Source organism: Rhinolophus sinicus, chromosome 3, assembly GCF_057876585.1.
Source record: "Rhinolophus sinicus isolate RSI-liver-muscle chromosome 3, RSI-T2T, whole genome shotgun sequence".
In the NCBI taxonomy this organism is placed as follows: Eukaryota; Metazoa; Chordata; class Mammalia; order Chiroptera; family Rhinolophidae; genus Rhinolophus; species Rhinolophus sinicus.
Window position 1 is genome coordinate 84,638,261 of NC_142503.1, and position 121,896 is coordinate 84,760,156.

Genomic DNA, 121,896 nt, shown 5'->3' on the forward strand with positions numbered 1-121,896 from the left:
TGCTTGAGAGCTCATACCATAAGTTCGTCTCCATATCCCATCTCTTAGCACAGATGAAGTACTTAGTCAGTTTTTATTCCATGAATGAATTAAGGAATTAATGCCTTTTAGTTCCACACAAAAATGGACAGTAGGACATTCAGGAACGGATCTCAGAAGCCTGGCCAGTGCTAGAGACAAACTCAGAAGTCATAAAAATGATACCATATTTCTCCAGAACCTTATGATTCAAAAACTATTTTTATTTTCATATGTATTATCTTTCCTGAGCCTGTGAAAAAGGTAGGCACTATCATAAATAAGCATTTTCTTAGGTTTAGAGAGGTAACGTGGTTTGTCCAATGACATTCAGCTCGGAAGTAAAAAGAATGAGACACTGATGGAGCCTTTTCTATATGTTAGACACTGCTCTAAACAGAACTCAGTGAGGCTGTTTCCCTATTAACTGCAGAGGAAAGGGAGGGGAAGTATCATTAAGTAGCTTGACCAAGGCCAGAGAACTGGTAGGTGGAAATGGGCCTCCAGGGCAAACAGGCTTCTTGAAGCTTCCTCTAGTTTACCTCAAAATCATACTATCTATGGCTCTGGAATGTTAATCAGACTCTAAATCCAGTGCTATTTCCAGCAAAATACATCATTTTTCTCATCTATCACTTCTGTGCCATCATACACATAGCTCATAGGTTTGGATAAATAAGTTAGATAAATGCATACAAAACATTAAGCAGAATACGTTTCACACAAGTGAACACTCAGAAATGTTGGCTGCTGTTTTTGGAGTGTTTGTCATAGGAGTAGATAACTCTCCAGTAACTGTCAATTTGAGAAGAAAGTCGAGAATCTCTCGGGTGCCCTGATTTTTAAATTTGTGGTAATAATAAGCCCACCTTCTTACCATGATGTGTTGCTGGGTCAATAACACAAGATAATAATTTGGAAACAAGTTGAATCTTGTGTGCAAATATATCATCCAATTATGTCTTATATACAATCGAAATATTCATACTGTGACTTCAGCCCATTTTCTCTTGCTCATTCTTCAGTAAAAACTGAAAGATTGCTGCTCTGCCCACTGTTGGGGACCCTGCCCACCATGCTTACCTGGCCTCTGGTGAGCAGAAGGGAAGGTGCCAGCTGGGCCTTTGCTTTGGGATCTGCCCAAATCAGGATTGATTCTCTTCTCTAGCTCATCTGTGCTTTGGCTATTTTCATTGCACAGGAAAATATTTTTTGGAGCTAAGGCAACACAGAGAGACTAGGCAAGGGATTTCACCTACTTTGTTCCTTCTTAAATGCAATGTCCAAGTAATGCTTAGTTATGACCCACATTGCTCTGGCGGCAAGTGGTAAACTTCCTGGGGTCTAATTTCACGATTGGGTCAAGATAGGAAGTGGGAGTTGCCAGATGCCTGCAGGTGAATTCATGCTGCTCAGTTTTCACCACAGCTGCAGGGACAGCTCCAGGGACGGATGGAGGGGAGAGGGCCTTGACTACTTTCTGCAGTCATTCTAGGGCATCGAAGGACTGAAGTTGTGGCTTTATGATGAAATCGATTTAGTACCTCCCAGGATTCAATCTCCTTAGTCCTTTGCACAAATACTCCCCCAGGAAATATTATTGGACCTTAAACTAAAGGACATGTCTCTCTGTATATAGACAGTGAAACAAACATTCTCTTGTGCAAGCCAGTGGGAATTCTAAAAACAGCCTGTGATTTCATGTGATTAGTCTTCAATCAGTGTGAACCTGCAGATCTCTTTCGTGGAGAGGAGATGTGCTCTTGCCAAATCTCACTTCGGAACAATTGCTGCAATATAACATTCCCTATCCCAATAAGGAAAATTGCATTGCACGTCTGGCATCGAGAATTTCAGGTCCCTGAGGGAGATTTTTCCAAAAATCCCGTATATCAGCTTTTCTTTTTAAATAACATTTCTCTGTGGGGATTGTAGGTTCAGTCCCATGTCAGTAAATAGTCTCCTAATAGCCCTCCCTGGGCAAAGTTATAACTTATCCCCAAAGAAAAATGCTGCCTTGTGAGTATGTTATATGGAGGCTAAGAGTCAAGTCATAAAACATGAGCCCTCACGTCTGAGTGCCTGTCCGCTAAAACACTATTTGTTCATAAACATTTGTCTTTTCTTTGCTGGGGTGTATTTGCTTGCGTATTCAAGTAGGCCATATGCATAAATTACAAATGTCCAAAGTGTTACAATGGGAATGTAAATTAGGAGCTGATTATTTTGGCTGCTAGTTTTTCAAATACCAGGGGTGCCAAAAAAATGTATACACATGACTTGTATTCATTTTTTGTGACCGGTATATATTGAGTATTACAATTTTAATATAGTTTTTTCCTTTCTTAAAATATGTGTACATATATTTTTTGGCACCCCCCAGTATATTAAACAGATCCTTGTTTTATTTAAAGAACACATACTAATACATTTCTCATATTGAAGTTCTTATACTGAAAAATCATGTAAAACTGTAAGTACTAAATTAAAAGATGACAGATCATACAGCTCCTTAATGTTTTTTGGCATTTCATGCTGTGAAATTAATTTTTATGCATGTATATTAGGTTTGTTCATTATGAAAGAAAACAATTAGTTTCTGTTCACAAAAGTATTATGGAAAGTTAAAACTACCATATACCTGTGTATATTAAGCACTTTCACATAATACATACAAAAATTATGAAAAGTCCATAAGAAGTCATATGTGTTCTCCTGTCCATTTATATTATCTATTTGCTACCTCATATGGTCTCTGAATCTCTGGATATTTTTCCTAATGCATGTGATGAAATTGTCTTCTCTAAATTTCTAAAGAAAATAATCATGCTTGCTTCCTGACTTCCATTGATAGAAAATGTGCATTTCCCAAGTCAAGATGTGTCTTTTAATTGCTTTGGATGAAAATTTAAAGTTACTTTTCAAAATTTTCACAAAAGTGAAATGGGTGTTTCCACTTCTCTTGTTATTTTTTCTCCACAGTGTCTGTAGAGTGAGGCTGTTTTTCTCAGAACTCCTGGTATTGCTAAGGCACCAAGGTAGATTATGAAAATGAAATGTATGAAAAGTAGATGGAAATAATCTATACTGTGCTTTCACAAAGAAAGATATAAGCAGTCTTGTCAAGAGGATTTTGAATATGTTCATTCATTATGTTCTTTTCTGTCAAGTGTTGATAAGAGGCTCATTACGCTTAAGTTTGAGCTTGAACTTGGCATGTAGTATTTGAAAAGAAGGTGCTGAAAGCAATTTTAAAACTTCTTTATGTCTCTGCTAAAAATAATTAAACGGAACAGACGAAGAAAAGAAACGCCGTCACCTTCTTGTCAAATCAGCTTACTGTGGCCTCTGCCACAAAATGGAAACCGGAAAGGAAGTGCTGTTTAGCCCTTGAGAGTGAAATAAGTTTGGTGTTGGTTCATTCTACACCTTTCCCAAGGATGTTGACAGAAATTGCATGTGAGATTCTAATGACTAAATGTGAGCTGCAATTAGCTCTCTATGGGAAAGTCATGTGAAATCCACTTACACAAAAAGATCAGTAAAGTAAAAGTAAATTTCAGAAGATTTAAATTTGATCTTTTTTGGCCTGAAAAACGAAGTGAGAGCTCTATGATAAGAAACTATATTACCGTTACTGTTTACTTCCAATTGGTTTGGAAAAGAAAAATCATATTGTGGTTACTGAACAGTAAGAACCTCTCACAATTAGAACCTGTGAAAGAGAAGTCATCTGAAATGAACATTATATCTAAGGGAAAGACTATACTTGAAAGATAATACTGTTATGGGAAAGACAGACACAGATGGGTGGTTGCCAAGGGTAGAGATGGGGGAAGGGTTTGACAACAAAAGGTGATGGAACCATTATGTATCTTGACTGTGGTGCTGGTTGCAGACTCTGCATTTGTCAAAACACATTGACCTGTACATTCAAAAGAGTTTTAATGCATATGAATTAGCAAAAAAATTTAGTATTAAAAAAACCCCACCAAAACCAAAAGTAATTTTAAGTTAATTTTAAGGTTAAAGTTTCATCGCTCCTTTTTTTTTTTTTTTAAATCTCTTGACATGGTTTCTGAATCAAGATAAGAGGAGGCAAGAAACAAAAGTTAGTGGGAAACTACTTCATGTCTCGAGGTTTGTTTATTCTTAGTTCTCAGCAGAATTTCCATTATTTTGAAAAAAGTCAAAAATGAGAGGAAACAAACATAACAAACACCAGAACTATCACCACCCGGAATTAATAAACGTTAACATTTTGTCGTTTTTACATCAGATTTTTATGTATAAATAAAATAGGAGCTTGATAGAGATGAAGTTCCTTTTATTCTTCCCTATTGGCAAGCTTTCCTACCTCCAAAATCAATTTTGAAAAAGAGTAGAGTAGGCCAAAAATTGTGGGGACAGCCATGAATGCTCTGTTCAGTAACTGGAATGAGTTAGTCACATTTATCATATAATCTCTGGGTACATAGCTCCACAGTTGGTGCCTTTGGAAAGGCCAATTAACACACACATGTCAACATATAAAAACCACATACACATATGGTGACTAGCTGGATACACAGAGCTAAAGGCAACCCTGGGAATGTACACATTTGGTTTGGTGACTAGGCTGGATGGGATTAGTAAACCTGGGTACCCATTACCAACACCTGGTTTTTCCAACTTTCTCATTCACTTTTCCCAAAACTCTCACAGTAGAGTCAGTCCAGTTCAGAGGGAAATAATAAGACACAACAGGTCTGTACTTTACAGGATTAATCAAGTTTTTCACTCTAAAGGGTATCCAACCAAAGAGACCACAAGAGAAAACAAATTAGGTGCTAATGCTGAAACTGCCATGTTAATTTAAAAGAAAATAACCATAGAATGCCCAAACTGCCTGAGCTGTCCAAATGTCCTCACTCCCTTTCTACTGCATGCCTATCTCTGACAAGAAAATTGCTAGTCTTAATCCGAAATAAAGCAATTACCAAACAGAGATGTGTCATATTTATAGTTTGCCCTTAGTTACAGGAATAACTTGCTTGCAGCATTGAGAAAGCCACTCAGAATTGCCTTCTTCAATGGTTGGTGGAATTATCAGAGCCCCAGAGTAGCATATTAGCCTAACTTTTTAATATGACTCTATTTGTATAAGCTTCAGATGATGTGACTAGGTGAGGCTGATGTCATCTTGCCATCAGCTACATGAACGGCTGGATTCTCCCAAGACCATCAAGAACAAGAACTGTTTCTTCAAGTTCAAATTCTTTTAAGTGGCATTTGAGACACTTTACAACCAGACTCCAACTCTGAGCTCCTAACGATTTTTCACTGCCCTTGAAAGGAGCCTTTTGATCCAGGCAAAATTGTGCGCATGAAATGCATCATCTGTACCCCACTCCTTGGTCTTGTCTATCCACACTCATTCTCTTGTGGATTTCAGCCAGTCTCATGGCAAAATGCCACCCATATGTCTGTTACCCCCAAATTATCTCTACATCTCTCTCCTATACTCCATGGCCTACTTGACACCTCTTTTCTGGTGTCTAATGTCTGGTTACTCAAAGTGTGATTCTCAGTTTAACACCATTGCATTACCTGGAAGCTTGTTAGAAATGCAGGACCTTGGGCTCCGTCTTAGACTGTTGAATCAGAATCTGCATTATAACAAGATCCCCCGATTCATATGCTCATTAAAGTGTGAGAAGCCCTGGTCTATGGATTATGATTGGGGATTTACCATAGTCTACCCTTATGATGTTATTTATTTTAGGCAATTATTCTATCAGATTATAAATCTTGCATGGTGTGAGACCAAGACTCATTTTTCTTTATATCTCTAGCACTTAGAAGAAGAGACCCTAACAGAATAAATACACAACGTGTTCAACAACACTAAAATGCAAATGGACACAGTTGGATGAAAGCCTATTACGTTAGAGCCTGGGATGGAAAAAGGTGACTGACACATGTTATTAGCCATTCACTGGCAGAGGCATCATTGCTTATCACTGTGGCTTCATAAGCTTGCAAGTGGCACTTTGTGACTGGTTGTAGAAGGGACTGTATTATGTTTTAGGATGCCAATGAAGCAATGCTTTTGCCAGAAGTTGCCACTAAATGATGCTAAAACAATATCACCCTTTCTCTGGCTTATTCAAAATTTGAATTTGTCCAAGGAGCCAATTAGAATTCGTGCCCCATTTGTTCTGCTCTAACCTGGACGTCTACACAATAATTGGGGCATATCTGAGGCTTTTCTGTAAAATATGTGTTTACCAACCTGGGCCTGGGCTTATGCTGGATCACACAGGGCCTGTGTTTTCCAGCCAAACAGATGAACATTCACATTCCACTCTGAGCTCTGGCATTTCCTATTCACTTTCCCAGTTTTGTTCCTGTATCTATTACTCATTTAAGAAGATCTCACAGGACCCACAGGCTTTTTGTGGGTATATTTACCTCTCAGACAATCTCAGAATGGCCCTCATTTACATTAGGAATTGAAACAGTGAACTAGAAGTAGTAACACTGCGACTGCTACCGTCCAACCCTTTGAGGAGGTGGGGTTGTGGGCCTCTGTGTACTGGAGCAGTCAGGTCGCTAGTGCTGTGCTACTAAGAAGAGGAGGGCTGGCTTTGAAATAGAACTTCAGTGTAAACGAATACTAGCTTTAGCTTATGTGGTGTAAGTGTGTGTGAGGTACCAATGCTCGTTGTCCATATAAATGAGGTCTCCAGCTAAAACATTATCCTTTACTTTTCAATTTATCTTCTACCTGTATTGCTGTGTTTTACTTTGGAGCAGAGTTTCCCAAATGTGCCTCATGACAAGAACCACCTGGGGAGCTTATTAAACAGTTGCTTTCCTGAGACACCGCCCATCCCTCACCCCCGCCCAGATTTAATTAAGGTTTACCCGGAAACTACCCAGGAATGAACATTTCAAATAAACGATCCAGAAAATTCTTAATTGAATTGCTTTCTATTAAGTGTTTATTTCTGCTTTGTTTTGTTGTGTGTTTTTCTGAGAAAAATTAGAAAAGCTCTTCTGTTCCTGTTCATTCATCTATTCAAGATTTTTTTAGTTATTTCTGGATCCCAGGCCCCTTGCTAAGTCTCGGGGAGACAAAGATGAATAAGACCCAGTCCCTGCCTTCAAGGAAATCAAATCACAAGGGAGATAAGACACATAATAAGACACCCAGAACATAATGTGGCGAGGACCATGTACGAACTAGACACAAATCAAACCCTACAGTTTTATCTGTTTGAAAGAAATAATAATCCTACAAATTTAAAAATAGAGCCAAAACAACATTTTCATGGAATTGACATGTTCCATCACTGTCCAATACCTTGGTTGCTCATGTCCTTCCCACAAGCCACTTTATTCTGTACCCATCAGCATGGCAGAGAGAAGTTGCCCTTGTTTCTTGGGACTCCTACTTGTTTCTTGCTATCCCATTTTTCTTCCAATTGCAAACTATTTAATATGAATGTCATGTTTTCCAAACAGGGCACAATATCTAATATTGGGCTTTCTACCAGGAGAACACCAAATAGAACTTAGTGCCATATGTTTTTTTGAAGCCTAGATTTAATTTTCCTGGAAAGAGTTGCTAATCTGCTCTGGGGGCACTTCAGGTTGAAAGCGTTCTTGACAAAAATAAATATATAAATAGTAAAATAAACCTAATGCCAGTTTGTCTACTTTCTATATTCCCATGTAAAGAACCTCAATTAAGCCAGAAATGAATGCAAGAATAATATTTGTATCCTGTCATATGCTCCCTATTTTCCTAAATAACTGTATTCTAAGTGTCATAATTCTTGCTTGTGGAGCAATTAAAGAGAATGCAGCTAACTTCATGGCCAACTTTCTAAAAGTTGAGGTGTAGGTAAAACTAGTCTCACGTTAAAGGTTTCTCCCTATGTCTGAGGAAATCTGGCTCCATTATTCATGCACTCTGGGAACCAGTATTTCTTAAGCAGGGATATTCATATAACAACCATGCCCTGGCTCTCTAGGAAATCATGATAATTTCCTGTAGTCAGAGTCATGGAGCTCTGGCCATTGGTGTCTATGTGGCAGCCATAGTGCCGACAGGCGGATCAGCCATCTCGTGTCTGATGTCTCAGGGTTTCCCTGATGTAGTTGGACCTTCCAACAGGAAGACTGTCATGTCAGCCTTCAAAATAAGTCTTTCCCCAGTCTGTGTGGGCACCATATTTATTCCCACTATTTTCGAATAGCAAAGAAAAACAAAATAATAATACAAAATCTTCAGAGGAGAAATGATGATGATCGTGATGATGATAGCAGCTAGCATTAGAAAAATGTGGCCAGCACTGTGCTAAACGCGTTACATTCATTATTTCACAAAATCTCATAGACATGGCATTGTGCCAAAGAAGCAAAACACAAGAGTTTGATTTCATACTTTATACAAAGTTCTAGAACAGGCAAAACTAACCTTTGGTGGTTAGGATGAGATCAGTGGTTGTCTGCAATGGGGCTTGAGGGATCCTTTTGCGGGGAGGAAAATGTTTTATGTCTTGGGTGGTTACACAGATATTTCATTGGGAGACCTAAGCACCCATGGCTTTCTGATGGGCTTTCTGTCCTAAGGTCAGGCCCATGCTTCACACCTCTTACAAGAGTGGTTCTCAGCCTTAATTTTTGAATGAGACCCACCTGGAATGCATGCTCAAAATGCAGATTTCTGGGCTCTTCTCGGCATGACTAAACAGGACTCTTCGGGAATGGGACCCTGAAATCTGGATGTTAAACTATTACCCCCAACTGTTTCTGAAGCAAAAGTTCAAGGCCTGCATCATTCTGCTAAAGTCAGTCAGGCTTCCTGCGTGTGGCTGGTATTTTGACAACTAGGTGTGTCTCTCGATGGTTCTACAGAAATCCATCCCTGCTCCCAGGGGAAAAAAAAAAAAAAAAATCAGAGCATGTGAGAATGGTAAGTGGCCACATTTTTGTGTGTGAAGGAAAGAGTTTTATCTAAAACAAAACAAAAAACTGCCATGCATAGAAGTGACCGGTAATCTCTAGGCCTTTTCCTGAGCAGTGCCTCCTGCCACTTCACTTCATTATTTGTCCTCTTCTTATACCCTGCCGATGCTTTTTGTTTACTTGGGCCAACTGGTTTTTAATTGATTTTCTAATAAAGGTGTTTCTTGTTCTCTTTCACTCTGATTAAGAACCATAGCATGATCTCATCAGGCCTGGACAAGTATTGATGGGCTGGGGTATCATGGGGCTAATAAAGAGTGTTATCCAGTATTTTTTAGTGACACATAAAAACTCCCTCATGAAAGATACAGGAGGCAGAGCATAATATAAATGTCATTCTAGAAACGGTGGTATTAGGGTGTATATGGCCTGACGTTAGTGATTTCATTAATGCACTAAAACAGATCTCTCCCAGGGATAAGTGGTTGTGAGTGGGCGCTGGAGGGCCAGAAGGAATGCAAAAGGGAAGCCATCACAAAACAAAGAGCGAGCCCTGTAGGTCTCTAGGATTTTCTAGATAAGCTGCAGCAATCTAATAAAATGCTTCAGATGCATAAATAGGAAAAGGAGAACTTAATTCAGCTCTTCATTTACCCATCTTCACCTTTTCTTTTTCCCAAAACACTATTTAAACTATTTCAGAAGGAAGGACGTGTTGAAAGCGAGAAGTGCTTTGGGATTTATCTTCTTTTACTCATTAAATGTTTAAATTCAAAGTGATTCACTCTACTTCTTGGATTACTGAGGGGAAGAAGGATTGAGGGTCTGCAAGAGAAATTATGTGGGCCATTTTCAGCTACTGCTCCTGGATCTCATTGCAATTAATAAGTATTTTGTGCAGAGAAAACTGCCCAGTATTAGCACAAAGACACCAGCCTCGCGCTGAAGCGACTGCTTTTGGAGAGTCCAGGAAACCCCTCTAGGCCAAAGCGCAGAAGAGATTTTGAAGCTCTTTTTCCAGGTTTAAAATGTACTTATTCTGTGATATGTGCCCAGTGCTGACCTAGAGCTGCGGAAGTTAGAAAACATTTAAGACCATCCATTCCCTTCCAGGAAGACACTGGCTGAAGGACACAAACTATATAGAAAAGGAAACACATGCCCACACACTGACACACACTCAAATTTCAATGAAGCAAATATGTGAAAAGCCTTTCCAAAGAATACATTTTGAAAATTATTTTAAAAGTTTAATATGGTAAAAAATCAACTGAGAAAAACCACTTCAAAGACAACAGAACGTAATTTTCTTTTTGCGTTTGTCTCTACTTTTTCATTATCCATTAAGTTTATTATTTTCAGGGGATTCTGTATTAATCAGGTAGGGACAAGTGCCAGTGGAATCTGAATTATTACCATTAATGTAACTCCATTTATACCTACAGGCTGTTAAGGCCTCGGGAAACTCAGGGTGTGTGTGTGTGTGTGTGTGTGTGTGTGTGTGTGTGTGTGTGTGTTTCCTGCTAAATTGGAATCATCTTGTGAGCTGTATGAAGGGGCATGGATCTTACTCAATGTACCATCAGTTGTCATGGACATTCCACCTACAATATTATCTAATTCATTCAATCATTTAACAAATAATTATTATCATGTGCACCCTTTTCACGTTTCAGTTTCTGACTGACACTTCACTCCTTCAGTTTGTGTTTTTTGTTTGTTTGTTTGTTTTGCAACTAGAAGCTCAGAAACAGTTATAAGAATCACTTCCAAATGGAAAGGTACAGAATGAGAATAACTCCGGGTCCCAGATGATGAATAATCTATAAATTCACTAAAGCCATTGACAAAAATTTGATTTATTTTCTCCACTTCCTCTGCTCTGAGCATTAAAAGAATTGTTTTCAAAAAGTAGTATATGTTTGCTGAACAAATTTACAAAAACACAAATAACAAATAAAAAGTAAAATAGTAAATATAAACCACAGAGAGTCAGTCCCATCATCTCCTCCCAGAGATCATTGCTGCTAACGTTCTTTCATGGGCCTCCTTCCCATCCCTTATTTGTACACATACTATGGGTTTTGCATGGAGTTTGGCAAAAATGAGATCAAGGTGTATGAACAGTTAGGGAACCTGCTTATTTTGCTTATGTCCTGAGCACTGTTTCCTTTGACACCATTAGAATATAGATGGCAGCTAAGGAATTATCTTCTACCCTAAGTGACCATGAGCCTTCGGTTCTCTGTGGTCCATATCTTTTCTGGGCATGCTTTTCCTATGTCAGAAGGTAATAGTAATTGTTAGCATTATTTGATCACTTATTATGTGATAACCACTTTAATAGAGTATCCCTTATAAACTTCCAAACAAGCCTATGAGGCCTGTTAGACAGTTGAGGAAACTGAGGCACAAAGACAGTCACAGCATTGGCAAAGCCAAGGCTGGAATATAGGCAGCCCGAATCCATGATTATAGGCACTGCGCCCACTGCCTGAACATGAGCAGGATTCAAAGTCCTTGCACCCTGTCATCAGCCTGGTAGGCAGTTTGGACATCCTCTGGGGCAACCTCGCGATTTTAGGGGAGGAGCTTCAGGCAAGCCAGGCTCCCAAGTCACCTTCTGTTGTTCTTTCTACTCTACCATACTGCCTCCCTGCCATCCCACTTTATTTTTCCTTTTCAAAACCCTGTGACTTGAGTGTTTAGGGACATGAAAGATTAATAACCTCGGTCTGGACCAGGCGGACTGTGGGCAGGCCTTGTGAGAACTTTTCCCACACTTTGGTGCCAACAGGTCTCAGGCCTGAACTGCACGCCCCTGTTATTCTTTCTAGCTGTGGGCCTTCCTGGAGCCAACCAGACCTTCCGTGACAAACTGAACCAAGGTTTTGAGACAGAGACCCATGGGACACGGCTACCCAACTCGTCAAGGAGTCGGCTCTGGACGTCTTTACCTTCATTCTAAAACTAGTGTCAAACGAGAGACATGCTGGAACCTTACCAAGCTGACACTTTAATCTATGTAACTAAATCCATCAGTGAAATACTAATGCTGTCTACATTATTTTTCCTTTCCTAGTCAGTTATTAGCAGCCAGAAAAAGTTTGTCTCGAGAAATTCACTTCCCCCAGGACCTTATTCAAGTGCCACAGAGTTCAGTGAGAAAAATGTGAGAGCCTATCTCTGGGTCCCAAAGCAGGTCCTGCTGGGAGCTCAGTGCCTGTGGATATGTGACTTCTCCTCTCTGGACCCATCTTTCATCAACAAAGCAACTGGCTTGGCTTCAGTGGATTCCAAATGTCTCCCAACTTTAAAGTTTCTGTGGTCATTGTCAGCCTCCATCAAACAAACTCTAAGCTTACCTCAATTTTCGTTAATTTGTGCATTTATTCATTTATTTAAGCATATTTTTAAAGTACCTAGCTTGTGCCCAGTGTTTGGCATGAATTGATTGACAAATAGACATGGAATCGATTAGTCTGTTGTGATAAATGCCTCCAACGAAACATACAGGGAGATAGGAGAGTATGTCATAGCTGGGAAGCCAAACATGACCGTGGGGATGAAGTGGCATTTCATCTGAGCCCTGAAGGATGTGTTGGCATCAGCCAGATGACAAAAGAAGAAATGATCTTTGCAGGTTGAGAGAATACCAGGTTTGAATGGTCCAGGGCTAGGAAGGATATATCGTGTTTTCCCCAAAATAAGACCTAACCGGAAAATAAGCCCTAGCATGATTTTTCAGGATATGACATCCCCTGAACATAAGCCCTACTGTGTCTTTTGGAGCAAAACTTAATATAAGACCCGGACTTATTTTGGGGGAAACACGGTAGAACCATTCAAATAAATGAAAGAGTCCCAGTGGAACTGGAGTGTAATCAGTGAAGGGAATGTGGTTTCCCACTGGCCTTAGAATAAAATCCCAACTCTTACTCTGACCATGGCTACAAGGCCCTGCCTAAATCTCCAGTGTCACCTCATGCCACTCCAGCTGTGACTCACTCTTCTCCAGCCACAATGCCCCCCTCTTTCTCTGCCATGTCACTTATTTCAGCTTCAACACTTTGAAGGTGCTAAAGCTCTCTTCCTTCTACCCTCAGTGCTTAGGACCTTCTCATATTTCTGGAATCAGCTTAACTATTACCTCTTCCAAGAGGCCTTTCTTAATCATCTCATCTCAATCAGTCTCTACCTCAGAACCTGTTCATTTCTGTCACAGCATTTGTCGTGGTTATTCTGTTTACTTGTTTATTCCCCTAGGTCAGGTGCCATGTTTGTCTCGGTCTTCTCATTAAGTATTTGCAGTACGAAGGAGGCTAGAGTGTAAGCAGATTATAGAAAGCCTTACAGAGCTGACCAAGGAACTTGGGCTTCACCCTTGAGCAAAGGAAAGCATTTGAGGAATCTGGAGGAGAACGTGATCATATCTAACGTCACACATTTAGGAGTGCTTTGTGGAGACCAGGTCGGAAAGAGGCATGAAGAGATATGGGGAGACCAGGTAGCGGTGATTGCAATAGTCTGAGAGATGACAGTGGCTTGGACTGGTGTAGTAGAGTAAAGATGAGCATGGCAAGAGGACTTGGAAGGTATTTAGGAGATGAATCCATACAATTTGGTGATGTTTTAGATATGGGAGTGAGGGAGAAGGAAGCATCGAGGGGACTCCACGTTTTGGGCACAAATAGATCCTTTGCCAGGATGGAAAGCATGAGAGGAGGAGTAGGCTGGTGGAAAGATGAAGGATCAGATTTGGGATATTTTGTGCTTTGGGTGCCTCCCAGAAGAGAGGTCTAGGATGGAAGAGAAATATACTTGGGAGTCATAATGGTTTGAAAGTGGCAATGTTCTGAGAGGCAAATGTAAACCCACTGGGTAGGATATGAGGGGTTAAACACCCTCCCCTTGAGAGCCCTGAAGGGGAAGTCTGGCAAGACAGCCAGGTTTGATGATGGTGGGAAAGTGGATGGGGTTAATAAGAGACAATTTGGAGGTTGTAGGAGAGCTTTACATCAGTAGAACAGTTCTAGATGGCACATGTAAGGATTTAAGGAGATGTGGAGAAGAGTGGGGGCTGAGTTAAAGGTCAGAGAGAATTAGACGAATGGGTCTGTGGGAGAGAAATGTGGGCCATGGTTTATGGGGCTAATCAGAGAAATCTCTGTCTTTCTATGTTTCTAAAAGACTGACACCTGCAGGTCTGACCTGCGTTTGTAGTATAAACTTTGTACAAATGGTGTTTGGGTACTTCGTAAGGGGGTGGGCAAAACTGCAGGAGGAAAAAAAAAAAGAGTGAGTGGTAGGGTAAAAGAAGTCTATTAAGGTTTATTTAAGAAAAACGGGAGCTAAACAGGTACAATTAACCCTTTTAATGCATCAGTTGGCCCCCTACTCCATGTTCTAGGGGAACAACTTGGCTCCTCTCCACTTGGAATGTAAACACTTCCCAACATTGGAATGACGTTTGCACATCATAAAACACATAATCCTCTGAAAGTGGGTTCTTAGAGTTTGAGGTTTGTTGTGTTTATCAAGTAACTGAAACAACTCAGATGATTTGAGTTGTGGTCATGGTTGCCTAATTCTGTTGGAAAAGAGCGGGGAATGAGAGAAAAGGCTCACCTGAGAGCATGCATTAGCAGAAAAGCTACCCACAAGGAACTGTCTCCCACACAAGCTAACATTTTTTTTTACTTATAAAACCTTTTTATTATTGAAATGTTCATAGGCACGTAGCATAAGCTGAGTGGTGTTCCCCTCAAAATTTATGTGTTGAAGTCCTAACCTTGGAAGGTGGCCATTTTGGGAAATTGGGCTTTTAAGGGGGTAATTAAGGTTACATCAGGTGATCTGGGTAGGTTCTAATCCAGTATGGCTGGTGTGCTTATAAGGAGAAGACACACCCAGAAGAAAGATAAAGAAGGATAAAGGGAGGAGGTGGCCGTCTGTAAGCTGCAGAGGGAGTCCTCAGCATATAACCAACCCTGCTGACACCTTGATCTTGGACTTCCACCTTCAGAACTGTAAGTAAATGAATTCCAATTCTTTCAGATGCTGAGTTAAGTCATCTGTGGTACTTTGTTATGGCAGACCTGTAAACTAATATAGTGTCCCCAGATGAAAAAAGAATTGTATAATGAATCCTGTGTACCTACCACCTAGCTTCAACAGTTGTCACTAGTTTGCTAATCCTATTTCATTTTTATCCTCCAATATTTTTTTTCTGGAGTATTCTAAAACAAATCCCAGGCATCGTAATATTTCACTGATAGATATTTCAGCATGCATCTGTTTTCAGGACTTTTTAAAAAACAAAAACAAAAACACAAAACGTATTCACCAGGCCATTATTGCACCTAAAGAAACTAAGAATAATTTATTATCTGTCACTCAGCCCATATTCAAAATTTCCCGATTGTCTCAAAGGTGTTTGTTTATAGATTAAATCAACATTCAAAACCGGTTCATGTATTTGGTTGTCATTTTTCATAAGTCTCTTTTGAGAGATTTATGAGGTTTGAGAAACAAACCTCAGTCTGTACCCTTTTCCATGGTATGGATTTATGGGGAAAGTTGAATTATTTGTCCTATAAAACACTTCAGGTATTGATTTGACTGATAACTTCTTCATGGTGTAGTTTAACTTGATTCTTCCTCCCTGGTAGTTTCTATAATTTGGTAACTAGGTTTAGAGGTTTGATTAGATTTAGCTTCAATATTTTAAGCAATATTATTTCATCGGGGGTATACTCTGGAATTTAAAAATGCTGAAAAAAATCAGTGATTTATTTTTCTATTTGAAATATTCTGAACAACACATAAAATTGCAAGTAGTAGAGGCAGTGATTTGGCATATCAAACAGCAAATAAAGGAAAACAAAATGAGAGAAATAAATTAAGACTATGCATAGGTCACCATTTTGACTACAAATCTATCCTGGAATGGACCTTCCTGACTTCAGGAACAACTGCCATACACTTTTGAGGTCACAAAGAGTCAAGTTATTTTATTTTTCTCATTTATTTTAACACCATGTCTGTGTGGCAGCCACATAGCTATACATATGAAGCCCACCGTCGTTCACCATTCTGGGGTTTTCCATCCCGTGAGTTGCTGGAAGTGTTTTGCCCCCATGTTTCCAGAACCCTGTCTACCCCTCCCAGAGAATCGGGCTTCATTGCAACTCTGTTTACAACAGCAGACGGCTGGAAATGATCTCCACGTTCATCAAAAGGGGATTTGTTAGATACGTTATAGATGACCAAGCAGCCTTTAAAAATATTTCTGTAGAGCTATGTGTGCTAATAAGACACCACCTCCGAAATACAGTGTGCAGTGAAGAAAGCAAGATTTAAAACCGCCTACAGAGTAGGCTACCATATGTGTAATACAATGTTTATTATATGTATGGACTATTATTGTAAGAATACATTAAAAAAATAGGAAATTGTAGGATCAAGGGGTTACGGTAAAAGATTGATTTGCCTTTTTATTGTAAACCTCTTGTGCTTGTTGAATTTTTAGCTATATGTACAAATTACTTTTTAGAAAAATAAACTAAGTAATTAATTCCTTGGAAACTGGGGTGTACTGAGCGGTTGTCGGTGACGCTACGGAGCTGAGCCAGTAGTTTTCAGAGCTTGTCTGTGTTTATCAAACCCGGGAGATGACAGACAGCAGTGGGGTTTTCATTTGAAACACGTTCAGCTTGCATTTGACCACTTTGAAGAGGGAAACCAAACAGACTTTTGGAACAGTTTTTAAGTATCAAAAGTGTTTCTGGGTTTCAAAGGATTTTAACTCACAAATAGACCTTTCTCTGCACTGACATTCCCCACTTTGAGAAACTAAAACAAGTAGCTGGACCAAAAAAAAAAAAAAAAGGATAAATTATGATTACTTCTGATCAAACATGTCATGTCAAGTCTGGAAGAAAGAAAAAGAAACTTCCAAAATAGTCTGTGTTAGTGTTTCCATAAAACATGCCATGTACTATACATTATAGGGCACCAGTGAAGGAAGTCTATTAATAGAACTGAGAAAACAATAATAGCTCGTTTTTAAAGATATGAGAATAAGCTCTTGACTTTATAATTTTAGAACGTTAAGACACCTGCCAGCAGGACTCCTTATTCATGTGGATTTTTTTTTTTTTCCGTTACACTGTGAGGAAAGACATTTTCAAACATGTTAAAGCCATTCAAGAAAACTCAACATCCCAGCCATGAAGCTTAATAAAGTGATCTAGAAAAACTGTATTTATAAATTTGAAAATAGTCACTGAGTGCTTTTATTAACCCTCAAGCCCCCAGGCTGAGGGAAGCCTCACTGTGGAGGTGATTTTTATTAAAAAGGACGGTTGCTAAACAAATCATGTAGAGCAGAAGAAAAAAAAAGCAGGTAGACTTCAAAATAGTTATCACAGATTTAACATATCAGGGCCCTGAACGTCATACATTAGGGTGACAAGAGCATGTAGCCGCTGAAGGAGATGCTTCCTATTTCTACGCCTCTGGAATCGCTGTGATTTTAGGTACTCTGGACCAGGACTACCCTGGCAGCACTGCCCTCCTCCTTGTTTGGCCCTTCCTTGTAACAGCTGAACCCATCCTATACCCAGCCCGAGTATGGTACCCTCTGGGTGCGTGGACCTGGGAAACATCCTGCATTTCTTTCCCTACTAGCTGATGAAATTCCTCATTCATTTTTTTGGGTTAGGGAACTGACACTGGATATACCAAAATGTTATGACATGACAAACATAGCGTGGTGATTAAAGGCTCCTGCTGTGAGGCCAGAAGGACATGGGTGTGAATCAAAGCAGCACCACCTGTTCGTTGTAAAACGCACCTCAGAGGCTGGAGTGAAGGGTGAAAAATATACAGGCATACCTCATTTTATTGCGCTTCACAGACCTTTTTTTTTTTTTTTTTTTTTTAAACAAATTGAATGCATATCTCTCTGTTAGGAAAAAGATTAGAACTCACATTTTTGTGCTACTTGGCTTTATTGCAGTGGTCTGGCACAGAACCTGCAATAGCTCCAAGGTATGCCTGTCATGCCATCACCTGATGCCAAAGACCCCTGCTCCAGAACAGACCCTCCCCCCCCTGAGGCTCCTGGATCCAGTGGGAAGACAGGTATGGGGACTAATAATTACATGAATGATCAGAATGTAAGAGAAATGTGACCTAGGTCCTAAGAAGATCAAATGGGAGAGCCGGTGGCTCACTTAGGGAGGGGATGTTTTAGGAGAGGAAACATTCAAAGCCAATAGTAAGGGGAGGGCATTGCAGTTAAAGATGAGACAGCATGTAGGAAGTTAAGGGACACTTGTACTCCTAGGTTGGAATGTGACAATGACGCATCTATCATCTTGCATTAGGCTGCTACTCTTGAGGGACTTGAGTAACTCCAGGAGGGCTGCGGTATATGCAAATGATTCTTTTAACCAGGGCTTGCCACATTGCGATGGTAGCAAGGCAGAGTTCTCAGCCCTCTTCTTCTTTTCCAGGATACCCTTTGCTCTTTTCCTCTCGGGCCTTCTGCTTTCTCTCTTCCCAAGAGGAGGTACTATTAATCTGGACAGATTTCAGGGTATATTTTTATTCAATTAAATTTATTGGGGTAACATTGATTAATAACATGAAAGTTTCTGGTGTACAATTCTATAATACCTCATCTGTATACTGCATTGAGTGCTCACCACCCAAAATCTAGTATCCTTATATCACCATGTATTTGACCCCCTTTACCCACTTCATCCTTCCCCAACCCCTTCCCCTCTGGTAACCACCAACCATGTTGTTGTCTGTGTCTGAGTTTGTTACTTTCTACTTGTTTCTTTCTGTTTTATATCCCACATATGAGTGAAATCCTATGGTTCTTGTCCTTTTCCATCTGACTTATTTCACTTAGCATGATACTCTCAAGATCCATCCATGTTGTCACAAATGGCAATATTTCATCCTTTTTTATGACTGAGTAGTATTCCATTATATATATATGTACCACTTCTTTTTTCTCCGATCATCTATCAAAGGACACTTGGGTTGTTTCCATGTCTTGACTATTGTGAATATGCTAGATTGCAGGGTATTGGTTAGGTCATGGACAGCAGTGGGCAGAACCATTATGTATAAAATAATTACGTATGTCTTCCCTGATTCTTAGAGATTCCTGCCCCAGCCCCAGCCTCAGGTGTTCCAAAGCAGTGAACACTTTCTGCTGACTGCACTGCGTGATTGTAAGGTCGTTCCTCTTCAAGTCCCCTCTGAGGCCCTGGGTTGTACTACAAGAGGTGCAGCTTCAGTGCTTCGGAGACACTCCAGTGATGGCTAGACTGAGTCATGCTCTGGCTAAGAGCAACTCCAAACTCTTGCTTAAACATACTTATACTTAGAATAACACCAGATGTGGACACTAGTTTTGACGTATGCATGATTTAGACAGATGAGTTTTCTTGAAAGCCATTACTGGCATCAAATTTGGATTACAAATAAATTGAGTATCAGTTTCTACCACTGTAGAATGATTTGACATGATTGACCTATATCTGTTAATCAGTTCTTTCCAGCAGTAGTCTGCCCACGTTTGAAAAACACACGCAAGTCAGAACAAGTCTGTTCTGAGGCACCATGGAGCTCAGAACCCCTGCTTTTATGCAGACTGGCTGGGATTCAAATGACCCAGAGGTTTCGGGTTCAGGGTCCAGGGAAGACTGTCTTTGGGAGGTGGATGCCTAGGTTAGCAAGATACCTGAAGCAGAATAGTCATCTTGCTGGTGCAGACTTCTGCAGGTGCGGATTGGTTCTAGAGCCAGCAACTGTGACAGAGTGTCTCAGTTTCCCTGGTAGGCTCCTCCTCCCAGCATAGGCACAGTTCTCTGGTGTGATTTTGGGGCTCATTTCTGCAAGCTCATTTCAGATTCTATCTCTCCAGTCCTCCCAGCAGTTCAAAAGAAGCAAGTAAATGTGCCTGCATTTTATAAGTGAGGAAACTAAAGAGCAGTGAAGAGAATAGACATGCCAAAAGACACAGAACAACTCAAAAATGGACCTGTTGGAGAAAAGCAAATTCTGGGAATCCTAGACTCACATCCTGTGATACCGACCTCAGCCTCTCTTTCAGTTTCCTTCCAGAGATCCACGTGGCCTCACCACCTCCTTTCAATCCAATCTCTGCTTAAATATCAGAGAGACCTACCCTGATCTCCTATTTGCAATAACTCCTCTTCCCAGCCAGCCCTCTCTCTTTTCTTCTCTTGGCTTTGGTTTTCTTTGTAGCACTTAGCACCACCTGACATGTTATATATTTATGTATTTATGGCTTGTGAACTCCAACTAGAACACAATCTTCATGAGAGCCGGCACTTTTTTTCACTGCTGTATTCCAACACCTAAAACAATGCCTGGCACATAGTAGGCAATGACACTTGCTAGGTAAAAGAATGCACTTTATATGCATTCGTTCATCAAATTCTTATGCCAATCTAATAAGTTAGAAGCTATAATTACCCTCATTTTACAAATGAAAAAGCTACTGCTGAGTGAGGTTAAAAAACTTGTCCAATGTCATACAGTTTATTAAGTGGTGAAACTTAAATACAATTGAGGGTAATTTAACCACAGGCTCTACATTTTTCATCACACATGGAGATTTTTTTTCTTTCCAAACCCACTTCCTGGAATTCTCTAGCAAAGATAACTCTAGCACTGCTCTTACTCTTTGGAAAATATTTAGAATTATCTTTTACTGATATTCTAAATTTAAAAAGTGCCCCCAAACAAAAGGATAATGTATTAAAATGCTCAAAGAAGCAAGGAGTAAGAAATTAATTACAAGGTCTACAAGGTATATGAACAGCTGCTCAAATGTGTTCATTGCTATATATATATATATATATATATATATATATACACTCTTCTGAAAAATACTTAGAGATGAACAAGGTAGTTGACACATTGAAAAATCCCAAGCAATTTAAAAGAAATATTAGATGTTTGATAAATCAGTACTTGTAGGTACATTTGCCTGGGGGTGTGATTTCAGGGGTGAGGTGGGAAGACGGCTTTCTGCCCCCACCCCCACCACATCCTCACACCAACATTGCCTCCTGGACAATTTGCTGGTACCTGGAATTACACTATAGCTATTACACATCTCCTGTTAAAAAATATCTCCTGAGGGAGACAGCCCTTTAGCTTCTCAATCTTTTAGGTGAATGTGTCCAATTGTTCATGAAAACAATTTTTTACTAGAAAGGTAAAGAACACTTGAGGACCTGCATTCCTAAATGAGGATGGGGATCAGAAAGGGGAGATAAAGGAGAAAATGAATCAGCAGGTGTCTCCCTACTTGGCACATCTAAAGCAGTTAAAATACTTACTATTAGGCTTTTCTTTGTAAGCGCTGTTAAAAGATGAACTGATGCATACTAAAAATTAAGAGTTTATTTGAGCAAAAATCAGTTCAATCAGGCAGCATACAATCTGACAGCTAGAAAGGAGCTCCAAGGAGCTGTACAGAATGAAAGACTTTTATAGGCAGAAGGAACAGGAACAAGGAAGTTTTATGGCAAAAGGGCTAGTCGGTTATTACAAGGTAACTTTCCTTTAGGGACTGGCAAGGGCCCATCAGGCAGATTACTTAACCAGTCTTGAGCAGGTGATTCTTAACTGACTGGTTTAAGATTCCATTTCTGGGAGGCAAAACTGTAATTACATCTCAGTTTGGTGACATGGGGCTTAGCACAAGTGAATCCATTTTGGTCCTGTTGTTTTTTAACAGCTCTAAGAGGGCAAGGCCTGACCTGTTCATTCAGCCTGGACCTCCAGCACCTTACAAATGAGCATAGTGCCTGGCATGTAGTAGAAGCTCAGTAAATCCTTGTTGGGTAGATGAATGTACGATTCTTGAGCCATGCGCCAGGCTCTTACCAGTCCTCCTTCGGCCCTTCCCATCCTATAAGCAAAGTTCTACCTTCTCTCTCCACAACTCTCCCTAGGAAGTGAATTTCTCCAGCCAATGTATTTCCACAGTGAATTTCACAAAGAATTGATCATCCATACACAGTGAAAGCTATTCAAAAATTTAGTTGGAAAGTTATTTATATTTTGTTGGAAAAAGGTTCCTATGTTTATGGCTGATCTCAGCATCTGGATTAGAAGCCTCAGAAAGGTAGAGGCTTCACAACTTTGCTTCCCCAGTATTCTTAATACACGTATGAATACTGATTGGGTTTTTAATAAGAAACCTTTACCTTTAAATTCAAGCAAACTAAGGGGAAATGACAAAGCCCTTTAGCCAAGACACCAAGCCCATTTTCTTACTGCTTCGCTGTCTCAAAAACAAGATTTGAAAATGCTATGTTAAATGAGTATTTATCATTAATAACACATTGACCTCAACTGAATAACATAATTTTTTTTAAAAAAAGAGTCCTTATTTATCTGGACAAGGAACTGCACCATCATGTACATATACACTATGTGAAAATTTTTATTAATATCCTTATCTTACAAACTGCAGAATTGAGATTGCATTATGTATTCTGCAGATCTATTTCCTTCCCCCCAAATGAGTTCTCCTAACTAGCGATAAACTGTGCTCCCTTTCTATGGACCATTCCTTAGAATTTCCTTGTATGTCTTTGAGATGTCTCTATGAATGTAGAGATTACTATACATCACTGTCTACAAAGTAAAAGTAACTCCCCACCACCCACCACCTTTTCTATTTGCTTACGATAAGGTTGAAAGTTCAGTAGGGTTCCCCCCAACCACCCTTCACAATCAAATGAACCAGTGAGGAAAAAAGAACACCAACCACATCAACTGTCAGTAGGACATTGTAAGCAAATTCACGCAGCTTTTCAGATATTGTCACGAGTCAGATTTTGAGCTCATGGCTGTTGGCAGTGTTCTGTCTCTTGAAGAAATCAGGTTTTTTCTGTGATTGTATGTGTGCCGCCATCATGACCACCTACAGCATATTAAGGAAGCTCACAATGGCCTCGCCGGGTCTGCGGTGTTCTGAATAAAGGAGTTGAGAATGCACACCTTAAAAGACAGTGAAAGCTTATGAAACAAGGGTTTCTTATGGCTTCATATATCATGGCTTTGAGGCAATGTGGGGACAAAATTGTATTTTCCCTTCACATTAGAAAAAATTTGAGAATAATGTCGCTCCCCTTCTCCAGGAAACCTGGCCGTCAGGGCTACAGAGCAGGGTAACTCTCCTTGACAGCCCTTATCCATCACCACCTTCTAGTGAAACCACTACCGAGGTTTGCTTCACACTGTGTTCACAGATATGTAGGCCGTCTCTCCCTCCAAAAGCCACCTCTTATATAGGATTAGGGGCCAGGTACTATTTAAGCAATCCATATGTGTTTAATCTTTGCAAGAGTTCTCTGGAGCTGCTCCCTTTATCATCATCCCATTTTACAGAGGAGGAGGCCAAGGGAAAGAGAGGTCTTGCTCAAGCTATTCAGCTAAGTGGCAGAGTCAGAATTCAAACCCAGGCAGCCTGCAGCCAGAGCTTTCCCTAGCTGGAAATCTCTGCACACACCCTCTTACTGTGTAATAAATGCCTACCAAACAGCGCGGAAGCGCACTTCCAGGCAACAAAAATCCCTCCACCCCCACCCCTTCGCGCGTACTGTTATTTTTATTTTTGTTTTGGAAGCAAACTTAAGGATGACATCAACTTGGATTTTTCATTTCAACTCAAACCAAAAGAAGTCACATCCTTTTTTACTCTCTTTAAAACCATGTTAGATTTTTGGGTAACCCAATACCTTAACAAAGAATTTTTTTTTTTAATCAAAGCTATGTGTTACTGTTGCATTACCCTCTTGGATGCTTTGTTTCTACTTAAGAGCTTATCATTTTCTCCATAAGCCAGTTTGAGGAGGAGGCAATACGTCTTTTGGCTCTTGAAAACTGCTCGCCTCCAAACCTCATTATGGCGTCACTTTCTGAAGCTGGGCTGTAGGTCTAGACAAATGATTGTATGAAACTTTAAATAAACATACAACATTTAGGTTATGCTGTTTCTTGAAATGATTTATCGTCATTTTCTTCTTTTAGTCCTGCTCTCTGAACATAAAAGACATGAGCTTTTGCTGTATATACAAACCAAATCCTCTGTTTGCTCTGATTAAGCATTCATGGGTCTTTAATACAGCACAGGCTTGAGATTTGGGATTATTCCCTTTGGGAGTGGTGGAATTAAATACATTAGCCAACAGAGATAAGCGAGGGCACCAGAGTTTAATTGCCATTAAAATAGATATGGTGGGTAACGAAAATAGAAGGCAGGAAAACAGTCTGCATTCTCCTTTTCTGCCATGGTCCACGGAGTCCTGTGATCCTGTGACTTGCAGTGTCTAAAGCTAGTGGCCTGGAAGACAGAGGGAGGAGACAAAAATTTATGCTGGCAGACAGTTCCGTTCCTGAGCTCCTAAGAAGCTCTGTGCTTAGGAAGACATTCCGGTGAGAAGAAGGAATCTCAGTGTTGCCCACTGTAGAGAGACTTCTGTCGTACCTGCACTAGGTACATTTGGCCATCAGTGGAATACAATTAAATTACCCAAAACTCTCAGAAGGCATTTTAGAAATGTAGAGAGGAAAAACCACCTTCTTCTGTGGCCCCCACCAGTGACTGGACAGAGAGGAAATTTTCATAGGTAATTCCAATGGGCAGCTTTTTATTTTTCACTGTTTCGTAATTGACTGATCTGTCTGCATTTTCTTTTTTGTTCTATTCATGGATATTGGACATGGATCTTGCCATGCTCCCCCAGAAGCTGACTCTTGCAGTGAGCCATGGCCATGGGGTTAGGCAACTCGTCCAGTTAACTCAAAGGGAACAGATATGATGGAGTGTTTTTCTAAATATCACTATGTGAGTCATATGTGTATTTTCACTTCAATTTAGAAACCTTTCACTTTTATGGTTTTTAAGTTAAAAACCATCCTAGAAGTATTACCTTTGGGGGCACATATACTAAAACTGGGAAAAACAGTATGGGGGAAAACAAAACAAAATGAAGTCTTGCCATTTAGACCAATGAGAGTCAAGAGATACACCTCAGAAAATAGAAGTTTATCAGAATGGGGGAAACCTTGAATTAAAAATATATTGGTTGTTGTCATTTATTTGAAATCCTTTAAATGGCAAAATGAACCCATAGTGACAGATAGCAGATCAGAGATTGCCTGAGGCCAGGGGCCCAGGGAAAGGGGATGGTGGACGGCACTGGGAAGGAACAGGGGAACTTTTGGGGGTTTTGGAAACATTCTACATCTTATTTATAGTAGTTGCACAAATTAAACTCATAAAACCATACACATAAAATGAGAGCATTTTATTGTATGTAAATTATACCTCAATGAAGTTGATTTTAAAAATATATGTACTGGCCTCAGTTACTGAGAAGCCACAGGAAGCCTTTCTCGCTCATCTTTTATTTTAATATAAAAGAAAATAGTTGAGCTAATACTGCAGGAGTCATTAATGGTAGAATGGATTTTTTTTCCCAAACAAAAATAATATATATCCATCAGCTTTAAGTGCCGTAGCTGACAGGCTGGTCTGTTACTGCCAACTGCTCTCTGAGAAGTTTCGGGCTGGCTCTGGCCAGTGGCAGGCGGCCTGCTCTGCTGCAAGCTACACATAGTTTTCCTTGCTGCCTAGGGTGGTTTGTTTCATTCTCGGTGATGGTTCGCAAGGCACCCAAATGAATTACAAGATGTGCTTTAATCTCCCCCATGAACATGGAAAGAAATATCCATCAACTTCGTGCACAGCGCGTCTTTCTTTTTCGTCCCCCAAGTGGCAGTCTGGAGCAGCTCTGGAGTATGCTCCGTGTCTTCATTCACCGAGGCGAGTTAGAGGTGGGAGCAGAAGGTGCGCGTGGTCAGTGCCAGCCCCCAAAGTGCAGTGTAGTCTGCAAAATGAAGGCGAGGCTGGGTGGGCAGGTCCAGGGGACTGCTTTGCAGCCCGGCCGGGATCCCAGGACCACACTGGCTAGAGTAGCCTGGGCCCCAGCTCGGTATCGCCCCGACCCCCAGCCCACTGCCCTCGCCCTGCACCGGAGTCTCCCCACCGCAGGGGCGAACCGCCCGGGATAGTTGCGGAGAATTTGGGTTTTGTGATTGAACAGTTGATAGTGAGCACCCCCCCACCCCCCCCAAGAGGAGAAACAGCCAGAGCCAAGCCATTTCTCTCTCCCTCTGTGGTCCCTCAGGCTCTGGAGTGTTTACACTGAACTCCAGGCCAGGGAAGAGAATTTACAGCCTTATCACGGAATGAAAGGCGCTGTCGGCTGGGGGATGTGTGTCTCGCTGGCTGGTTTTCCAAGGGAGACTTTTGGCTTCGTGTAGGCGGCTGGATATTTTACTCTCTCTCCTGCTCTGATCCAAGTTCCTCTTTGATGATTTTCTGTCATGTTTATTGGGATAATTAGGATTTATTTTTTACTTCTATTCCAATATTAATGTCAGGAAATGATTTCTATAGGAAAGTATTCTCTTAAAGACCACAAATTAGATTTAATCAATATAAAGATTGCCACAGGTCAGTATTTCTCTTTTTAGAAATGTATTGACTATTTAGTGGATATGAAATACTTAAAATATGGATAGAAGGTATAAAGAGCGATACAATGAATTCTTTATAAGAATGTGGAACTCCTCTGTGATCCAGTGTCCCCACCTGAAATTTCCTCACCCCCGTCCTGAAATTTCAATTAGTAGTCCCTTACTGTTTTAATAGGTAGTTTTACCCTGTGTTTCCATCTGTAAAAGTGTTGTTTTGTGTGTTTTTCTTTTCCAGATTTCTTGCATGTTTTTGAACTTTATGTACATAGAATCATACATACTCATTGTGGCTTGTTTGCAAGTAACATAATGTTCCTAAGAGTCATCTATTTTGCTGCATGTAGCATGATATAATTCATTCATGTTTACTGCTGTGTTTATCCTCTCTATTGTTGCTGGACATTTGGGTTATTTCTAATTTCTTGTATCACAAATAGTGCTGCTGTGAATATTTTTATACATTTCACCTGGTATTCACTCTAGAATTCTCTATGCCTTGAGTAAGGAGCTGAGAGTGGAATTACTGGGTCATAGTTGTGTGTGTCTTTATTTACTGCTGATACCAAATTGTTTTCCATGCTGTATGTACCGATTTACTCTCGCTAGCGGCATATATAGAAATTGTGCATACCTTCCCATGTTTAATAATTGCCAATTGTTGTTTTCTTTGGCAATTTAATGGTAACAAAATGGATCCTTATTGTGATTTTTTTTTTTTTTACTTGCGTTTCTCCAGTTACTAATGAGGTTGCACAGCTTTTCACTGGACGTCTGTGTTTCCCATTCTGTGAAGGGTCTGTTTTCTATTGCCCATTTCTGGTTGCTAGTTATATATTTTGGAAATATCTTCTATTTGTACTTTTACTGTCTTCGTGGTAAATTTCGATGAACTGAGGTTCTTAGTTTTAATGTAGTTTAATTTATCAATCTTTATATAGTTTGTGGAGTATTGTGTGTCTTATTTAAGAAACCCTCCCCTAATCCTAGGTTATACAGATAGTATCCTATATTGTCTTCTAAGAGTTTTATAATTTTACCTGGCACATTCAAGTCGTTAATCTACCTGAAATTGCCTTTCATATGCGGCATAAGATACAGACTCAATTTCATTTTTTACCATATGGATATTCAATTGTCCCAGCATCATTTATTGAAAAATCCCTGAAATGCAGTGGCTACTATTATAAATTAAGTGTGTGTGTGTGTGTGTGTGTGTGTGTGTGTGTGTGTGTTTTCTAGGCTTTCTGTTCTGTTCCTTTGAGCAATTTGTCTATCCTCAAATCAATAACACACTGAATCAATTATTATAGTTTCATTGTAAATGGTAATGTCTATTAAATTTTGTTTCCTCAATCCCTCAAGTTTCCATATAAATATTGGAGTCGGCTTGTCAGTTTCATAGGAAAAAAATTGGGGGATTTTTATTGGAAGCATGTTAAATCTAAATATCAATTTGGGGAATACTGACACTTCAAGGATGTTGAACTTTTCAATTCATGAACATGGTATGTGATTTGATTTAATGTATGATATTTCAAAAAGCTCTATAATTTTCTTCATAGAAGTTTTACACATCTTTTCTTAAACTTATTACAAGAACCTTTGTACTTTTGATGCTATATTGATGGCATCTTTAAAAAATTATATTTATTCAGTGCTGGGGTGTAGAAATGCAACTGATTTTTGTACATAGATTTTATATCCAGCAACTTGTCATTCTTTAGCTATAGATAATTTTCTTCTACACAATGGTTATATTTGGGAATATGATTAGTTTTGTTACTTTCCACTCTTTATAACTTTTATGTATTTTTCTTGCCTTATTTTCATTGGCAAAAGGTTGAATGGAATTAATGATAATAGCAGACAACCTTGTCTTATTTCTAACTTTAAAGGGAATGCTCTCAACATTTCACCATTAAATGTAATATTTGGGGTAGATACCCTTTATCAGTGTTCAGTGAATATAGTTCTAGTCCTGCTTTGATAAGAGTTTTTATTATGAATGTATATTCAATTTTGTCAAACACTTTATTGAGATAATCACATGGTGTTTCTCTGTTACTGTGATGAATTTCTGTAATTGATTTTCTAAATGTTAAATTAACCTTGCAATCTAGAATAAAAACCTCAACTTGACCATGTTATATATCTTATCTTATAATGTTTGGCTTGGTCTGCTAATATTTTTCTTAGGATTTTTCCATCTAATGTTCCAAGTCTTTATTTCCTAGAAGCAAAATAATTTCACCAGCCTTTACCCAGTCTCAATAATATTGAACCTTAGAAGAGTTATTAGAACTATATTCCACTCTGTGACCTTGAAACATATGCTTCCAAATAAAAATCTTTCATGAGCATCCTGGGAGCACCATATAAGGTTGGTATTTCACTCCCCTAGTATATTCTGCATATTTTGAATTTTAAGCCTTGAATCCATCATTTGAGCAATTTTGAAGCAGCATGAGAAAAAACTAAATTTCTTGGACTGCACAAAGGTGATATATGGACATACAGTATTCTCACTAGGTTCCTAAATACCTTTAGCCATAAAGAAACTTTCAGATTTGTATCCACATATATGATACACTCAATTTATTTTTGTGCTTAAAAGTAGCTATTCTTGTTAGATTGCCATGCTTCCCTGGGTTTTCCTCACAATTGAACCATAAGCCTTTTTAGGACAGACTGCAGTCTCCAGTCTTTATCTGTTCTGCCCTGGTGTGCAGGCTCTGTGCTCTGCCCACAGAGTGAGGTACATTCCGTAAATAGGGACCAATCGCCATGGTCCTGGATAAAGATGCTGTGTGGGGCAGTGGTTAAAGCCAGAGTGTCTCGGGCCTTCATGCTTCTCAACAGTCACTTAAGAATTCAAAAACATTTGTCTAGCTTTGCAGGCAGGCTTCCCACCAGGGAGAAAAGTAAACTGGGTTAAAGATGCGTGTTCTGGAAAGCAAAGTAAGTAGCACATCCCTAGCATGAGTTCCTGAGGTAACACGTAGTTCAGGAGATGCGTTCAATCTGAACTTTCCCTCAGGGTCTAGCTCTCTCCATATTCCAGGTGACTTTTAAGAGGAATCAAAGTTTTCGTTTTGTTAATGATCCCTTTTGGTCTGGGATCCCTTTTATGGCAATAGGCCTGAGACCCTCCATTTTATTAGAAGTGTCAGTGGACGTAGTTGTTTGGAAATGAGAATGATTGAATGGGGCCATTATGTGGAAGAATTTTTGAAAAGTGAGGGCATAGCTAAAACAAACACTATTTTTAAACCGGGATCTACTGACCTTGGGAACCAACAATCATCATTTACCAAGTAATGCTTCACAGCTTGCCATTGTTCATCTCAATACTGGTGGCAAAACATACTGCTCACTAGGGACCTCTAATCGGCTTGGCTGGTAAAGGGACCTGCTGCTCCCAGTCTAAAATCCAGCTCCACACTTCTTGGTTTCCTACTACAGGGTGACAGAGGGGGTGGGTGTGAACTCCTGGGCCCCAAGTTGTCTCTTCAGGGCTATAGGAGATGCCCTTGAAATGAACTCATAGAGCTGGGGGAGAAGGCTATATGTTATTGATTTTGTGATTTAAATTATTTTAATAAATGAAAACCCAATCAACCATATGTGATTAGTATAATATTTTGAGTTTGATTTCAAATACTCCCACAGAGGGAAAAAAAATGTAGATGTGGGGAATATACAAGAATATCCGAACGTGGGTCATGATTGAGGCTGGGGGATGATGGAGAGATGGGAGTTCATGATATGATTCTACTTTCATGAAGGTTTGAAAATTTCTGTATTTTTTTTTTAATTCAGTGATTAAAATGGAAAGAAAGAGATCAACCTTATGTTGTAAACGCAAGTAAACTTTGATTCCCATCCATGGTAGATGCTGTGGTGCTCTGTTCAGGTCCCCTTCAGGATCCAAAGCAGATTCTCCAGTTGCTAAGAGTGCTCTCCATGAAAAACCCTCAGGCACCAGTCCCTTGCATGAGTTGTCTTTGTTGGAAGAGAAAGAGACAGAGAGAGACAGAGAGAGACAGAGAGAGACAGAGAGAGACAGAGAGAGACAGAGAGAGAGAGAGAGAGATTTAACCCAAGATTGCAGGCTCTTCCTAAGGACCTCCTCCAGTGACTCCCTGATGTGGAGTAACAAGGCCCAGCCCCCTTACTCCAACATCCCAGCCTCAGCTTCCTTTGAGATTGCACAGCAGCTCTTTTTCTCCCTCTGGCCAATCCTGTACCTGCCCTACCCACTCCACAGGTGATGATCCCAAAAGAACTTCCTAACAAACCTCCTCCAAGCTTATCTCTAATTTAGAGTCTGCTTCCTGGGGGAATGCAGCTCTTGACACTACTGTAAACACAGAATCAGAATGCTGATGAAAGGGACCTTAGTGCCTTCTCAGTGCAAATCCCTCATTTTACAGGTAATGAAAGTGCACACAAAAGAGGTTATTTGACTTGTTCAGTACTAAACACTTAACCAGTTGATCCCAGAACTGAAATGGTGGAACGCACAATGCCTGACTCCCACAGGCCAGTCCATTGCCCTGTTCTAAAGATTTCACTGATTCATGTGGGCCCATTTTGAAAATAAGTTGCTCAGTCATATTGTTTGATCTTGTAGGGTGATGGAAAGGGACACTCACATAGCACATAGTTTTGATTGCTTGTAACAGAATAGTCAACTGAACGTCATTAGCAACAAGTACATTTATTTTCTCTTACACCTGGAAGCTGAGTGCAACAGTTTCTTTGAGAAGCCCAGCTTCTTTGCATCTTTCTGCTATAATGTGTTCAGTATGTTGGGTTTTGTCCTCAAATCCCAAGAAGGCTGCTATGGCTCCAGCCATCACATTCACCCACACAACATCAAGGCAGAAAAAAAGTGTGTTTATTATTTAGTAGTAATAGTAATCAGGGAAAAAAGCCTTTCTCAGAAGGTCTCAACAGACTTCTCCTCTGAGTCCCAACCCTCCACCCCCGGTCTTATGCCCATGCTCTAACTATAAGGTAGGCTGAGAATCTAACTCTTTGGCATTTGGGGTCCTCTCATGGGAGATGAGCTCTGCTAATAAAGAAGACAGAAGGCTAAAAGGTCTCTGCTTAGGCAACACAGTGACTACCACATTCGGCTAATTTTCATCCTCTAAAACCACCTGCTCAACCAAGGAAAGTTGTTTATGGAATATAATATCATCTAATTAGCACTTTTAAGAAAGCTCCTCACCTAGGAGACAACTGGCCAGATGAAGTGGCCTACATTTAAACCACAAATTTGAAACATACATTTCTTTTTGTTTTTTAAAGATTTTATTTTTTAGAGCAGTTGTTAGGCTTTCATCAAAATTGAGAGAGAACAGGGAATGGGAAGATTTTCCACGTAGCCCCTGCCCTACACATGCATAGCACCCCCTTATTCACATCACTCACCAGAGTGGTGCATTTTTTTTTTTTTTTTTAACTGGGGCTGAACCTACATTGACATATCATAATCACCCAAAGTCCATAGTTTACCTCAGGGTTCACTCTTGGTGTTGTACATTCTATGTATTTGGACAAATGTATAATGACATGTATCCATCATTATAATATCATACCAAGTATTTTCACTGCTCTAAGGAACCTCTGTGCTCTGCCTAGTCATTTCCTCCCGTCCTCACTCCTGGCAGCTGCTAATTGTTTTATTGTCTCCATAGTTTGGCCTTTTCCAGAATACACATTTCTTTGTATACTTCAATGAAACAGAAACCCAATTACTTTAAAATAAAAAGAGGAAGTATTTTATGTGAACTAATTAAAACACAACATTTTTTTCTTTACATTTACAATCATTAGGATATTTTGTTTGTTAAGACTAAGAAAATTGATACTGTGGAAGTGATTTGAGTTAATTTGCCTGTATCTATAAAACAAACCATTTGGGGAAAAATAGCAAATACAGGACAGAACAGCATAAGAAAAGTAAACTCAGAATCATTTTATGTATTAACGAAATGATGGACCTGGTGGGGTGGGATAAGAATCAAACATGAATAAGTTTAAGTTTTTCCATTTTTCTTGATCTGTGGCTGAAAGTTCTCTACCATCTGCCACCAGCAGATACAACCTGTGTCCTCTTCTTTTGCTATTTGTCACAAGATCCTTGGTTTGATACTATATTATAACTTCCCAACCAGCATCTCCAATAGAGAAGATAGTCATTATTCTATTATTCAAAATGCCTAGCAGAGGTCTTCGTATTCTAATAAACATTTATGATTATCATTGTAGACACCACAAATAACTAGGCAGTCCCCAACCAAACGGAAGTTCGTGGTATAAAAATAGTTACCAGTGGTTTACCTTCAACTTATGGGAAACTATTTTCCTAAAGGTTTGGTTTTAAGTTCTCTGCTTTGTAACATTTACAAGACAATGTAACATGGATAATGGAATAGAAATCATGATGCCAGCATTTTAAGATTAAGATGAGAACAGGTTTATAATTTAGATCCGTTAACTCAAGTATTCATTATTACATTCAAATCTTTAGGAAGAACTTATTGTAAGCCAAGCCCTGTGCTTGCACTTGAAAGACGAGGCATTTGAAAGAAGCTCCTGGTGGAGCTTTCATGCTCATGGTGGGTGCAGACAAAGTAATACCTCTCTCCATAATGGCGGCAACATTCAGTGAGTGCTGCCTGGGCACCAGGCAGTTTGAAGTGGTATACGAGGTCGGACAATTAAGTTCGCGAACTCATCCTAGACAAAGTGCTACATACCTCATTGCTGAATATCACTATGGTCACCTGTGAAGTACTCTCCTTGGGAAGCTATGCACTGACGCCAGTGCCTAGTCCACTCTTCAAAGCAATTTTGGAACTCTTTCTGCAATGGCTGTCAGAGGTGTCGTATTATCCTTGACGTCCTGAATGTCATTAAAATGGCTTCCTTTCAGTATTTCCTTTATCTTTGGGTAAAGAAAGAAGTGATTGGGGGCCAGATCAGGTGAGTAGGGAGAGTGTTCCAATACAGTTCTTTGTTTACTGGCTAAAAACTCCCTCACAGACAGTGCTGTGTGAGCTGGTGTATTGTCGTGATGCAAGAGCCATGAATTGTTGGTGAAAAGTTCAGGTCGTCTAACTTTTTCACGCAGCCTTTCCAGCACTTCCAAATAGTAAACCTGGTTAACTGTTTGTCCAGTTGGTACGAATTCATAATAAATAATCCTTCTGATATCAGAAAAGATTAGTAACATCGTTGCAACAAGTTCACGAATTTAATTGTCAGACCTTGTATATGCAGTAGTCATTTAATTCTCACCGCGACCCTATGTGGTAGGCAACGCAAATATCTATTTTATAGGCACAGACTCTCAGGCACAGCGCTAGATTGTTACACAGCTGGTAAGCCTCAGCCAGAATTGGAATCCAGGCTGTCTGTCTCCTGAGCTACATTGATGTTCAATAATCAAATAATCTTCTAGATCAGTTGCAACTATTCTGAGAGCTGAGGAGGAGAGCTTCTTGGTACTACTGAGCATACTTTGAGACGAAATTACCCAGCTAAGAGGTAGGGGGAGGCTATGGCTAGGGTAGAGATGGCTAGGGTGGCATCTGAAGGCAGCGTAGGCATTAAGTAGGTGAAAAGGGGCTAACGGAGTATTTTAAACAAGGAAAGCTCTTTTGATGGGAAGGAGCAAGGGGTAGATTCACCACCGGGAAAAAAAAAAAAAAAAGAGAGAAAAGTGAACCAATAGGGGTGTCATTATATTTCTGATCCTAGTTTGCAGCACATTCTCATGTTTGCTCCTGTGTTTGACGCTCACACCACCCAGGGTAGGTTTAAAGAGTTAAACAATTTAACCAAGACCTCCGACAGGGCACAGTAAGTCCCGGCACAGAACCCAAGTCTCCTGACTGAAGTTCCTGCAGCCATTTCACCAAACCACGGTAGCTCGACAGCCCAGAGGAGGAACAAAACGACGTGTGCAGGCACATGTGAGTATGGGAGAAAGGACGGGGCACATGTGACAAAGATGCAGGTAGATCAGCATTAACTGCTGACACCAGTGCCTGAAGAAACATTTTATCTGGATGTAAAAATGAAGTACAATTCAAAGTCAGAGCCAAGACACACGTAGTCACGAGAACTGACAGAACTCCAACACAGCTTGTAATGCTAACATTAGGACATAGCCACACAGCTTCAGGAAGGTGTGAAGAACTAGGAAATACCCAGGAGGCAAAAATCAAAGAATTTGGGTCCTTTTGAAGAAAACTATCAAAGGTTGCTTATCAAAAACATTCTGTGACAGACAATAACCAGCTTAGTTTTTATCATCTCCCAGAAAGCAGAAAGCAGGAAGGGTTTACCCCAGCCTTGCAAACAATCCTCCATTTCCTGGTGAGAAATAGAGACACCCTGGGACCAAATACTTCAAACAAACAAACAAACAAAAACCCTGTAAATCATTTATACTTGGCTCTAGAATCCTAATGTAATTCTTTCCTGTTCTAGATTTACATGTTTATCTTTCACCTAATCCGCTCTTAAAGTTATTTTGAAATCTTTCAAGAATGTGTCATAATTGTGGTCAGGAAAAGCTAGTCAAGGATTAAAATGAGACAAAAAGACTCCATCCAATAAAATAAAGCTGCAGATAATGTATACAGGGGATAGTCCACAGAAGAATGATTGAAAGTAGTCTAACACTTTTTACAATATCCAAAAAATGTAATTGCATTTATTAACAGCTGTCAGCACCCATCCGCAGCGGCTGCCCACTTAGTGCAGCTTCTAATAAGCAGGATGCCCTATAGTCAGAAATACCTGCTAAGGTAATAGGAAGAGAGTAGGTGTGCACAGTAGACTGAAAGCTCCCCTACTCAATTCCAAACTCCTTGAGGGCAGGAACTCATTACAATCACCTTTATACCAACAGTAGCACCTGGCATCGGTGCTAGCATGTAAAAAAAAAAAAAAAAAAAAATGCTTGCCACTGTAATTTCCATTTCCTTTCCTCTTCTCTCTCTCTCCTACTTACTTTCCTTTTCACTGCCATTACTCCATCACTGTAAAAAAATGTGTCTCCCTTCTTTTTTCTTGCCTTTAACAGATGCCTTAGTGCCTGACTCTACACCCCCAGGCACCATTTAACCCTGCCAGTGGCAAGCAGAACTAAATCAGAAATATTCCTTCATTCTCAGAGATGCTAAACCCCGACACATGTTGATGAGAAGGATTGTAAAATCATTTCCCCAGGAGGTCTTTGAAAACATAGAATGTCTAGAATAATTCTGGGGTAAAGATCTACCTAAAATATCCAGTTTAACATTCTTTGAACATATACGTATGTACACACACACACATACACACACACACACACACACACATTTTCCTTACTATAAAAGTCATCCATGTTCATTGTAGAAAATTTTTACAATCTAGGGAAGTATAAAGAAGAAAATAATCATCACCCATAATCACACCATCTAAAAAGAGCTACAATTAGTATTTTGGTATGTTTTGTTCTATGTTTTTTAATGTATCTACCCATATACAATCACACATTCATTCAATAAATTCTCATTAGATGCCTACCAACATTCTATGGAGAAGCAGATAACAAACAGTATCACTGAAGGAAAACTATATAGTATGGTAGAAGTTAATAAGTGTGTAGAAAAAATAGTGCAGTTTGAATAAAGTGATCAGAGATGCTAGGTCAGTGTAGAGGATATTGCAAGTTTAAAAAAAAAACACCTAGAAAAATAGTTTTGTTTTGTTAATGGGATCCTTCATTTTATTTTAAAAAATTTTATTAGCACATAACTGACTTTAAACATTATACTAATTTCAGGTGCACAAAGTAATATTTGACATTTGTATATATTGTGAGATGATCACCTCAGTAAGTCTAACATTGATTGCTATACACAATCACAAAATATTTTTGTCTTGTTATGAGAACTTTTAAGATTTACTCTTTTAGCAACTTTTAAATATGCAATATAGTATTATTAACTATAGTCACCATGTACATCATATTCCCATGACTTATTCGTTTTATAACTGGAAGTCTGTACCATTTGACCCCCTTCACTTATTTTGCCAACCCCTCACCCCTGCCACCAGCAAACACCAATCTGTTCTCTATGTCTGTGAGTTTGGGTTTTCTTTTTCTTAGATGCCACATATAAGTGAGATCATATGGTTGTTTTTCTCTGACTGATTTAATTTAGCATAATGTCCTCACAGACCATCCATGCTGTTACAAATGGCAAAATTTCATTTTTTAAGGCTGAGTAATATTCCATTGTTTGTGTGTATGTATATACACGCATTATAGATAGATAGATAGATAGATAGATAGATAGATAGATAGATAGATAGATAATGTTTTCTTTATCCATTCATCTATCAGAAGACATTTTAGGTTATTTGCATATCTTGGCTATTGTAAATAATGTCGCAGTAATCATGGGAGTGTAGATATCTTTTTGAGTTCATTTTCTATCTTGTGGGATTTCTGGGTCATATTGTAGTTATATTTTAATTTTTTTGCAGAACCTCCATACTATTTTCCATAGAGGCTGCACTAATTTACATTGTCACCAAGAGTACAGAAGGGTTCCCTTTTCTTCACATCTTTGCCAACACTTGTTATCTCTTGTGTTTTTGAAAATAACCATTCTAACAGGTGTGAAGTGATAGTTCATTGTGGTTTTGATTTCCACTTTACTGATAATTAATGATGTTGAACATCTGTTCATGTACCTGTTGCCATCTGTATGTCTTCTTTGAAAAAAATGTCTGTTAAGATCCTCTGGCCATGTTTTAATCAGATTGTTTGACTATTTTTTGCTATTGAATTGTATTAGTTCTTTATATATTGTAGATATTAGCCCCTCATGAGATAAAATTTGCAAATATTTTCTCCCATTCAGTAGGTTGTCTTTCATTTTGCTGACAGTTTACTGTGCAGATGTTTTTAGTTTGATATAGTTTCCCTCGTTTATTTTTACTTTTGTGGCCTTTGCTTTTGGAGTCAGATCCCAAAAACTGTCACCAAGACCAATGTCAGTGAACTTACCCCTATGTTTTCTTCTAGGAGTTTTATTATTTCAGATCTTTCCATTCAATTCTTTAATCCATTTTGAGTTAATTTTTGTATAGGGTGTAAGAAAGTGGTCCAGTTTGATTCTTTTGTGGCTGTACAGTTTTCCCAGCACCATTTATTAAAGGTGTATATTCCCCATTGTATATTCCTGACTCCTTTGTTGTAAATTAATTGACCATATATTCATGGGTTTATTTCTGAGCTCTCTATTCTGTTTATGTGGCTGTTTTTATGCCAGTAAGGTACTGTTTTGATTACTAGAGCTTTGTAATATAATTTGAAATCAGGGAGCATGATGCTTGTATCTTTGTTCTTCTTTCTCAAGATTACTTTGGCTCTTTGGGATCTTCTGTGGTTTCATACAAATTTTAGGATTGGTGGTTCTGTTTCTGTGGGAATAGCCATTGGAATTTTGATAGGGATTACATTAAATCTGTAGATTGCTTTGGGTAGTATGGACATGTTAACAATATCAATTCATCAAATCCATGAGCGTAGAATATCTTTCCATCTGTTTATGTCTTTTTCCATTTCTTTTATTGTCATAGTTTTCAGTGTGCAGGTCTTTAACCTCTTTGGTTAAATTTATTCCTAGGTATTTTATTCTTTTTGATGCAATTGTAAATGAGATTGTTCTCTTAATTTCTGTTTTTGATAGTTCATTATCAGTGTATAGAAACACAACAGATTTTTTTATTTTGATTTTGTGTCCTGCAACTTTATTGAATGTAACAGTTTTTGGTGGAATCTTTAGGGTTTTCTATGTATAGTATGTCTTCTGCAAATAGTGATAGTTTTACTTATTCCTTTTTTATTTGGATGCCTCTTATTTCTTTTTTTTTTTTTTTTTGCCTAATTGCTCTGGCTGGGACCTTCAATACTATGTTGAATAAAAGTGACAAGAGCCGACATCCTCGTCTTGTTCCTGATCTTAGAGATAAAGCTTTCTGCTTTTTCCATTAACTATGATGTTACCTGTGGGTTTGTCATACATAGCCCTTACTATATTGAGGTATGTCCCATCTGTACCCACTTTGTTGAGAGTTTTTATGATGGAAAATGTTGAATTTTGTCAAATGGTTTTTCTACATCTATTGAGATGTATCCTTCATTTTTGTTAACGTGGTGTATGTATCACATTGATTGATTTGCAAATGTTAAACCATTCTTGCATCCCCAGAATATGAGTGTATCTCACTTGATTGTGATAAATGATCTTTTTAATGTATTGTTGAGTTTGTTTTGCTAATATTTTGTTGAGGACTTTTGCATCTGGTCTATTGGTCTGCAATTTTTTTTTTTTTTTTTTTTTTTTCCTGTGGCATCCTTGTCTGGTTTTGGTATCGGTAATGCTGGTCTCATACAATGAGTTTGGAAGTATTCCCTCCTCTTCTACTTTTTGGAAGAGTTTCAGAAAGGTTGGTATCTATTCTTCTTTGAATGTTTGGTAGGATTCACCAGTGAAGATGTCTGGTCCTGAACTTTTTGTGGGGAGGTTTTTGATTACTGATTCAATCTTCTTACTAGTAATTGATCTGTTCAGATTTTCTTTTTCTTCATGATTTAGTCATGGTAGCTTGTATGTTTCTAAGAATTTATCCATTTCTTCTAGGTTGTCCAATTTGTTGGCATATAATTATTCATAGTAATCTCTTCTTTTATTTCTATGGTATCAGTTGTAACAACTCTTCTTTCATTTCTGCTTTTATTTGAGTCCTCTATTTTTTTTTCTAGGTGAGTCTAGCTAAAGGTTTGTCCATTTTGATTATCTTTTCAAAAAAACAACTCTTAATTTCATTGATGTTTACCATTGTCTTTCTAGTCTCTATTTCATTTACTTCCACCTGATTTTTGTTTCCTTCCTTCTACTAACTTTGGGCTTCATTGATTTTTTTTCTAGTTCCTTGAGGTGTAAAGTTAGGTTGTTCATTTGAGATTTTTCTTGTTTCTTGGTGTAGGTATTATATCTCTGCACTTTCTTCTTAGAATTGTTTTTGCTGCATTCCATAAGTTTTGGTTCTTTGTGTTTCAATTTTAATTTGTCTCAAAGTATGATTTGATTTCTCTTTTGCGTTCTTCTTTGACCTGTGTATAATAGTACATTGTTTAATCTCCACATATTTGTGAATTTTCTTGTTTGCTTCTTGTAACTGATTTCTAGTTTCATACCAGTGTAGTAAGAAAAGATGCTTGATAATGATTTCAATCTTCTTAAGGTTATTAATACTTGTCTTGTGGCCTAACATATGATCTATCCTGGAGAATGTTCCATGTGAGCTTGAGAAGAATGAATATAATGTTGGTTTTGGATGGAATGATCATGTCTGTTAAATTGATCTGTTCTAACATGTTGTTTAAGGCTGATGTTTCCCTACTGATTTTCTATCTGGATGATCTGTGCATTGATGTAAGTGGGGTATTAAAGTCCTTTACTATTATTGTAATGCTATCTATTTCTTTCTTTAGGTCTGTTAATATTTGCTTTATGTATTTTGATGCTCCTAAGGTGAGTGCATATTTACAAATGTTGTATCCTCTTGTTCAATTGGCCTCTTTAATGCCCTTCTTTGTCTCTTATTACAGTCTTTCCTTTAAAGTCTATTTTTCTGATATAAATACAGTCACCCCAGATTTTTTTAGGTTTCTATTTGCATGGAATATCTTTCCATCCCTTCACTTTCAGTCCATATATGTCCTTACATCTGAAGTGAGCATCTGTAGACAACATATAGATGGGTAGGGATTGTGATTTTAAACGGAATGGTCAGGGGTACCTTATTGAAAAGATGATATTTGAGCAAAGATATAATTGGGATCATTTCAAAAGACTATTGTGCAATTTGCTTTGATCATAACATTATTCTTTTAACCATGCTTATTTAATAGATGCACATCATTTTGTCTTTTGAATGAGCATAACTTTACTTAACCCTGTTCTTAGACATTTATATCAATTTCACTTATTTTTTCTGTGGTAGACATTCTTAAATATAACATTTCTGGTATCTCTGTTCAAATATTGCAAATGATAAGATAAAGGCAAGATTTAGCTCAGAAAAGATGAGGCAGCACCAAGGTAAGAATGTTAACTTTCTGATAAATATATTGTTTAAAATCTACATATCCATTGTTGAAATTTTTAAAATATAGAAAAGCAAAAGAAAATGTAAAATATCCATAAATACATCTACCAGAGTTTTTCATATTTTGTGAAAATATGTACTTAAAGTTGCGTCATATTAAACATACAGTGTTGTATGTTATATGTTTTCATTTAATTAGAAGTGAACATTTTCTAAGTATTTATCTTTGGGTATTTAATTTATAAATACATTTTAAATATGCCATTTTAATGTATTCATTTCCAAACTAATTTTGTAATAAAAGTATGCTATTCATATTTGGCCATTCCATTAACTATCCCCATTTTATAAACTGAATTGTCCGATTTATCATTATTACAAAATTTTTTCACAGACATCCTTGCACAGAACTCTTATTATTTCCTTCTATAGTAAAGACATAAATCCCTCATGTGTGATGCAAATATTTTCCCTAGTTTGTTGTTTTTATTTTAGTTTTATTTATGTTGTTTTTTGACTTAAAGAAATTAAATCTATCATTTCCTTAAAGGTTTCTACGTTCGTCTTTGTTTTAAAAGAACTTTAGCACCCTGAGTTGTTGGTTTTTTTTGTTTTGTTTTATTTTTTTTAAAACTCTTTTCCCTGTTGGGAATTATTTTGGCCTAAGGTATGACATTTAGTGAACCAACTTTATTTCTTTTGGAATAGTTATGGCTTATTTAACCTTTTATAGGCCTTTCTTTTCTTTATTTTGTTATTCTGTCAGTCAGGACGGATTTGAATACTTCTTCAAACCAGATGTAAGAGCAAAGGTGGTGCTTCTATTCACATTCCAAGTATTGACATACTTGGGCACAGGAAATTGATGGATTAAAAAAGGAAAGCTGTTTGAAGGACAAGAAATAAATACATATAACTTTCAAACTTTAATGAGGCATGATAGGAGAAGAGCTAAATGCATAATTCCAGAAAAACTCTTTAAATATAACCCTAAACTTCACAACACGTTATCATAGCTCTTAGGAGTTGTGAAACTAGAGTAACCGACTGGAAGATTGGTGTCCCAGTTAGGGCTTACGTAATGTATCAATGAGTACGCTCTCATTGCTCTGAGAATACAAGGTATATAATAAGATCTGCCATTAAGTGGACCCTTAACCACATGTAAGGCTCTTTACGTGTGGGATTTTATTTACTCCTTCCAATGCTCTAGAAGAGGGTACCATTATGATTCTTGCTTTACAGATATGGAAATGGAGGCCTAGCGGAGTAGAGGAAAACTGCCACGGTCACATAGCTGGATGATCGTGGAGAGAGAACCCCTCAACTTTATCTCAGCAAAATGTAGTCAATGCAATCATAAAAATAAGAGGGAAAGTCCTCATCGACTACCTCAGATGGTGTGTCCAACTTCCCTTTTCCAAGACATGCTTGGAAAGCTCGAGCTAATTTAAGTGACACCTGACTAGTAACAATTACAGTTGGTAATGATTTATATTCTATAGAGCACATTCACCTAACAGAGTTGATTCTTACAGCATAACCCTTTGAAGGAGGCACGGGCCAGGTTATTACCATTTGGACAGCTGAGAAAGCGGAAATGCTGAGGTTAAATAGCAGAGCTGGGATTTAAAACCATGACCTCTAGCTCTGCCATCAAGGCTTCCCCTGATATCCACAGTGCAAATTTGGGGATTTCTCTTTGGGAATTTATTTGATTAAAACGTCAAAGTATTGTGACGTGGTTGTTATTTCTGCTATTATCTGACCATCTCTGACCTTTTCAGCAACTAAGGTGCTGTATTTTAAATTTTCATTACTGTAATTATCTAGGCCATCTGATACTTTATTACACATTGAATATGAAATGTTAAGGTGTTCTTTTATCTAGTCCCTCTTTTAGTGAATGAGTTATGCAGTTTGGATTTTTTCATTCAATGTGTCTTTTGAGAAGACATAAAATAAAATTGTATGATGTTAATAAATGTATCATTACAGATATGATTCTTTAACACTTCATTATAACTACCTTCATTTTTTTATTTTGGTAGTGCATATCTTTACCAAAAAAATAGCTTCCCTTTATGTAAAAAATAGAAAAATTTCAACAAAACTGCATTAAAAACAACTTCTAAGCAGTTTCCAGAACAGTAATTTTAAAGAAAATAATTAATATAAGGGCATTTTTAAGTCTTTCATCTTTCATCGCCTACTCAAATGCTACCTCTTCTGTGACCTTCTACCCTGAAATATTTCTCTCTTCTGAGCACCATTGTAATAGTCTTTAACATTCCATTCTAGCAGTAATCCCACAGAATACCTTGTACAGTAAGTAGCTCTCTGTGCACACGTCTATTTAGATTACAACCTCCTCTAGGGTGGGATCCATGTCTTAGCCTTCTTTCCACCACCATATTTAGTGACTTGCCTTATTCAATGTTAGGTTGAATAAGAGGTAGTCAAAGTTTTAATAATGAAGAAAACTTAATATAAGGGCATTTAGTGGCTATATAGTTAATGTATGGCACATGCCAAATCAGAATGCAAGCCTAATTTAGGTGTTTTTAAACATAACAGAAAGGATAATTTAAGGTTTTTAAATGTTACTAAGAATAGAATGTTAAATATTTAATGGTAGAATCAGGATGTGTGTTATATTTATATGAAATTTCTGTAAACAAATTAATATATATTTTCCACTATTATTTTAGGATTCTCTGCTACCAAGCTGCATAACTTTATCTACGAAATCCAGTGCAATGGCAACAAAATGCCTATGTATTCATATTCAATAACTTTAAAATTGGCTGGTAGTACAAGCATAATTCAGATTAAAGGAACAAGATAATATTTATGGTTTTTCCTTTAGGTAATTTTAATAATATGTTACAACTCAGAATATGTGTCATCTCAAAATTATGTCTTCAGACCTCAGAATAAAGTCCTTTCTGGAAAGCTGTATCATCATATCATAGCATTTTAGAACCTGTAAATGCCTTAAAGATCGTATCAGCTAAACCATCTATTTAATGACATTGTTTATTAATAAATAGCACTGAAAGGAAATATGTAATTATTACTAAAGGTTATACAGTGAAGTTAAGGTTCTTTCCTATCTCAGGGGCAATGACTAATAACAGTTTTTTTGGTATTCTTCTAGAAACTTTAAATTCACAAACACACATTTAAGCTATTTAATAACACCAGTACAAGCAATCTATAAAATTATGATGGCTTCCAGTAAATCTTCGAGATAATATTCTAATATATAAAGGTCAATAACACTTTGTTTTTTTAATATGAAATATTTTAAACAATAGTTACAGGATAAAAATATAATAGACACTCTTAAAGACACCACCTAGATTTAATAAGTACTAACATTTTTTTTTAAATCTTTGTCTTATAAGAAAAAATAAAGTTGAAGACCCTTTTCCTCTTAATCCTACTGTCCCCCCTTCCTTTCTTTCTGATCATTCTCCTAAATGTTTACATTGTTGTTCACATTCCTGTCCTGTTTAAAAAACAAAACAAAAAACTTTTATTACATATGTATGTTCCATAAGCACCATTTTATGTGTAACTGAATGTTATGTAATGCAAGTGTAACTGGTTTATCAATCTGTCTCTACGCAAGATACAAGCATGAATCTATTTCATTTTTTGTCACTCACTTCTTTTACTCTGTAAACTCTCTCCTATACTTAATTACATCCTGGATAGATGCCAGAACTTTCCAGTCATTTTAAGTAATTAAAAATTTTGTTTAAAATTCTAATTTTATCCTTTTTAATCTTAGCTCTAATGTGTTATGGCACTTTATTAAAATACAAATTATATAAGATCCACAAGTATTAAGGGTAATACTAAGAATGTGAAGAATTCCACTGTGCAATGGAATATATGATATAGTGTAAATTGTATAAATCTCTGCATATGTATCCACCCATGTGACCACCACTCAGATCAAGATAAAAAACATTGCAGTCACTCCCAAAAGTTCCCTTGTGCACCATTTGAGGTAGTATCCACTGCCCTTCTCCAAACAAGTAAACTCTGTTCTGACTTCTGTCATCATAGATTAGTTTTGCCTGTTTTTGTATTTCATATAAATAGACTCCATACTATATGTCTGACTTTTTTCACACACATAACATTTTCATAATTCACCTATGTTGTTACATATATCAGCAGTTCATTCTTTTTTCTTTTTAGTATTATTGAGTGGTATTTTGTGGTGTGGACATTCCGTTTGTCCATTCTCCTGTTGATGGGTTTGGGTTCATTCTAATTTGGGACTATTATGAATAAAGCTAATATGAGCAACTGTACAAGTCTTTTTGCGGACATCTGCATTCAGTTTTCTTGACTAGATGCCTACTAATGAAACTGCTGAGTCATAGAATATGTATATGTTTGACTTTGTTATAAACTACCAAACACTTTTTGGAAGTGTGGGATACCTCTCTTGTCCAGTGCCTTCCACATTTGAATATGTGTACAAAACATCAGGTGACCTTGAACAAATGCAAATGACCTTGTTCAGAGGTCCAGGTGGGGTCTGAAATTCTGCTTTAAATTTTTTTTCAAATTGTGGTGAAATACACATAACATAAAATTTACCATCTTACCCATTTTTAAGTGTATGGTCCAGAGGCATGAAATACAGGCACATTGTTGTGTAACCTCATCTCACCATCCATTTCCAGAACTCACTTCTTCTTGCAAAATTGAAACTCCCTACCCATTAAATACTAACTTCCCATTCCTCCTCTCCTCTGTCCATGGCAACCAGCTTTCCACTTTCTGTCTACATGAATCTTACTACTCTAGCTGCTTCTTATAAGTGATATCATACAGTGTATGTCCTTTTGTGTCCAGCTTATTTCACTCATAATAGTGTCCTCAAGATTTCTCCATGTTGTGTTTTTGTGACATGTCAGAATTTCTTTTTCCAGATGAGGTTAACATTGAAATTGGTGGACCCAGTAGATTTTCCTCCTCAATGTGGGTGGGCATCATCCAATCCTTTGAAGGGCTGAATAGAACAAAAGGCAGAGAGGAAGGAGGAATATACTCCTGTTTTTCCTGCCTCACTGTCCGAGTTGGAACATTTCATCTCATCGCCTCTTGCCCTTGGCCTGGGATTTACATCATTGGCTCCCCTGGTTCTCAGGCCTTCAGACTTGGACTGAATTCCACCACTGGCTATCGTGGGGTCTCCAGCTACAGACAGCAGATAGTGGAACTTCTTAGCCTCCGTAGTCGTGGGAGCCAATTCCTCACAATAAATCTCTTACTCTATTTCTCTGAAGAACGCTGTTAGTTCTGTTTCTCTGGAGACAACAATTGTTACAATATGGTAATTCTATTTTTCATTTTTTGAGGAAGTGTCATATTGTTTTCCATAGTGACCATTTTGCATTCCCACGGTAGAGCACAAATGTAGTAGTATCGCATTGTTGTTATAATTTGCGTTTTTCCTAATGACTAATGATGTTGAGCATCTTTTCATGCACTTATTGAATAACCATATATCTTTTTAGTGAGGCATTTTTTCAAATGTTCTAGCTTTCTGAAAATTGAGTACTTAGTTTTCTTAATATTGACTTGCGAGTGTTGTTTATATATTCTAGAAACAAATCCTGTATCAGAAATGATTTGCGAGTATTTTCTCCTAAGTCGTGGCTTGTTTTATTCATTCTCTAATTAGTCTTTGAAGAGCAGTGTTTTTAAATTTGATGAAGTTCTGTTTATCAATTTATTATTTTATGAATTGTGCTTTTTATGTTATATGTAAGAAATCTTTAATCACAAATCTCAAGGCTTTCTCCTATGTTTTTTCTAGTTATTTGATAGTTTTAGATTTTACACTTAGTTCTATGAACAATTTTTACTTTTGTATATGGTGTAAAGTGTGCATGGAAGTTCAGTTTTTACTTATGGACATCCAATTTTTCCAGATTAATTTGTCAAAAAGCCAATCCCTTAAGAAGTACAAATTGGTTGTTACACAGCAGTCATGGGGATGTATGTTATAGCATAAGGAATATAGTCAACAATATTGTAATAACTAGGTATGGTGCCAGGTAGGTACTAGATCTATCAGGGTGATAGATGGGAATGGGGTTGGGGGCAGGGTGAAAAAGGTGAAGGTATTAAGAAATACAAATTGGTAGTTAATACAGTACGAGGAATATAATCAACAATGTTGTAAAGATCACGTAAGGTTCCCAATGGGCAGTGGACTTATCAGGGGGATCACTTCATAGATTGTATAGATTCCTGACCACTGCGCTGTACACCTGAAGCTGAAGCAGAATAATATCGACTGTCAGCTATAACTAAATATAAAAGTATATATAGTCACGGGATGTGGAGTACAGCATAGGGAAGAGAGTCAGTGGTATTGTAACAGCTACATAAGATGTCAGAGGGGTAGAAGCTTGGGGGGTGGGTTATCACACTATGAGGGGTTTAAATGTCTAACTATTACGTTGCTTTGTAGACCTGAAACTAATTTTTAAAAATCGGGGAGAAAAAGCCAATCCTTTCTTTACTGAACTGTATTGGCATCTCAGTTGAAAATCAGCTGTTCATGTATGTGTAGTGTATGGTCTTCATTACTGTCGCTTTATAAATCTTCAAATCAGGTGAAATCAGGAAGTGTTAGTTTTCCAAATTTATACTTTTTAAAAGTTGTTTTGGTTATTCTAGATCCTCTGCATTTCAGTATACATTTTAGAATCAGTTTTTCAATTTCTACTATAACACCTTGATGGGATTTGATAGGGGTTACAATGAACCTATAGATCAATTTGGGGATACCCTGACAATATTGACTTTTCTGATTCATGAACATGATATCTATCTACTTATTTAAGTTTTTTCAGCAATGTTTTAGAGCTTTAAGTGCATAGGTCTTTCACATTTTTGTCACATTTATTCCTGATATTGCATATTTTATGCTATTGGGATTGTTTATTGCTAGTATATAGAAATATAGCTGATTTTTCATATTTTACACATTGATATTTATCTTGTACTCTGCAGCCTTGCCAAATGCAGTTATTGTAGTAGCATTTTTGTAGATTCCATTGGATTTTTTTAAATAGTCAATTATGTCATCTGTGAACAAATATAGTTTTACTCCTGATTTACAATCTGGATGCCTTTAATTTATTTTTCTGTCTTATTTCATTCCGCCCCTCCCCAAGTTTTATTGAGGTATAATTGACAAGATTATATATTTACAGTGTGCAATGTAATGATTTGATGTGTACCTACATTATGAAATCATTACCACAATCAAGTTAATTAATACATCCATCACCTCACATAGTTACTGTGTGTGTGTGTGTGTGTGTGTGTGTGTGTGTGTGTGTTCAGATGCTTCAGATCTACTCTCTTAGCAAACTCCAAGTGTACAATAGAGTATTATTAACTATGGTCACCGTGCTGTGCATTAGATCCCCAGAACTTATTCATCTTATAACTGTAATTTTGTACCCTTTGACCAACATCTCCCCACATCCCCTACCTCCTGGCAATCACTATTCTATTCTGTTTCTTTGAGTTCAGCTTTTTCTTTTTAAAAAAGATTCCACAAATAAGTGATACCATATAGTGTTTGTTCTATGGCTGAATAATATTCCATTGTATACATATGACCCATTTTCTTTATCCACTCATCTGTTGACAGACACTGAGGTTGTTTCCATATTTTGGCTATTATGAATAATGATGCAATGAACATGGGAATGCAGATATCGCTTCGGGATACTGATTTTGTTCCCTTTGGATATATGCCCAGAAATGGAATTGCTAGATCATATGTAGATATATTTCTAACGTCTATTGAGATGATCATGTGATTTTTAGCCTTCATTCTGTCAATGTGTTATACCACATTTATTGACTTACATATGTTGAACCCTCTTTGTATCCCAGGGATAAATCCCACTTGATTCTTTTAATATGCTGTTAATTTGGTTCATCAGTATTTTGTTGAGGATATTTTGGTCTACGTTCACCAGGGGTATTGGTCTGTAGAGTTCTTTTTTTGTAGTGCCCTTATTTGGCCTAATGCAAGACTCATAAAATGTTTGGAACATTTTATGTTTTTTGGAAGAGTTAAAGAAGGATTAGTGTTAATTCTTCTTTAAATGTTTGGTAGAATTCACCAGTGAAATCATCTGGCCTTGGACCTTGCTTGTTGGGAGGTTTTTGGTTACAAATTCAATCTCCCTTAGGAGGAATCGGTCAGTTCAGATTTTCTATTTCTTCCTGATTCAGCATTAGAAGACTGTATGTGTCTAGGAATTTACCCATTTTTTCAAGGTTATCTAATTTGTTGGCATATACGTGTTCATAGTAGTCTCATGCTCCTTTGCATCTGTTTGGTATGAAATGTCTTCTTTTTTGTTTCTGATTTTATTTATTTTTTTCTTCTCTCTTTTTTCTCAGTCTAACTAAGGGTTTGTCAATTTTATCTTTTCAAAACAACAGCTCTTAGGTTCACTGATCTTTTCTATTGTCCTTTTAGTCTCTATTATATTTATTTCTGCCCTGATCATTGTGATTCCCTGCCTTCTGCTAACTTTGGGCTAGTTTGTTCTTCTTTTTCTAGTTTCTTGAGGTGTAAATTAGGGCGTTCATTTTAGATCTTTCTTTTTTCTTAATGTTGGTATTTATCACTACAAATTTCCCTTTTAGAACTGCATTTGCTGCATCCCATAAAATTTGGTATGCTGTGTTTCCATTTTCGTTTGTCTCATGAGATTTTTTGATTTCCCTTTTTATTTCTTCTTTGACCTATTGGTCATTCAGAAATTGTTAATTTCCACATATTTGTGAATTGTCCAGCTTTCCTCCTGATATTAATTTCTAGTTTCATACCATTGGCGTCAGAAAAAATACTTGATATGATTTCAGACTTCGTGAATTTATTAAGATTTGTTTTGTGACCTAACATATGACTTATTCTAGAGAATGTTCCATGTGTGCTTGAGAGGAACGTATATTCAGCTGCTGTTAGATGGAATATCTGTGTATGTCTGTTAGATCCTTTTGTTCAAGGTGCAGTTCAAGTGCAATGTTTCCTTATAGATTTTCTGTCTGGGTGATCAATCTTGTTGAAAATGGGGTAATGAAGTCCCTGCTACTATTGTGCTGCTCTATATCTGCCTTCAGATCTGTTAATATTTATTTAATGTATTTTGGTGCACTAATGTTGGGTGCATGTGTTTACTACTCTTATATCCTCTTGATCAATTGATCCCTATATCAATATGCAGTGACCTTCTTTGTCTCTTATTGAGGTAGTTGACTGAAAGTCTATCTTGTCTGATAAAAGTATAACTACCCCTGCTCTCTTTGGTTTACATTTGAGTGGAATATCTTCCTCCTCCCTTCATTTTCAGCCTGTGTGTATCCTTAAAGCTGAAGTTTGTCTCTTGAAAGCAGTATATAGTTGGGTCTTGTTTTTGTTTTTTTTAATCCATTCAGGCATTTTATGTCTTCTGATTGGAAAATTTAATCCATTTACCTTTAAAGTAATTATTGATAGGTAAGGACTTACTATTTCCAGCTTGTTAATTGTTTTCTGGCTGCTTTCTAGTTCCCTTGTTCCTTTCTTCCCCTCTTGTCTTCCTTTGTGATTTGATGATTTTCTGTAGTATATGCTTTGATTCCTTTCTCTTTCTCTTTTGTGTATCTGGTGTTAAGTTTTCTTGATTTTTTCCCCCATGTTTCTTATAGCACTGTGTTGATATTTGTGCATTTGATGGAGCAGTCATCTCTTACAGACTTCACAGACTGGTTTTGGTGTGGAAAAAACCTTTATTGTGGTTGGGTGCAAGGGTGCTGGCTAAGTGGGGTGTGGTGGTTCCAAGGAAGTCCCAGTTGTGTAGTCTTTGTGCAGTTCTGCCAGCTGAGGTCAGTGTTGGCAAAGGCTTGCTGGGGTCCTTAGTGGGCGAGGTTGTGGCTGTTTGAACTAGTGGTGAAGTCTGTTGGAGTCTTTGGTGGTTAAAGCTTCTTGGGACCTCCTGATTATTTTTCTCCCATTGGGGATATATTGGCTGAGGAGATCTCTTTTGGCTCTAGGTATGGCTCATGGGCGCCCCTGTGGGGAGGTGGTGGTGGTTTGTGATACACAGGTGCCCATGGAGGGGCCATGGAGTTGAGCTGTACAGTGTAGGTGCTTGCAGAGCAACAGTGGCTTTGGCGTCTGGGGCACTGGGTAGCTCACGGCAGTGGTTGCTCTGGTGTCTGAGATGCAGGGTTGTGCCAAGCAGCCATGGAGCTGAAGACTGGAACAAACGCATGTTTGTAGAAACAGCAACTCTAGAGTCTGGGGCATTGCCTCATCCTCAGTGGTGTTGGATCCAGTGCCTGAATCATGGGTATATACAGAATAGCTGCATAGTCAGGGTCTGAAGTTTGGGGTGCACGTGGAGTAGCCGCAGCTGGGTCAGGGTCATGTGTGGGCTTTGGGGGGAGTGGTGGCAGCCCCAGTTCCAGGGCACTACAACTGCAGCTCCTCCTGCCAGGGCGCGCTGTGGTGCAGCATATGCTCTCTGATAGGTCCAGGGCGGTGATGGCTGTTGGTTACGTCAGTGGTGAAAGCTTCCGGCGTCCTCTGTGGAGCAGGCCTCTGGGAGCCATACCAGTGAACACTACAGTGTAGTCTGTGGCTGTCAGAGGGGCTGTTGAGTTCCTCAGTGGCAAAGGCTGCCAGATCCTCCACAGAGCAGGCCATGGGGAATGTGGTGGCACTCACCTCATGGCTGGTACTAACAGCCCCTGCCCTTCTTTTGTCCCTAGCTCTCTCTAGATGCCTCAGCTAAGCCGACGTCTCCAGAGATCCATTCTGTGTGGTTATTCTCTGTGTTGTTTCTCTACCGTGTTCCTGTAGGTTCTTAATTGGACTCTTGAGTCCTCTCAGGGCTATTTTCCTTCATGGATAGTTGTCTGCTTGTTTTTTGTTGGGGAACAAAGGTATCTCCTACTCTGCTATCTTGTTCTTTTCTGCCTTATTTCACTGTGAACCTCCCACGCGACATCAAATAGAAATAGTAAGAGCAGATATTGTTTTGTTCTTGATCTCTACGGAAAGCAGTCACTCTCTTACCACTAAGTATATTAGCTGCAGGTTTTTTGTAGATGTCCTCTGTCAGGTAGAGGAAGGTCCTTTCACTCTCGGTTTGCGGGGAGTGTTTATCTGGAATGGATGTTGGGTTTTGACGAGTGCTTTTTCTCACCTGACCACTATTATCACTTCTACCCCAAATTGGTTAGTGCCACAGTCTATAGAATGTTTTGGACCCTGCAGACTTCAAGGCCATCTTAGATTCCAACTGAGTTCGCCTTCACACACAAACACACCCCATATTTGCTCGCCAACTTTTTGGAGCATAGGCTTATAAAGAGGTTGATTTCTTCATTCTCATGTGCTTACCTCTGAAGTTTCAGTGTAAGTAACAGCTAATCTATTGTAGTTTATGACATAAAATGTTCCTCTGGTTCAAACAGGTTTGATATTTTTAGTGTGAAATTTAGTATGCAAATACTCTTACTGAGTCTGAAGAAAAGTGTCTTTTGACATAAAATAATTAACATGCAATTTTAGAGCTTTTATCTATAATGTAATTAGAACATTTTCATTTACTTTGTATGATAGCAGAGGCTATCATGGGAAAGGTAGAACAATGACTGTATTTTTTTTTTCAAACATTAATAGAGATCAAATTTAATACAGAGGTTCTTTACAAAACTGTTGGAAATTCTGTAAGAGCAAAAGACAGTAAGGTCAAGTTATTAAAAAATGAATAACTACAGGAAACTGCTAACATCTCTATGCTGAAAAGGCAAAGATTCACCCAAAGGCCAGGTCACATGAGCTGCTAAGGATCCTGTTGCTGGAGCCCAGTTGGTTGAGCCCAGTTGGTTGAGCAGGAACCCAGTAATTTGATCTAAATGGTTGGAACTGGTGTCTACAAACTCAAATGTCTTCACGAGCTTGGCAAACCCCGTAATATAGGAAGCAGGAGGGCCAGTGAAATAACAAGGGTGGTAGGAACCGTGGCTAGCTGGGGTATGCACGCCTGGCCAAAGGGCGTTTGCATTTAATTTTTACAAAATATTATTCTAACAAAACTGATTTTCAGCTAGATTCTGTCTGTTGGTTTTCACTCCCCCAAAATACTTTAAGTATTTATTTTCAAGGAAAATGTATTTATTTATTTATTAGTTTCAGGTGAACAAACAAATGTAATAGTTAGACATTTATCGTTTATAATAACAATATAAACACAAAGTGACAACCCCCCTCAATGACTTTAGATAAAGGATGAGAAGGAAAATGTAGAAATGCTATTTTGTTTATTCTTTGCTGTTGATTATGTGAAGGGATTGGGGGCCCACTGTCATCTATACTGTTTACTAGTAAGCAAGTAGGGTATAATCATTCTTCAATATATCATAATAGGAAGGACAATATTAATACTTTATATGTAACTATATAGAATTTTATACTAAACAATGTACTGCCACATAATATATATATATATATATATAGACACACACACACACACACACACACCATATTTCCCAAAAAATAAGACCTAGCCGGACAATCAGCTCTAATGTGTCTTTTGGAGCAAAAATTCATGTAAGACCGGTCTTATATAAGACCAAGTCTTTATAATATAATATCGGGTCTTATATGAATTTTTGCCCCAAGAGACGCATTAGAGCTGATTGTCCGGCTGGGTCTTATTTTCAGGGGAACATGGTGTGTGTATATATACATATGTATATGCAGTTATGTACTGCTTAATGACAGGCTATGTTCTGAGACACGTCATTAGGTGATTTCATCATTGTGCAAACATGAGAGAGCACACTTACACAAACCTAGATGGTTTAGCCGACCGCACACCTAGGTGATATGGAGTAGCCTAGCACTCCCAGCCTAAAGCCTGTACAGCATGTTACTTACCGTACAAAACAACACGAGATTAAATCAAGCACAAGAGAAAATGATGCCAAGAGGCAGGGTACACGTGAGGTGTATGAGGCTGCTGGTGGTGCAGCATAACATACTGTTTTGCAGCAAACTTTGTTTTTTATAAGTCGAAAGAGTATACTCTAACAATACAATGTACGGTACAGTATAAACATATAAAGCAGTAACATGGGCATTTAGTATCATTATCATGCATTGTGCACTGTACATCCTTTCACATGACTGGCAGCGCAGGTCTCTTGATACCAGCATCACCACAAATGCTAGGACATCACTAGGTGATTGGAATATCTCAGCTCCATCACAGTCTATATATGATAGATATATAAAATACATATGATGATGAATTCCTCAACTTATTTGATCTCCTTCGTTTGGTAGAAGGGCGCGCTCCTGGGAATTGCTAAGTATGTCCGTTTCAAGTTTGGATGCATGCCAGCACATCCCAGGCTGACCATTGTTTCTCCTGTGTATGTATCTTGCTGGAGTCCTAGGCATGTTTAGATGGAGCTGGACAATGACACTGAGGTTCAAGTGATCACATAAGAGGCAAAGAAAAATAGAACCAGTGAAACCACCTGATAGTTTTACAGACCTTAGTAAGAAAAAGATAAGGTAAACCAAAGGAAAATTGGGGTGTGAGCTCTCCTGTCCACTTTATTTTTTTGTTTTGTAAGGAATCTTCTGAAAACAAATTTTGGGTGTCCTTTTTTCCCGATAAATATACATTCATAGGGAGGTAAGAGAGAAAGAAGTGTGTATTGATAATAGAGGAAGAAATGGTAGGCCAAGTGCGGGCTGGCAAATACAATTTTCATTGGTGAAAAAAGACGGCGGGCTAAATTACTTCTGAAGACCATTTGTAAAATTATTTCCTATTGGGTACCTTTATTTTCTTTGTGCAAATTTTATACATTTCAGTTAGTTACCTAAATAAGCTTCTGTCAGAAACCAAGACAAGACCATTAATCTCATCTGCCAACAAGGAAGCTTAGTCAGGAATTGAAAATGTCCTTCCTGAAGGCGATGGCCAGGTGAACACACCAGCCTGCTCTGCTCTCTCATCCAATCTAAACAGGATGCCTAACGATGCGTGCGGGCTGCTAATGCCTCAAATCCGTGATTTGACCACCACGGTCAGGGCAGCACATGGACACCGCTCAACTGAACTCAACTAACACAATAATGATCTGCTTGAAATTCTGAATTTGTCTCCAAAAAAAAAAAAGAAAAAAAAATGGAAATTTTAGTAACCCAACTTTCCCAATTTGTCAGATTACAGAAAGAAGTCATAGAAAGGAAACCAGGTTTTTAATGCTTTATCTAGCTCAATTTACTAATATGAGAATTTGCTGAAGAATTGAGCAATCCATTGCAAACCAACTAGGCACAGACTCTTTCACTACTGGGTTGGCATTCATTAAAATTTAATGTCACAGTAGGATTTTGCTGTAATGTTTCTTTTGCTCTAGCCAAGTTTTGCTCTAAAATATTGAGGAAAATTCATCTCTCATCCAATGTATCTGTATGCTTTTGACTAGTTAACATGTTAAGAAAAAGGCTGTGCTGTCCAACTATTAGATGTTATTTGGAAAAGAAAAAATATTTGTCTATGAATTTGTGGGTGAAATGTTTCCAAGAAGAAATTATAAATGGGCCCTATTTTAGTTCTCTCCTATTATGAATGACAGGCTTAACATTCCTAGAAACGCTAAGAATATAATGACTACATCTTTAAAAGCCTCCAGGGATTACTGTACATTAACGTATCAGACTCAGTAAATTATTTATCTATAAATTAATCTTTCGAAACAGTTCTCCATCCCCCCTTCAATTTGAAAGCTAAACTTGAGTCTCCACTTCAACTTTATATCTGAAGAGCCTACATCTGTAAAAACATTTCTAATGAAAACACAAAGGCAACCCCTAGAGAAGCAACTAAAGTGAGATTTAAGTGTATAGCGGCCTTTCTACAGTTACATGCCTAACAATAGTTGATTCTAACTTGAGGCCAAATAGGTTATTTAACAAAATCAGTTGTTACTGAGAACACTCTAGTTCTCTTTGTTTCAGTGAAAAATGTAGGTGTGTAAAGAATTCAGGATTTCCTCATTTACACCAAGATAGATGAGTTACACCTTTGAGTCGTGGAAGCAGAGGACTCACTGGATAGGAAGAAGCTTAGTTTGTGCTGCAGAGCAGGTGGCAGAAAAAACGCACACTGAAAAGTCTGGGCGCCAAGGTCTGTCACAGTTGCCAAAACACAAATATCAAAGACGGATTTAAATTTTCAAGTCATAACATTAAAAATTATTCAACCAGACTTTATTCAGCATTCCCACACAAATCACTTTATCAGTTAATAAGACCACCGGCCAACAATAAGATGATAGCCAACAAAAAGGTCCTAAGCCTAATTTAGGGAACTGGTCATTCCTTGTGAAAAATTCTAATTTATATCCATGGTCTGGACTATGCGCGAAATTAAACAACCAGTGGGTTGTTTTTTTTCTTTTTGTCGTTATTCTTTTTATAAAGGATAACAAGACCTTCATTTTACAAACCTGAAGGCATTCTCATTCCACGTGTCAAGGATCCTCCCATTTTAGAACACAGGACGAGAAAGTAGCCACAATTTTCACTGATTTTAGGTGTTGTGAATGGAGGTGCTACAAACAGATCATGAAGTATTGGGTCTATTCCTACATCAAGGACTAAGATAGTGTCTTCAAGAATGGATGATAGGAGACTCATGTGCAGACAACTTTCCGCATGAAAACACAGTAAGCAGATTTGAAGTAGAGTTTGAAGCACATTTTTTAAATTGTGGTAAAATAAATGTAAAATTTTAACCATTTTAAGTGTACAATTCAGTGGCACTAAATACACGCACAGTGCTGTACAACTGTTTCCACTATCCATAATCCAGCCAATATAGTCTTTTCTTCATTTGTTTCATCATGAATGCAGTATTGAGTGCCTACATGTGGCAGCCACTGTTTTCGTCCTGGCATATACGTAGCGGAACATAAGATAGACCCAATCTGTCCTCATGGACCTTATCTTCTGGTTAACTACACTTCTCATAATCCCCAAACTCTATACAACATATGGAAAAGTGTACCATTTTGATAAGCTACCAGGGGCATGACACATGCCTTTTATCAATAATCCAGACCCAACACCATAGGATTGCTCAGAGATGTTACAGAACATTATCTACTTTTCACTATTATTTTTGGTCACCGCTTTAATAGGCAATGGAGAGTAAAACAGCTGACTTATATTCTTAACTGAGGGACAAGTGTTATACCCTTATGTTGGCCTTCTGCATCTCTGTATCATTTAATTCACCATCTGATAAAATGTTGTATACCATAGAAGCTGGTCATAGAAAAATACTTGAGGTTTTCTAATATTTCCACCTCTAAATGTCAGTTTAGGGTTTCATCTATATGAAATGTCCAGAATAGGCAAATCCACAGAGACAGAAAGGTTAGTGGTTGCTAGGGGGTGGGGGAAGGGGAGAATGGGGTGTGACTGCAGAGTATGGGGTTTCTTTGATGAAAATGTTCCAGAATTAGATAGTAGTGATGGTTGCACAACTGTATGAATATACTAAAAACCACTGAATTGTATACTTTAAATTGGTGAATTTTATGGTTTGTGATTGAAATAGGTAAAAAAAATCAAGTTAGGCATGCAATCAAGCTGGACATAATAGCAACGAGAGGCCAAATTTTCAAAGCCCATACATGCTGCCAGAGGACCCTTCTTATGGACTGCAAGAACCAGGTCAGTCCATTCTGAGCTGGCTGAGGATGAACAACATGTACTGAGCTGATCTGAGAACTCAGATTCAGGCCGGGCAGTATCTGGACAGAGCAGTAAGTAGACAAGCAAGTCATCTGGCCCAACTAGATGTTTGTGCAGCTCCCCAATACATCCTTAAACCGTACTCAAACTCCTACCTCTGCTGGAAGCAACAGGAACACAGGTCTAGATAGAAATTATTGGGATATACCTAGAAAGGAACTCAAGTTTATACAGAAACGGCAGCACATACACCTGGCAGATATGGTATGCCCCCTCCCAGGCAGTCTGTGCCAACCTTAGACGTGGAGACTAGACTCCTCCATGAAAAAAAAGAATCACAAACATTTTAAAGGTGAATTTTATTTCACATTAAGATAGTTGAGGAGAAAGGTCTGCTGTTATAGGAGCAAAGACGAAACTTACTCAGTTACTCAGCACTCACTTGCTCATTCATTCATCTATTTCGGTCGTACTCAACTCCCAGGGACTGGCAATATTTAGTAGAGTAATCAGTGTAAGTATGTTCAATGCCACATACAAATGAAATGGCTATCAGTAAAGGACTACAAAAAGGTGTTAAAATGTCAGACTCTTCCAATTTTAAGACATATAAAAAGCATATGCAATGTAAGCACTTAAAAACCAAAAATACAGACTTCATACGGAAGTGCCAAGCACTTGCCCACTTAGTTTAGCACAAAAGTAACAGACTGCTCAGGAACTCAAAGATGCACACAATTATGATTTTATTTGTTAAAATACACAGCCAAAAGATTGCTTTACAGAAGGCAAAATAAACCACACATCCATTTTAGAAAAGCTCTTTTTGTTTCTTTAACTCTAAGGCCCCCTCTAGTGTTTGAAAACAGTCACACACAGCACACAGTGCAATGGAAAGCACTCACCATATTTTATCCAAGTCCTCCCAAAATAAAAATACTTCTGTTACATTCACGTGGCACAAAAATCAATGAGAGAAAAATGTCTAACCATAATATTTCGAATTTCTGCTATAATTCACATATGCATTACTCTCTCATTCAGTAATTTCTTTGTTATTTAGTGCTGGGTTGTTTGTAGATTAATACTTTGTTAATAAGGAAAAAAAAACACATGTAAGGCATGTAAGAACTGTAATTTCCCAAAAAAGAAATATACCAACTTTGAAAACAGAAAATTAATGTTACCAAATAGCCTATTCTGCTTTTATGGAAGTTATCAGTAAATAGTATATATACTTCCTAAAGTATATACTTAAATTTATTATATTCGGGAATCAAATTTCAAACTACATATATTTTAAGACTCACCTAATCTGTAAATTTTCTACTAAACCTTTTCAATACCGTGTAAAGGACATGCAAAGTATTGCTTTGAGGGCAAATGTTGGCTCTGAAGAATATGATGTAAAAGGATTCTTAAAAGTTTATACAGACATGGCACTACATAAATCCAATGACTTAATCTCATGTACTTTTTAAAAACATTGGTTAAGATTAGAGGAAGTAAAAAAGTTTTTCATTCTACTTTTTCACCCAAAGTCTTTAGGTGTCTGTTTCCAAGTTATAAAGTTGACCAGTCTTACTGAGAAATAAAAAGAAATTTCTATTTTCAAAAAAAGAAAACAGTGTAATCTTGAGCAGGAGACAGACAAGGAAGACCTTATTAATACTGTTATTACTTCATATTCTTAAATTTCAGAGTACAGTAAAAATTTGAAAATCCAATAGTTCTTGAAACAAGTTTAATATGTATTAACTTTATTAAAATAGAAAACAGTCCCATTAGTCACATAAACGACTAATTTGTCATTCAATATTATCATACGGCTTCTCTGAATTGATCCTGCTTTAGGTTTTCAAACTTGTCACTTTTTAATGTTATAAGTTAAAAAGACAGGACATCTAAAATGAATTAAGTAAAACTGGTTATGTTTACAAGTAGTCTAAACTTCTAAGATATCTATATTCAAATGAATAGGACACAATGTTTTTAAAGTGCAACATACAGTCTTTTGGCTCAATGTGAAAAGTTATATAATTTGAAATTACTGCAGTCATTTCTCCTAGAACAAATTTAGTGAAAAGATGTTATGAAAGTTAGCCATGAAATTATAAATTATGAGAAACACTGAAAAGTCATTTACAATGAGTATATAAAATGTAATTACAAATAAAATGAGAATGGGAGAGGTAGCATAAAGTAAATAAAATCAAATAAATACTATACAAGAGCATATAAAATTGTGCTTATAAAAAATTGAAAATTGGATCTTAAAACATACATTTTTCCTTTCCTTTGACGGTTTTACAATGAAATTAAAATTCAGACCTGGAATTTGTAAAGATTTTCCAAATGTTATTAATTACTGGCATTGTTTTTTGCCAAAACCTCTCTGATCTGTCGGTCAAGTTCACTTATTATTCGATCCTCGTGATTATACACACCCGTCCTCATCAAAGTATCCCTTTCTTCTATTAGGCGAGTCAAATAATCATCCAAACCTTCTTCCATCGCACTGCCATGTGGACCATCCATTTTTCCACTTGCAATCTCTCTGGAATCCTGGTACTGTTTTTGTTCCTGTTGCCTTAACCTGAGAAGTCAAGAACAAATACCACTCTAGCAGGCAACAAATATTGTTTTGGTTGTCTTAACAATGCCTTTTAAAAAGAAAGTAATTTAGTGGTAAAATACGTTTTTAGTAATATTTTCAGGAAGGAAACAAAAACCAGTGTTACATTGGCAGGTCAGAGTTAGCACACTTACAAAAGACAGTTTTAAAAACAATACTTGGTTTTCTAATTATAAAATACATGAAAATTAGAAATTTTCGAAGTGTATAAAAATAAAATCAATCTTATCCAGAGATATCCAATTGGAGTAATAATTTTCGTTATTTGTTTTCAATTAAAAATGCATATATATTTAAATACATATTTTTCTTAAAAAATAATATATATGCAATGCTGTATAACATTTTTTCACATATTAATATAAAGAATGTTTTCTGACATTACGAATGTTCTTCTAAATGGCTTCATTAACATTCCATTATTTAATTGTTCTTTATTGCTGATCTTTTAGGTTGTTAAACCTTTGTGATTTTGAACATAAAATTTTCTTTTAAATTCATTCAACAAATATTTATTTGTACCAAATAATGCTAGGATTAGAGGATACTGCAGCGCATCATGAAAAGGAGTCCTTATTGTTATGGAGCTTATTTCACTCATTCTTCATAGAAAGTAAAATGCCAGAAATGGGAATGCCTAGGCCAAAGGGCAGGTACATTTTAAGACTTTGCACGGGTATCTTCAAGTAATGTTTGTGATGATCTCATTTAGGAGATGAAGGAAGGAGAGCAGGTGGCAGCCTGAGCTTTGGGTATTTCTAATGGAACACTGTTGATTACGTTGCCTTGAAAATGTAGCGTATACTTAGTGATGGTAACGGCAAGTCTGGACATGGAGTATGTGTTAATTTAGAATGTACAACGAAGACAGAACTTTATGCTCCTCTATGTAACTGGCTACCAAAATGTTTTAATTTGCACCTACTCCTAAATTTTGTCTTTATATTAAGATAAAGCAGTTGAGTCCAAGCCTTTGCTTCTAGATGGTCTTCAGAGTAAGCAGCCAGAGAGAACAAAACCCACTTCCAAACTGACACACGCACCGGGAGAGAGAGAGAGGAAGAGCCAGTAGGCGTGAGTTGTGCTCTGACAGACGAGGAAGACTAGGCCCCAGTTCATTTGTTCAGATGGCCCTCTGAAACTTGGACTGACTCCTAAGAGTCCCCACAAAAGAACTGGAAACTGAAGTACGCAGTCCAAGAACACCAAGTATCTCTTATCTGTTTTTAGAAAAAAATCAAATAGTGAGGGCAATGTGCTTTGGGGCTGAGATGGAAATCAAGTGGTTAGTGGGATACTGGTATCAGTTTGAGCACTTCATGAGGATGGAGAAGGGAAGCTTTCTGAATAGCTGTTTCCCCTGCCCTAATTCTTACAGCTCTCTTGGAGGGTAAATTGATAGAACACCAGAGGATGTACCAGAAAGTCCTTGTTCATCTGTTTATACATAAACGACAGATGGAATTTTTTCACATCTGATAGATTATCTCTACCAAATCTTTACTAAAATGCAAATCAATCACAGCAACAGGAGGATTTTAGAACCTTGTAGCTGATGAAGCCCACAAAGTTATCAAAGGAAACTTTACTTCCCTGACAAAACTACGTCTGAACTCCACTTACACAGTTCCTGTCAATTAGGAACCTACAGCTTTGTAAAACTTCTGCTAAAAAGTTCTTTCCCAGGTTGAACTCAGTATGTGCTTTCCAATAACTGGCTATGCATCTGCTCCAGAGGATAACCTATTTACTTCTATGTGGGAGCCCTCCACAAACGAGGTCTGACAATTAAGTTCGCAAACTTGTTGCACAAATGTTGCTAACCTTTTTTGATATCAGAGGGATTATTCATCATGAATTTGTACCAACTGGACAGTTAACTAAGTTTACTATTTGGAAGTGCTGAAAAGGCTGTGTGAGAAAGTTAGATGACCTGAACATTTTGACAATTCATGGCTCTTGCATCACGATAATGTACCAGCTCACATAGCACTGTCTGTGAGGGAGTTTTCAGCCAGGAAACAAATAACTGTATTGGAACACCCTCCCTACTCACCTGATCTGGCTCCCAGTGACTTCTTTCTTTACCCAGATAAAGAAAATATTGAAAGGAAGATATTTTGATGACATTCAGGACATCACGGGTAATACAACAACAGCTCTGAGGGCCATTGCAGAAAAAGAGTTCCAAACTTGCTTTGAAGGTTGGACTAGGCGCTGGTGTCAGTGCATAGCTTCCCAAGGGGCGTGCTTTGAAGGTGACTGTAGTGATATTCAGCAGTGAGGTGTGTAGCACTTTTCTAGGATGAGTTCGTGAACTTAATTGTCAGACCTCGTATGTGAAGACAGCTATCTCATCCGCTGCCCAAAAATTCTCTTCAAGTTCAATATCCCTCACTCCCAAACTGCTTCTTGGTCACATCCCGTTGGAAGCTCTCTGGGTAGCCAATTTCTTTTAAAGTGTGCTGCACGTTGGTTGAGAACATCCTAGAGGGGATTTTACCAATGCTGAGTACTGAACACTACTTCTATGAATGTCCCTAACTGCAATGGTTTTTTTGTAGCTAAGTCACACTGTTACTAATGGCCATGTAAATCCTCCTGGCTTTCTCACATGAATTTTTTTTTTTCTTTTGTATCTTCCCCATCGTTTAAGAGATTTTTCTTATAATTTATACAGAGGACTCTGCTTTTGTCGCTAATATATTTAATCTTGGTGATTTCAGTTCTCTCTGAATCGTAATTTTATTAAGACATTAATGGTAAGATTCAATTTTGTATGATCTGCAAATTTGATAGGCCAATGCTATCTTCATTTAAGCCACCAAAACAGTACTTAGCAAACAGTAGAGGCTTAATATATATTTGCTAAACTGAAACCAAAAAAGTGCTAGACAGTCATGCATCACCTCATGACATGGCGGCTGTCATAATGTCCTAGCGCAACACATTATGTGTTCGTGGTGATGCTGGTGTAAACGAACCTACACACTGCCAGTTGTATGAAAGTATAGCACGTACAATTACGTACAGTACGTAACACCTGATAATGATAATAAACGACTATGTTACTGGTTTGTGTATTTATCTTCATTTTACAGTACGCGCTTTCTACCCATTAAAAAAACAAGCTTGCTGTGAAACAGTGTGCCGTGTTAGGCCAGTAGCAGCTTCACACATCTCGTATTTACCGCATCTCTTGATTGCATCATTTTCTCATGTGCTTGATTTAATCTCGTGTTGTCTTGTACAGTAACATGCCGTACAGGCCCGTAGGGGCACTAGGCTACGCCGTGCAGCCCCGGTGTGCGGTCGGCTAGACCATCTCGTCTATGTAAGTGCACTCTGTCTCCTTCGCACAACGATGACCTCACCTACCGATGCATTTCTCAGAACGTATCCCTGTCATTAAGCAACACATGACTGTCTATGACAGCAAAATTCTGACAGACAAGAATTATGTTATAATGCATTAATTTGTAAAATCTTCCAAGTCTACAACATAGTAGACACCAAACAAATATTTGATGGAAAAAAGAATAATAGCATAATTGAGCCCTGCAGCATGACACTGTACACCTTGACCTTTTCCAACTGGTATTTATATATTAATTTTCTACATGCAGTTATTTAATTCAGCTCTAAACCCACCTAATATAGTGACTGCGTTTTCCCAACTCACAGATGGAGATGTCTTGGGATATTCTGTCAAATGTATGTGCTATGGACTGAATTAATGTGCTGAATAAAGCCCTAACCCCCAATGTGATGGTCTTTGGCTTTGGGGAGATGATTAGGTTTAGATGAGATCGTGAGGATGGGTTAGCGCGATTATTAGAAGAGACACCAGAGAGCTTTCTCTCTCCCTGCCGTGTGAGGACACAGTGGCAAAGCAGCTGTTTGCAAGCTAGGAACAGAGTCTTCACCAGAAACCAACCATGCTGGCACACTGATCTTGAATTCTAGCCTCCAGAACTGTGAGACAATAAATTATTGTTGTTTAAGACACTCTTTCTATGGTACTTTATGGCAGCCTGAGCTAAGACAGTATGCTTCACTAAAACAAAAATACTAGTCGCTTGATAAACTTTAAGCTAAAAAGTCTTCCCCTAAACACCCCTCCAACAAGACTATAATTTGTGATCATGCTGCTTCCTCATGATGACTTTTCAAATATGAAATACTGTTCACATTTTAACTAAGATGAACATGACACTATAGAGAAGCCCAGCGTAGCACAGTAGTTAAAAATCAACCTCTGGAATCAGATTTGAACTCTGGCACCAATGATTTACTAACTGTGTGACCTTGGAAAGGGTACTGGAATCCTTGGTTTCCTCATCTCTAAAACGGGGGGAAAAAGATGCTTTGAAGATAGAAAATGAGACAGGTATGTGAGGAAGTTCAAATAGCTCCTGGCACATAGTAAGGGCTCAATAAATAAGAGCTATTATTTATATTATTATAGTAACTAAATTTGAAATTTCTCATACTATTTAATTATAAATTCAGTTTCATCAATTACTTTGAAATAGTAGTGATAATCCTGAAATAGTCAAATAAAAATAAAAGTACTAGCGCTATGAATGGAAACAAAAAAAGCTAAATACAATTGATACAGCTACATTCATGACAAAGAATTTGAAATAATGGTCTTTGACATAGATTTTCTATTGTATAAATTAGCTACATTCTATATATGACCTACTTTTTTTCCCAAAAGACCTGACGTTTATACTTTCCCTGGACCAATAACTAATTAAAAAGGTTGTCCTTCTGGAACTTTTGTTTTTGTATGGCAAAAACAATGGAATGTTCTAATTACTATACCTGTTCAATTCATTTCTTATATCCAACAATTCTTGTCGCTCAGTGTTTACTGTATCTTTTTCCTCAGAAGCCAGGTAACGTAGTCTCATCTGTTCCAATTCCTCTTGCTGTTTCTTAAGACGAGCCATTTGACTTTCTTGCTCCCGCTTGAAACAAACAAGCCAGATCCTTAATATTAGGAATACATGTATTTCATATGACTTTGACTTGTGATTATAATTCCCTTTGACAGTACCCATGATATATAGCCACGCACGGCCAAGTCTATGAGTCACATATCCAGAAATGACCTGGTTCTCTTTTAAAACTCTCTTCGTTACTTCTCTTCTTGTGCTAAGCCATGATCACTCATGGCCTAATCAGCGGTTGGGGTTAGCTGACTACCATTAAGATAATCAAAGATTATCTTAGAAGAGGGCAAGAAAGAGTCTGCTGTCAACACAGTGAGTTGTCGCAAGGACCAGTGGTTAGAGCAGCAGCTAAGAAATGGTTAATTATACAAAGATGTACCAAGAAAAATTCAGTAATTGTCCCTAAACTGGCCACCAATTTCACTCCTATATCAGGGAACAATATGCCTTTTCCACTTTTTTTCCAGGCTCACACAAAAATCTATGCACATATGACAAAATGTCTTTAAAATACATGTGTAACATTCCACAGAATGGATACTCCATGATTTTTTTCAACCACTCTCTCAATAACAGAGACTTTTGTTGCTACAAGCAATACTGCAATAAAACACCCTATCGTCTCACATCGCTCACTCATCTTTCTACAGATTTCTTTAGGGACAGGTGCTTTTCTTTCTTCAAGACAGAACCCCCAAATGGGAGAGTTGGATCAATAGGTATGTCATCTATTTTTTAAAAAAATATTTATTAAAAAGCAACAGAAAACTGCTAAGCCACAAGTGTACATTTTGATAAAACTTCACAGAGTGAACCACTCACATAACCACCATCCAGATCAAGAAACAGATTATCAGACCCCCGGAAGTCCCTGTGTGTTTCTTCCCCGTCACTAACCAATCTTCTTTCCCAAAGATTACAACCCCCGTTTCTAACACCACAATTAAGTTCACCGTTTTGAACTTTACGTAAATGGAATTGGACAGTATACATTACTTATGCCTGGCTTCTTTTACTTAATGTTATTTTTTTCAATTCATTAGTATTATGATTTACATTACTGTATAGCATTCCATTAGATGGATATGCAATTTATTCATTCCACTGCTGAGGAACATTTGGGTTAGTTTCCAGTTTTGGATTATAAAGCTGGTGTGAACATTATGGTACATGCCTTTTGGCACATATGTGTACACATGTCTATTAAGTATATACCGTGTTTCCCTGAAAATAAGGTCTAACCGGAAAATAAGCCCTAGCATGATTTTTCAGGATGACATCCCCTGAACATAAGCCCTAATGCGTCTTTTGGAGCAAAAATTAACATAAGACCCAGTCTTATTTTCGGGGAAAAACGCTACCTAGGATTCAAACTTCTGGGTCACAGGGTACGAGAATTTCAGTAGAAGCAAATATTGTCAAACAGCTTTCAAAGTAGTAGCACAAATTTATACTTTCATGAGAGCATTTCAATGTTCCGCATTCTTGCCAACACTTGGTAATGTCAATTTCTTTGTCATTTAAACCATGTTGATAGGTTATGTAGTGGTACCTCACTGTGATTTTATTTTGCATTTTTTTCAAAGACTAATGAGGCTGAACATGTTTTAATATTTTTAATGGCATTTGGATATCCTTTATAAAGTCCCTGTTCAACAATTTGGCTCTACTTGGCTCTACTTTGGCCTACTTGGCTATCCATCTTTTCTTATTGATGTTTGTAGTTCTTTGTGTATACTGCAGAAATCATTTGAAACTTAACTGCCAAATATTTGCCCCTAGTCTTTGTCCTGCCTGTTCTGTTTTAATGGCATTTTTGACTTAATTTTAATATCGTCCAAATTGATCTGTCTGTTCTTTTTTGGGCAGTCCCTCTATGTCCAATTTAAGATAGTTTTTGTCTGCTTCAGTCTTAAAGATAATCTTGAGGTTTTATTTAGATCAATAATTCATATGTATTTGGTTTTGTGTATGGTGTGAGATCAAGTTTCTTCTTCTCCCCGTGTAGAGTTCCAATTGACCTAGCAACACTGACTGGAAAAACATTTTCTGCCCACTGCTTGGCAGTATCACCTGTCACACTCATATGTCCCCTCCGTCCATATATGTACAGGTTTGTTTCCGGGCTCTCTAACCTGATCTATTTGTCCATCCTTACATTAAAAGTATACTGTCGTAATTACTGTAACTCTTATAATAACAACTCCTTTTAAAAACTGAATTTATTGGGTTGACATTGGTTAGTAAAACTATATAGGTTTCAAGTGTACAATTCTATAATATATCATCTATATAGCACATTGTGTGCTCCTGAAAAAAGTCATCTATCTTTGGCTATTCTTCAAAATTCTTAGTTATTCTTGACTCCCACATTTTCACATACATTTCCATTTCCAAAGCTGAATTAAAAAGTCCTGCTGGGATTTGATTATGATTATGCTGAATCTACAGCTTAATTTGGCCAAAACTATTATCTTTACAATACTGATTCTTTAAACAGTGAACATGGTTTACCTCTCCAATTATTTAGGTCTTTTAAAATTCTGTTTACTATTTCATCCTTCTCTATATACTAAGAGTAACATCTTTTGGTGTTCCTAGGTATTGGGTGTTTTTAGATGCTACTGTAAATGGCAGAGTTTTAACATTTTCCTTCTTTGATTGTCTAGTATGGAGAACCGAAATTGATATTTACATACTTCCCACAAACTTGCTTTAAACTCATTAATTCTAGTAGATCATTTCTAGACACTTTTGTTTTCTAACTACGTAACAGTGTCATCTGCAAATAGTAATGGAAGTTTTATATTTTTCCTTTGCAACTGATACATCCTTTCTTTTTCTTGGGCTATTATACTGGCTAGAACTGCTAGTACAGTGTTGATAAGAAATGGTGATATGGGGGCAGCTTGCTCTCATTCCTGATACCAGGAAAATTTTCTTTATTTTAAGAAAGATAAGTTTTATGTAAATACCCTTTATTAAATTAAAGAATTCCCCTTACATTCTTAGTTTGCTAAGAATTGTTATAATGAATGGGTATTGACTTTTTCTGTATTTCTGATATGATCACTTCATTTTTTTTCTCCTTTATTCTTTTAGGGTGGTAAATAGCCAACTTGCCTTTGTTTAATAAATAAACTTGACTGTGATTTTTACAAGTTTTATATCTATGTTCCTGAGACTGGCCAATTAATTTTGTTTTTATATTGTCCATATCAGATTTTAGGAGCAAGATTATGCTGGTCTCATTTTAAAAAATTAGTGAGAGGTGTTCTCTATTCCTAGTTTCTGAAACAGTTTGTGTAAGATTAGTGTTATTTATTTTTAAAACATTTACTAAAATTCAAATGTGAAGCCATTTGAGTCTGAAAACTTCTTTCACTACAGATTCAATTTCTCTAATAACTATATGACTATTTTCTGTTTCTTCATGTGTCAGTTTTATAAGTTCTGTTTCTCAAATTCATATATAATTTGTCATACTACACTCTTATTTCTTTAAACATCTGTGGAATGTATAGCTCTGACCCCATTTTTTATTCCTGGTATTAGGATTTTGTGTCTATTCTTTTTTTCCTTGAACACTCTTGCCAAGTTGTTCAAAGAAACAACTTTTGATGATTTTGTTGTACATTTCCCTAGATTATTTCCTTGTTTCTAATTTCCTTAATGTCTTGTTCTTTTACTGACTGTTTGAAAGGGATATTTACAGAAAAGATTTTATGCTTTTCTTATTTTCTAAGTGCACTTGAGATTATACATTTCTCCCTAAGCATAGCTTTCATTAAGTCTCTTGATATGTTGTATTTTCATTATTTTCCAGTTCAAAATATTTTCTAATTTCACTTGTGGTCTCCAGTTTAGCCATGGGTTATTAGAAGTGTACGACTTAATTTTCAATCACTTGGGGATATTTATTATCTTTTTATTATTAATTTCTAGCTTAATCTCACTGTGGTCAGAGAATTATGTTCTGAACTACTCTTCTGAAGTTTGGTCCAGCAAATGAGCAATCTAGTTAAATGTTCCACGTGAACTATATAATATATATTTTGGACTTTTTTATGAAGTGTTCTATATATACCAATGATTATGCTGTCTATATCTTTTAAATCTTTATTGATTTACTGTTGTTTGTTTGCTCTATCAGTTCCCAGGAAAGTTATTGTAAAATCTACCATTATTATGTATTTTTCCTTTTAGTTCTATGGATTTTTACTTTATATAAATTTGTGGCTGTTATCAGGTCCATACAAAGTTCGAATTATCATCTTCCAGGGAAACTGACCCTTTTATGATTATATTATATCTATGAAAACTTTATCTACATAAATGCCTGTCACCCTAATATCTACTTTGCCTGATGCAAGTATTGCTAGACTGTATTTCTTTTGCTTTGCACTAATGTAATATATAGTTTCCCCTCTTCTAAATTCAGTTATTCTGTATCCTTATATTCAAGGTGTGTTCCTTATAAGTAGCATATTGTTTTTTTAAACTCAGTTTTTAATTTAATATTTGTCTTTAAGGGGCATTTAGTCTATATGCTTATATTTAAAGCAATTATATTTAAAGCAATTGATGATACAGTAACAGATTTAAATCTTTACATATTACTATTTTCTACTTGTTCCATGTATCTTCTCTCTTCTCTTTTTCACTTCCTTTAGAAACAGTAATATAAATGAGAACTTTTACAATTTCACATTTTAACTCTATTGCTTCATATCTTTTGTACTAGTTTTGTCATGAATTCTACAAGTATTTTTACCCAGCAAATATTGGAATTGTTTTTATACAATCAACGTTTATATTTAGTCAGATATTTATTTCCATTGCTCTTTAGTCTCCTGTTTTCATTTGGGATCATTTCCCTTCTGCCTAAAGAACACCTTTAAATATTTCTTTAACTTCAAGTTTGCCATGACAAATTCTCCCAATTTTTGTTAGTCTGAAAAGTCATAGGTCAATTTCATTTATGAAGGACATTTCCACTGGGTACAGAATTTTAGATTGGTAGTTATTTTCTTTCAGTACTTTAAGGATATTATTCCACTGTCTTATGAATTCCTTTACTTTCGTTGAAAAGTCATCTGCCAGTCTTATTGTTGCTCCTATGAAGGCAATATCTCCCTCCACTCCACAGCTTTTAAGATTTTCTTTGCTTTTTGGCAATTTTACTATGATGCATCTAGATATGGTTTACTTTGTATTTATCCTGCTGCGAGTTAACAGCTATTCTTGAATCTATGACTTGCTATCTTTTTCACTTTTATAGAATTTTCAGCCAGTATCTCTTCCAATATTGCTTTCTTCCCCCATTCTGTTTTCTCTTCAGGGGTTGCTATAGGCTGAATATTTGCATCTCCCCAAAATTCTTATGTTGAAAACTAATCCCCAATGTGATGGTGTCAAGGGATGGGGCCTTTAGAAAGTGATTAGATCATGAAGGCAAGCCCTCATGAATGGGATTAATTCCCTTATAAGAGAGCTCCGCCAAAGCCCCCAGCTCCTTCTGCCGTGTGAAGACACAGTACAAAGATGGCCATTTATTGGCTGGTAAGCAGGACCTCACCAAACACAGAACCTGACCAAACATGCACCCTGATCTCAGACTTCAGCCTCCAAAACTGTGAGAAACAAATTTCTGTTGTTTATAAGCCATAGAGTCTGTGGTATTTTGTTTCAGCAGCCCACATGAACTAAGACAGGGGTCTGTAGTTACACAAAGGTAGTCAGTCTCATATACTCTATCCTATATGCTGCTTATGTTCTTTGTTGTAATTTCCACCTTTTTTTCTCCCTGTTTCATTTGGATATTTTTAACTGACTTATCTTCAGTTTACACATCCTTGCTTCTGCTATGCCTAATCTGCTAATTCATCTAGTGAATTCTTACATTTCACTTGCAATACTTTTCAGTTCCAGAATTTTTATATGGTTCAAAAGATTCCACTTGTCTAATACATTTCCCTGTCATATAACATATTTTGTAGCATATAGTGATAGTAGTTATTTCAAACTCTGTATCTGGTGACTCCCAAACCTGGAATATCTATTGATTTACTTCCATTTAGCAAGACATTAAAAGGCATTAAGACATGTACATGGCTAATATGAAAAGTTACTCAATGTCAATCAGGGAAATGAAAATTTAAGCCAAAAAATGATACTATTTCAGATCCACCAAACTGGAAAAAATTAATACATTGTTAACAGCCAAATGGTGTGATGAACAACAACAATTATACACCACTCTTGGGAAGTGCAGATTTGTACAACCACTTTAGCAAGTAATTTGGCGATATTTAGTGAAGCAGAAGAAATGAGTGAAACCCTATTTAAAAAATGCCACTTTTAGATATTGACACTAAAGAAACTCTTACGTGTCTCTTACATGTACAAAATTTTCAATGTTGTCTTATTAATTTGGGGAAAATATCTACTGAAAAAAGACTAGATAAATAAATTGTGGTATATTCACATGTTTAAGTTTTATAAAGCAATAAAAATATATAGCTACTTACATCAAAAGAGCTAAATCTCAAAAACAATGTTGAGTGACATAAATGGTCACAGATGAATGATTCAAAGAGAATGATCTAATGTATGTAAAGTTTAAAAATATACAAAAGTAAACAGTGTTGTTTACTGATATTTAAAATGTATCTTCTAAAATTATAAAGCAAAGGAATAATAAATACCAAATACAGGAAAGTAATTACCTCTGCAGAGGATGCAGTTGAGAAAAGGCACACAGAGGACTTCCTAAGCATTGATAATGCTCTGTTTCTTAACCTAGGAGGTAGGGGTTGCAGTGTATAAGAATCTGTTTTTATTTCCTCCTTGGAATGTACAGTGTATTTCATTTAAAAACTAATTATTAAAAAATGAAAGGAAAAGTACCAAATTGCTATCTCTGGCTAAGGAAGGGATAAGGTTACTGGTGATTTTTATTTTCTATGTTATACGGTGCTGCAAAATTTGCATTTTTTTTTTTTTTTTACACCGAGCAAGTAAAATTGCAAGCAGAAAAAAATTAATAAAAAGTTGGTAATTTAATTTTAGGTTACTTTGTAAAATTTTAACTTTATAAAACTTGAAACATTTTCATTCTAAAACATGTAAGCCTTTAAATGCCTTGAATTTTTAATCAAGAATCCAGCATTAATAATAATCACATGCACACACAAAAATTAGAGGTTAGTGAAAGAAATCCTCTCTGCTGCCAGGTGCTCTGAGTTAAAGGCTCCTCAATCAAGTAAGTATAATCTTTATTTTGCCTTGGCTGCCTATAAATCCAGAGAGGAGATGTAAACATACATACACTAGACTAAACAGCGGCTAAAAAGTGGCCACTACTTACTCTCCCACTCACACATACCATGTAAGTCTGTGGGAAAAATCTTACAACTAAACTAAGGAACTCAAGTAAAGTTTTCTGAAAATAACCCAGAGCTGACAAGTCAGTAGGAGGGCCTGGATGGTTTCAAGACACAGTTTTTAACCAAGACTTGGACCTCCAACTGTTTTCTTAAACAAAGATTTACATCCCATCCTTGGCTAAATTACTTATAAATTAATCAAATTAATTACTCTGGGTGGATAAGCAGGAGGCTGGACAAGATAGTGCTGATGTCAGCCAATGAAGTCTGTGTTGTTTTAACTAAATATATCAGCTTCGTTTTAAACAGATCTACTGTGCACAAATATGGTAAGGGACCCACATCCTACCCAAAATCTTAGTTCTGTTTCCTATCCTGGGAACAAACACAGATAGTTTTAATATAGCCGACATAATAAATTTTCTACAACAATAAATTCGTACCTCTTAACAATGACTATTAAAAAAAGTGACGGCTTTAATTCTTTCTACATAACTATATTCTAAGATGTCAAGAAACGTTAATATATAATTTACCACAAGGAGTAAAGCGACAATCTTAACTTGGGTATTTGTAGAACAATTTAATTCAAGTATTTTTTGGTTTTAAAATATTTCTATAGTATATTTTTATGTCGATGGGGTAAAAGGGAAACTAAATTACCCCTAAATGTCTCACAACTAGAACTTCTTAAAGTCAGTGTTACACAGTGTACCAAAGACACCAAACTGAATATGGGTATAATTTCCTTGTTTTCTAAGTTAGGGCCTGGTTTACATGATACTTTATATTTTACAGCTGTCACCTACCCAGTTACCAAAGAATTAAAAAGTTTACAACTTGGAAACACAGACTTTATGGTTGTGAATCTGAAGAAAAGATTTTTTTTCCTTAAATAATTAGAAGATTATTATTTTTTAATTCACAAATCAACTATACTAGATCACCTTTGAGTAATGGAAATCCCTGTTTAAACATTCTTTTGGCAACAGGCACCAAGCATTAGATCTTACTTCCAAGCTTTACCAGCTGGGTTTTGTCATTAACATTTATTAACAATCTAAGATATGGTTTTTGCTGTCTAATCCGTACTACAAATGTTTTGTATGGTCCTCCGGAGGATTCTGCTGTGACAAATTACTGGCAGAGATTATAGCCCCGTGGCTATTCACCAGAGGCCATGTAAAATTAACATGGTACTAATCCAATTTAAACAAAAAGTTGCACAATCTTCTGAACAAAAGCAGAGAATTCCAATTTTATATTTAAACACAATAAATGTGTTTTTAATAAAACGTTTTAGAAAAAATTTAAAGTAATTTTCACATATATGAATTGTGCTTATTAGGTAGTTACTAATTTTAACCTTCCAAAAACAGTTAGTGGCAGAGCACAAGGCACTATGGTAATCCCTAGGTGTATTACATTTCTCAGTGTTGCATCTCAAATGTGGTCTGTGGAACATCAATGATTCCTACTGACCTTGAAATCTGTTTACAGTGTTGTTTCTAAAGCAGAAAGTTTGTGGGATAAGGAATAGAATTGGTCTGCAATGAAGATCACTACACTCAAAGAATGAGACTGTTTTCTTTTGAAGTAGAAGTTTAGAGATGAACTAGGAATTTAACATTATGTTTTGTTTTCTTCTCAGTATACTTACAGTAACTCAAGAGAAAGGGGACATCAGAACTTTTGGGATATCCTCTGTTATTAGGAACAAATAGTTCAAATTACTTTGCCAATGGTTTTTAGGCAAGAAGGTAGAAAATATATAGGAAAAAAGAGTAAATAGAAAATAACGGATCAACTGTAAAGATAAAGATAGCAAGCATATGGGAACCTTTTACACTGAATCTTTTTTTAAAGGACACTACCTCAATATCTCAGTGTAACAAAGAGCCATGAACCTGGAGGATTCTATTCAGGACATTATTTACTTTCCTGTATTTTACAAAGTACCTTGGTGAAAACAATGTCATCTATCAATATACACATATGAATATAACTTAGTCAGTTGACTCAAAGTAAAAAGTTCTTGCGTGGATCTTCCTTAATAAGAAGCATGACAATTATGATGAAATTCTTTCAATAATTAATAATTGTTTCTCCAAAGGAAATGCCTTAATCAGCAACTAAAACTTTTTCATCTTTTCATTACTAATTTTGGTAATGCCTTATAATTAATTACCATTAAATTAGTCTCTTATCCCTCGCTCTGCAAATTCTTCAGTGGTAGGCAGGCACTATCTTCCATTTCTTCCCCATCTCCTCTCTATTTTAAAACTTGAAATGATTTCAAATCTAGTAGTGATATTTGAAACATTGTCTTTGAAATGTTTCTCCCTTAGCTTTGAGTGAAAAAAATACAATGATAACCCTGCTGTCCTCTTGTTTTTCCAACACTTCATTTGCATTTCTCATCACCCTGCTATATTTTTGTTCAATATCAGTTTTCTCAGATGAACTTTAAGTTCCCTGTGGGAGAAAACGGCTGTATCTAGAGCCTCTACCACTGTTCAAGGTGCAGAGTAGGCTCTCAGTTAGTACTTGCTGAATGAATGAACAAATGAATAACTATAGATGTTTCTTCAGACTCATCTCTTTATAGCCAAACTTTAGGGAACACAGCTACTGACACTTGTATATCGGCACATTTAGTCCTTAAGTGTTTTTCCTTCTGTACAGTTTTTTACAGAATGTTATTAAAACTACCGTCCAAACACAAAGTACGGTTATTATTCAAACTCTATCCTACCTTACTCCCCTATCGCTATCACTATATAATATCCTCTTGTTCTGTAGACTTAAAATTTTTAAATTATTGTTGGTGCCTTTCATTTCTTTGAACAGCTAGTCAGTCACAAATCCCTCCAATATTTGTCCCGTTCATCAATGTCCAAAGCGACCATCTCATCAGGTCCCCATCAACTGAAACCAAGACACTGCACAATAGCTTTATAGCTCATCTCCTTTTAACAATAACCATTTACTGAGCGCATACTATGTACTGAACACTGTATTAAATGCTTTAAAAACCACATTTAATTCTCAGAACCTGTGAGGAAAAACTTCACTGTACAAATAAGAAGACTAATCAGAGAAGTTAAATAGATGGTAGTTAACTAAGATACAACCCAGGTCTCTTGACTCCAAGGCCTCGTTCTAAACTATTTATGCTACCTACGGTAGAATGTGTATATTGCTATTTTTAACAGCTACCCTCATCACATTATTTCCTTGCTCCTGATTCCACAGGTACTCCTCCATATCTTGGCATCATGATTGTATTAGCTTCTCTCTCAAAGTCAATGATAATTGTCATTATCAGAGTTAGTCTAATAGTCAGTGATGCCATTTTCTTTGCTAGGATATGCTAAACCATGACTTCTGCCGCAATACTCTGTCAGAAATCTCTAAAGTCTTCCATGGCTCACTTTCTGCTGGAAATTCTTTCAGGATTTGGGTTCTATGGAATGAATGCATAACGTTATAAAGGGGAAAGAGCCTGGACTCTGGTCAGATGGTTCTAATCCTATTAACAGTCCTATCACTTAGTACCTGTGGGCTCATGTGCAACTTCCTTAACTGCTCTAAGTCTCAGTTTCTTTCATGTATAAAGTGGGATTACTAGTCCCTGCTATATATTACCTATTAGGATTAAATGAAAAGATATGAAAGCTCAACACCTGGCACGTAGTAAGCCTTCGATTAATGTAAGCTGTTCTGTCAGTATCATTATAATTATCCTCCCCTTCCTCTCTAGTTGCTGTCTCCTTCACCAGCTTCCCCTTCCTCCTTTTTAAAGGTAAGCATTCTAAGTCCTATCTGTCATAGCTTATCATTCTGCAAAGGACTCCTTCATCTGATCCATATTTTCCAACATCAGATCCATATTTCTAACTGCTTGCTGAATTTCTTTCTGTAAAAATTAAAATGTCCAAACTTGCAAGTCCTATCCCCTACCCACACCGCAATCAACTTTTTGTCTCAAAAACCACATTTCTGATATGGAGGCTGGAGAGCTTCACATCATCTTTGACTTTCTACTCTGCATTCCAATCAGGTACATTGTGCTACATCAAATCTACCAGAACCATGTCCCTTGTTCGGTTCCCACTGCTGCCACTTAAGCTCCAGTCCTTATTACCTAAAATGACATCTAAAGTCACCCTCTCTGTTCTCTAAGTAGACTCTACACTTTCTTCAAGAGTGTATGCTTTCTGACTTCATGCCTCTTTGCTATAATCACGCTATTGATTATTTACAACACCCCTACCCCCACCCCACTACAGTCCTAAATCACAACCAATTCCCTAGGGGTCCATCTCAAACACCTTGTCTTCCATGACACCTTTCCTTTGTTTTCCATATACAAGTATCTGAAAGTCTAGGGCAGTGCCTTGAATATAGGAGGCCCTTAGTGCTGGATGTGATTGTTCACTATCTATCCTCAGTCCTGTCAACATATATGAAATATTTACTATTGTTAATACAGTTAAGTACCCCCTTCTGTAAGGTTTCGCTTTCAGTGATTTCAGTTACACATGGTCAACCAGGGTCTGGAAATATGAAATGGAAAATTCCAGAAATAAACAATTCATAAGCTTTAAACTGCACACCATTCTGAGTAGTGTGCTGAATCTCACACCGTGCTGCTACTCTGTCCCTCCCTGGATGTGAATCATCCCTTTGTCTAGTGTATCCACAGGGCATATACTACCCGCCTGCTAAGCCTCTAGTCGTCATCTCAGGGATCAGACCAGTCGCAGCAGCACAGAGCTGGGGTTCAAGCCACCCTGACAGAACCCTAAGGCTGGGTCCCAAGGCCTACGGCATTCACCTCACTTCATCTCATCATGTAGGCACTGTATCATCTCATGTCACAAGAAGGGTGAGTACAGTCCAATAAGATAGTTTGAGGGAGAGACCACATTCACATAACCTTTATTACAGTATATTATTATAATTGTTCCATTTTATTAATTATTGTTAATCTCTTACTGTGCTTAATTTACAAATCAAACTTCATTACAGGTATGTATGCATGGGAAGAAACAGTATGTATATGTATATATAGGGCTCAGTGTTATCTGTGGTTTCAGGCACCCACTGAGGGTCTTGGAATGTATCCCCATGAATAAGGGGGGACTACTGTATTTCATACTTAGCTTGTAGATGAGTTGAGATTATAAGCATATGATAGCACAGTTTACCTTATTTATTCTCAAGCAGTCTAATACATACTCCTTTATGAAGGTGGTGAGCATTTAGTACAATACCACAAAGATGTTTAATAGCGTCTGATGGCTATGGAGACACATTAAGAAAAACACAAATCTGAAAGACCCTATGTACCAAATTTCATTCACAATAAAACTGACACATTAAAAAACACCAAACTTAGAATAAATTAACCATTATTGATCCTTAAAAATTTTAGGTCAAGTAGATTCAAAATAAAAATCTTGCTCATATTTTTTTTTATCTTAACACTTGAAGAAATTACACCCAAAATTAAGATACAGTCCTCACAAAGCTAACAGCATTTGTTATCTAGTAGCAGGAAGGAAAAAAATGTCATGTAAGAAGAACTGAGGAAACTATTACTTTTAAACTCTTGTAAAATTATGCAAAAATTCCCTGTGATTCCTTCTTTAATTGAATAAATTACTGTGTCTTCCTAGGAGTAACATTTAAAATACGTTCTTAATTTGAGGACATGATAAAGTTTTTTAAGTTATACTTAAATTTCTCCCCCAAAAGGTATTCCCAATAGAAACAAATTAATACTGTGGAAAAGAATGATAGTTTTATAAGTGAAAGCAAAAGAAATTATCCAATTTCTTCTGGGGAAGAGGACAATCGGCAATTAAAAAAAGGACTTAGAAGTTTCAGTTTTTAATTTTAAAAAAGCAAGATCTTATATATAACACATAAAAAAGGCCCATAAAAAAATAGCCCCAATCTCAAAAATAGCACTGGAGATTCAAATGCAGACATCTGAACATAACAGGTACTGCCAAATTGCAAACTTGTAAAGAATCAAGGGGGGAAGACACAAAAATAATCCATCATCAGTTATAATCCAAACAGGTACATAAACTACATACCTGTTTAAGTCTGGCAAGTTCTTTCAAAGCTCGTCCCCACTGCTGCTTGTAATGCAGTTTAGACTTAGTTGCAGATTCCAACTTTCTTTCAAGTTCAACCTAACAGTGATTAAAATCATATCAAGTGAAACACTACACCACTGTGTACAATCACTGAAAGATAATATATACAAAGAGTCTGGCTTAAGAAAAGAGTTTATATAGTGTAACATACGACATCATCTAAAACTGTTATATAATTTACTATAAATATTATGGCACATGAACATTTTCTTGTTTAAAATATAGTCGTATTTTTACTGCCTAACAGCCTATACTGAAAGGAACTGAATTAGTCTTAACCTCCAGACAGTTACTATAAATGTATTTAAAACATGTATATTACATAAAGATCACAGAATGAAAAATACATTCTTTTTTACAAAAATAAGTTCTAACTGTTAGCATTCCAATCTAGCTGGCACTCTAAATCTTAGAAAACAAATTATTCCTTTTGGAAGCTGTTCATTATGTGGAATTTTGTCTTATAACTAAGAAAGCTAGTAGATTCTTTTATAACTATATTTTGGCAAAAATTGTAGACTGCTGAAAACAGTGAACTGTTTAATCAGAAAGCAGTTTACTAAGAAAGAGCACAAAGTCAAAAATATTTTAAGAATGTTAAATCCAAGTGAAAGAAAAATAATGCTCCTAACAACGCTCATCTTTTATTTTCTGTTTTTCCTTAAATATATAAAGAAAAACATGAAAGTGATTCAATTAAAAAAATAAGGTTATTTATACTTGCAGCAGGCAATCTGTTGTGCATGAACCAAAGCCAACTTGGCTATGTTTTGGAATGTCCTCTCTCAATGTTTCAACCCAAGCACCAAACAAATTCATGCAGCCAACAGTTTTACTATTTAAGTGATAATGTAATAATGTGCCTGAATTACAATAAAATACTGTTACTCTAAACTGGTCTAATTTTTTATATCAAGTCAACTTTTTCCCATACATACAATAATTCCTAACGTTCTGCAGGAAATTAAAACTGAAGGCACTATCCAAAAATTCAAACTTCAGAAGACTCATAAGAAAATGAAATGAAAGGAAAAACAGGTTGCCAAATTCCCTTCACAAAAGACCAGAACATTCTCTGCAGTAATATATGACTTCATGGAGTCAAGGTCTTTTCTGCTTTACAGATCCCTAGTGCTTTAGCTGTAAAATGTCAACACATTTAAATCTGACTCAAACATCTTAAATTGAATAATACTCTGAGATTATCAAAGATGATTTCTTCACTTACACCCCAAAGATTTATACACATTACTTGGTAATTTAACAATAGGACATATGTCAGAGGAATAGGAAAAATCTTTTTATAGCTGTGAGATCAAAGAGTAGCATTCAATTACAGAAGTGATCAAGGGTCTTAGAAAAAGTCTAGTATCCTCGATGGACCCAAGGATGAGAGCTAGGACAGGCATGAACCTGGAGGGATTGCTTATACCCAGTGGACTAACTCCACCAGAAAAAAACTGGGGAGGTTATATTAGTTTTGCCACGATTATCAAAATAATTCACACTTGCACAGTTATTCACACTAATTTGAAACACATGTATAGTTAATAAATATAAAAAACTGTAGCTAGCAAATCTGAGACACAAACCTTGTTTTTCTGATTTATTCCTATTACCAAATCAATGATTCCAAACTTTATTTTTAAGGATACAGATAGATGCCCCTGTGATGCTAAAGAAATACAGGGACTCAATTTCCAGAAAAATGCACATAACCAAAGACTGAGTTAAGAACCCTTATTGTGAGTAGATTTGAGACTGGGGGAAACCTTTGTACTTGTATGTCATATAGATTTCTCCCTTGAAATATTTTTCCAGTTTTATTCTTTTATATTCCTACTGCCATTTCCTTAGCTCAGGCTCTTCTCATCTCCTTGGCCTCAAACCTATTCTATCTGCAACCCTGCAGACCACCATTAGATCAATGTATTCTCTACTGAAAAATCTACGATCTACTTCTTGCCTGCAGTGTCGATAAGCCTGAAGTCTTCTGCCCAGGTTTCAAGGCACTCTAAAACAGAATTTCCATCCTACCTGCACTACCTACTTTCTTGGTATTCCTCAACAGGAAACCCTCTACTGCAACCACTATGTTGGGGTCCCCTATGCACCCCTCTCCTTGCCCAAGTTACTTCCTGAGCCTTTCAATTCTTCCTTTTCGTCTCTGCTTACTTAAAACTTCAGGCTCAGCTCCAATTCTGCCTCGACCTGGAGCTGTCTTAAAACTACTATATTCTGAAAACCAAATTGATTTTTCTGAATTGCAAAGAGTTTCTATCATATTACTTGGTATTTGATTATACATGATCATTTAAGGCTCTCTGAGACATCTCCCCAATTATATTATAAACTCTTTAAAAGTGAGGTCCCAAAAGGATCATGTACTATTTCTCTTACTCTTTTTTTCCCTCTCATTTTCCCCTTTGCGCTAAGGGGTGAACACACAGTAGATACTCACCAAATATTCTTAAATACATAAATTTTAGCTTCTGTCTTCAACCTCTGTATGCCCTACAAAATTATGCTTTCCTTATGTTATTTTTTAAAAGTCTCAATTATTTTTAAGCAATCTAAAAGACATTTCCTAGCTAAAAGCAAATCATTAAACTACTAGCCACTTGTTACATAATAAAGGGAATCAAGAATTACATTTGGTAAAACTGTATCTTAATGTTAACATGTTTTTAGACCATTTCAGTGACTATGGGAAAATTTGTGTTATATTGAAGACAATGGGTAATCACAAAAGAAAAAAGCTCTGGGACATAACCAGAAATTATAGACTTAATTAGATACTTTTTCACTTACGTCTTCCTTTTTGTGCTTGTATGTGTTTGTTACTACTTCAGAAATAAGATTCTGCCCTCTTCTGGCTCCAAAAAAATTTACAAAGAATTTTCAAAGTTGCCGAGAAGACTGGTTTTACTAGGCACTTAACCATGCTGAATGAATTCATTAGATCTGATACTGAGGCAGTCAATTATGCATTTTTCCCCCTCTTTCAAATTCATGGTGCTGTTTATACTTTTAATATTTAGTGATTTTTATCCTTTTGGTAGAAGTGTAGTTGGAAGAGAGAATTTTAAAAATCACTTAAAATTTAATTTCTATGGTAGACATTATCTAGTCTATATTTAGAAAAGATTAATAAGATAATGCTTCTGTTCCAATTTTGAGATATTTGGTTTCTGAATTTTCCCAAGGTGAAATAGAAATACTTTTTGATACCCACTTAACAGAGCTTGTGAGACTCGATGAGATATTGTCTGAGTGCTTCAGATCTCTCTGGTAGGCATCACAGAATTCATATTTATACACACAAACACTTTAATACTTGGTTTTTCAAAAGAGGAAATGTCTAGCTGGATTCAAGTTCATTGGTAGAAAAATGAGAAGGCCAAAAATGGAGAAGTGAAGAATTTATGTAGGTGTGTAAGAAGCAGGATCAACAAGACTTTACCTTTAAATAGATGTGGGGGTAAAAGAGGAGCCAAGGACGCTATGACAAGTGATAGGCTGCAGAAAATTTAAGGAGTTCAGAAACACTAGCAGAAACCAGCTAATTAATACCCTCCTCTCTCTCTCTCTCTCTCTCTCTCTCTCTCTCTATATATATATATATATATATATATTTTTTTTTTTTTTACTCTACTCTTATTCTGATCTCCAAATCTTCTATATATTCATACTTTTTGCCTCGTAGTGTTTCTTCTTTCAAAGACTAACTCTTCTATCTATGCTCAACCATCCCTCCTCTCTTAAAGCATCAGTTTCTCCTTGCTACAAATGTCTTATCCACAATCTAAAAAATATCCTTCGATTTCCCTACATCACAATAAGCTTTTCTCAACAGTGTTAGGCCCCTGGGCTACTTCTTTTCTTTCCAATGCCAAACTTTCTATTACTCTCTGCAATTTGGCTTCTTAAAAGTCAGTGACTTAACTGCCAAACACAGGGCCTTTCCCTAACCATTCCTGACTTTCCCTTACATAAGAGATGACTTTTACTTCCTCATTTTCTTTTGGGCACCACACTAGACTTTTTTTTTTATTACTTCTCTTTTGGATGCCACACTAGACTTTTTTTTTATTATTTCTCTAAGTCTTTTTAGCCTCTTTCACTGACTCTTGCTTTTTGTTTATGAAGCTGAACTTTCCTCCTAAGTTTTATTTTCACTTGTCCTTCCTAAACATTTCTTAAACAATTTCAAGGCTATTAACTTTATTCAAATGACTTCCAAATCTGTGTATCTAGCCTTTTTCTCTCTTCCTACTCTATACTTTCTCATTTTTAACCATATTTAGTGAATTTCTCCACTTAGATTATTCTGCTAACGTATCAAATGTAATATGTCTAAAACCAGAATTCTTTAAAACTTCCACTTCCCCAAAAAGTTCATTAAAATTCTTCATTTCTATTAACATTCATTAAGCCAATTTTATAAACTTGAGAGTAATCTCTGACTCTTCTTACCAGATAAAATATAAACTTTTTAACTTAGTACCTAAGGTCTTCCCACACGTAGCCAAAAATTACCTTTACTTCCTGCATTCTCTTAACAGGCCTATTTTTATTTTGAAACTATTGCTATACTGATTAAACTCTAGATTCTAGTCAAGGTATTATCCAAATATGCAATAGACTTTTTAACCTCTGTACAACTATACAACCTCTTTTTGGAATACCCTCACCCACATATTTACCTATATAAAATTTCACCTATCCTTTCGGTCCCATATCCAATTTTACTTCTTTGTTATACTTAACATGTTGACTGAAGTAAAGTGACTTTGTTTTCCCTTTACATTCATAGCATTTGGTAAGAAAAAGTTAGATGATACTGTTATCATTTGCCTTTCACCATAACAATTTTCTTCAGTTCCTTGTCTCCTTTTGTAACTTATTTACTTGATTCTATCCTGAACATTTTTGAATCATTCATAATCACATTTAGTACGGTGTCATAAATAACACACATCTTTGCTGGATAATGAAAAACCAACTGTATCAATCAGCATCCTGCCAGGAAACTAGAAACCACTCTAGGTCTTTCAAACAGGTAATTTAATATAGGCAATTGGTTATACAGATCATGCAAGAGCAGAAATGCCAAAGAGGATATAGTGAGATTGGCAACAGCAGGAAGCCCCTACCTCCCCTGGGTAGGAGGGACTGCAAAAGGAAGTACCCAGAAGCAGTAGTTCCTGCTATCAGGAACCCAAAAACTTGGGGCTGGCCAATGAGCTAGAAACACAGTGGGGACTGCCCAAAGGAAGCTACAGAGAAGGGATATCTTGTGGGAGATGGAACCATAAGAAGATGCAACCTTTGCCAGAGAAAATAAGGGAACTGGAGAGAGACAGAGAAGAAAAGAACTACTACCCTAGTATCTTCCCAACTTCAGTCCACCAATTTTCTGTTAGTGCCCCCTAGTGGCTGAATCTACAGAAGCAATAGGGCAAGGAAGCCCTCCGCACAAAGCTGAATGGGAAAAGATAGGCAATGGCTGACAATGAAATCCCTAAACTTCTAAAGGTTATTTTCCTGTTTATTCCGTGTTATTTTCCTGTGTATGCTATATCTTTTTAATAATGCCTAAAAATTATCAAACTGAAAAATGTAAGAGCACATATTGTCAAACTTAGGTTGTCTGTTGGACATCACATGTTTTTTAATGCCTAAAACCTGAACATTCTTTCTGTTTGTAGGGAATCCCACTATAAATGAGAGGCAGGACCTGGCTTCCAACCACAGAAATCAAATTGGGTGGATATCCCTTCTTCCAAGCTCAGAGTAGAGTACAGGTCTGTGAGTTAAACAAAAGTTCCTGTCTGGGGCACTGAATCCAAAGGGTAGTAAGATGCAGAAAGAATATTCACAATATAGATGCAGCTACTGCAAAACTGAGAGTTCAACAGTATGACACTAGAATCGGGTTACGGAACCCAGTGACGTGGCAGTGATGGCACCAATGGAGCATCTTGAGGAGATGGTTTTGTGACAGGGTAGGCGATGCCTTGCTTACCCTGGTTCCTGCCCATATTTTGAAACTGGTTCTTCAGCTATCCTGACAATTTTGTGAATTCCTTTATTCCTAGAGTTAGTCGTTCTGTTTGCAATCAAAGACTCTAATCAGTACAAACTACTGACACTGTCATGTGCCTTGAATTCTCTGATGTGTCATTTGATATCAGAATACTACAGTGAATTGTCACACTGTCATTTACAGATTTTATAAATTATCATCCGGACTAGTTAAGTTGCCATAAGTGACATGGGTACCTTTTCCAAGGTGAGAAGATTTATTTCTGACTGTAGACGGATTTCTGGTTTGTTGCTTTGCTGATCCTTGAACTGATGAAACTCTTTTTCCAAAATCTTATACTTATTTTCAGCATCTTTAAGCTGTATTAAAAAACAAAGTGTAGCCATTTTAAAACAATAGTATGTCAAGTTTAATATTACAGAATTCAATTCAACAGTGTCATTTTTTTCTTATTCTAAAGCATGTTCATAGTAGAAAACTTAAAAACAAAGTAGAATGAAAAAATTAAGATGGTTAGTAATGCTAAAAATTTAGTAAATCAATTGATTGACAACATACAAAAACTTTTTAAGAGTATGACATTTCTTATAAAACCAGTATCATGGGAACATCTTTGTTACATTTTAGACAGCAAATGAAAAAGTCACTTTATAAAAATACTGATACTTTATACCAAGATGTCACAGGTAGGACTGAACATTATCAACATACCAGATTATCGATGAAAATTAAGTTTAATTTTTAATGCAGTATTTCTTAGTCTTATAATTGGATACTGTATGAATTTCATAATTCAAATACGATTATAACTTATGGTAATTTAAAGATTATTTGGCTCAACCCCTTCATATACATACATAATAAAATTGAGGGTCAAAAAGCTAAATAATTGAAGCAGTGCCAAAGAGCTAGTGAGCAGCAGAGGCATGAATAGAATTCACATCTTTTCATCCCCTAGAATAATGATCTAATGTAAAGCAGGCAATACTTCCTTAAATTAAAAAGAGATAGACTGCTTTGACTAAACACTCTATAATTTCCCTTAGAATAGTTTCAAAACTACCAAAAAAAAAAATGAGGATATAAGTTGTTCGTTTCAAATCTTGGATTTTTTTGTTTCAATCAAATGCAAACCAGCACTGTTACAGATGCTTTCCAAAAATATAAACCAATATAACTATCCATTATTAGATAAACCTATGATCTCTTTACTAAGAAATAAGACTTAAATAAACTAAATAAACTAAAGTAAACTAAATTAAATAAACTTAAATAAACTAAATTGAAATACTGAGAAAATCTGCGAAAATGGAACTTAAAATGGAACTTAATTATCTGCAAAAATGGAACTTAAATTATCAATAATAAATTCTTGTTTTATGCCAATAAATACAAACAATTCTAATTAGGATTTATCTAGCATCTTTAGGTAATGGGTATTCCAGACCTAAATATTCCATATAACAGAAGTTTACTTCTTTGATTATCCAAACCTTTATTTTTAAAGTTGAATAGGAACCTTTCTAAACTCTCTCACTTTTCTAGTTTAAACAAAACCTAATAAACTTGGTATTTTTTTCCACCATTCAGAGACATTATTACAAACAATTATTGTGGTTACAATCAGGTTGTAAAGCAGTAAGCTATTAGGTATCCTGGGCTCATTTTCCTTTGCTAAGTGGTCCATAAACTACATTGATTTTTTTTGAGTTATGGTAACTGCTTTTATGTATTTGAAATAGACACTTTATCTTCATCAGCTTTTGGTGACAGTATTTCTATCTATCCCTTCTACCTGTCTGGTTAGCATTGTACGCATAGTACCTGTAACCTGGTTCACAGTAAGGAACTAAAAAGTTTGTTTCCTTACATGTGAAATGTGTACAGTCATGGGCTTAGCAATTTGGGCATCTCAGAAACTTCTGCTTTCCCCACAGTATTTTTTCCTAGGTCTTAGATTATGTTTTAGGAGTGGCCTGGGTAACTTTTCTAAAATACCAGTTCTTCCCACAAAGATGTAAGCTACTTATACCAGTCTGGGACAGGGTAGAGACCTGGGCTTTTTCCAAGAACTCCCCTGGAGATTCTAAATGTTACAAGCCTTGGTTCTCAAGATGACTGAATCTTCCTGATAAGTGGAAGAGAAGCATTACTGGTGAATCCTGTCACAATTGTCTACTTTTACAACTTTATCTTTCATATTTTAAATGAGATCTCCATAACGATGAAATACATACCGTGTTTCCCCGAAAATAAGACTGGGTGTTATATTAATTTTTGCTCCAAAAGATGCACTAGGGTGTATTTTCAGGGGATCTCTTATTTTTTCATGTACACAATCTACATTTATTCAAATACAGGCATGTCATCTTCTGGAACATCGTCATAACGTACTAAATGCGTCTGCCTGGCTGATGATCTTAACTGGGGCTTATTTTTGGGAAAACATGGTATTTATAACCACCTAAATAATGTGACCCCTAACTGACCCTGAACTGCTATGGAAACTATTCTTCAAGCCAGAATTTACTGAAGACTTTGGAGGCATTCATCATATATTATCTAATCTACAATGAATATTTTCAGGAAAGATAAGCTTAATTTTTAACAGCTTTGTCCTTCCCCCCTCCCCCAGCAAATATTTATTAGGCCCCAATTATATGACGAAGACTGGCTGGGCTCTAGGCATACAGATATAAACCAAAACAATTTTATGGAGCTAACAATCTGATACTGGTCAAATTATCACACTCATAAAAATAAAAGGAAACTGCCATAACATACCAAAGAAAAAGAAAAGGAGAATAATTTCCTATGAAAATTATACAACAAAAGCTTGACCTAGACTTGGGGAGCAGAGGTCCGCAAAGATTTCTCTGGGTAAGGGATGCTTCAGCCAAATACTGAAGGCTGAGTCTAGTTCACTAGCTAGGCCCAGGAACGGTAGCATCCACCAAGATCCTGTGGCGAGGCAAGCGTGGCATGCTTGAGGCCCTAAAGGAGGACCCGTGCAGCCGGGGATACAGGCAAAGGTGAAAGTGACAGATGAGGTGAGATAGCAGGCTGGGTCCAAACTATGCCGAGGCCTGTGGGGCAAGGTAATGATGCTGATCTTGACCCCATGAGCACTAAGACAACATTGAAAGGTTTTAGAGGAGGGCGCCATGATTCCCAAATGTCAAAAATACCACTCTGGCTGCAACGGGAAGAACAGAAATAAAGAACACGTACAGGAAGCTCAGGTATGGATAGGAGGATCATACTGGGTTTGAAATTCCTTTAAGACATCCAAGTAGAGATGGCAAAAAAGCAGGTGGATGGGTCTAGAATGCAAAGGAAAGGCCTGGGATATAAAGGTGAAAGTCCCAGAGGTGGATTATCTCTTAAGCCATGGGCATCCGTAAGATTGTTTAGTACAAAGTAAGTTTTGAATTTGGAGGAACTCTAACCTTTACTGGCTAAAGGAAAATAAGCCTGTTATGGAACCTGAGGGGTGGCCAGAAGGGAGAGGGAAACAAAGAGTGGCATTATAGAAGCTGAGAGAAGAGAATATACCAAAACAAGGACAATCGTGTGGGTCTGAGTAAGATGAGAAATGAGAACTGCCTGCTGAACTTGGTGACTGAGGCACTGGTGGCTTCTTTGACAACTGGGTGGCTAGAGCCATGGCGACATAAAGCAAAGTGGGATGGCTTGAGAGGTGAGTGTGAGGCGAGGAAATGGAGAGGAGCACCGACAATTCTACAGTGGAATTAGGTTCTTAACTGAATTCAGTTCAGTGATTCATGAAGTACATCAATGTTTGCAAACATTGATGAATTTCATGTATCACTGAACTGAATTCAGTTAAGGAGATTTATCAGAAAAACATTTTAATTGAAAGTTACCTGAAATGTAATACAATCTCATGCAAATAATTATAAGGGAAGGAAAATTATTCCAATATAGTCCTCAGCTTTAACTTAGGAAAACACGATCCAACTTAAAGTATATTTGAATCTCAGTGCAATAAATGTGAATAATTATCTGTGAATTTTTATAACAGTTTAGTGAACTATATCTATTATTTCTAGAATCAGATAAACTCTAAGTGTAAAGAGATGACAGGTAGTTCATCCAACCTGTTGCTGAAGTCGGTGTTTATCCTCTTCTAGCTGCTTGACCTTTAACCTTTCCAGTTCTACTTGGTGAACACAATCTTCCTTGGCCCTACGGACAGAGTCCTGAAGTTCTTGCAGGTTCCTTTCACGTTCTGATTTCAGTTCCTTTCTTTCTCTTTGAAGCTTAAAACAAGTGCATCTTTAAGAGTTGGCCTATTACAGCTGCATTATACTGTTCAATATTCTTTTATCCTTATATATAGTCAAATGTTCAAAATATTTACAATTTTCATACTTTTTTCAGTTATTAGAGGAGAGTTAATCTTTAAGTACACTGAAATTATAAACTTTCAATCATTTAATTCTAATATATTAAGTATATACAGAATCCATATATGACTTGTATAAATTCAACTGAAAATGCCCTAATCACTTAAAATTCCTACTTGAATAAAACCCATTTTGTTACATAAGCAAATATGCCCAAGTTTCTTTTTTTCTTTTAGAAACTTCTTATTTTCTGCCTAATCATATAGAAGATAACAGAGCCTTAGTATTAGGAACAACTATACATTATATTTAAATTTAAGCATCTAAATCAATTTAGAAATCCCAGAAAGTATATAAAGATATGGCTAGGGTGATATGGTGAGATAATTTTAAGAAACACATTTGGGTATGGAAGGAACATATAAATTTAACGTGGAAGAAATTCTAATTATTTTGAAATGAGCTTTATAGTAATTTAAAGACGTATTTAGGGTAAAATTTAGGTAAGGACCTAACGAAAATGTTAACTAGGCCTACTACTAATATAAGTTTTCATTCATTCTTGGGTTCTAATGTTTAATGGTCAAGAGAGGGATATTCCCTTCTTACTGAAAACAAAATCAGGATTCCCAAGCCCGCCACATTTTCTCTTTTCTCTAGGTAGTGCAACTATCCATTCCTTTCACATAATGGAAAAGTTACCCAAATATCTTCGCTATTGCAGAAGTCAGCCACAGCTAGCTGAACAATAGTTAACCATGTCAAATAAAAAGTTTTCTACCTATTCCTCACATCCTAACATATAAAATATGCTTTACTCAGTTGAACAGAAGTTTTCTCCATAATGTGTGAAAGAATTTCTATGAAATATATTTTATACAAGTATAAAGAAAAAATGAAATAAATGGTATAAACCTAATATATGGATTCTGTGAAATAAAGATATCTGATAGACAAATATAGTACCTCTGTTTCTGTAATGGCAAGCTGTTGCTCTCGCTTCTCTAAATCAATTAGGGTTTTTTGAAGTTTTCCTTCTAAAATAGTATATTCAGCCACCTGAAATATAAAAGTTACCTTATCTTTTCGCCAAATTCCAAACAAAATTTCCAAAATGCATACACAAGACATTATCATTATCAGTTTTCCTTTCCTCCTTCAATTTCTATGCAAGTTAATACCTTTTTCTGTACTAGTGATTCTCTCTCTCGATCCCTTTTCTTCCATTCCTCTGCAAGAGCTTGCATATGAGCCAGTTCTTTTTGCTTTAGCTACAAAAGGAAGAAAAATAAAGTCAGGGAAAAACTCAAAATATTTCAAATAAACAAATCAGTTGTTTGCATTTAAAGAAAATTAAGGGATCACTGATATGTTTCTTTCAGGAGTTCTATTTTATTCTTTAAAAAAAACAAAAAAGATGCCCGAGGCAAGTAATACCTCATATGAGTATAATTCAAGAGAGTACATGACGCTAAGTTTTGTTTTCTAGCTCTCGTGTTTAGGGACTGAGGATTCCAGTTTCAGGAGGGTATGCTACATGAGGGCCTGAAATTTAAAAAAACCTTCAAGTTCTTAACCTCTGAACTCTAATCTTCAGTCCTACTTTTGCCTTAGAATCATGGACTAAATTTAGGGGAATCCTTCTGAGTGGCTTCTGCCAATCTTTTGCAGTTTAATTTTTTTTGGTCTATATCTATATCTATATCTATATCTATATCTATATCTATATCTATATCTATATCTCTCTATATATTTTATTTTAGGAGTGAGGGATTCTTGATATTCAAAGGGATTAAGTAGGGTACCCATGAAACACAGAGAGAAAAGCTTATGGAGTAGGCAAACTATACCAAGTAGACAAAAATAGAGTTTTAAAGTAACACAAAGTAACCTGATTTTCAAAAATGTCTTCCTGCATCTCTTTCCACATTTCTAGTTCGAGGGCTGCTTTGTATTCTAAGGTTTCACGAGGCTCTGTCTGGATTTCTGAAGGTGCTGGGGGAAGAGAAGATGGCTTCTGTTGTACAGCAGATAAACCCTAACATAGGAATAAAAAAGCATATTGAAACAAATACTCTCACATCCAAACATGAGATCCATTTTAGAGAGTAATTTGATAATTCAGTGATATTTACCTGAGATGAGTCAGAGACAAAAATCTCACGCATTTTTACTAGTCCGTAATCTTCTAGAGTCATTGTGTAAGAAAGATTTATTATCCTATTATTTGACCTACAAATGAAATCAGAAATACATTAAAATTCATGGAAATACTTTTATTTCTTTCCTCTTATGTCCCCAATGCTATAGCATTGAGTAGGCAACATTACTTGCATTTGACACTCGCTGCTGAAACTGTAGCAGCTTCTATAAGCCTCAAGACCTTCCATACACATTTTATTTGATCACAAATACCCTATTAAGCCCATACCTACATTTACTATAAAGGGAGCTATAACAGCTGTAGATTACTTGGAGAAATTGAAAGTATAAAGGAGAAATTTTAAATCTCACTGCCCATAGGTTAATACTGCTAAAATTTAGTTTATTTTCTTCCTCTCTTTGTTTTATGTGTATGTAGATACACATGTATTCATGCATGTTGAGATCATACGGTTTTGTCCTTTTTTTCCTATTCACATCAGGAAGATTTTTCTCATGTCATAAACATTCATTTGAAATGTAATTTTTTTATGCCTCTAAAATATACTAAAGAATTTATGTAGTAAAATAAAAAAAGTAACAATTCCCCTATTCTTGAATATATATATAGGTTAGTCTGAATTCTTCTTTCACTTTTCCTGGGATGAACACAGTCATACATAAATCTTTTACTGGATACAAGCATTGTCTCACGATAATTTCTAGAGGTAGAATAACTATTATGTTATTTTTATCATAATGAGGACGTCTCTGTAACATAGAATTGCATGTAGCATTTATCATTAAATAAAAACAAGACAAAATGTCAGAGGAAAATAAAATCTTGGCAATAAAAATCCACGGCTTTATCTAAATTAAATAATATTTCATAAACCCTTGGTCAAACCAAACTTTAATGACTGGATCCCACACAATTAGAACTCGTAATTAACAACTTTCCCATTTTCTTCTAATCTCACAGATTTTAGAAGAAATAAAATAAAATGAAGCACTACCATATCTGAAGTTTTCACTTAGTCTCTTAAGACTTCTCTGTCTAACGAGTAGGGCGGGCAATCAAAGTTAATATTCATAACAAACAGTACTAAAATAACTTTAACAAGTAATGATTTGATTATTTTCAGTATATTCTAGTTATGATGACAGAAAGGAATACTAATTTTTAAGAGATTTTTCAATAACAGTAGTTGAAACAAAAATAACTTTCAGTTAACCAGAATATTTGATTCTCTAAAACACCTGTTCCCAGATCTTCCAAGTGAATAAAAATTTTACTAAATCCTTCCCTCTCTAGAAGTGGCTATAGATGGGCAAGAGTAAGGGAAGATACTTCAATGAAACTTTTATATCTTGGCCTTTTACTGAGCCTGACTTCCTTCTTTCTCTATGCTTTAAAAATCAAGGCATGACATAATGTCAAAGTGAATTTAAATTTCTATTGTAAATTTAAAAAGATCATTCAACAAATATATTTTGTCTGAAATATGTGAACTCCAGCTTTTCACTGTGGCAATTGTTTTTAAACATGCCAAACATTTCTAACATTCTCAGACTTTTGATGTGAGGCAAAAATAGATACACTTTTATATGAAAATATTTTTAATATTTTAAAAAGATGTTAAAATATTTTTCAAGTAGAAAAAGTTATTCTCAATACAAAATAACATAAAAATACTAAATTAAAAGATCCTGAATTTAAAATTATCAGGCTAAAGCGAGGGAAGGGAAATACACAACAGTCTGAATAAATAGTATTACAGTAGCACAGATTCTTCATTTTGGGAGGGTATAACGGATACAAGAAAGCTCAAGAGCAAACTGGAATATAGCCCCCACAGGTCAAAGAAGAGCTCAGAAAAAAGATACGAAAAGATAAGTTGCATCGAGCTAATCGGAATAAAAAGCAAGCTAAGACCAATTTTGCAAAATGCATTACCCTTGTGCTGCTATAATGGGCACACTTTCACTGTATGTCTGACGCCAACACTGTTCACCATTAGAACCTAAAAAGCGAGTTTTTTCTGAAGACAAGATGTTAGAAAGCTGGATTCTGGCGATCCCCAGAAGTAAATCTTTACTCATTTTATCCTTGTGCCATAATTCAATCAGCAATGGAATCCTGAGGAAGAGAGAAACGGGTGTTGATACCTATGAACTCTGAACTCAGTCTTTTCTGGATTAAAATCTTTGACTTCCTTTAATGTGGTCAAAGTTGTTTTTGTTACCACAGGTAACAAACAGAAAATTCTATTACATTTTCTACATTTCTTTGTATGCAATAAAGAAAACCCTTCAAACACTATTACTCCCACAAATGGTTAATTTTTAGTTACCCTTCATTCCTCCTTTTAAAATAATACACAGATTTGAATTTTGATACTTAGAAAAATGACATTTCCCAGATCTCATTTTTCTTCACAAATCCATTTTCTGAGAGCTGGATTAACACCTCCATTTTATATAGATGAAAAAATAGAAAACAATAATATGGTACACTCAGTGAATCAACGATAAAAAATTAAATAGTTCATATTTATCTTCACATATTATATCAGGAAAAGGCACGACTACTTTTCAAAGTTCCTTCATTACTCATACATTGTTTTAACAAAATTCTGATATCTAAACTTAGGCAAATAAGATATGAAAATCTGAAAAGAGCCTTCATAACCACATAAAACTTTGAGGCAGAAGCACAAATGTCACAGACATTAATAGTACATTTGTTTCTATAGGTTTTCCTCTTTTTTATAAGATATATATTGTCAAGAGTTGACTTGACAAAATAATATCATACACACAGTGTATACATTACCTTAAGAAAGTATCTTGCAGCTGATGAGGCATAGTTGCAAAATCAAATGCACAGTAAGATTGGGGAAGAAAAACTTCCATGTTTTTCCGAACTTCTATAGGGGGATTTGTCATAATAGGAGCTGCACTTCCAAAGAATGGATATGAGTACCTACAATTTCAGAAAAAAAAACAAAACACCTTAGAGTTTACAGATAAAATTTATAGTCTGTTAAAAAAAAGTATAATATGAATATTATGAGCAAATAGAATTTTTTAAATAAATGATACAAATACATTACGGTTTTTACTTTTATCACCAACTTTAAAATTATTTTCAGTGTTGATATAAAAATGACAGAAATTATAGAGTGCATTATTTGCATGGTACTAGTTCCCAACTTGCTTTACAGGTAATATGTTAATGGAAAAGAAAGAGAATTCGGGTATTTTGAAGGCAATGACACCATATAAGTAAGGGACAGTCATTTTGATACACTCCAAGTAAGACCAAGATTTAGGAATGTGAATGACTCTACTAAACAAAGACCAAGCTCCCATTTAAGAGTTCCCTGAAGGCTCAAGTCCTATCTTTTCCATGTTTGCACTCCCAAGAACAAACAAGCAGTGGCCTCCATATATTAAACATTCAAGAAATGCTTGCGGAATTTAATTTCTAGCACTATTTTTCCTTACACAATAACATCCTGATCATTTATGAGCTAAAGAGCCTTCAGTCAACTCCAAAAGGATGCAGTTACGGTATTCTGTCTTTGAACAGAGAATCAGGGATAAAAGCAACTCAAACGTACTACAGATGAATCAGAGTGATATAACGCTATTTCTTTCTTTCATCATAAAAATGACACCAGGGTAAATGGAAGAATGCCTGACTACTACTGAACTTATTTTGTATGTAAGGCCAAATATAAAGATATAATGCTCGCTTAAGTTTCATGTTAATATCTTGTTATTCATTATGAAAACCAGAATTTAAACCCACTGGTAAAAATTGCTTTTCTTGTAAGAAGAATCCTGTGCATTCGTTCAATTCCTATATAATTATACATCCAATGAAATCAGGTCACCTCAGAGAGAGTTCATGCTCTAGAAATTCAGCCCCCAACCACCTCACTATAAGATGTAGTGATTAAAAAGGAAACACAGACTTTTTCAAATACAAGTGTTACCTCGCAAATTCCATTACATTATTGCAAACTACAATTTCATACCAAAGCAAAGCATGATAACATACAATTTATCAAACAGAAAAAGTTAAATGGCCAGTGTTTTTAATAATAACTTAAAATGAATCAAAGACAGAACCAGTAGTCCTTTTTAAAAATTTTATTTTTAATTATAGTTGATATACAATATTATATTAGTTTCAGGTGCATACAGTAGTCCTTGTCAAGTGAATTATATATAATGTTAAGTGGACCATAAAACTACTTCCTCAGTTTAGAATATTTGTTCCCATTTTCTTTGCCAACTGAACTATTCTGCCTCATATATTGACTTATTTCTGAATCTGTCTTCTTCACTAGGTTGAACTCTTTGTTTATATGGCTCACGTACCCCTAATACCAGGCACACTGCTGGAACAGTGTGAGCACTTGATGAGTAAACAAATGCCTGTTACAAGAAGGAAACACAAAAACTACTATTAGTGCTTTCCAAGGGGGCTTGTACAAGGCTTCCCCTTCACAGCACCTAATTTTAGATCGTCCCCGTGTCTATGTTTCTGGCCAATACCTTCTATAGGTATCCTAAGATCAGCAGAAGAGAGATCTCAGTTAAAGTAGTAAAGGGAGAAAAGACAAAAAACTGAAGTAATGGATAAGTATTGATTCTATTGCTAAAAACAATTTTAAGAGGTGTTATACAAACCCTTTGAGAAAAGCTATGGCTGTAAGAGAAAACCTTTTTCAGCTTTCAATTTTCAAATAAAAACATTTTAGTAACGATTCTCAGCCTCCAACATAAGGTAAAATGCAGAACTTAAGCTGCAATGAAAGGACTTCCATTCTATGAATTCACAACCACACTCAGTGCTAGATGTCTTTGATTGTGTCCATTGTTCACGAAAGCTTGGAGGACTTTGTAAAACAACTTCATAAGAAATCAAAGAATTGAAAAATTAGATGCAAGTATGAGTTGATTTATGCATCTGACAGGTAGGTGTGTTTCAAATAACAGCGGGAAGCAATGTGCAGTTGCAGACATTCCCGGGATGGCAATCCAAGATGACACAAAGATTTCCTTAATCACATAAAGACCAACAACTTTATTACAAATGCTAATGTGTGCTCCAAAGAAATTTATGAGGAGAAACCAAATACTCCAAACTAAAACACACTATTGTATTACATTTAATTTGTATCTCAGCCAGAAAAGTCTATAAAAACGTAATGTTGCTAAAAACAAACTATTGTGCAAAGCCATTTAACTGACTGAAATATATATCCCAAATTTTTTACATTAAAAAATGTGGACACATTCCACTTAGAGTGCATTAAGTATGGTTTTTAGATTCACAGCTATAAAATGTAGGTTTTAGGAATATAACCTCCAATTATAATAGTTTTTACTGAAAAATCAGAAACTACCATTATTTTGACCTGTGGCACCTTTTCTAGAAACAACACATTTTAAGTTCAAGAGTCACTGTATTTTAAATAGGACTATTAATAAATTACTATAAATACTTGCAATTATTATACTAGAATACCATATTTTGCCATGTATAAAATGCACTTTTTTTGCCCAAATTTGTGAGGGAAAAATAAGGATGCACATTATACATGGGTAGTACTAATTCTGTATCTACATAAATGTTTTTAATTCTTTTATTTATGCTTATGAGTTAAAAGTGTAACTCTAGAAGTCAATAACTATATCCGTATACAAAATAATACCCTGGAATACAATAATCGGTTTTGTTGAACTTAAAGAGGAACTTGCAAAGACGTACATGATGTGTAAATATCATAACCTTTCTCGTACCTTGTATCTATTCTTGTGTTTTGTAATTATTTGTTACATAAAATTTCTTGTACCATAATTAATATGTTATAAAATAAATGCTAAAATTCCTTTATAATACAAAACAGAAATACCTAAGTGTAAGCAAACACAAATTTGAATTAAAAAATTAAAATGAAAGATGACTTTCCCTGAAAAGTTTGGGCCAAAAAACATGGGTGTTCATTATACAATGCAAAATATGGTAGTTACGATTGTTACCTCTCATACCACCAATGCCACCCTGGTTTAAGTTGAAAGCATTAGGACATAGATTTACCCTCTTTTAGTACACTGATTTAATAAATACTATAACGTTTTTCATGACATTTCTCTCTCTGCAACTTCCCAAATACAGGAAAGGCATTTCTCCTGAGAAAATAATACTTTCAAACAAAATCAAATCACACCTTAATACACAGTTGATTGGAAAACTGACTTCCAAGTCATGGATACTCCTTAAGTCGATGGAAAAGCAAAAATGGTGTGATGTTGCTGGAACAGCAATTTTCTGTCCTGAAGCTGTTTCTGAAGCATTGGCGATAGTCACTGGCTGGGCCACTGAAGCAGGTACAGCAGGATTGATAGCTAAAATTGATATTAATAAAAAAAATTTTAAAAAGTTGTGAATAGTTTCTCTTAAGTTACTCAAATAATTTCAAGATATCATCTTATTTACCTTCAAGCAAGGAATTATTTGATTTTATAAACATATGAACTGAGTCATAAACATCCTAAAGTGCCTTGTCCCAAATTTTGCAGGCTTTAGTTCCCTTTACAGAATTGTGTTTAAAAAAAAAAAAAAAGAAGAGCTTCCTCTCCACATGCATTGCAAAAATAATAGCATACAGTACCAATGCAGTTATGTATGACAGCAGCCCAGCAGGCACTAACTTACTTCCAAGAGGCAGCTGAACTGAACTTAGTATTTGAAGGGTTCTATTTAAGACTTAATGCAAATATAATCACATCACTTTTTCAAAAGTAGTTTTGGTTATTTTTGGCACATATGACATGTTCTAACAAGAAGCTAACACTTGAAAAGACAGAGCTGTCTAGTCCAAGCCTGTTATAGACCAGAGATGTTTTAGTGAGTGACCCAAGTAATACACCCAAAGTTCTAACTCCTAATGCACAACTACTCTAATTACTTACACTAAATATAACTATAGATCCTTATGCAATGGATGGAAAAATTTCATAAAGCCAGATAAATATGCATTCTCAGATTCTCTCTTAACCTTAGGATCAAAAATGATTATTATGAGTTTACTTGTAAGAGGTAGTTTTTAGCTCTTTCCTCTAAAATTCCAATGTATTGAAGATATTTGAGAATTACCTAGCTAAAACTCTATTTGAAAGAACTATATTCTTTAATTTCTTTTGTATAGACTATTTCTAATACAAAAGTAAAAGAAAAACGTTCTTACCTTTTAGTAAGTTTTATAATGAAGTTAAGTAGATTACAATTACTTTAAATTGAATTTTTTTTACCATCGCCACACATACTGGCTCTTAAACTCACAATTTTCACTTGGGACCCATAAAAAATCTCATAGTCATTTATTAGGTGACTGCAAAATCTATTCCTAAACGATCTGTAAAGACAACATCTTACCCTTTGGATTTGGTTTTGTGTCCTTATCATACTGTAAGCTTTCCACTTCGCTTTCTGTTGCATCATCTTTTGTTGGAGGTGACTGGTTGTGAGGCGGAAGAGGGGACACGCTGGGCGACTTTGGCTCAGTAAGTTTTTCCTTTATGGGGGTTAAAACTCTCTTCTTTGAGTGCTGTGGCACATGCTCATTCTGGGTCTTTAATTGAATTAAAGACTAAAAATTAAATAAAGTATAATTTGCAAAGAACTTTCCTTCATAATTAAGCAAAAAACTTGACGTTTTTTATTAAAAAATATAAGCTTCCTTTCCCAGTTTGGATATTCCTAGTCTATTTTTCTTGAGAATTTGCAAATTTTTTTATAGCATCTAGGACCAGAAAAAGGAAGACGAATAGGAAGGAAATCTATCCAGAGCTAACTACCAGCATGCATCCTAATGAATAAGAAGGGATACTGGATAAAAGGAGTCAGGTATAAGTGTCCCTGGGAATGGCTATTTCTACCAAGGCAGTATCATGGAGGCCTACATTCCTTTAAAAAACAAAACAAACCAGGCATCTAGTGTGATTTTCTTCCTCTCCTTTGCTGTACTACCCTTTAAAAATACATGCATATATATTTCTTAAACTCTCACTTCAGGCTTTTTTATCTTTAATTCATAAGTTATATAAAGATCAGTTCTTTAAAAGAATAGGAGGCTAAAGGTGATTGGGGATATATATAATCAAAAACCACTGACATTCAAATCAATTCCCATCTCTGTTGCCTAAAGAGAGTATGAGGACTATAAAGCACTTAATGAACCAAGAACCTTATCTTACCTCAGAGTGAGTCAACCCCCCCCCCCAAAAAAAACAACAACAAAAAACCCCAACAATTCAGGTTCCCAGAAACTAGGTCTAAAACGAGGTCTTCTCTTTACCTTTTCCGCCATAGTCAGTGACTATGAGTTGAGGGTGGGGGAATGGTTTCCACTACATGAGAAGTCTGTACCAAAAGACTGGATACAGTCATTTATAAACCACAGTAGTGGAAGCCACAGAGCTTTTCAGGAAGGTCTTTTCAGAGAAGAGATAGCATGTAACGTAGGCCATAATTAAGAGTAATGAGTACATTTTTATGGTAGGTGACTCTTCCAAAGTTCAACTTGTGTGAGTAATCATGAGCCACAGTGCAGAAGCTGCAGTCGGGGAAGGAGGGTCACTACTTGCCTGGGTGTCCACGCCTTCTCTCTGCAGAGCCACAGACACCCCCACAGTTGGGGCTAGCTCCACAGGAATAGGGGCAAGCTTTTGTTTGGCTCGGTTTGGAGGTTCAAGGATAAAAGCACCCTCAACTGTGACTGGGCGCTGGCTGATTTCTGAACTGCCCTTTTTCAGTAATCCAGTTAAGGGTATTTCTGTACTTCCAAGTGACTGGTCTCCACAGCAGAGATGGATCTAATATGAAAGGGAAAATCAAAACAGGGCTTTACGTTTTCTCCCTTCTTGTAAACATATAAACTTAACAAAAAGTTATCAAACAATCCGCAGAAGGCAAGTATAATGCAGGTTATCTCACTGACCAGCAGTGACTTAGTAATAGAGTCTCACACATGATTGTTAAAACTGTTGATTACCACAAAGTTTACCAAGAACTCAATAATAAAGATATTCTTTCATTTTTTTTCTTTCAGTACTGTTTACACGTGATCACCCTTTTTTCTGTCTCTTTGGTGACCTATGTTTACTTTAATATTTTACTATGCTATTTTATTTACATATATATGCAAATTGTATCATGAATACATGAATTTACACAAAAAAATACCTCAAACATTTTTTTCTATTTCCATTTCAATATTAATTTAAACACAGTTCTAAAAAGCAAGTTAATGGATCCAGCCATATATGGAAATTAAAAACCTAAAATAATTTTTTCATTCACCCATAAAACACCATATTTCTTTCTCTTTTGTTTATTTGCTTCTCATACTTTACAAAACGGTGTTCAACAGTAAAAGGTAAAGGAGAGTATCTCTGGGATGGAAAGCACTGTTAATCACTGATAGCTAATCAAAACTTCAACATTACCACCTTTTGTAACAACAAAAAGGTTATTCCGGGTATATATTATATACTTCATTTTCCCTTACTATGTTGAAGCCTTGGCAAACTTAGCATTCATATGAACAATAAGCAATCACTACATGAAAACAGTTTTAGTTCTAATATCAGCAATGACTTGTAACTTAGACTTAATGTTATTAGGTGTGATGATTTCAATGGGCTGTAGAGAAGGAATTTTTATGACTTAAATGTCCACGAGAATCAAACTAATAAGTCAATACCTTTGATCATGATTACTATATTAGATATAGAATAAAATTCAATGTCTTTTTTTCCTACATACTTCATCATTTCATATAGTCTTCAGCTTTCTAAATTTCTTGCATTTAGCAGAACCGCCTCTAAAATTTAGTTCTATTAAAATTTCTTTAATTCCTCTTGTCACCTCCCACCCAAAATGCAAGACTGACCACTTTACTATACACAAATGACTACCTAATGGTATATTTCACTACCCTGTTTCAGGCTTATTTAAAGCAACTGTAATACAAAATAGAACAGTAATTCTCACTAGGTAAGGTTCACTTTTAAATAGTCTAATTTGAAATTAGTTTGTAAAAAACACTCAATTCAATGGCAGGTTTCAGAAAATTGTGTTTTCTTTTTGAAAACTGTGTTCTCTCTTTGCTTTTAATAGCAATAAGGAATATAAATTCTGAAACCTGAAACGTGATCTGTGTGCCTATAGCTACTATCCCCACTAACAATAATGAAACCTTCCTTGTGTCCATAGATTTAGGGTCCAGGTACAACTTTTCTTTCTATTATAAAGGACTGATAACTGACATACCTCTTTTCACATTAACTGGGTAAGGAGGTATACCTCTTAAAATTCTGAAGTAAATGTTATGCTATGACTTTACAACTCAGGATAATTTCTAAAAAAATTAAAAGATGTGATAGAAAGAAGACCTCCAGTACTGAAATAAGATAGTTCAGCCTTCTCTAATGCTTAAAAAAATAATCTCTAATAAAAACCAATTTTCTGCACGACTTACCTGTAGTTTAGGCTGAAGGGCCAGGTAAACACGAAGAATTTCTACACTGCTATGTATTCGAACAGACGCTCTCTCTGGCTCAAAGTTTGGGTTGATCAAATCATTGAAGGGTTCATTTGTAACATCATTTCCCAGTAAAGAATAGTAAAAGAAAAACTCAGGCTGTCTTTCTGGAAGTTTCATGGTACATGGAATTAACTAAACATTTAAGGAAGGGAAAAAAAATGAGTATTACTTCGTAAACCACTAAACATGCTTATTAGTATCTGATGAACTCCAAAAACATTTGCAAAAACATTAGCGATTTTTTTGTCAAGTCTTAAAAATCAATCACTCAAAATGTCTCATTCTCTGCCAAATTAATACCAAATTACTGGTTTGATTAGTTTTTTAAAGTTTATCTTAGAAAAGCACAAAGAGATTAAAAAATTTTTATAGTTTTATGTTGTTTTCAAGTTGACATTTCATTCAACTGGTCCATGAATAAAAACACAAAAGTTCTCTTAGAAGAAAATAATCAAGTGTTGTAAACTGAGCTTTCCTTATTTCCACATAACTTATTCCATCTTATCCTCATTCTGCCATCCTCTTCTTAAATGAGAGGTTTTTCAAAAATCATAATCCAGGCTGTTTAATATAACATCTTAATCCAGGCTTTTGAAAAAAAGCTTTAGCCGTGCTGTCAAAATTTAGAGACCTATAAATTAACAGTTGTCAAAGGATGCCTTCTGTACTAGGAGTGTCACTTTTCCAAGCTGGTCACATATGATAAAGACATGGGATTCTTGTTCCAGAAAATATAAACTATGTTCTAACAAATAATGTTTGCAAGAACATTGGTAAAAATACAATAAACTATAAGTAACTGATGTGTTTGTCAATATGCTTCAATATAGTATAGTAATCACATAGTGTCTGCTAAATAATGATATATTGACATGAAAGTTACCTGAGATATACTACTAGGTTATAAAACAGTTATAAGACAGTATAGTTTGTGAAAAAACAAAAGTGCAATAACCGTTTAGATTAAAACAGATAAAACAAATAAAATTTACTTCATGTACTGAGCACCTAGTAAATATTCAAGTTATTTATTTTAGGTAAAGTATAAAGTAAAACAGGCAGTCAAAAGGGCAGAATTGCTAAACTGTGTGCTTGCCCCCTTCCATGACCACATCAAATTTACAACTTAAGTATAGAACAATCATCATTGAGAACCAGCTGAAGACTACTGAACAGAATTACTATAACTAAGGATATAAAGAAGAAGCCATTTCAACACTCGTAGGAAGAGCAGACATGGGAAACAGGCTGGTCCCATACGCACGTGTGCTGATTAAAAATCAGGATTATCTTGTCTGCAGAGGTCCTGCCTGAGAGTAATGGGTTCCAGCCCCACACCGGGCTCCCCAACCCGGGGCACCAGTGCCAGAGGGAGAAGTCCCCATAACATCTGGCTGTGAAAACAAGCAAGGACTGTATTCAAGAAAGACAACAGACTGCTACAGACCTTGGTGCTGCAGGACGTAAAGGGCCCCAAGCACAGATTCACATGCTCACAGACTCACCTGCTCTGAGCTCCACTGCTGGAATAGCAGCATGAAAAGCTCCAGGGACATACAGGGAGGAATTAAACTCACCAGCTTCAGGGTGAGGGCTAGAGGGGCAGGAGTCAGAGCAGGTCTCTCCAGGGAAGGAAGTGTTGGCAGATGGTATTGTTCTTTTGTTAAGCCCTCTCCGCCACACCACACAACCTGCAGGCGCAGGTAGGCACCAAATCTGAGCTCTCCATTAACCTGGCTAACACCATTAGCCCTACCCTGGTGATTCCCTGGGACTCCCACCTCACCAATCGCATACCCAGCCCGAAACTTTTTTCAGCAGCTTTCCCACACAAACAGCTTGCCTTGGCTCATGCTGTGGACTTCTTTAAAATCTCTCAAAGGTACATAAATCCCCAACAAGTAACGATGAGCCTTGGCATACCTGGTACCTCTTGTAAGCAGCACCAAGTCTAGCACTAGTGTCAGCCAGCCTCGGTTTACAGCACAGCCTCTCCCAAGTGACCCCAAGCCCTCCAGAGGTGGAAACCAACAGCAAATACTTTGTAGCTCCTACCAGGTGGCCTGGGCTAGGCAAAGGCAGTGATTGACCTTACCTGCAGCAGAACACCTTCAAAAGGCCCCAGAACCAACAAGCTCAGTGGGTGGCTTCAGACCACACCAGAGCACCACCCAACCAGCTCCAAAAATGACATACCCAAAGGGTAGAAGTGGCAGGCACCAGTACCCTACTAAAGTGAATCTTGATCTGTGGGGTCACCCCCACCCCCACCCCACAACAGCTTGTGTGCTGTAGTCATGGCCAGTCCTCACAGACAGTCAACATGTAGTTCAATCCTACCCACTGACATACCAACTGCAAGGAAGCATCAACCACAACAGGACGGCACACACAACCCAAAGAAAGGGTAACCCTAGAGCAGTCAGCTCAGGTGGCCAGGGAGACTGTGCCATTAGGCCCACAGGACACCTATGACATATGGCCACCTGTCAAGACTGGAAGACATAGCTGATCTACCTAATATAGAGAAATAAACACAAGGAGTCAGCTAAAATGAGAAGACAAAGAGACATGTCTCAAATGAAAAAAACAGGACAAAACCCCAGAAAAAGAACTAAACAAAATGGAGACAAGCAATCTACCAGGTATAGAGTTCAAAACACTGGTTATAAGGATGTTCAATGAACCTAGAGGAAGAATAGATTAACTCAGTGAGAACTTACACAAAGAGATAAAAATCATAAAAAAGAACCAGTCAGAAATGAAGAACACAATAACTGAAATAAAGAATACATAAGAGGGAATCAACAGCAGATAAGATGAAGCAGATGATCAAAGCAGTGATCAGAAAGGTAGCAAAAACATCCAATAGAAACAGCAAAAGAAAAAAAAAGAATTTTAAAAAATTAGGATAGTTAAAGGGACTGCTAGGACAATAACATTAAGTGTACCAACATTCACATCATAGAGGCATCAGAAAGAAAAGAGAGAGAGCAAGTGATTGAAAATCTATTTGAAGAAATTACTGAAAACTTCTGTAACCTGGAGAAGGAAATAGACATGAAAGCCCAGGAAGCAGAGAGTCTCACACAAGATGGACCCAAAGAGGCCCACACCAAGATACATCGTAATTAAAATGCCAAAGATTAAAGACATATAAAGAATCATAAAAGCAGCAAGAGAAAAGCAGTTAGTCACATATAAGGGAGCTCCCATAAGACTGTCCGCTGATTTCTTAACAGAAACTGCAGGCCACAAGGGATTGGCACGAAATATTCAAAGTGATGAAAAGTAAGGACCTACAACCAAGATTACCCTACCTAGCAAAGCTGTCTTTTAGAATCAAAGGAGAGATATCGTTTCCCAGACCAGAACAAACTAAAGGAGTTCCTAACTACTACATCAGTATTACAAGAAATGTTAAAGGGAGGAGGAGGAGGAGGAGGAGGAGGAGGAGGAGGAGGAGGAGGAGGGGAAGAAGAAGAAGAAGATCAATAATACGAATCAGAAAATACAGGGAAGAAAAAAATTCTCCCTGACAAAGGCAAATACTTAATAAAAACAGTGGACTAAATTACAAAGCTAGTGCAAAGTTTAAAAGGCAAAAGTAGGAAAACCATGTGTAATTACAACAATAAATTAACGAATAAACACAAACACACAAAAGAAGTAAAAAATAATGACAAAGACACACTGTCTTCGAACTTAAGCAACCAACTTAAAATAGATTGCTAAAAACATAGCTTGGAATATATAAAGCACATGGAAACCAGAAACCAAACATCTATAGATATGCAAGAAACCGAGAAAGGAATTGGCGGGGGGAGGGGGGGGCTGGGGGGGAGGCTGGGTGAAAAAGGGGAAGGGATTGAGATGTACAAATTGGCAGTTTTAAAAAGTGACTAGATATAAAGTACAGCATAGGGAATATAATTAATATAATAACTATGTATGATGTCACATGGGTACTAGACTTATTGGGGTGGTCACTTCTTAAGTTATATAAATGCCCAATCACTATGTTGTACAGCTGAAAGTAATGTAATATGTCAACTGTAATTTAAAAATTTTTAAAATTGTTTCAAAGAAAAGTAAAAAAAAATTTTTTAAATCTATACAGAGAAAAGTACACAAACTGTAAGGGCACAGCTCAATGCATTTTCACAAAGTGAACACATCTGTGTAACTAGCACTCAGATAAAAAAAAAAAAGTTACCCTGTAAATAAAGTAAAAGAGCACATAGTAAATACTCAATAAGATTATTCTTTTATATAAAGTATATTATTATATATACAGTTATTATTTTAATCCCATTATTTAAAATGTATTTGTTTAATTATGATTTCAATCACGGAGATTTTTAGTTTTTGAGAGGCAGTACCTATATACAGTTGTTAAGAACACAAATTCTGGATTAAGCCTCCAACCCCTAACCTTGGTTCCATCAATGGCTTTCTGTGAAATTTTGGACAAATTATGTCATCACTGTGCCTCCATTTATTTTAGGTTTGTTGGAAGAATTGAAAGAGATAATGTATGTTCAATTCTACAACTCTGTCTTGCACACAGTTAGCTCTTGCTATGTGAATGAGAAAATGCTTGAGGAAAAAATATACTACACTTAACAATGATTATTTCTGAGGACTTTAATTAGAAGAGTCTTTCATTTTACTTTCTTCCATAATCAGAAAGCAAGAAAAATTTTAAGAAATAAAGATGTCCTTTATATATTTCATAGTATATTTAATTCTAAGTAATTCCCACTATGAGAGGAGAGTCTTCTCAAATCCTTTATCATCGCTGTAATTAAAAACTTTTTTTACCCTTAACTTTCAATATTTAAGAAAAGAAGGAAGCATGATTATCAGCATCTAGTCTTCCTGCTCCAAATTCATTCCTCTATTCTACAACTCTATAGTACATGTTCTAACTCACTGATTTGCATCTGAAAAGCTATGTTCCTTTGTTTATTAATAGATGATTTCTCACATTGCTTTTGACTAGCTTGAGAAGGAAAAGCTAAATAGCTAATTTTTTAAATCCTTGGCTTGTCTATAAAAAGTACATAAAGCAAACAAGAACTATTAAGCAGTATCAAAAGATGAAGAAACTATGGGGCTTGTTTGTTTTGAAAAATTATTGTAAAATACGCACAACAGAAAATTTACCATTTTAACCATTAAAAAGTATACAATTCACTAACATTAAGTACACTCACACTGTTGCACAACTATCACCACTATTTCACTCCAGGACTTTTTCATCATCCAAACAGAAACAGCAGAACCATTAAACAGTCATTCCCCATTCCCACTTTTCTCCAATCCCTGAAAACCACAAATCTGATTTTTTCTCTATGAATTTGCCTCTTCTGGATATTTTATATAAATGGAATCATACAACATGTGGCCTTTAATGTCTGGCTTCTTTCTTTCACTCAGCATGTTTTCAACATTCACCCAAGTTGTAGCAAGTATCAGTATTGATGCCTTTTATAGTTGAATAATATTCTATTGTATTTATATATATTTTGTTTATCCATTCACCCATTGATGGATATATGAATTGTTTCTACTTTTTGGTATCATGAATAGTGCTACTATGAATATTTGTGTAGAAATTTATTTGAATACCTGTTTTCAATTCTTGTGATATATACCTAGGAGTTAAAGTGCTGGGTTATATGGTAATTCTGTTAATGTTTTAAGGAACGTATGTGACTTCATGTTTAATATAGATAGCAAGCAGCTTGCCAAACATCAATTTGCTTTAAAAAAAGAAAAAAAAACTAAACTGAGTGATTTGTCCAATAAGTCACCTATACTACCAAAACCTGTATTAGTTTTAGTTGTGGACCCAACAGGTCAATTAGTTCCACAAGCTTTTACCAAACAAATATAGCTTCGCATATACAAACTATATGCTAGGCACATTAGTTATTATACTATCTCATTCTTCATACACGTCTGCAAAGTGGTAGTATCATCACTATACAAGTGAGAAAATTCAAGCCTCAGACAGGTTAAGTTGCCCAAGTGAAAGAAACCTGTAAGTAGTGAGAATGAGATTCCAGCTCAAATCCATTGCTGTAAACACCATAAGAGGCAAGAGAGCACAATATTAGAACAAAAGAATGTGAAAAATGACCATCTGACCTGAAATACCTGGGCCATTTACAAGCTGTAAAACCTTTCTAAAATTTGGTTTCATCTTGAAAATGAAAATAATAGTCCCCTAAAGTTGTGGTAGGATTAAATGCAACATATGCAAAGTAGATGGCACGATGCCCAGTTCACAGAAATAACACACAATTGTAAATAGTAACAATTATGCCTCCTTAGGGAGTTGAAAATATTAAAAATAAAGTGACAATTTAAAATGCTTTGCAGGTATTTAACAGCACAGCAAAAATACAGTAGACTTACTACTATCTACTGTGCGTTCTGATGTGTTTAATAAAAAGCTAGTGGACGCTGGCTTTGCTCTCAATCACAAAGGCATATGATGCTAGGCAATCCACAAGCAGAGATTTATGAAAAGAACAAAATAAGGAAATTGAGGGAGAAAGACAAACGCACAAAGTGTCAATGAGGAAATGATGGTACCCAATTAGGAGAGAAAGAGTAAAGCTCAAAGAATGCATATATTAAAAGTGCTTTATATAGTGGGCATGAACTCAGTGTGACTAAGTTAAATATATTTCTTAAGAAAAATCTTTACCTGATAAATCTTACAAGTCAGATAACTATCTGGTCACTAACGCACATTCATTTGTAAATGTGGATTATGTGGGAATCTTGTACCTCTAAGAAAATAAATAGTCTGATAAAAATTTTAGAGTTTTAAGCTATATTCTCCATTTTTGAAAATATTAATTTAGTTCAGCTGCTACAGACCAACATAATTCCAAGAAAACTAGACTTGATCTGAGAAGGACAATAGAATAACAGCTAATTTTGTGTTGAGCCATTTTGGGGAAGAGGCAATCCACCATGGGCCCTGAGCATCCATACACAGGCTTGCTGACTGTGTCAAGACTATGAGTCCCTGACCGCTTACCCAGGCCATTTCCTAGGGTTGTCTCTGCAGCTGGTAACCTTCCAGACACAGACCAGGACTGCTTACAATACAAGTGGTGGGTTCTCCAATTTCTGTGTTCCTCAGCTATGATGAAAACTCATTGCATGCAGAGCTACCATCTGGGCCCACTGTGTCACCTCCATGGGACGTGGGGTCAGAGGAACTGAAGGAAATACACTGATATTCATGTTGCTTGCTGTGTTGAGTAATACAGTCCTTTGTCTCTGACCCAAGAAACTTGTATCTTCTGGCAGCATCCAAGAAACAGTAACAGGCTAATCTGCTAGTTTGTAAATAAGGTAAAAGGTAAAATCTAATCTCAGACCCTGCAGCTCTTAAGGTATGACTGAGACAAAGTGTCCCCAACATTGCACACTTCTCCAACAGGTAAATTAGTCCGTACTTCGAAAAACACCCTTTCATACCAGTCCTTACAATGCCATGCAGTACAATGGGAAACAATGTTTAGTGATGATCTTTCTTCTAAATTCTGAGAGATTGCATTTCTTCTCTTATTACCAAGATCATCAGAATTTATTCTCCTAGAGCAAAAATGTTTTCTGATATGAAAGAAAACACTTTTCTAAATTATTTTTAAAAAGTAAAAAAAGTCAACTTGTAAAACTTTGTAACACCTGAAAGGCAGATTTGAAAAATAAAATTCAATTTTCCAGTTCTTTGTGATTCACTAATCTGAGGGCAAGTCTCACCTGCTCCAACTGGGTGGCGAATGCTATGGTCACCGACATAACAAAGAAGTCGGTACAATAGTCTGCTGGTCCGATCTGATGGTAGCCTCCCTCCTCATTCAGCACTGCCACGATGTCCTTGGGCTCAAGTCCAGATAGGCTGGCAGGTACTTTGTGGAGAAAAACACAATTAAACTACATTGCAGTTTGCCATAAACCATTATAAGAATTTTGAAAGCTGCTTATGCTTTTTCATTTGCTTGGCCGTTTTCATGGATACAGTTAATATTTCATTAAGATTTCCATTGATTTTTTTTTTTTATATAACCACCATTTTCTCTCTGCATATAAAAGCCACATTTTGAAATAACATTTTTTAAACTTCAGTTTAATAAACCACATAGAAAAGGCATCACAGATTTCCTGAAGGAAGTGAATATAAACTGGGAACTGAAAAATAAGCAAGATTTGGCTAAAAAGAGGAAGGTGACTGAATAGAGAATGAAGGAGTGAAAAAGAGTGTTTTAGGGAGAAGGAACAATATTTGCAAAGGCACAGAAGCAAGAGAAAGCATGAGGTTAGAGACTGAAATAGGTGTGATGTGCCAGATCCCAGATGGAGGACTGACAAATAGAACGAGATGAGACTGGAAGGATTAGCAGAGGCCATACCACAGGGGGTTTTCTTGAAGGCCATGTTAAAACATTTGGGTATTTCCCGAAGAATTACAGAAAACCATGAAACAACTCTGAGAACTGATATAATCAAATAGGCTTCAGTATGAAGAGAATGGAGATGGACAGGGCTTTTCAAATTGATGAACGAAAAAAACCAAAACTACACACCACTAAAATAATAGACAAAATTCAGCGTTAGGGAGCAAGCAGGAAAGGGAGCATAGTCCACGCTGGTAGGCATGGACTAGTATAACCTTTTGGAGGGTAATATGTCAGGGCTTATCAAAATTGTACACACGCGTACCCTACAAACAAGTAATTCTTCTTGACTCCTCCAGGATTTAAACCTGAAGAAATAAGCTTTCTGAAGCAATGACTACAAATAGCCCAATGGCTAAGAGCACAGATTCTAGCGTCACACAGAAGCAGGTTCCAATTCCAGATCTGCCATTTACTAGTTGTATGGGGAACTATGATCTATTTTAGTCTCCATGTCTTCTTCTACAAAGCTTTTAGTGTTGAGAGGATCGAATTAAATAATAAAAGTAATGCACTTAGCACAGTATCTGACAATTATGCACTTTAATAAAGGTGGTCAGCAGAGCTTGGAAGTCAAAATAATAATTGTGACAGGTCTCTCACTGTCAGAGAAGGGAGTTACAAGTACAGAAATTGTCCCAAATAGCAATTTTTTAAAAACAATACAAAATTCTACTTTGTTCTGTTATATATAAAATAAAGAAAACTTTCCCAATGTCTAAGTTTTGTAAACAAAAGCTAAGAGCAACAAGTGCTGCATGTAAAACAATGTCACATTTGTTTGATACACTGGAGTAAAATCGGTTTACATTCCTACATGTATCTCCCTAAATACCCTGCCACCCCCCCTAAAGTTCTACCCACAGATACAACTTTTCAGAAAATATCCTTAGAAATGATGCACAAACCTTTTCCATCTCGAGGGGGAGCTCCCTTTGCTTTAAAACTATCCACTGGTGCCTTTGAATCTGTTTCCAAAGCAATGCTTATCTGTATCTCAGACTTGAACTTGGTGTATTTATTACTCAGTAATGGGTACCATTTTGGTGCCTGGAGATTAACAATAAAACAACAAAACACCTTAACAGATAACAGGAAATAAATAGTAATGGTAAATGTTCTGTAAGGTTCTAAATATATTTCCTATAGTTTCTCAGTACTTTCTCCTCTTTTAATATTTTTTTTCCCACATTTTCCTCAAAAATTAATCCTGCTTATTAGGAAGCTAACTGAATTTCCTCTTGAAGTAGAAGTTTAGAACGTCTTCTGTGCTCCTATTCCTACACTTCAACAAGTAATGTGTTAAACAGAAGAAAACACAATACATTTTTTTCTATTTTTACTGCATGTACCCAATCTCACTTCATCCCTTAAAAAACAATTTTCCATTATCATAACCCCTAAAAATTTTCACTTTTTCTGTTATACCTTTTCTGCCTGCCACATTTCTGCTTTGTTCTATTTATATCCAATGAGGAAAAGAAAAGCTTCATGTTTATAAAAACAGTAACAAAATCTAAAGTACGGGTCTAATAAGGGTTGAGTTCTGGGTTCTGAGCCACGTACTTGACTGTTATTGAAATATAAAGGCTTTCTCACAGAACCTCCGAAATTCTAGTACCCAAACCAGCCGTCAAAATCTCATGGCCCAACACCATGTGTATCATTAGTGCGGGAACCACTGGTCAGCAGGAGCACCATTTCGATACCTGGAAACAGCATTCTTAGTCTGACCACTGTTGTATAAAGGCATAGTAACAGGTGCTTATACTAATCAAAACCAAAAACTGCTGTTCTATATACGAGTTCTGTTTGATAAGAAAAATAGAATTAACTAGGCCACAGGTTTAAAAAAATTCACAACCAAGTTTTTTTTTTTAAGGCAAAACTTCCTAATTTGTTGTGTTCCTTTCATGTTATACTTATGACAAAATTTGTTAGTTTGTTGTTATACTTATTTTCTAATTTTAAGCATAAGCCTGAAAAAAAATATTCTTATTACTTGCAGATTTTATGATATATTTCTGTTATGTAGCTTAGAAAAATAAATCTGGATTTTTCTATGTTTCCATTTATTTACAGAAAATCAAACTATTTTTAACTTAAAAGATTCTATCAGCCTACTTCAAATATTTCTCCTGGCAAACAGAAAAGAATTAAGTAAGAGAACAATTGGTTTTCCTCAAACTAATGTAATTTTGAAACATTTTTCCTTAACTTTGATCACAAATATGATGACAAACTGTCAAAAAGGATGAGACAAGGGAAAAAAGAATACCAAGCGTATTTAGAGGCAGTCTCTCTATTGCCCAGGCATTCCTCTCAGATATCCTCCTTCTAAGAGGAATTACCGAAGCGATTGCAACAGAAGTGTCTTCTAGACACTTGCAAGTTGCAACAGAGAAGTTGGGTAAGAGAAACATCAGGAGCACAAAAGAAAGCAATCCTTTTTTAGGACCTAGGAACAGATCGGTGATGAGTACCCAAGGATTGGGGATAAACAAGTCTTCTTTTAAAGCATTTTAAAATTTCAGTTTCTTTTGAATGATTCCAAATTTGGGCCCGGCTGACTGGCTAATTTGCAAATATTACTGTTGTCAATCGCAAACATCTTAGTAACAGATATACTCTTCTTCACAGAATTCTAACTTATGGTTCAAATCAAGAATAGAGAACTTTAAAAGACATTAATTTTTAAAATTTATTTCCTTAAAAAAATCGTGACTGATCGCTTCTCGGCCTTTTGGCTAAGATCAAGTGTAAAAAAATCGTGACAAAGATATTAAGAAAAACTAAAAGTAAGCCTTGTCTAAAGTCAATAATGTACAAAAAGGTGGGAAGATACTCCAAATGACGTAAGAAACATTTTCAATAACAAAGAGCACTATAACACAGGAATCAGGACCCTGAGTTGTTTCCCTTCCTTCCTTCCCTCCATCCTTTTCGCGTGTGTGTGTTGGGGGGAAAGGGGGCGGGGGGGAAGTCTGCTATTTACATAAAGTACATTTCTATAAGTTCACTTACTCTGACTACTATGTACCAAACGCAAGGAGCAGGAAGCAGGGAAACCAATTAGAAGGCTACTATGATAGCCAAGGTAAGAAATGATGGTGGCTTTGGTTCAGCAGGGAAAATGCAGAATAGTAGATGGATCAGGAGGGGAAAATACCAACTGGAAAGGGTGGCTATGGAGGCAGGAAGAGTGAGGTGTCAAGGAAGACTTCTATATTTTTAGCTTGTATAACTGGAAGGAGAGTGGGGACCATTCCCTGAAGCAAGGAACGCTAGGTGAGGACCTTTGAAAGCCAAGTCCAGGAGTTGCACATGCTAAGCTCAAGTTTACAGCAACCTAGACATAGGTGTGAGCTCAAGAGAAATTTATTTCAGAAAGATACTTCTAGGTCAAAGAAATGATTAGAAGGTCAGGATTTTCTATACCGAATTCGTAAACTAAAACCTAACAACTGCCATATTGACTGAAGCCCGTGATCCATGAGGTCCAATGTCCCATGTCCTTTCCATCAATCTGATATATAATGAAAACATTAAACTGTCTAACATAATCAGTAACAAACATCAAAAGGGCAGTACCTGCTTTGTCTCTTGAGCAGTCCTTAAGTCTAGAAGAATGTAACCTATAGTTTCCTTGGCTGAAGACACAGGATCCAAGGCAAAACACTGGAGTTTGATAGGAGTACGCTGTAGCCTGTAACAGAACAATTTATGTAATAAATAAAACAGCTTTTACGTAATATTAAACTTTCTATTACCCTGGAAAAAGCTGCCTACTACTTTCAAAACAACTATGATTTTGTTGGATAACAGATATCTATTCCATATTTTCTGAAAAACTCTTCAAGTGGCAAAAATTATTATATCTACGTATAGATATATCAACTAAGTACACTGTAACGTACTTGTACAAAACATGTCAAAAATCTCTCTCAATTAAGAGGCTGTCATCTAGGTCAATGTTTCTCAAGCTTCTGTAATATACAGAACTCTTTTAAGTCAAAAACTACCATGAGTCCTTAAGATTTATTTTAAATTGTTTTACTTATACTGTCACACACACAAAACTACAAATACACATTCATGCTCACAGCTCTTTTTGTAGTTAAAAACATAAATAAACTAAGAAATTAAGTACCATAAAATCATAAACAATTAAAATTAACAATAATTTAATGTAACACATGACAATGTCCTGTAAGCATGACCTTGACTGGTGGTATAGCATGGGTTCTTTCGAGTCTGGAACCCCTATACTGGCTCTTGTAGTAAGCGGATTAGATTTTGCCATCACTTTTATCTAGTACAATGACTACGAAACGCACTTGGCACAAAATCATCATTTATATATTCCATTTATCTGTGTTATTTTATTAACTTACTAATTCAGAGTGGGTCCCTGGGCAATAACACAACTGTACCCACCACCACCACCGATGCAGGCACTAACATCTCTTATTGGCTCTGTCTAGGCATAGACTCCAGAAGCCACCTGAAAGAATACAAAATTCTAATCTTCTCTAAGAATTTAATACCCTTACACATAAATCCATGGAATGATCTATCCATAGAAGAAAATTAATTTTTCCTTGCTCTCATTTTTTTAACTTTGCATTTTGATTTGATTTAGCATTCAGAAAGAGCAAGTACTCAAGTAATTCTGCGCTTCCCAGAAGGAAATATACTTTCAATCCTTTTTAAAATGATAGCATCAGTGTTCTTGCCTGCTTTTGGTCATCAGAGTTCATGAAATAAATAAGAGGCTATTACTTTAAGTCTGCTTTATATACTAATAAAGTGTTTATATGTTTAAAATCAAGTGAAAAATTAATTAGAAAGAGTCCCTTATACAATTATACTACATATATATCTATATATCTTTGGTAAGCCAGGTAAAATATAAATGAATTAATAGAAATTACAATGAATTCCAAAGCATATAATGCCTAACCATTTAATATTTGTTGGGCATTATTATAGGACTTCCAGAACAGAATATCTATTCTCTCATACATTAGGGGAAAAAAAAGCTAGGGGAAGTGACCAAAAGCTCTGAAGTTGTACTACCATTATCCAGCTGACTGACTGACTTTGGGCAAGTTACTTAACCTCTTAGGCCTCAGTTTTCTCATCTGTAATATGGGGGAAATAATACCTACTTCATAGGTTTGTTCCCATTTTTAAAGGAATTATTGTTGCAAAGGACTTGCAAATTTTCTGGCACATTAAAAAGCAATCAACAAACTATTATTATCACTATACTCTAATGAGATACATAAATTTATTTATTCATAACAACCTAAGAAGAACATAACAAATTGAAAATAACAGTCACCTATGTTGATGGAGTGCTTTCCTGTCAATTTCCCAGGCTAACTCGGTGGCAAATTCTGGCTGGTCGGTATGTTCCACAGGATCAGTAGCCAACTGTTCTCCATCAAACTTTGCTTCTACTATAAGCATATGCTTTGGACGTTTGGGGAAATGGTGACCTGGAGTAACAGACCATACAGGTTAATCAGAAGTACACAAAAATCAAATACAACCATTTAGGATGTATTTTAAAAACTGACATACAGAGGGTGCCAAAAAAATGTATACACATTTTAAGAAAGGAAAAACCTATTAAAATTGTAATACTCAATATAGACCAATAACAAAAGATGAATACAAGTCACGTTTGACTTCTGCAATTACAAGAGGTGCTCAAAGTGGTTACCATCAGTGTCCAGACAATTCTGATTACGGCGAACTACTGCTTGAGCAACGTTGACCAAAGTGTCCACTTGTATACATTTTTTTTGCACCTCCAGTATGTTGAGAGAGGTTGACTTACCATACAATCCACAAACTACCTTGCTAACACATGTTCATGTATACACTCAAATTCATGATTCATAAGAAACACAAATTATACTGAAAGCTATAGTTTACAAATTAGTGCTTCTCAAATATTAATGTTCTAATGTTCAAATATTAATGTAAAAATATTCTATTTACGCATATTAATCACCTAGGGCCCCTGTATATTGACCACCTAGGGACGCTGTGTAACTGTAGGTACTGGTTCAGTAGCTCTAGGGTGCACTTGAGAGTCTGCATTTCTAACAAGATCATAGGTGGTGTCAATACTGTTGTGCTTAGTTCATACCTTGAGCAGCAATGATCTCAGTAACACTGAGAAAAAGAGTTAAAAATGTGATTACACCAAGTTTTAGATATTACCATAACAGTACTTAATGCAGAACACAGTCATCTGGAGAGTTGGGAGATAATCAAATTAGCAAAAACAAATTTACCTGCATATTACGTTTCCGGTTAACACAGTTAAGAAAATTTTGCAAATTAGCTGAAGAAAAATAAACACATGCATTCATTCATTCAATTTTTAAGGACAATGTTGTATATTTGCAAGTACTATTAAAATATTCTACTTACATATCACTTTTCATTGGTACTGCACGACCCAGTGTGGGGACAGAGCCAGGAGTGCAGTTTCCAGGCTCTCGGCCTCACGTGGAAAGATGCTCACTTGGGTAGTAAATGGCCATCAACTGTGATTGGATGGCCATCAGCTGTGGCTAGTTGGCCATCAGCTGTAACCAATGAGCCACTGGCCACTAATATAACTGCTGTGGCTACACTAGCAGAAAAATGGGGGCTAGCAAGAAGATGGTGGCTGAACTAGCAAGCGCAGATTGCAGTTAGCACGGAGGAGTGCGGGTTGTGGATTGCAGAGAAGTGGATGGCAGGTTGTGGATAGTGTGGCTCCTGCTTCCTGTGTCTCCAATCCAGCTGCCAGCGAGACTATAGTGGTATGACTCCCCTATCTATGGCTCCGTGGGTGTTCCTTTTTGGCCTCACCATGTCCTGTGTTCTTATGTGGGGAGCGGGACTAGAGACCCCGCCGGACGCCTTGCATGACACCCAGTTCTTTCTTTGTTGACTGAAGGCATATTCAGAGTCAGGTATCACGACAGGTGACAGAATGCAAAGAGTAAAACATAGTACTTTCCCTCAAGGAATGGAAAGTCTAATGGAAAGAAACAAACCTAAAACAATGAAAACAGGAAGCTAAAGAACTAAGGAAGCAGCAGCAAGAATCTTACTGCCAACCTGTTTATACCGTGTTTCCCCGAAAATAAGACCTAGCCAGACCATCAGCTCTAATGCATCCTTTGGAGCAAAAATTAACATATGACCCTGTTGTGCGGAAGACCATGCTCGCTGCGCCATTTGTCCCGTGGGGCGGCCTGCAGAGTCTCTGGTCCCGCTCCCCACATAAGAACGCAGGATATGGTGAGGCCAAAAAGAAACATCCATGGAGCCATAGGTAGCGGAGTCATACCACTATATTCTCGCTGGTGGCTGGGTTGGAGACACAGGAAGCAGGAGCCACACTGTCCGCAACCCGCTGTCCTAACTGCAATCCGCGCTGGCCAGCCACCATCCTCTTGCTAGACCCCATTTTTCTGTTAGCGTAGCCACAGCAGTTATATCAGTGGCCAGTTGCTCACTGGTTATAGCTGACAGCCAACTAGCCACAGCTGATGGCCATCCAATCACAGTTGATGACCATTTACTACCTGAGCCAGCACCTTTCCACTTGAGGCCGAGAGCCTGGAAACTGCATTCCTGGCTCTGTCCCCACAGACCCAGTCTTATTTTACTGTAATATAAGACTGGGTCTTATCTAACATAATATAAGACCGGGTCTTATATTAATTTTTGCTCCAAAAGACGCATTAGAGCTGGTTGTCCAGCTAGGTCTTATTATCGGGGAAACATGGTATTTCTGGTGAGGGGAACCCTGGCAAGGGGAGTTATAACCACTGTTAAGTAAATACATCCGTGCTGCTACTCACCCTGGTACAAGCTTGGTTAGGAATTAAGCTAGTCAGAAAGACCTCGATTGCAAACCTGTAAGTTTCACCTGAGGCTTTCACTGAAACTCCCTAGTAAGAAACTTGCCATATTTGACAGGGCTCTCCCAATTAGCAGTCACAGAGGCTTCTCTGTGGATCTCATTTTCAGCTGCTCTAAAAAAAAAATCACTAGGTTCCCCAAATGAATTTCACATATGTCAAAAACCCTATGGTTTTTCAGACTATCATACACATAACTATTAAGTTGGTGCAAAAGTCATTGAGGTTTTTGCAATTGTTTTTAACCTTTTAAACTGCAATGACTTTTGCACCAACCTACTATTACCTCCAATAAGCTTGAGAACAGAAGCTATGTAGTGAAGTAAACAGGGGCATGCCTCGTTCCAAAGACAAGGAATACCTGGAGAACAGAAACTCTGTTTTTTTCATCCTTAAAATCCACTACATGGCCCAAATTTGGCTCATGGTAGAAACCCAATCATTTTCTTTTGAATAAAGGGCACTTCTAGAAGTGCAGTCAAGAAACTGCAAGCCGTTCAATATAATCGAAGAGCTGGGAACATACGAATAGGTGGCAGGAAGAGAGATGAGACTGAAAAGGTAGGCGAGCCGTCTACCAAAAAAGGGTATGCTATTCTAAGATGTATAGACATTATCCTTTAGGACACCGAATGCTTTTAAGAAAATAAGATTTGCTTTTCAGAAAGTGTCCCCCCAGATAGTAATGTGGACAGACATTTTCTAGAAAAGAAGAAAACATTCATGAAACAGACGACTGAAACGATTATTACAATAGATTAGATGGATAATGAGGGCCCCAAAGCAGGGCACTCACAATGGAAACTCATTCATGTAAAGTTTATATGAAACACTTGCTGTCATTTTAAAAATAAAATCATAACACTTGGTGATGATTTGCAAGTGGGAGATGGAGTCCAGGAAGAGGAAGACTCCCAGGTTCTTGGCTTGAGGCAACAGCGTGGTTATGATGAATAGAAATACAAACAAAACAAGGAACAGTTGGAGGGAGGGCCGCGTGCTAGTTTCACATGTTTGTGGCAACACGTAACTGACATCCCTGATTCCAGGTTCTATTCCCTGCACACTGCTACTACTAAACTATACTTGCAAAAAACTGTATCCTACTTAGGAATATATGCAGCCTCCCTATTATTAACAACATTAAACTATTTGGCTTTCAAGATCCTCCAAGGCCTATTTACTCTATAGCTATACAAGTTTGTTTCTCAACACGATATTCCTATACATTCACTTTCCTCTGCCCTGGTCATCTTGCTACCTCTTCAGTGTTCCACCCACCCATGCTCAGGCCCACACCGTCCTGGGTTGTCCAATCGGCTGGAAAACCTTTCTTCTAACCTCACCTATGGAAAGCTTGCTTACCATTTAAGGCACTTCAGCCATCAACCCCACTCAACCCCAAAACCTATGTTTACAGCCCTTTCACATGTTTTTAACATTATATCGCAACATAGTGTGTCCTGCACTTTATCTTCCCAAGTTGACAAAACCCAACATCCTTGAAGGGAAAGAGAGTGCCTCATATTTCCATTTCTTCATAGCATAGGGCACAGTTCTAAGTCCAAAACCTTTTGTTAACAAAATTACAATGGGATTTCAGTCCTAGGTCTTTAAGTAATCAGTATCCTAACAAATAAAACTGCCCCAGCTCTTTATGGCTTCTGGTCATTCTTCTGTTCCAAAACTCAAAAAGTAGGTTTGCAATGTTTACTTCCCTCTCAACCCCCCAAAAAATGTCCGGTCTCCACAAAATACCTCCCATGTAAAAAAAAACAAAAACAAAAAACAAAACAAAAACCCAGTGATGCCTCTGGCCCACTCAACATGACTCCTTTTTGCATGTTATTCATAACCTATCCTCAATTTACCTATTAACTCCTATGCCCTCCACTTCCCTGAAATCTGCTCTCCAACCACACTGAATTTTTAGCATCACAGAACATGCCTCGCTTTTCCATACCTTAAGTGCCCTTTGCTCCCCCTTTGCCTGGAACCCTCTCCCTTTTTTCCACCTGCCAAATTCCTAATCAATCTTTAGGACCCAAATAAATGTCACCTCCTCCGGGAAACCTTCCCTACACAGAGGTAGAGGTGGTCATTCCTTCTTCCTTACCTTCATGAATGATTTGTTGCCACACTGTCTTTTATTCTTACATTCCCAGCACACTGCCTGATACTCAATGAGTCTCCAATAAACCAATGTCAGTCATTCAACAAACTAAACTTCAAGGCAACAAACTAAACTAAACAACAGACCCTCTTGACAACCGTGGTCCTGTAAGTCCCCCATCAAGACTTGGAAAGGCAATGGCCTCCGCAATACTCTGAAATTGCAGGAAACGTGTATACGAGTCAAAGGAAAATTCTTGCAAAGGTGTTACCGGGAGGTCGCGGAGCAGAACGTGCTTTCCAGGCACACGTTCAACTCATATAAAAGTCATCGACATGCTGCTTCTGCTGGAAATCGTTTTTTCTACACTCTCTGGGGCTAAAGCTACTCACGCTAAATACCACCTAACCTTAATAGCTCTCATACTCCCTAGAGAGGTTTTTAAATCAATTGCCTAACAGACCTCACTAGGTACAACTTTGAACAAGTCTTTGGGGACCTAAAAAGCAAAGATGACAAGGTTCTTAAGGTTCACCAAGTCTCGTTCCCACACCACTCTTAAAATTCAGGAAGCAGCAGTTGCAAAAGCAAGTCCTGGGCCGCTCACCTTCTAGGATGGACACGACGATGAGAAGCTGGTCGGACTTGGAGACCATGGTCGCGGTCTGCGGCCCGCAGGCGGGGTCTGCTGGGGGGAAGAGGGGCCCGGGTGATTTTCGGGTAGCCCGTGAGGCCCGGCGGGGCTGGCGGCGGGGCTCCCACCGCCCGATCCCGGCTCCTGACGTCCGGACCCCGCTCTGCGGCCCGGTCCTGCTGCGTCCTGCAGCGCGCCCGGCTCCCTTGCCACGGGCCGCCAGCCCAGCTCCTAACCCTGCCCGGACTCAAGGAAAAAGCCGCCCGCCACCCGGCCCAGCCCGTCTGCAGGTACAAGCGAGCCCGCCGCCCGAGGACCTTTTGCCGCCCGCGTAGCTGCTTTTCAAATGCCCCGGCAGCCGCAGCGGCCACCGCCGCGCCCCGCTTCCGCCTAGCAACCAGGCCCGCAGGCCCAGTGGCCTGGGAAGACTGGAGGACAAAGGGTGATAGAGACCAGGGCAGTGGAGGATAGAACGCCCCTCAGCCTGCTTTGCCTCCTGCCCTTTCACGCTTCCTTCCAGAACCTTAGGGCGAAAACTAGTCCATTACCTCACAGCGCCCCCTACTGGCCGGACGGGGAAAGGCGGGCGATTTGATGAGAACCAGCTGCGCAGGCGCACTGCTGCAGTACACGCTTCCTGAAGTTCCCCTAAAAGGAATGAGCTTGGTTAATTCTCTGCTTTATGCCCTAGACGCAACCTGGGAAATATATCAATAGAGATTTGTTAAAAAGGCTAGCTCCGTTGAGGTCCCAGT

The 121,896-nt window shown here is 36.9% G+C and overlaps 1 protein-coding gene across 5 annotated transcripts; it reads right to left on the bottom strand.

Moving 5' to 3' along the window:
* Nucleotides 1–58,354: 58,354 nt before the first annotated feature.
* On the bottom strand, nucleotides 58,355–121,597 carry CEP120 (centrosomal protein 120). Of its 5 annotated transcripts, none has more exons than XM_019728016.3 (21): nucleotides 121,459–121,597; nucleotides 121,115–121,192; nucleotides 115,805–115,961; nucleotides 114,049–114,163; nucleotides 111,366–111,507; nucleotides 109,763–109,911; nucleotides 101,906–102,103; nucleotides 100,011–100,238; nucleotides 98,800–98,995; nucleotides 97,592–97,769; nucleotides 94,180–94,329; nucleotides 93,301–93,483; nucleotides 91,337–91,433; nucleotides 91,093–91,239; nucleotides 90,383–90,472; nucleotides 90,168–90,260; nucleotides 88,953–89,114; nucleotides 85,068–85,190; nucleotides 78,720–78,818; nucleotides 65,091–65,236; nucleotides 58,355–60,221 (listed from the first exon to the last, which is right to left on the bottom strand). In XM_019728016.3, exons 2-21 carry the CDS (start codon nucleotides 121,161–121,163, stop codon nucleotides 59,987–59,989), a joined length of 2,937 nt encoding a protein of 978 aa, XP_019583575.3. In that variant the 5' UTR covers nucleotides 121,164–121,192; nucleotides 121,459–121,597; the 3' UTR covers nucleotides 58,355–59,986. The 5 variants fall into 5 exon arrangements, with proteins under 5 accessions (XP_019583575.3, XP_019583574.3, XP_019583577.3 ...); XM_019728015.3 differs by having other exon boundaries at nucleotides 98,800–99,013; XM_019728018.3 differs by lacking the exon at nucleotides 121,459–121,597 and having other exon boundaries at nucleotides 98,800–99,013; nucleotides 121,115–121,380.
* Nucleotides 121,598–121,896: the final 299 nt, after the last annotated feature.

Excerpts from the sequence above, each read along its gene's own strand:
- CEP120 (XM_019728015.3), bottom strand. The coding sequence starts at position 121,163 with ATGGTCTCCAAGTCCGACCAGCTTCTCATCGTCGTGTCCATCCTAGAA. Across the intron at positions 99,014-100,010 it reads GAGAAGGCGTGGACACCCAG|TCTTTAATTCAATTAAAGAC; the intron begins GCAAGTAGTGAC and ends TTTAATTTTTAG. Across the intron at positions 78,819-85,067 it reads ATCTTCTCACCTTGGAAAAG|GTTGAACTTGAAAGAAAGTT; the intron begins GTACCCATGTCA and ends AATCACTGTTAG.